Source organism: Heterodontus francisci, chromosome 22 (genome assembly GCF_036365525.1).
Source record: "Heterodontus francisci isolate sHetFra1 chromosome 22, sHetFra1.hap1, whole genome shotgun sequence".
NCBI classification, from domain to species: domain Eukaryota; kingdom Metazoa; phylum Chordata; class Chondrichthyes; order Heterodontiformes; family Heterodontidae; genus Heterodontus; species Heterodontus francisci.
Window position 1 is genome coordinate 50159392 of NC_090392.1, and position 144179 is coordinate 50303570.

Sequence of the window (144179 nt, forward strand, 5' to 3'; positions counted from 1 at the left end):
ACCGAAATGGATTGTTTGATGTTTGTCCATCATCTTTTGTAGATGGAAGGATGCCAACCAACCATTGGCGCATTGGGGTTACCAATGCAGGACATATTCCTAGAGGTTTTGACACGTGACCTCCCACCCCGTCAGTCAACAGGCTTTTCCCAATCTCTATTTTTTATAACTAACAAACAAAAGTGTTCAAAGAAAATGAAAAAAAAAAATTCAATTTAGTTTTAATGCCGGTTTGATTTTTCTCCAGGGTTGTTCACGTGGCCTTGCTACTATCCCCTTATTTCCCTTTTCTACTGCCTGCTTGGTATCTGCTCTTTCTACCACACTTTGACATGTCTCCCCTTGCATGAACAGAGATGTAGAAATGTTAAGTTGAGAATTCTGAGAGACAGGATTTATGAGTATTTGGAAAAGCATAGTTTGATGAGAGATAGTCAGCATGGCTTTGTGAGGGGCAGGTCATGCCTCACAAGCCTTATTGAATTCTTTGAGGATGTGACAAAACACATTGAAGAAGGAAGAACAGTGGATGTGGTGTATATGGATTTTCGCAAGGCGTTTGATAAGGTTCCCCATGGTAGGCTCATTCAGAAAGTAAGGAGGCATGGGATACAGGGAAATTTGGCTGGCTGGATACAGAATTGGCTGGCCCATAGAAGACAGAGGGTGGTAGTAGATGGAAATTATTCAGCCTGGAGCTCGGTGACCAGTGGTGTTCCGCAGGGATCTGTTCTGGGACCTCTGCTCTTTGTGATTTTTATAAATGACTTGGATGAGGAAGTGGAAGGCTGGGTTAGTAAGTTTGCTGATGACACAAAGGTTGCTGGAGTTGTGGATAGTGTGGAGGGCTGTTGTAGGTTGCAACGGGACATTGACAGGATGCAGAGCTGGGCTGAGAAGTGGCAGATGGAGTTCAACCTGGAAAAGTGTGAAGTGATTCATTTTGGAAGGTCAAATTTGAATGCAGAATACAGGCTTAAAGACAGGATTCTTGGCAGTGTGGAGGAACAGAGGGATCTTCAGGTCCACGTCCATAGATCCCTCAAAGTTGCCACCCAAGTTGATAGGGTTGTTAAGAAGGCGTATGGGGTGTTGGCTTTCATTAACAAGGGGATTGAGTTTAAGAGCCGCGAGGTTATGCTGCAGCTCTATAAAGCCCTGGTTAGACCACACTTGGAATATTGTGTTCAGTTCTGGTCGCCTCATTATAGGAAGGATGTGGAAGCCTTAGAGCGGGTGCAGAGGAGATTTACCAGGATGCTGCCTGGACTGGAGGGCATGTCTTATGAAGAAAGGTTGAGGGAGCTAGGGCTTTTCTCATTGGAGCGAAGAAGGATGAGAGGTAACTTGATAGAGGTGTACAAGATGATGAGAGGCATAGAGTGGATAGCCAGAGACTTTTTCCCATGGCGGAAAGGGCTATCACCAGGGGGCATAATTTTAAGGTGATTGGAGGAAGGTTTAGGGGAGATGTCAGAGGTAGGTTCTTTACACAGAGAATGGTGGGTGCGTGGAATGCACTGCCAGTGGTGGTATCTGCCAGAAGCAGATACATTAGGGACATTTAAGCGACTCTTGGATAGGTACATGGATGATAGTAGAATGAAGGGTATGTAGGTAGTTTGATCTTAGAGTAGGTTAAAGGGTCGGCACAACATTGTGGGCCGAAGGGCCTGTACTGTGCTGTACTGTTCTATGTTCTAATTGTAAGCTCTCTGATGCGGTGTACTTTTGCATTAAATTAAAGGTGTAAACCTTGTATAAAGAAATGAGGAGGGGCACAGAGAGGAACATAATCCACATCAAAACAAACATAATCCCTTTTTCACCACTCATCGTTGTTTTGCCCCAGTGGTTGCCCCCATGCATGTAGCAGCCAAGTTTCATCACAGGCAGATGGTAGAAAGTTAATTCCTCTAAATGGCAAGATAAATGCAGACCTTTTAACCTGAGGAACACTTCATTGAAGTGAAGACTCAACCATGTGTTGAATGGGCCAGGTATAGCCAAATTGGCTGTGGATTGAGAGGCTGCTTTGGACAGTTGCAAACTCTTAAGTTATGCTGTCCTAAGGTAAATATATCAGTAAACTAATCATTGACATAAGTTAATGTGCAACAAAAATTAAACTAATTGTTAATAAATGAGGGGAAGGTAGAAGGGCTGTCAATGCCTGAGATGGAAGGTACAGAGACGATCAAATACTTCATGAAGGACAATGGCCTCTGTGGGGTTAGGACTGTGGAAATGGGAGCTGAATGTCTGAATTGAGTCTGGTATCCTTATAGTTATTGGCTTTGATGTCCCCTCGGATACTGCATACTTGCTTGATAATTTGAGATTATTTTGTTTGTTCCATAAGACTTCAAAGAAACTGTGATTGAATTCACAAAACTTTGCAATAGGCAAGTCTGATATACATATAATCCTCTGCCATTTCCGCCACGTCCAGCGTGATGCCACTACCAAACGCATCTTCCCCTCCCCAGTCAGCATTCCGAAGGGATGGTTCCCTCCCTGACACCCTGGTCCACTCCTCCGTTACCCTCACCACCTTGTCCCCTTCCCACAATACCTTCCCCTGCAATCACAGGACGTGTAATACCTGCCCATTTATCTCCTCTCTCTTCACTATCCAAGGCCCCAAACACTCCTTTCAGGTGAAGCTGTGATTTACTTGTACTTCTTTCAATTAATATACTGTATTCGCTGTTCACAATGTGGTCTCCTCTACATTGGGGAGACCAAACACATATTAGGCGACCGCATTGCAGAACACCTCCACTCAGTCTGAAAGCATGATCCCGAGCTTCCGGTTGTTGGCCCTTTCAACGCCACTCCCCCCCCCCCCCCCACCCCCCACTGCTCATACTCACATCTCTGTCCTGGGATTGCTGCAGTGTTCCAGTGAACAACAACGCATGCTCGAGGAACAGCATCTCATTTACCGATTAGGCACGCTACAGCCTGCCGGATTGAACATTGAGTTCAATAATTTCAGAGCATGATGGGCCCCCCTTTTTCTTTTTAGTTATTTTTTCTTTTTTATTTGTTTATTTTATTTTAGTTTGTTTAGTTTATTTCTACTGTGCCTACCCACTGTTTTTTTCATATTTGTGCTAGTTCATTTTTCTGTCAATTAACACCCTCTCTGCACGAATGCTTTGTCTTTCACCACACCATAGACATGCTGTTTGCCTTTGCTCCATGACCTTCTGGTCAGTTATTCTCTGTGACCTTGTCCTATCAATACCTCTTTGATTATCTCTTGCCCACCCCCACTTTACTTGCTTTAAACTTATTACATTTCTAATATTTGCCAGTTCTGATGAAGGGTCACTGACCTGAAACATTAACTCTGCTTCTCTCTCCACAGATGCTGCCAGACCTGCTGGGTATTTCCAGCATTTCTTGTTTTTATTTCTGATGTACATATAAATTTATTAACAACTAATTTTCTATTACAAATTAGTCTTCAATGGACAATACATGTAATTAAAGTAGGTGTTGTTTCTTTATTGACATTTAAATAAAAAGATTGTTTATCAAGAATGTACCATTTTAGTCAAAAGGTTGACAAGGATCTCAACGTGCTTTCCAAAGTGATTTAAATCCAAATCACAGAATTGTTATAGCACAGAAGGAAGCCATTCAGCCCATCGTGTCTGCACCGGCTCTCCGAATGAGCAATTCACTTAGTGCCATTCGCCCCCCCCCCCCCCCCGTAACCCTGCACATTCTTCCTTTTCATATAACAGTCTAATTCCCCTTTTGAATGCTTCAATTGAACCTGCCTCCACCACACTCTCAGGCAGTGTATTCCAGACCTTAACCACTCGCTGCGTGAAAATGATTTTCATGTCACTTTTGCTTCTTTTACCAATTACTTTATTTTACCAATTTTAAATCTGTGATCTCTCATTCTCAATCCTTTCATGAGTTGGAACAGTTTCTCCCTATATACTCTGTCCAGACCCCATATGATTTTGAATACCTTTATCAAACCTCCTCTCAGCCATCTTTTCTCCAAGCAAAAGAGCCCTAACTTCTCCAATCTACCTTTATAATTGAAGTTCCTCATCCCTGGAACCATTCTCGTGAATCTGTTCTGCGCTCTCTCCAATGCCTTTGCATCTTTCCTAAAGTGCGGCCCCCAGAACTGACAAGCTATTACCCTCAGTCCCAGCTACAAATTCCAATCACTAACCAGCACCATCCTTCTTCCTGGGATGATGTCTGAATGGTTCGATCCATTCTGATTGATATGGACAACAGCCAGTCAAAGCAAGCTGCTCCCCTTCACATTTCATTTAAAAATTCAGTTAAAAAAAATTCTTCTCCGGAACCAATTTTGTAGTTAAAGAGAAATGTGCAAACAATGAACTTTGAGTAATTTATGGGGTCATTTTTTGTTTCTTCATGGAAATTTATATTTATGAAAGACTATGCTGGACATTGCACAAATTTTTTAAGGTAGATGGGAGAAGACTGATGATGGGGAAAGTGGTGGGAAGTGCCTGAGGATGCAATAGGGACTGTGTACAGGTTGGGGAGGTCAATAGTTGAAAACATGGATGGTGGGAGCAGTGCCATCTAACGATCTGAAAAGGGCCATGGTAATTCAAATTCCATTTTCCTGGGTTCTGACCCCCAGTACTTCCAGATTTTTTTTTGTTCGTTTCATGGGATGTGGATGCCACTGGCAGGCCAGCATTTATTTCCCACCCCTAATTGGCCTCGAGAAGGTGGTGGTGAGCTGCCATCTTGAACCCCTGTAGTCCATCTGGTGCCAGTATACCCACAGTGCTGTTAGGAAGGGAGTTCTAGGATTTTGATCCACTGACAGTGAAAGAATGGCAATATATTTCCAAGTCAGGATGATGTGTGGCTTGGAGCAGAACTTACAGAACTTGCATCTGCTGTCCTTGCCCTTCTAGGTGGTAGAGGCCACGGGTTGGAAGGTGCTATCGAAGGAGGCATGGTGAGTTGCTGCAGTGCATCTTGTATATGGTACACTTTGCTGCCACTGTGCACCAGTGGCGGAGGGAATGTTCAAGGTGGTGGATGGGGCCCCAGTCAAGTGGGCTGCTTTGTCCTGGATGGTGTCGAGCTTCTTGAGTGTTGTTGGAGCAGGCAAATGGAGAGTACTCCATCACACTCCTGACTTGTGCGTTGTAGATGGTAAAAAGGCTTTGGGGAGTCAGGAGGTGGGTTACTCACTGTAGACTTCCCAGCCTCTGACCTGTTCTTGTAGCCACCATATTTATGTGGCTGCTCCAGTTCAGTTTGTAGTCAATGGTAGCGACCCAAGAGATGGATTGTGGGGGATTCAGTGATGGTAATGCTGTTGAATGTCAAGGGGAGATGGTTAGATTCTCTGTTGTTGGAGATGGCCATTGCCTGGCACTTGTATGGCAGGGATGTTACTTGCCACTTATCAGCCCAAGCCTGAATGTTGTCCAGGTCTTGCTGCATAGAGACGCGGACTGCTTCAGTGTCTGAGGAGTTGCAAATGGTAATGAACTTTGTATACAGATCAGTGAACTTCCCCACTTCTGACCTTATGATGGAAGGAAGGTGATGATACAGCTGAAGATGGTTGGGTATAAGACACTACCCTGAGGAACTCCTGCCGCAATGTACCGGGACTGAACCGATTGGCCTGTAACAACTACAACCATCTTCCTTTGCATTAAATATGACTCCAACCACTGGAGAATTTCCCCCTGATTCTCATTGACTTCAATTTGGCTAGGGCTCCTTGATGCTCCACTCGATCGATCGAATGCTGCCAAAATATGCTTATGGATATGGTCTGCAATCACTCTCACCTCATCTCTTGAGTTCAGCTCTTTTGTCCATATTTGAACTAAGGGTGTAATGTGAGCAGGAACCAAGTGTCCCTGTTGGAACCTAAACTGACTATCAGTGAGCAGATTGTTGCTGTTTAAGTGGTGCTTGATAGCACTGTTATGACAACTTCCATCACTTTGCTGATGACCTAGAATAGGCTGATATTTCCCACATTGTCGGGTAGATGCTAGTGTTTAGTTTAGTTTAGAGATACAGCACTGAAACAGGCCCTTCGGCCCACCGAGTCTGTGCCGACCATCAACCACCCATTTATACTAATCCTACACTAATCCCATATTCCTATCACATCCCCACCTGTCCCTATATTTCCCTACCACCTACCTATACTAGGGACAATTTATAATGGCCAATTTACCTACCAACCTGCAAGTCTTTTGGCTTGTGGGAGGAAACCGGAGCACCCGGAGAAAACCCACGCAGACACAGGGAGAACTTGCAAACTCCACACAGGCAGTACCCAGAATTGAACCCGGGTCGCTGGAGCTGTGAGGCTGCAGTGCTAACCACTGCACCACCCTGTTGTAGCTGTACTGAACAGCTTGGCTAGGGCGCAGCTAGTTCTGCAGCACAAGCCTTCAGTACTACAGCCGGGATGTTGTCAGGACCCATAGCCTTTGCAGTATCTAATGCCTTCAGCAATGCTCCAAATCCAAAAACCAGTTGTGCCCCAGGCCTGATCTCTCCAATTCCATTTCTAGAACCTTACCATCCCTCTCCTAGTGCTCCCACACTCTAGGAGCCTGCCTCAAAGTACTAATAGTCCCCAAGACCTTACCTCAGTTCTGTCAGTCCCTGTTTCTCCCCACTTTTCCAGTGCTCTCAGGGATGCCCCAATAGTCAAGATTCTTGGTAGTAATACTTGACATAACTCCCTTATTAAACTGCTGGCTTATCATGAGCATTGCCATCACCTGCTATATTCTTGCATATATCACTCTTCATGCCATGTTTACTCCCTGAAACACTTATTGTGTCACTTTGTTGATAACACCCCTATTGCTTATAAGGCATTGCATCCTTTGACTCACCATGGCAGATCTGCTGATAGATATAAAACAACTGCTACTGCTGGAATTGTGCAATGAAAGACTGATCAGCAGTTGGGAGAGAAAAATTGGGTGAAGCTTTCTAATGGAATCCTAGAGTTTTGACAAAGGATCACTCCGGGACTATAATTGTGGGTGTTGATAGACCTGGGCAATTCCAGCATTTTTCAATTTTATGCCAACACATTAGAATGTTTTAAGGGCAGTGATTTCTAGTCAGTGGTTGTGGTTCAAAATTGTGTTACGGCCAAGTGAGGAGGGGGTCACAGTCGCCCCTCTTGCCCTTCCGTTTATTTGACTGCAACAGGGTTTATTCCTTTTAAACAATGGTTGTGCTTACCACCTCTGAGTGTTTTACCTTTACTGTGATCTTGAAAGAACCAATTGGACAGCTTTTCTTGAGTTTAAAGAAAAAAAGAGGTAAGTTTATTATACTTAACACTCTAACACCGATATAAAAATACTAAAAATACACTTACACATTCACACAACAATCACACACACACAGATAGATTACAGAGGAAAACTAGATTTGGTAGTTGGATTAAAGTCCAGAATAAATGGAACTTAAATACAGGTCTGTGAAGTGGATGATCCAGTAGTTCTCTGGCTGATGCTGTATTCTTGAAGACCTCGCTGGTCAAAGTGCACTTTGTGGTTGGCCTGCTTTGCTCATAGTTTTCTTGAAGGTAGAATTGTAGTTGGCTCTCTTTCCCGTTCGCTGGCTGTAGCAGTCTGTAGGCTTGGAGGGTCCACAGTCGGTCGGTTTTCAAACTTGATGTTTTTTGGGGAGAGAAAGGGAAGCCCACAGCTTTCTCTGCTCCTGCCGTCTCAGTTTCTGCTAGCTTCTTTGTCCAAAGGAAACAAAACCAGCTTCTCCCATGCTGGACAGATGGTCACATGGCTGCTTCAGGTTTTCTGGAACCTTCTAATGAAATTCAAGGTTAGGAATTGGCTGCATATGCCCCAGAATGTTAACTTACACTTGGAGGGTGTTTGCTGTTTCAAAGTCAAAAAGTTAGGATTGCCTTGACTACTGTGCTAATGAAGCCATTTTAGGTAATTCAATCACATACAGCAAGCCATTGTCCTGGGTCCAGGTGGATCTTTTGAATATGAAAAGGTGTATGGTTGCCAGTTTTTAAAAAAAAAAGTTAACTGCAAGATTTTTTCCATTAGAAGTAAGTTTCCAACCGATGAAATTCCTATTTCTCACCTGGCATATAGGGTTTTCTTGACAATTGTCTTAGAGATTGCCTTGGACCAAAGCAGTGTTATTTCTCACATTTCAATCAGGGATATTGGTGGGTCTGTGAAATTTTCATATATTCACCTGTGAAAAACAATCTGCAGTACAATGCAGAGTGTGACCTTCCAAAATTGGGCTGTTTGGAGACAGCGTTGTGTAACACTAGGGTGAAGTAACAGTTGCCATAAGTGTCACAGATAATGTGGATAATCTGAGGTGATGAGGGGAGTGCCTTGCACAAGAATTATTGGAATAAGCACAAATTTCCCTACCATGCTTGGCACCAGTTAATACTGAGTGTAGTGACAGTACGGCAATTTAGCTTCTGTATTGAGTTACACAAACCTTTTGATTTTTTTTTAGATTAGAGATACAGCACTGAAACAGGCCCTTCGGCCCACCGAGTCTGTGCCGAACATCAACCACCCATTTATACTAATCCTATATTCCTACCAAACATCCCCACCTATCCCTATATTTCCCTACCACCTACCTATACTAGTGACAATTTATAATGGCCAATTTACCTGTCAACCTGCAAGTCTTTTGGCTTGTGGGAGGAAACCGGAGCACCCGGAGAAAACCCACGCAGACACAGGGAGAACTTGCAAACTCCACACAGGCAGTACCTGGAATCGAACCCGGGTCCCTGGAGCTGTGAGGCTGCAGTGCTAACCACTGCGTCACTGTGCCGCCCTTCTTGCTGCTCAGTGCCTCATTCAGAAAGCGTCACTCCAACTTGTACATGTGCTTTTATTTTTACTTTTAGTGGTGTGTACACCGACAAATATCAAATACATTTCGAGCTCCATTTTTGCGTATTCCTCAGTCTATGATGGGGGCCGAGGACCAAGTCCTTGTTACAAAAGCATACAATGTGTCAAACACAACTTTTAAAATTACTTCGTACAAGTTCACAAAACATAGCACATTAAGTAAGACCTTGTTGTTTCTTAAAAAGTGAAAGTTGAACAGCTCAAGCTAGCTGTAGTTTGAAAACAACATGCTTTATATGAAATCTGAAAATGCACATTAAAATATAATCTAATATTGTCCTTCATATAAAGGAGTAAAAAGAAGCTTGATCAGAAACCTCAGGACACCGTCCTTTAGCACCCTCTCACTAGAAATAATATTTTACATCCCTTTTTTTGGTTTGTTGTAGGAAGTGTTGAACCGTTTAGATTATTTGGAGAAGAGGGAGGTCCCCTAGATAATCAGTGAGTTAATACTGCATGTGGTGCATCAGACTCAAATGACCAGGGGAGGTCCGAGGTCCCGGCGCCGTGTTGTGTTGAGTTAGCCGACCTTAGTCTGGGCAAAAGTTACACAATAGTTATTGTTCAGTGACCCCCTGCTGCATGTGATGAATGTGGGCATCAGGTTCTGAGGTGATACCCCCCACAATTGAACATCCTGTTGATATTCAGCATGTAAGCTCACGCTGAAGAGTGGCCACTTGGGGACTCTATTGTCTGACCTAACCTTCGAGGGTGGGGAGGACAAGGTAAAGAAATAAGCCTTTAGCTCTGTCCAACTCTCAGTAATTCAGTTGCTCTAAGATTTCACCATTCAGTGAGGCAACATTTTCAGTTATCAGACAGTTCCAATCTACCCTCATTACAGACCAGTATAAATATAATGGTGCATCACATAGCAGAGCACTCCAATGCTTGGGGGGGGCGATGGAGACGGTGTCTGCAAGGGGGTAAGAGAGCCTTGCCATCTAAACAGGGCATTGCACAGGGGTGCCTTGTGAACTGAATGTCACATTACATAGGGGAATGCTGGAAACCTAGTAGTTGCTATGCTAGAGTAAGATTCACAACCAGGAAACTGGAAACAAAATCCCAGATTTGACAAAATGAAATGACTAGTCAGTCTGGCACAGGTCAGAGAGAGCAAGTGGGGGAAACTGTTTGCCCCCTTCCTGCATCTCCTGGTGAATTGCCCAAAAAGCTGTATTGAACGTAGTCATGTCCTACAGGCTGCATTCTCCTAACCAAAAGGAATAAAGGTACTGGGTTCATAGTTGGGGGTAGCTTCATGAATTGAACCATGCATCACAGTGGGGAAGTTCCACGAATGAAAGGGTTAAAGCATACATTTTAAAAAGCAGAGAAAAGGGGCAGAGAGATATTAATAATCCATTGATTGCTGCAGCCTCACAGACACATTACTGTTAACAATTCACTTACACCACAATATTCAGAGACAGTTTCTCAAGTCCACGACATGTCACACAAGATATAATAGAAACAAGAGTACAAAGATGAGCTATGTGCAATTTACTATGTTAAGAACGGTTTGCGGTGAGGCAAACACAGCACAGCCGAGAACTAACTCAAAGTAAAAGAAACATTCACTATCAATGCTCTGTCTGTTCTTTATAGCACTGCAGCAACATAGACTACTGTTTGATATAAACGTGGCTCCTGTTGTGATCCCTGTACAGTATAACGAGGTGAATGCTGTTACGACTCCCACGGTATGAATTCTTTATAATAAAAGGTCATCCAGTGGGGGCAAATGTCTTCAACTGTGCGCACCCAGTGCAATATGGAGGTGTATGGGCCGGGAGGATCAGGACTGATGGCATTTAAGAGGTCTTCAGCCTGTAATCGGTTCAAACTTGTCAATTGCAGGAAAACTTGAACATTTTCAATCTCTTTTTTAAAATATGTTCCAGTGAGCCTTTTCTCTGTGGTCAGGTAATGAGATTGGAGATGGGAGTATCCCTGTGGAACACTGGTAAGTTTTTAAGTAACTGTGTGTGGTATTTAATGTCAGTGAACTATTTCACGGCATAAATAGGGCATCCATAGCTTCTTTTAAAATGAATTTTAGTGTTTAATTTAACCATTATCTACATTGGTTCTTCAGTGCTTCTATACTTATTTTTGAAAAAGGTAAAATCAGGTACAAAAAATATGAAGCATTATTTATCATACCATGGATTGGGCAGTTCCTGAATGAATGCTTCTCCTGCATTACTGCTGAGGTAAAATATATGTTTTAATTTTGGAATAAACACAAATTTAACACATTTAAAATATATATTAAACAGTCAGATATAGAACTGCACTGTCTACCTTTTCCCTTGATTTCTAGAAAGAAACCTCAAATTGTTCCATTTGGAGTTTTATTGGTTTAAATCCAAAGTTGGGGACCTTGCACACAAATTAGAGATAGTACAAAGTAATTTCCTACTGACTGGGCAGGATCCATACATTTGTTTTTTCAAACTTTTCTGCAAAAGTTGCTAAAACCTAGTTTAAAAACAGAACTCTGAAATCGCAGATTACACAGTAAGTTTAGTTTTAACAGGGTGGGTGTGTGTGATGTTTTGTCTGATACACAGACCAGGGAAGAGGAGGGCATCCCCAGTGTCAATCTCTGCTCAGTGTTGAATGATCGGGTGGCAACGGGAGTTCTACAATTGGCCTCAGAACAGGTTAGGAACGTTGGGAGGGATGGAGCAGAGGGCGAAGGGGGAAACCAGCAGGGGCTCTCAGTCCTGATTACTATCCAGTAATTCCTGCTCACAGCAGCATGCATGTGGGCGTCAGATTAACCGCTTCATCCTGGTAGTGCTCTGAGGAATTTTACAAGCGCTCTAACCAACATGCAAAAAACAGCATTGAGCTAAATTTTAACATCTAGGACTTAGTGTACTTGCTGTGCTAGGCGCAGTACCGGCTGCTCATGTTTTGCTATTTTCTCATCACATTGTTCCAGGTTTGATTTAAAAATATAATTTTCCTTCTGAATGGTTTATTCATTTAACTCGACACACTCCATTAGCAGTGAAGGTCTATCACTGACCGTTTAAATTGTATCACATCTGTGTTTATTTGACATTGACCCAGGCAAAAACTCCCATGTACCTACTTTGTTTATTGCTCCCTATTATAAATTAAAATATCTTAGTTGCATCTCATTCCTTAAATTATAGAACTTTTAAATGCAGACAAGAGGGGATACAGGCTAATTTAAGCCTGTACTATACTTTCCAAGGGTATTCTTGACTAAATACAGAACTTCTGGCAGCACCTCTCCAATTAGTGTGTCAATAACTTGAAGCAACCCATAATTTCATTGCTTGGTTGAATACAGATGCTCTCTGCCAATAAAGCTCAATGTACAATACAATACTGATCACACTTGTGAACCAAAACCAGTCTGTTGCCTGGGGAACAGCTCATAATCCAAGGTATACTAAACACAACAGGGCAGTCTTCTTTTGGATCAGTTCTCCTTTGTTAAATAAATTAAAATAGAATAATAATGGATATGTGAAAGTGAGTTACAGGCTAGAATCTAAGTGAGGAACTTGGATGGCTTACATATAGAATGATAAATCTCTGGGAGTGAATCATAGTGTGTAATCTAATGAAAGGGTCCACAGGGAAGTCCCATTCTGTTGGCTGATGAGAAAAAACATTCAACATGCCAAAATGACACACCAAGGAAACCAAGAGAGTGGGGTTAGTGAGAGAGAGAGAAAATGCCAATGAGAAACTGAACGTGAATGAGAAGGTTCTTTTTTTTTGCCTGACCTGGATGAAGTGTGGTCCTTTATTGCAGCCTGCATTTTCACATATCAATCCTACAGAAAGTACTTTTAAAGAGTTGATGGAATCCTTTTCTTAGACAAGATGCAAGCAATCCTAAAAAGGAAATGACAACTTCTGCAGAACATTATCAGTTCATTTCAACATTTCACAGGGTGCTGATTCTCAAATCAAAGAGTCATATGGATTCCGTAAAACACTCTTGGATATTGTACAAATTGGTAAAAGATGTTAGTTCCTGGATAGTCAGTATCATATTAGTAAGTGTATGGAATCTTCACTCCCTTTAGCAGAGGAGCTAGTTCTATACATTCAGGGTTAAGAAAGTTTGCCAAGATCCACCTTCAACGTTCACTAATCAGTTTGGTGCAACAATATGGCTCAATTCAGCACAGTGCAAAATAACCGTTAGTAAGTAATGCATGTCAGTGCACGTTATCCTAGTGCTGGCTACTCTGTTTTGTCTCTTCAATAAGTTTAGAGGTTTACTGTGTTTAAAAGCTTGCTTTACTGAAATAATTTCTTTTATGGACAAAGTTACAGACACATGTTGGTTCCATAGTGCCTTGAACTGTATATTAATTGAGAACAGGCTCCACCTGGTATCTCTGATGGACAAAATGACAAATCTCTCCCATAAAGTTATTGGTTTCCCCTTCTATGGTGCATGTACTATAGGCAGAATTGCTTGTGGTATTGGTAAATGCTAACTCAGGGCAGGGGGAAGTAACTCATCTCCTCATCATTCTCCACATCTGTTGGTCACAGGGAGGCACTGGCTAAAGGTTTGTACCGTAGGCTAGATCATAGGAGTTTGCTGAAACTATTCAATGGCATTGACTATGGTAAATAATAAAACCGGCTGTTTTGTTTCTTTAGAGATGCACAAATACTTGGTAAGTTTAAAAAGTTGAGTGCATTAAACACATTCCAAGATTGGAGAATTTAAAACACCTTTTATCAACAAGTTGAAGTTAGGTGATGCTCCCTCAGTACACCACCCATCATGAGTTGGCCGCCTCAGACAACTGTTTTGACTGGTCCTAGTCACCAAGAAACATGGCAAACAGTGCAGCTACGGAGACAGTTTAGAGAATAGCCGAGAGGACGGAATTAGGTGGAAAATGAAACTGGGAAAAATTTGGGCTTTTCAGCATGGTAAGATGACTTGACCAATGCTCTTATAATATACAAGATAGCACACAGGAAAGGAGAGAGATCAGCAACACAGTTTCAAACTAAAAACTGTGACAGTAGCACAAGGTGGCATATGTTCAAAAGCAAATTTAAGACATGAGTCGGGAATTTCTGCGTCACAAAGTGATGTCACAGAATGGATTTCTGGGTAGGACAATGAAGGTGAAAACCATGGAATGGTTTTATGATGTGACAGGCACCTGTAGGATATTTCTGGATGGGATGAATGGCCTTTGTAAATGTCTTTGATCGCGGTATCCAGGATGAGATGGGTGGGACTTGGGCGCTTCCTGTGAACCTGTACCTCAGCAAGGAGTCGTGGCTTCTTGGGAGATGAGGCGAAGGCAGAAAATTGATGAGAAAAGCAACAGAGCAAGTAATTGCATCAATTCAGAGGTGTTGCGCAATGGGGTGGGAGGGGGTGGCAGAAAGGAGGAACCATTTGTGCTCAGGACTTGGATCAAAGCTCCCTAAACTCAGTTCACAGTGGACTTTAAGCAGTTGTCCGCAGAATAGTGCAACCCCCCCCCTGTCCACTCTCCCACCCATACATATCCAAACTCAAATCCTAAAAGTGAAAGGAGAATAGTCTACTGTACATCATCCAGTCCCTATAAATTATAGTTTTCTAACTGTTCCTTAATAATGCCCAATATGACTGGCACTGACCCAGAAACTGCCAAGATTGAGCAGCATACTTTTACATGTCCTTTTTCTCACCATAGACATGCTTTCTGTTCTTCCTTCCATTTTTGGAGGCCATCTGCATCCCCCACTTCTCACTAATGAAGCAACAATCAATTCTCTCCCTTCACCCTCATAATCTCCACCTCTCCCAGTTGTACAGGGAACTCTACACGCAATTGTTGGAAACCAACACACACATTCAGTGGACTTGATAGCCACTCATTCTGTGTGGCTGTGTCTTTATTACAGTTGCAACTTGGACACGTATTGAAGAGTTTGATATAACTTGAGATCTGGCCAAAGAATTACCAACAATCAAATTAAGGTAAACTGAGAATACCTTGAAGAGGCTTGGCTAGGTCCAAGTATCCACAATTATTGGTTGATTGGGATGGAAGAGCAGAGGGCACTGAGCAGCAATGTATTCAGTAAATGACAGGAAATGTGAAAAGGTAAAGAACTGAAATAAAACCACAAGTTTATACAGCAACAAAGCATGATCTTACAAAATGGATGACAGGTCAGAAGATGAACAGACTCGACCTTACATCTTTCAGGCATCCAGCCCACCTACAATTCGCTGCAACAGTATTCACACCACTTAATGATGTTACTCCATTTACTTATGTTCAGCGAGTCAGCCAGTCTGAGATTTAGCCACATATTCAACCATCAGTGGTATGAACACTGTCAATCCAGCCTCAAAGTGGTTCCTAACTAAAAACCAGGTTGGGCTTGGGGGCAGTCTAAACAGAGCACGATTTTATATTGAGAATAGCTTCATCTATCAGTCCTTAAGGAACAGGAATGTGTAAACTCCATTGCAGTACTCCATCCCTCCTCTTCAAAAAGTATCACTGAATTTTCAAAAAAAAAAATCAGGCTTCTTCATTAACTTGATGGTATCACAAATACACTTATCATAATTATTACTGGTTTAATATTGAACCAGAACACAAGTTATTGTTTTCATTACGATATCCCTGATGGTGATCTGGACTGAGACTAATACTGACACAAGCACGGTTACATTTTAACCCCACACACCTTTCCTCTCACCCCAATCCCCCTTCAAAACAACAAAAAGAAACACACTGTATTCTGCAAGTCAATACTTGGCACAAATGTGTACAAAAAGTAACATTCAGGCACAAGTCAGCTAATGTTTGCTGCGAATTCTGTCTCACTCGCACATATTCTATAAAATGATTTATACATAAAAGTGTACCATTTTAAAATCGGATGGAAGTTCAAATCTTCTTCCCAGCTCTAAGAGGTGGGTGAATTCTACATAGATTCAGAGAGGAGGGTTGGACAGGTGGAAGGCAGGTCTGGAGTGAAAGGTACAATCCACATTCAGAGATGCAAGCAAATCGTAGCTACAACAAAGTCTCCAGTAGAACTGTCCTGCCTTCTTGGGAGATGAATCTTTGAATTTGCCTTGTGCAAAGGGAGGGGGCAGGAATTGTGCCCGCAACTGGAGTTTACTGCTGCGTTGTAGGTCTCTGTTTGGCAGGGGACGGATAAGGAGATGGCAGATGCTCAGATGATCCTGTTGTTGTCATGGCAGATTGGATATGAACCGTCTTGTGAAAGAGTTTATTGCTCAGCATGATCACAAAGGAGAAGAGGTGCAGCTGAAAATGACTGGCAGAGGAGGAGAAAGGAGAAAAATTACAGTCATATTTATTTGCAACTTGCTTAATTACAGTTCCCATTTTAACACAACCATTTCTTAAGTCCCATTCCCCTTGCCTTGAGACTTCCAATCGTGAAAAGTTTGTTTTATTGTTATTTTACTGATTGGAATTCCTGCTTATAAACAAGTGTGATATGCAGAAATCCCATTTAACAAGGTTTGCAAGTATTTTTCTTCCATTTTTAAGACGCATACAGTTTTCACATTTTAAGATGTTGTAATAATTCTTTGCTGTATTAAAAAAATTCAAGACATAAGCATTTTTATGTTTTAAGATGTTGCACAGTATTCACCCTTGTAAGATGTATGAAATTTAGGCAAATAAATGTGGTAGTGCAGCAGATGAACCTTGATTTTTGTTGCTACCCGCTTTGTAGAAATTCCCGTTTTATCACAATGTGTGAGGTTGTTCCGATTGGTTACAATTAAGAGGGACCACCTTAATCTTCAAATAGATTCTTAACTTCTCCATTTAAAAAATTTTATAATTGGTTTTCTTACCATTTCCTCCCTACCCCATTAGTCATTGCTTGCCCCTTGCTGGGATAGTTGGTCTAACTGGGAAATCTATAGGCATTGGCATGCTAGATGGAAGGGAAGTTTGCTGGGAGCTTTGATGTGCAGCTGACTGATGCTGGCCTGTGGCTGCAATTCTGAGCCATGCCAGTGGGGTGACACCAAGGGAGGCTTCAGCTATTCACAATGGAGGTGGGTGGGGAAAGAAAACAGAAATATGGAAAACAATTGTGTGGAGCCATCCTCTTTGGGACAGGATAATCAGGAGCATTGGCAGCGACCTGGGAACAAGTTGTCTATCCACCAACTCATATTCAGCGACAATAAGTGATTTTGAGCTGCGGGCTTTGGGTTGAGACTGTCTAAATGCAATTCAAGCAGGACCCTAACAATTGGCAAAGAGTGGAGACTTTCATCAGCTGGGGCTGGATTTGATACCATGCCCCAGAGTTGAAGTAACGATATTGAAGTTGCTGCACCACCAAGTCTCCTCACACCTTTATGCTTTTGTAGTTGGTGAAAGGCTTCAAACATTAATGCTGAAGGGTAATGTCACCAACCCTGGGAGATGTCATGCTTTCCTGCCACAATGCAGCTTCAACAACCTCAATCCTCCCTGCTGCAAAGTGCTATGTTGCCACACCTGTGAGCTGGCACCAACAAACTCTTACCCACCCTCCCCATTCTCTAAATGAGAGTCTTCACCACATTTGAGTTCTTTCTCTAGCAAGATGAGAGATAGGAATCGAAGTGTACTTACAATGATCTCATTGGGGTTTTTGCTTCATTTGCACTTATTATAAATAGAGGAAAGAGAATGGAGAACAAACAACCACTGCAAAATACAAAGAGAGACATTCTCTATTACAAAGTGATAGTATTATCATCCTGCCCTAGGCAGTACACTTATTCTATTGGAAGTACACCTGCAGCACATTTTATGCCAAGTTTGGGCCTCTGGACTCATTGATAAAACACAATGGATTTAACTTTTCTGACACTATTTTAATCCAAACGTCGTTGATTTTCTATGCCAGGAAATGTGTTTCACTCTTTTTGCAACTGTCTCTCTGCTCGCTTGTGAATCTTCACATTTTTATCTCCCTTACTCTTTTTCACTCTTTCTGTCCCCTCCCCACTCTGTCCAATTCTCTCACACTTTCTGTCTTTGTCACTTCTGTGATTTTTTCTTTCTTCCTTCATTCTTGGGCACATGAAGATGAAACTAAGCTTACTGGACCCTGTGAGCACTTCCTTCTGTCCCGAATTGTATTGGTGAACAGATAAGGTGAAAGTATTAATGATCATGAAGAGATTTAAACACAAGAATGAGAATTTTAAGTTTTTAGGAGCTAGGGAATGGGAGCTGATGTAAATCAATGAGGACAGGATGAATGGGTGAGCAGGAATTGGTCTGGGATAGGATATGGGTAGCAGAGCTATGGATGAGCTGAGGTTTACAGAGGCTGGAGAATAGGAAGATAGCCAGGAGACCAGTCATGTGTGGAGGTTATAAAGTCATGAGAATTTTTGCAGAAGATGGGCTGAGGTAGGGTTGGAAGTGTGCGATGTTATGAAGGTGGAAGTTGGAGGTCTTTTTGATGGAGAAGATTGCATAGATGCCATGATTCCATGGCTCATTCTAACACAATTGTCAGGGAAGGGATGGAAGCAGTGGCAAAGGTTTGGGATTTTTGGTGGGGAATTAAGAAAATGGCTTTGGTCTTACCTAGACTCAGCTGTAGAAAACTGCACCTAGCCAAGATTGGAATCTGAGAATATGGAGCCAGTGGAGGGGTAGAGCTGGGTGTTGTCAGCATGTACATAGAACCTGACCTACGTCTGTGGATGATGCTGCTGAAGGGTTGACTGTAGATGAGGAAGAGGAGGATGCTAAAGATGGGTCTTCAGGGATGCTGGAGGTTAACGGTGGGGGAATGGGAAGAGAAGCCATTACTGGAAATGCTCTCGCTACAATTAGGTAAGAGTGGAATAAATGAGGACAGTCTTACTGATTTTGACAATGTGTAGGAGTGATGTAGGATGAGGAAGTATAGTCAAAAGCTACATAAGTCAAGAAGGGATAATGCACTAAACACAGAAGAGGTCATTTGTAACTTTGGTTAGAGACCATTATGGTAGTCTGATTAAGTGTGGAAACCTGACTGAAAAGATTCAAACAGGGTGCTGGGCAAAGGAAACAAAGTTGGGAGGCAATGACATGTTCTCGGAATTCGGAAAAGAAAGGTAGGTTGAAGATGGTGCAGTAGTTTGCAAGGACAGAGGAGGAAAGGGTGTTTTTTTTGAAGTGTGGGCAATGACATAAGGAAGGGAATGGTACACTGTTACACCTACATAGAATTTTACAGCACAGAAGGAGGCCATTCTGTCAATCATGCCTGTGCCAGTTCTTTGAAGAAACTATCCAATTATTTCTGATCCCCTGCACTTTTCTGCAGATTTACAATTTTCTCCCTTTCAAGTATTTATCCAATTTGCTTGTAAAAGTTACTGAATCTGCTTCCACCACCCTTTCAGGCAGTGTGTTTCAGATCAGAATAATTCACTGTGTAAAAAATGTTCTCACCTCACCTCTGGATCTTTTGCCAATTACCGTAACCCTGGTTACCAACCCTCCTCCCAATGGAAACAGTTTCTCCTGATTTACTCTAAATCCTTCATAATTTTGAATACTTCTATTAAATCCCCCTTTAATCTTCTCTGCTCTAAGGAGAACAATCCTAGCTTCTCCAATCTGTCCACATAACCCATCCCTGATACCATTCAAGTAAATCTCCTCTGCATCCTCTCTAAAGCATTGACATCCTTCCTGAAGTGTGGTGCCCAGGATTGGAAACAATACTTCAACTGGCACCTAAGCAATGATTTATAAAGGTTCAGCCTAACTTCCTTGCCTTTATACTGTGTGCCTCTATTTCTAAAGCCAAGGATCCAGTATGTGATTTTAAACAGCCATTAAGTTGTGAGACTATTGTTGCAAAGCACATACCTGATCACATAGGATGACGGCAGAGCAGTAAGGATTGCCAAAGGCAACCCAAAACCGAAATAATAAGGCCAATTCCTTTCGATGTTGGACAAGCGCTGATGCATCTCCACCCCTACAGATAACACAAACAACATTAATAGTGTAAAATCTGGAGCAGCTTTCAGTCATCGGATGGACGCTAAACAACTCAAAAAGAGCATTCGTGACAAACCAATCTATTCACTGTTCCATGCTGTCTAAATTATTATGGATCCTCCATATCAGGTTATTATGGAGCCTCGTGGGCTTTCCTCCTTCAGCCCTGATAGGCATGCCTTACCAGAGGTGTACTGCACCTATGAGGTGTAAGTCGCCAAATGTCATTACCCTGGGTGACTACCTAGCACAGACACTTCCACTGGCTGGGCCTCGTGCTGGGTTTGTGAGGTGGAAATGGGAACAGAGCTTAGGCCTGCAGTAATGATCCTGACCACCTGGCATTGACATCTTCTAACTGCGGCTGAACAGCAAAAGATCCCAAAGTTCAAAGATCAACCTGGAACCTTCAAAGATTCTTACCTGCCTGCTTTAATCTTCAGTGTGCTCCTGGGACACTCGTAAACTCTCTAGTCTGCAGAGGATCCCAGCACAAGCCTCACCACTAGCTTCTTTTTGGCATGCCCCACTGTTTGGGAGCCCCAAAGATGTATACAGAGGAGAATTTTGTAGAAGTCAGAAGCTGTTTTTGAAATTGGGAGGAATGCTAGTGCAGTGTGATGGGGCAGCAATAAGCAGTGGGACAAGGATTCCCTGCTAAATGCTGAGCTGTTGATCTCCGGTTTCCCATCATAGAGCCCGTGATCAAAAGCAAACACTCCCTCACAAGAAGGGGGAGATTGGAGAAATAAAGGACAGCTGCTCACACATACCAAAGTTACCAATTTTAGAATGAAGCTGAAAGCCTGGGAGCAGGTCAACTGCCTATTTTCCCTAACGTGTGGAGGCCAGAAAAGGAAAAAGAAAACATCCAAACACCTTGAAATGAAAGTGTCTTATCTACACTTAAATGGCAGGAAAATACTTAATCATCCAGCAAATTCCACCATAAAAGGAAAACCAGCTCCCTCGATTGGCTGTTTGTAGACGCACCATAGTTTGGTACTCAGCTATAAAGACTAGCAGAGGTCATAGATTTGGTTCCCAGTCTACACTGACTAAGCTGATAGCTGGGGCAGCTGTAGAGGGGCCGATAACAGCCCAGAGGTAAATGAGAGGAGGGAAAGGTCCACCAGATTTCTTGCAACTGATCACAATTGAGAGACTTCTGCTCAAAGGAGGTGAAGTGTTGACTCCATACTTGGCCCTGGTTGCCTTCCCCCATTTCAGTGATGCCACCAGACTTCTGCCATGAAGCTGGATGCTGAATGCAGCCTGGCTGTTCATCTACAGGAGGCATTACAGCTGTGCACAACCTTGTCCTCACACGGTGTCTACACATGCCCACTAACAGCAGTGGTCACTGGACAATGAACAGAGGGAGCCAAAGCCTGATTTCCCCCCATTCCAGGGATGCTGAGGTCAAAGGTTATGCATCAATGGCCACTGAGATTAGCTACTGCAGCACAGACCTGGGATCAAGTCTGCTGCCTTTATATTCTACGTGAATCAGCCACTTTGACCAACCAATTTGGTGCTCACAGACTGTTTTTATTGTTTAACTTTCAATTGAGGCTGGAGAACTGGCCTCCCACTGATGTACTGACATTTAGATCTGAAGCACAGTACCTGGGTCCTGTGGTATGCATCTGACCCCCACTACACTCTCACTTTACATTATCACCCTTACAATGGGGATGAACTGTTTCTTGACTCAGCAACTCTCCAGTGGCTTGTGCTGGGATGAAGTTCTGTAGGTGGCTTTTCACCCCAATTGCCATTGTCCAGGAGCGAGCATGGACAGTCCAATTTAGCACTGAGCCACTGCAAGAAGATCCCTTTCTCCCAACCTCCTCTCATCCCACAATCATTTCACAATATGACATTGCAATAAAATGCTCCAATGTCCAGCAGTTAGTGTTGCCAGTCATGCTTCAAACTATCTTTCACTTTTCAGCCAGTGAACTGAGACCCCTTTCAAAATAGGGGTCTTGGGGAACAGGATCTGAGCAAAGTCCAAGGTGGATGAGTATACATTACATAAGAGCAGAGCTAGGTGAGATCTCAGGATCTATTGAACAAGTTGCCAGCTTCAGCAGTGAGTGTGGATTTACTGCAAGCATTCAAAAGGACAAGTTCCTAGTGTGGCAAAATAACTACATTTAGAAGGTAGGCGGGGTATTAGGGGAACGTGTCTCCAAGTCACCGTTGTCTCCTGGAACTTGTTTGATTGCTTTTACAGGTCGGAAAGGACTTTTCACCAAAATTATTTTCCTAAATTTACTAAAGTTTTTTCCTGCTGTATTTTCACTTCTCCCAGAAGATTGTGTGGTTGGTGGGTGTTGGGCGGGGACAGCGGGGTGGGAGGGAGGCGGATGGAGGTGAAAAGTGCAGAAGCTGCATCATGACAGTATGGGACAGGCTCGATGGAAAAACTAGCCTTTCCACGTCATTCATCTTCATATGCTTGTATGTGCATTTCCACCCATCTGACTCATTCAGCAGATGTCACAGACACAGACTTTACTCACCATTGTTGAACCATTTGTACTCGAAACAATAGAGGGAATACAGCATTGACATGTGGAACAGACTGCCCAGCTGTCCGATGATTTCAATGGGAAAGTGACTCACTATTAGCCCCTGGGGAAAAGAAATGAAGTGAACGAGACCAGTTTAATGATAAAAAATAGCACATCATAACTAAGCTCAAACCTATCCCTGCCAAATCTCCACATGTGCACTTTCCAGCAGAGAATATTGGATGGCAGTCAGCAGTAGGAATCCTGACTTAGTTCAGGACTTTTTTTGTGTTCGAGTTTTAAAATGTAACCCAACAAAGAATATGTGCTGTACAGGAAAATTCCTGTATAAATGCAGGTGAAGAAACAGAGACCTGCTGACAGAGGAAAAGAGAGAAACACTTAAACCCCCTAACAGTCTCATTGGCCAATCTGTGTTTCCTCACAATAACACACCAGCACATGGTTCAAGTAATTCAGATCAACGGAATTTTAGTCAGACACAAAAGTAATTCAACTCGAACTGCAGCCACTCTGCACCTTCATGGTCTTTATTCCCATTGTCTGGAGCCTGACCCATTTACCAGTCTTGTTTGGGTCATATAGCACTGTGCTTTTGCCCCATACATACCTGAATGAGGAACAAGGCCTGCAGAAGCAGGTTGAAGAGCATGTCTGCGATAATCTTACTGATACTGGGGAAGGGTTGGGCTTTCCTCCCGGACACTTTAAACGCTAGGTCTGCGATGTCCTGTAACAAGTAAAGTAATGTTTTAAAGAAATTGTCATGCTAGGCCCCCACCTGCCAAGAATGAGGCACATCAATTTTGTCATGAACATTGATTTTTAACTGCTGTTGGAGCGAGGAAATGACTTGTTAAACAGATCAGCCGTGGCTGGAAAAAACCTTTTTATACTAACAGACATCAAAGGTGAGGAAACGCATTCCAGGGCTTGCTAAGGAGGATACAATCCACAAGGGCCAGGACTGGTTAGACCAGCTGGTCACATGACTACCTGACTGTTCCAGGGTTTTTGTTTGAACTGGCCATAGAGAGTTTGAAGGCAGAGTGTCTGTTTGCTCCTGGACTGAGATCTCTCCTGTCTGCTCCCATCTTTTTCTCACAAGCCTCTGAATCCACTGAAGACACATGAACCCCAAGAGAGAAAAGTCTCCTACAGCGAACAAGGTTTAAGAAGAATACTGGGCCCCAATGAAAAGCAAGATCTACCTACAATAGAGGACTCTACAGTGAGCTCGAAGAACCGTAACAAAAACTCTTCAGATATTGCCTCAAACTTTTCCACTTTATTTTTCTTCTGCCTCTATTTGCATGCGTGTATTGTGTATGTATACTAGCGTTAGCACATCGTGTATCCGTAGGTGTTAACCGAATTAGAGCTTAAGTTTAATAAATTTTAACTTTTCTTCTTTAAACCTGAGAAAGCCTGTTTCTGCTGGTCTCTTTGCTTTTTAGTTAGAAAGTCACCAAGGGAGAGCTAAAAAAACAGTGTGTTTAAAATTAAACCCTGTTACAGTAAGGCCAGGTGAAGGCGGAAAGGGAACCCTATTCCTCTTTCTCACCTGGTCCTAACAAAATATTCATTGTATAATCTGCGTTAATGTTTGGGGTGGGGGGTGGTGAGGAAGAGGGATAACAGTAAGAATATATATCCCGTTCAACTCCTCCCCATAACAGTTATTTTCTCTTAAGCAACTTTGAGTAGATAAGTAACCTGCTCCCAGGCCTCTGACCAAGGATACACAACCTTGAAATCCCAGTCTGTCCTTTTTCTTTACAGATGCTGCCTGCCCATTGTGCATTTTAGCTCTTTCCCATTTTTGTTTCATATTTTCAGTTTATTTCTCTGCCAATGTCACTGTGACTTGGGGGCTAGGTGCACGAGTGCAGCGTCTCTCCTGTAGGAAATGTCTGCCTGCCCTGACCTGCACTCCGTCTCCACACTCCTCACCCCAGTCGGTAGTGAAACAGCTGATATTGGGAACTCAGTAAAATCACGGAATCTGTGGAGATCTCCACTGAAGGATTCAGCACTGTGACATAACTGCTGCAAACTTAACCACTGAAATCTTAAATTGATCAGCTGATTGATAATAGCAGTCTATTTGAAACAGAATCTCACCATCAGATACCTTTAAAAATAAAAGCCCTGGAATTCATTCCACATCCTTTTTTCCTACCTCTACTGAAGCTACGAGTACGAATTAAAGCCTGGCTTGGGTATAAAATTAAAACCCAACCTGGGACCGACCGACAACAGTCAACCCGAACCGGGCCCGAGTCCTTTAATTTTTTTAAATGCCGACCCGACCTGAACCCGACGCATGTCGGGGTTTGGTCGGGTAGCTGGACTTTACTGCAGAGTGTGGAGTCCGGACTGCACGTTTCCCGCCTTGACGTTCTGAATGTTAAGAAGATTACTTCCTGGAGCAAGGCAGCACCGTCCACGTCCAGCCCCACCCGACCCCGAATGCTGGACCCAGAAGAGAGACCCGACCCGAACCCGACATATGGTGTCGGGTCTGACCGGGTTCGGGTGGGGTAGCCACGCTTTAGTACGGATGATAGAGCAGTATCATCGGGCTACAGCATTGGAAAAAGACTTGAGAGGCAGTAGGAGGTAGCTGACATCAGCGCATGAGAGCAGAATCAAAATGCAAGCAAGCGAGTGCAAACACACACACGACACTGAAGCATCCTGGACTAATGCCCAAATTCCTATTGATTCAGCTGGTTCGTATTGACAAACTCAATAACTGTTCCATATGTAAAACACCAACTTATATTTATATAGTGCTTTTAATGTAATAAAGTTTTGCATGATCTCAAGATTATGGAGGGTAAAATGTGCTAGACCAGCCAGAAGTGTGTTGGATTAGTAAAGTCCAGAGGTAACAAAGACATGAATGAGCGATTCAGCAGCAGATAAGCTGTGACAGAGGTGAAGTCAGGCGACGTTATGGAGGTGGAAATAGGTGGTCGTAGTGATGGCCCAGAATTGTGTCGGAAGCTCTCCTCGGGCTCAAACATGACACCAATGTTACAAACAGACTGGTTTCACCTGACTGTTGCCAGGGAAAGGGATGGAGTCTGTAAAAAATGGATTGTAAAACCTTTCTTCCTCTCACTTAATCGCCAGAATATTACCCTTTAGATTGCCAATGGTTCAAGGAAACCTCCATCTCCCTGGCTGATCGTGTTTTAGATGTTCAAAAATATCTTACATTGAGATATAGACATCACAATTCTCCTCCCATTAGTTCCTCTCTATTAATTCTCTTTCCCTGTTATCAGTTTGTCCTCTACCATTCTAGTCCTTTCACTTACCTTTCTATTTCCTGCCTCTTTCTGACATTGTCCATTTGGTGAGCAAACCTTTTTGTTAATAAAGTGTCTTTATTGGCTGAAAGCCTGATTTAAATGGTGGTTATGCATCCAGTGGAAAATCTAAATTGTAATATTACCCTTCTTGGTAAGTCACAGAGTCACTGAGTCACAGACCTGCTTCAATAGCCATGGTCTAGTTGAGCTTCTGGTCAATGGTGCCACCTCTAAGAATGTTGATGATGGGGTTCTCTTTCCACTGCCTCCCCATCAGTCCCCACGAAGGCAAGGACAGCAGGCGCATGAGAACAAAATCACCTCCAAATTGCCCTCCATTCTGATCAATGTTCCATCTAATTTTTTTTTGTGGTGTGCAGCCTTTTGATTTAAATGCATGGTAGCTATAAATTTTTTTGCACAGTTGTATGTGCATGGTATCTTAAAGGGGACAACTTCTGCGCGACCAATGCAGTAGTTCCCGGGTTGCTGTGTGGCCGCACAGCACAGCTTAAAGGAAACATTAATCCTGCCAATGATCCGTCTAATTTTTTTTGTTTTGTATGCAGCCTATTTATTTAAGTGCGTGGGCCCTTTAAATCTGTTTGCTTGTCTGCATATGTGCAATAACTTAAAGGTGATAACTTGTGCTCGATCTGTGCGGGAACCTCTGGGCTGCTGCATGGCCTCACAGCTTAGAAGGAACACTGATCCTGACTTGGACATATATCACCATTCATTCAGCTAGACCTAATCTGAACTTGGGTCATTGGGATGTGTACCTGCAGGGAGAGTGTACATTCCACATTGGGCAAACAGAAGCTGGGCATAAATATCTTAGTAGCTTGGCTTGGTGACTCAAACGCAATGATGGCTTTCTGCACATATCAGACCCTCAACTGACTAAAATACATAGAGGCTCTTTGCAGCAAAGAGTAAATTAATTGGTGTTTCCTATACGCCGAAGAAGTAAGATTAAGAAACTTTGGAGAATTAAAGCTAATGACAGTTCTTTTTAACTGTTCAGTTAAGAAGTTGAGGGACTGAGATGGTGGGATTGTTTCTTTAAGTTTAGTACTGCTGTTGCCTCGAACACACTTTATTCCCGTCTGTTTTCATTTCTACCCATAACCTTTAAATCGCTTTCCCGCATGGGTTTATAAATACACTGCTCAATTTTTGCATGGGTTTTATTCAGTGCTAGCACCACCTTTGTGCTGGCATCTAGTGATTGCTATTGCATTCTATCACACTGATCTTTGCTGATTCCCTCCCTTCAAACCCATCTTTGAATAAGGTCACCCTGCCTGATTTCTCCAACTTTTTCCCCCAAGCCTCTGTGAAGCACCTGAGGTTACCTATTTTAAAGGCACGATATAAATAGTTGATATTGAAGGCTTGTTAATTACGTTGTCAAGATTATAATTAAACAATTTACAGTGACAATCTGCTCTATGGCTGAGCATTACTTACCTGAAACCAGATGGCATTCACTATTTTACTGAGGACAAAGAGAGGCAATATCCACAAAGCACTGAAAGTGGAGTTCAGGATAAATTCCAACCAGGACCAGACGTCTCCATGTAATGAGGGGTCACCTGCTCGGGCAAAAACAGTCATTCATAGCCAAAAATCAGCAATTTCTATGCAGCATAAAAGCAAAATTGTATCAAACCGCTACAGAAAAGTCAAAGACGAGCAAAACTGGACGGACCACCTCCCATCCACCTGGGCACCGGAAACGACAAAGGCACACTCTCCCCAGTCAACCCTGCAAAGTCCTCCTCACTAACGTCTGGGAACTTATACCAATATTGGGCGAGTTGTCCCACAGACTAGTCAAGCAACAACCTGACATAGACACACTCAAAAAATCATATTTTACAGCCAATGTCCCAGAATCATCTATCACCATCCCTGGGTATGTCCTGTCCAACCAGAAGGGCAGACCCACCAGAGGTGGCGGCACAGTAGTATACAGGAAGGAGGGAGTGGCCTTGGGAGTCCTCAACATCGACTCTGGACCCCATGAAGTCTCATGGCATCAAACACAGGCTAGAAAACCTTCTGCAGATTACCACCTACTGCCCTCCCTCAGTACTCCTCCATATTGAACACAAACTGGAAGAAGCCTTGAGGGTAGCAAGGGCACAGAATGTACTCTGGGTGGAGGAGTTCAATGTCCATCACCAAGAGTGGCTCAGTAGCACCACAATTTACAGAGCTGTCCGAGTCCTAAAGGACATATCTGCCAGACTGGACCTGCGGCAGGTGATAAGAGAACCAACGAGAGGGAAAAACCTGCTTGACCTAGTTGAAACAAATCTACCAGTCGCAGATGTCTCTGTCCATGACAGCTTTGGCAGAAGTGACCACCACACAGTCCTTGTGGAGACAAAGTCCCGACTGCACACTGAGGACAGCCTCCATCGTACTGGGTGGCACGACCACTGTGCTAAATGGGATTGACTCAGAACAGATCTAGCAGCTCAAAACATGGCATCCTTGAGGCACTGTGGGCTATCAGCAGTGGCAAAATTGTATTCAACTAGAATCTGTAATCTTATGGCCCAGCACATCCCTCACTCTACCACTACAATCAAGCAAGGAGACCAACCCTGTCTCAATGAGGACTGTAGGACAGCATGCCAGGAGCAGCACCAAGCACACCTAAAAATGAGCTGTCACCCTGGTGAAGCTACAATACAGGACTGCATGCATGTTAAACAGTGAAATCAGCATGCGATAGAGCTAAGCCATCTGACAACTAATGAATCAAATGAAGGTTCTGCAGTCCTGCCACATTCAGTCGTGAATGGTGGTGGACAACTAAACTAACCGGAGGAGGAGGCTCCAAAAACATCCCCATCCTCAATGATGGGGGAGCCCTGCACGTTCGTGCAAGAAACAAGGCTGAAACATTTGCAACCATCTTTAGCCAGAAGTGCCGAGTGGATGATCCATCTCGGCCTCCTCCTGAGGGCCCCACCATGCCAGTCTTCAATCAATTTGACACACTCCACATGATATCAAGAAATGACTGAAGGTACTCAATACAGCAAAGGCTATAGGCCATGACACCATCCTAGCTGTAGTACTGAGGACAGCCCTTAGCCAAGCTGTCCCAGTACAGCTACAACACAGGCACCTACCCAGAAAAGTGGGACATGCCCAGGTATGTCCTGTATACAAAAAGCAGGACAAAGCCAATCCGGCCAATTACGGCCTCAGTCTACTCTCGATCATCAGCAAAATTATGGAATGTTGTCGATAGTGCTATCAAGTGGCACTTACTCAGCATCAACCTGCTCAGCGATGTTCAGTTTGTGTTCCACCAGGGTCACTCAGCTGCTGACCTCATCACAGCCTTGGTCCAAACATGGACAAAAGAGCTGAACTCAAGAGGTGAGGTGAGAGTGATTGCCCTTGATATCAAGGCAGATTTTGACCACGTGTGGCATCAAGGAGCCCTATCCAAACTGAAGTCAATGCGAATTAGGGGAAAACTCTCTGCTGGTTGAGTCATTCATGGCACAGTGGCGCAGGGGTTAGCACCGCAGCCTCACAGCTCCAGCGACCCGGGTTCAATTCTGGGTACTGCCTGTGTGGAGTTTGCAAGTTCTCCCTGTGTCTGCGTGGGTTTTCTCCGGGTGCTCCGGTTTCCTCCCACAAGCCAAAAGACTTGCAGGTTGGTAGGTAAATTAGCCATTACAAATTGTCCCTAGTATAGGTAGGTGGTAGGGAAATATAGGGACAGGTGGGGATGTGGTAGGAATATGGGATTAGTGTAAGATTAGTATAAATGGGTGGTTGATGGTCGGCACAGACTCGGTGGGCTGAAGGACCTGTTTCAGTGCTGTACCTCTAAACTAAACTAAAGGAAGATGGTTGTGGTTGTTGGAGGTCAAATCAACTCAGCACCAGGAAATCGCTGCAGGAGTTCTTCAGGGTAGCATCATAGACCCAACCATCTTAAGCTACTTCATCAATGAACTTCCCTCCATCATGTGTTAAAAGTGGGGATATTTTCTGATTATTGCATACTGTTCAGTACCATTCACGACTCCTCAGATACTGAAGCAGTCTGTGCCCACGTACAGCAAGACCTGGAAAACATTCAGGCTTGGGCTGATACGAGGCAATTATCATTTATGCCACACAAATGCCAGGCAATGACGATCTCAAACAAGAGAGACATTCAATGGCATTACCATTGCTGAATCCCCCACCACTAATAGCCTGGGGGTTACCATTGACCAGAAACTTAACTGGAACAGCCAGATAAATACTGTCACTACAAGAGCAGGTCAGAGGCTGGGAATTCTGTGGTGAGTAACTCACCTCTTGACTCTCCAAAGCCTGTCCACCATCTACAAGGCACAAGTCAGCAGTGTGATGGAATACTCTCCATTTCCCTGAATGTGTGCAGTTCCAACAACACTCAAGAAGGTTGACACCATCCAGGTCAAAGCAGCTCACTTAATCGGCACCCCATCCACCATCTTATACCTTCAATCCTTCCACCACCTGTACACAGTGGCAGCAGTGTACACTGCCTACAAGATACACTGCAGCAACTTTGCCAAGGCTTCTTCGACAGCACCTTCCAAACCAGTGACCTCTATCACCTAGAAGGACAAGGGCAGCAGATGCATGGGCACATCACAACCTGCAAGTTCCCTTGCAAGTCACTCACCATCCTGATTTGGAAATATGTCACTGTTCCTTCATTGTCCCTGGATCAAAACTCTGGAATCCCTCCCTAACAGCCCTGTGGGTGTACCTACACAGCATGGACTGCAGCGGTTCAAGAAAACAGCTCAGCACCACCTTCTCGAGGGCAATTAGGGATGGGCAATAAATACTGGCCTTACCAGTGATGCTTAAATATCAAGAACAAATAGAAAAGAATAAATAAAAGAGATTTCTTACAAATAGCCAACTCTGCCTGATGGAATAGCTTTTAGTTTCTGGATGCTTGAATTGCACAAGGCGAGAAAGTAGTATAGTGCAAGTGAAGTGCAAGTACAGAAACAATGTGGAACAGAGAAATGAGTCAAACAGGAGAGTTTTCCCCAAATATACCTTACAAAATGAAAATGAGAAAGATAGAAACCACATAGCTCACAGGAAGAATCAAGGACATGGAGGCAAAAGACAAATGGAGTGGAGGTGAGCAGGAGAGAGGACCTGATAAACAAGCATATTTAAAAAATAATTTCCCCGACACACATGGAAACTATAATCAAGCTCAGATCCAAACCAGAATGAAATACTCTCCTCCCAGCCAGCGCCCCCTGCCCCCATTTTTTATAGGGACGCATCTCACTCACTTATGTCCACTTGGACACAGCAAAGGCTTGGAGACACTACACCCCAAACATTGTGTAGTAATTTAATGCATCTGACCAGAACCAGGAGAAATAAAACTTGGAATAAACCACAGTCCACTGGGTAAAATTGTCCAGTTAGGACCACCCTGTCAGCTAATTTGCAGGCATTATCACAAATGGTAGCCAAAGTGTGTATGTTTAACTTGTAATCCACCCCACCTGACCCTTTCTAAAAATGGCAAACTGACACCAGTACACTTCTTGTTCTCAGAGAGTGGGTTACTATGATGTGGAGAGTGGGGTTCAGGCTGCACTAAGCAGCTGTAGTTGTTGCAACAGTCGTGGGCATTGAAGAGTTAACTGGCAGAAAATTTTACCGGATATGTCATTCTGCCCAGAAACAAGTAATATGGTCCAGTCAAACAGATTGAACTGCTTTTTATCTATTAACGTGACAGTGCATTCTCTAACCTGGGAACTCTAATCAGGGTTTGAAATAAATAAGACAAAGCGTGTTTCAAGACTGCAATTACCTTGGTTCAGAATCAGGCTCAAAACATCACTCCTGACTTGCCAGAATTTTTATTTTTAACAACTTTTTTGTCCCCAGTTTTCTCCTCTGATAATGTTGAGTTGCCGAAGGCAATACATCCAAAAGGCCATTCTTCAGGTGTAGGCTTAGTTGAGTTCTGGCAGAGTTGTTTGACTGTGGAGCCCAGTACAATCCTGTCCTCACTTGACACCCAGGCACATGCACTTTCCAGCAGCAGTCACTGAGATATTGATTGGAGGAAGGAACCCAATTTATTTTTCACTCCCTAGTCAAGGGCCAATTATAGCCTCTTCATTACCTCTCTGACAGTTCAGAGAGGAACAGGAGTAGGCCTTTCAGTCCCTCAGGCCTGTCCCACTATGAAGTTAGATCATTGCTGATCTGTTCCTCAACTCCATTTACTTGTTTTTGACCCATATCTGTTGACATCCTTACCTAACAAAAATCTATTGCTCAGATAACTCAGCACAGCCCAGAGACTGAGCCTGGGACCTTCCTGGTCTAAAGTCAGTTTTACACTGGGCGGTGCATTTATTGAACAAGTAACCAGGGAACTTTGTTGGAAGTTTTGTTCCTCATGGCTGCTAAAAGATTCTGCTCCCAGATTTCACAAATATTTCCCCACTCTTCCTTTCTCTCTTGCAGTAATAGTGTTTCCTTACCGATAATGCGTGCAGTGATGGCTTGAAGCAGAGGGATAAAGACTCGGTAGAAGACCAAAATACTCAGCTGTGTGGAGAGACGGAGAAACAGGTGTTACTGGAAACAGTGCGATAGCATCACTTGCCAAATATTCTCTCAAATAAAATGCACACTACACTTGAGATTCTGCTGCCTATTTCCTCACTCTTGGTAAGGGACGAGTGCAGTGCGTACTTTTCCAAATTTAGCTCAGGTTTTTTTTAGTTCCAGCAATGATGACAGCCATCGAGGTACCTTGCGCAGTGGCCATTCTGCACGTGATCCTAAATAATAAGTGTTAGCAGGCTGTTTGTGGGGCGCATTATAGGCAACACCTACACCTGACCTGACCTGACCTAACGTTTAAACACATCCATCCCCGAACAGGAAGCATTGCCCAATTTACCCCCATCTAGCTGGTGGGTAATGAGGTCAGTTGCAATACCTCAATTTCCACCCTGGCTGAGATCAGCTAATTCCTATGACTCGTGGAGCCTGAAACGGTAGCGTTCTGTCCCATAAGACTCAGGATCACACCATGTGGTGCATTTACACAAGGAACAATCAGAAAAACTGAACTGAGAAAGACATAATGCACAAGGGATCGAAACCTACTGCTTGATACTCGTATTGAATCTCTTAATGTGTTTGTACAAAATTCTTATCTGCTGGTTTAACAATGGCTTTAATCTGTTTTAAACAATGGATGAAAGAATTCCATTTGAGCACATTAATGCTTTAACTGCTATAACTACATGAATCTTAATGGGAGGGAAATGGATAGGGAATTTCACTCCATGGAAACTAAACAATCCTTAATATGATTGCTATGACACTTTAATCTAATAAAGGCTGTGGTAGAATCATCCTGGGTCCTGTTCAGTAATACATTACCTCAAATGTATGTGAAGAGGGGCCTTTTGCTAGGCAAATAATAAATAATAGCTTTGCTACATTTGACAATGCGTTGTATTATATAATGTGCATTGCACTACATATTACTGCAGGATGTGAATTTGGTATTTTTCCAGATGGATTTAGTATGATTTCATGTTCGGCATAGGCTTTTACGACCTCAGGCCATCCCAAAACACTTTACGGCCAGTGAAGTGTAGTCACTGGTCTAAGGAAATGTGGCAGCCTATTTAATCCAGCAATCAGATACATTTCTTTGAGTGGCTTTGGTTGAGTGTTAAACATTCGCTTGGACACCGGGAGAATTCTCCTGCTCTTCTTCAACCCCCCACGGGGGTCTGCCGCAGGACATGGAACTCACCCCAGGGAAAGGCAGAAGAGGGTGGGATGATGTTGGGCCTGCCCGACGTCAATTTCCAGGACTTTCCCACACTGCTTGCACCGGAATCCGCCTGCATCTGGCTGGGGAAGTTCTGCCCTAAATGCCTGTTGAGGGATAGTGGTGATTCTTGTTGGACATACATTCCTTTACTGCTACCATGACAACTGAAATACCACAAGATTCGTGAAACTCAAATATTTAATTGCAATGTTTTGAAAGTGTCCATCTAACATTCAGATGGCAAAGTGTGAAAAGTACCAAGAAAAAAAAAGAAAAGGACTGCTGTCACTTCACATTGGTTAATTCTGCCCCAGAGCTAGGAACTGACAACCCCCATTCATTTGCAAATTGCCGGCAATTAACTTCCAACTGACCACAGCAAGTTGACAGCAATATGACCTTGTGGCTTTAAAAGGGGAAGGATCATCCTAACCACAGGATAATATATTATGGTGTGAGTCTCTCGTTGTTACAAAACAATACATTGATTCACTTACCAGGAGCAATGTGACCAGAGTTGCACAAGTATATTTTAAAATCAGTTCATTGTTACAGACTACACATTATTACAAGATGCTACATGTTCTGTAATCATAGCCTGTGATAGAGCAAGTTGTTATTACAGCTGGTGATAGAGCAAGCTGTACCTCTTATATAGCACATCTCTGCTCTTCAATTACAAGTCACCTGCTGGGGTAGTTACCAATTGAGCCATTTAAGGGACAACAGGAGACCCCTCCCTCTTTTATTATTGTGGATGCTGTCAACAATTGCAACACATAAGTGTCCACAATTTCTTACCATTTATAATAAAAAGAGGCTGCTCAGCCATGTTAAACTAAACTACCTGAAGTTTCTGGTGGTTAAATATAGGTCCTCGTTGCTCAAACTGCTGCAATTTTGGTAAAAAAGTTACCAAATAGTCAAGCTCACCACTTTCTGGAATCACCATCCTTTAAGGATGGCCCGACAGTAAGTAAAATACAGTGGCCTTACCCAGAATATTCCTCCGTTCCAGGCACAACACTGCACGATCCGGTGTGCTATTCGAGGCTCACTGAAAAACAGTAACAGGATGTCTTTCGTCAGATAGAATGAGCTCTAAACAAGGCGGGTCTTTACCCTGACAGACAGGTGCAGACACACCTATCACTCACATGTGCACACATCACATTGCAAATGTGTCACCCAGTGTGTATTATTCAGATCATAAAGATTTCAGTACAGGAGGCCATTCAGGCTCACATGTCTGCAGTAGTTCCCTGTATGGAACCGTCTCGTCTCTCTGCACTTATCTACTCATTCCTTGTTCCTTCAAATTTATCTAATACTACGATTGATTTGGTGGTAAAGCATTTTGAATCTTAACTCAGTGTGTAAAGATTTCATCTTACCTCTCCACTGATCCTTCTAGTACTAATCAGGTGTTTATACCTCATTGTTACCACCCTAGAGTTGCCAAGTGAATTCCCAATCCTGTCACACACACCCCTCTAGCATGGCTACTGTTCTATTCTGGAAAGCCAGTTGGTGAAGGATCATACAGGAGCTAATCTTTCCTCATTCTTACATTTATTTACAGACTGAAACATTACAAGTATTTTTTAAAGTTTTTTTTTTTGAGGACTCATTTAAATTGTGGAGATGGATTCATTGGAAGGCTGAAGATTTCATAGAAGCTGGACTTTGCTTAGCTGTTGACAGTTCATTGAAAGCACACTGAGATGTTGTTTAAAAACAACCTTGTTGGAAATCAGAAATAAAAACAAGAAATGCTGGAAATACTCAGCAGGTCTGGCAGCATCTGTGGAGAGAGAAGCAGAGTTAACGTTTCAGGTCAGTGACCCTTCTTCAGAACAGGCAAATATTAGAAATGTGAAAGGTTATAAGGAAGTAAAGAGGGGGTGGAGCAAGAGATAACAGAGGAGAAGGTGTAGATAGGACAAGGTCACAGAATAGTTGACCAGAAGGTCATGGAACAAAGGCAAACAATATGTTAAGGGTGTGTTGAAAGACAAAGCATTAGTACAGATAGGGTGTTAACGGACTGAAAATTGAACAGCCGCAAGTACAAACATGAAAAAAAGTGGGTAAGCAAACTGAACAAATTAAGATGAAATAAAATAAACAAACACAAAAATTGTGTTATATAATTAATATAATTAAACACAATTGTTATACAATTAATAGTTACCTCCTCATTCTGACCTAACCTTGAACCCTGAGAGCCCCCCACCCCGGGCAGGAGTGGAAAAAGTCATGTTATGGCCATTGCCACTCCAGATGGTGATGAGTATGGGAGAAAAAGAGATTACATACATGCAAAGCAACACAATCCTCCCTATCCAGTGTCTGCAGCTCTCACTTTATGGATTTATTTCATTCAAACTGAACTCCAATCAGGTGCTATTTTAATGCCGTCTTTCACCCATGTAAGGATCGCAGACAGGAATTTAGCACAAATGCATTAATTGACAGGCTAAAATTAGTGAATGGAGGAAATTAAGTCCCTCTGTATCGATATGTTTATAACAATAAGAGTGCTATAGAGTAGCCTCCCACTGTCAATTTCAGCTTCTCTCTTTCCTGCACTCCTGCTCTCTTTATTCCAGGTTTCTCTCATTTTGGGCTGCTTATTCTTTCAAATCTTCGTTTTTGCTATGCCACAATTTCAGAGGCCCATTGTTGTGTCCATGTAACCCACATTAGATAGTATCTGCTGAGTCATGACATTGCACTTTCTGTATAGCGTTCACACAAACAGGTTGGGGGAACGTACTCAATAGCTGGCCTCTGCACCCCTCAGCAATTGTTGGACAAAAGTTGAAGGCTTTTCACTGGGTGAACAGAACTGTGGGGATAGATGGAGATCCTGCTGTAGATCAACCCCTCTCCACACCTTAGTAGAACAAAGTAACAAATCTCTCACTATTATGGAGTGCATGTTCAAACTAACAGGCCTACATGGCAAACTGAAGGTTGCTGCACCCATTCCATGGCGCGGCTGAGTAAATGTCAGCGGCATTGTATCTGGGTGCAGTGTAGCCACTTAGGCATCAACTCTGCAGCCACTGTCCTACTCATGAAGATCAAGCACTTTGGGCTGCTCTCACTGTATCCATTTTCCAAATTACGAATCCCAGACTCACATTTTTATTTTCCTCTTCAATGCTGGGAAATGTGCAATTTTGCAGTTAACTGCAACAACAACACTGAACTTCAGGATGTTCTTGTCCAAACTGACTCCAAAGCAAAGCACAGAGAGACTCCCCTCCTGAGTTGACTTTATTCCAGTGTCAGGTTGGGCCTCAATTTTGGATTCAGGCTGTATATAAACTGCTACCGAGGAATTGGTTCAAAGCAACCTTGCTGTTTAACAGTTATAGTTCTTTGTTTCCAATTTATATTTGATCCTTTAGACTTTTCAATAATTACATGTTTTTACTCAGATAGTCAAATATTTGACCATTTCTATGGATTCCTTTGTACTGAGACTTATGATGGTTCTTCCATCTATACATGGACATGGTAACTATATTCTTTCTCATCATCTCTCTTCTGGTATGACTTCAGACAGTAAGTCACACCAGTGATAAATATCTTGTTTAAATAAATTTATACTTTTTTCTAATGATATATTTGAATAAAACTTAAAATATGGGGAAAAAATGACAAAACCAGTGAAAGAGACATAGTTACAACACAGCCTGTCAATAATTTTAGCAAAAAACATCAGTGCGAGTATAAAAATGGAATTTCATGTTTTTTTCCCCCTTGAATCAACAGGAAGAACGTCACCCAAGTGAACAAGGATTATATTCTCCTCTGCTTCCTATTCAGTGGATTTCTCTGCTTTATACTCATGCCAGATCTTTCACTAAACTAAGTGTGTCATGTAGAATTTCTCTCAATTTTCATCTGGACTTCTTTCATGAACTACTCATAAAACCCAGGCCCTAAAATTATGCTGTGGGATTCAAATGCATAGACTTAATGTGTTCCTCTCAAATCACTCTCATGTCTGTTTTAGTACAGATGTTTACCTGTTAAAAATATAAGTGCCTCTAGTAAAATAGCAGCCAGGAATTTCAGATAAATGCATTAAGTGTAATTTCAGGGTCCTTTAACAAATGCTAAACTCCAGTTTTCTGCTCTCATGCTTGTGACTAAACAGCACACGGTGGCACCCTGGCAAATATGACAATCCAAACCTGCTGGCTTCTTGCTCATTCTATATTTAATAGCCTTGCTATCAAGTGGACAGTATCTACTCACTTTTCATCTCTCTTGTCCTCAATCTGGGCCCTCCGGTGTGCCAGTACGCTGCGCTGCTCCTTCTTTCTCTTTTGCTCTTCTCGCTTCTGGTGAATCCGCTCATCGAGCTTGGAGATTGTTCGTATTCCAAAGACAGAATCCTTTATCCCCTGGAATAAAAGCAGGCAGGGTACATGAGCTCTGGAGCTTTTCTAACTTCTGTGACCCTCAATGAGGGAGCGCTTCAAACCAAAGATGTAATCAGTAGCTTGCTCCCCCCAACCTAAACATATCATGCGGTGTCACACTGCAACACTATGACACCCCAGGGTGAAATATGTTGAGCCGAAGAAGCCAACAAAAATGGCTCAATTTTACAAACTGACGAATCTGTGACTATTTGCTTGAAAACTGAGCAGGGATAAGTATCAAAAATCTAGGAAAATAAATATAAACTGAAATAACTTGTATACAACTATATAACTGTGAAACATGGAAGGCATTTTCAGTACAAAAGCAAGCCTGGTGTCTTTATGTGAGCCTTCAACCCCCTTCAAACATTTTGACTAACTTGAAAATCCTCATAATGGAATTCAAGTTAAAACTTCTCGGTTACATGGCTCTCGACAGGGAGTCACATGATATCCAGGAATTTCCTAGGTTTGATCCCTGCCTCAGCTGATCAAATGTGTGAACCAGGGTAATGGTGGTAAGGGAATTAAAACTGACATTTGTCCCTTACTGGATGAAGTCAGGGTCAAGGTCAATTGCGATGTCTCATAGTAGAAGAGCTCAAACTTTCACTGTTCAGGTCCATTACGTGCAGAATAGCTGCTTATCATCCCTGTGTTCGCAGGCTCTGGGATCAAACTCCACTCTGGAGCATGTAACCTAGGCCGATATTTCAGTGCAGTAATTAAGGAGTGCTGTTTCTCAGACAAAGTGTTAACTAAGACCCACCCTGTTTGCCTCTTCAGATGGATGTGAAAGATGCAATGGCACTACACAGAGTTGGGTCTTCTCTGGTGTCTTGCCCAATATTCTTCCCTCAAGCAACATAACCAAAAAAACAATTCACCTGGTTTCTTGTCTCAAAACTGTTTCTATATTGTTAGACTGCTTGTCTGACTTTAAACACTGGATGAACAGAAACCTCCTCCAATTAAATATTGAGAAGACCAAAGTCAGTGTCTTCGGTCCGTGCACAAACTCCATTCCCTAGCTACCTACTCCATCCCTCTCCTTGGCAACTGTCTGAGGCTAACCAGTCTCTGTTTGCAACGTTGGCATCATATTTGATCTCAAGATGAGCTCCTGACCACAAATCCACGCCATCACTATGACCACCTATTTCCAGCTCTGTAACATCGCCCGACTCCGCCCCTTCCTCAGCTCATCTACAGCTGAAACCCTCATCCATGCCTTTGTTTCCTCTAGGCTTGACTATTCCAACACACTCCTGACTGCCTCCCACATTTTACCCTCCATAAACTTGACAGCATCCAAAAGCTTTTGGTCAGCTGTATTAATATCTCTTCCTGTGGTTTGTTGTCAAATTCTGTTTTATAACTCTCCTGTGACGTGCCTTGGGATGTTTTATGACATTAAAGATGCAATATAAATACAAGTTCTTGTTGCTGTCTCATTTGTGTTTGTGGGTTGGCATTGTGCAAACTCTGGCTGCCAAGTATGCCCATGTAACAGTGACTATATTTCAAAGCAATAAATTGGTTGTGAAGCATTTTGCGTCACTAAAGAGGATGAGAAAGATGCTTTATAAATGCAAGCTCTTTCCTTATTTATGCAACAGGAGGTTTCAAACACACATCACGGTGAGATACCTCTTCGAGGACAGATGTTGTTGTAAATTTAACACATTGCTGACGTACACATCTAAATAGTGAGAAATGGAGAAAATATGTTTGATATGGAGCATTTGGTGAAATTGAAAACTTTCCACCTCTATGCAGAATCTACCAATTGAGGAATATAGAGTGAATAGAGGTAAATGGAGTTGAGAGGACAGGCTTGATGGGCTGAATGGCCTTTTCCTGTTCCTATGAATGGCACAGCCTGATGCCCAATTTCTATTCTATCTGGGTGAGGTACCAACAAGTTGACAATGCACGTTGAAACACAGCCCTGCAACTGTTAGCGCCTCCAGGAGAGATAGGAAGGAAACCTCTTGGGGCGGTGGGGTTGTGGAGAGTGCTGAATACAGGCTCACATTGCACAAGCCATGCATAAAAATGGGATTTGGAATTTCACTTTGCTGGATCTCTTAATAGAGTCAGATTTCATCTGCAATCTGCAGGTTTGACGATGTGAAGTCTTCCTCTGGACCTGGTGTCTCAACATTTGCTGGAAAATCAATTCAGCTATGGCGCAGCAAACTCAATGACAAATCAGGGATCTCGTTCAAGGCGCCGCCAATGGTTTACCCCACAGACGAACCACATGTTACCGACAGGAACTCTATGTGCCGAATGGCCTCCTTCTGTGCCATAAATAACTGTAACTAAATGAAGGACACTCACCTTAACTACATCCAGAAGGAACGTCCTAACGCTATCAGCCATGGCCAGACATCCATCAACTGAACACCAAAGCAACAGCAGCTTCACAGCAGTGTCTCATTCTGGGAGCTAGCATTCAGCTCAGACACCTGAGGAGAGGAGCAACATCACCAGGTCAGTCAAACTACCTGTATGGGATTGGTTTGGTTGGAGGGAAGATGGGAGAGGGGGACAGACACAAAAAACCAAACAAATTACTCAACGGACCTCTTGCTCCTGATGAGCAATTTTGAAACAAAACAGCACAGGCGCTAGGCAGGGGTGAAATAATTTAATGAATGGATTCTTTTCAATCATCTAAACATGAAGGTTAATTTCACATAAGATGCCTCCAGTACTTTGCTTAGTACCCTCTTGTTGATCAGCCTCAGATCACTCATATTTCACTTCTCAAGTCTCCAGAGCTTTTATGTATATGTTATTGTGCTGACATCACTATTTTTGCACATACATTGCAGGGACATAAAATAGGAATGGATAAAGAAAGAGAAAAGTGACACAAAGCCCAGAAACTGACAGGGTGAAACAAGGCAGAAGGAAAGCATCATAGATTTGCTCTTAAACAAGAACTCTACCTACAATTCTGGTGTGTGCTAAGCTGAGACACCGGCTAAAATCCCAGCATTTGCTGACATTCACATGCGACCTTTACTTGGAGACAAGTCTATTCCTGTGAATTCAAATGTTTATTTGTTTGAAAATAATCAAATTATCCAGTGGCATGATTTGAGCAATTTTAATAAAACACAGGAGGCTTTTTAAGCATGATTATAATTTGATTTAATATTCAAATTAAACATAGACTAAACTATATGGGGTCCTCCCCTGACTGCTCAAACATACTTTCTAGTTGGAAGGGCAATGACTGAGCACCACAGTGATTACATGCCTGGCAGTATAGCTGTGGGCCATCCACTTTACCCATTAATGATGCCACGTGATGCTGGTGGATGGGGGAGGGATGGATTTAGAAAAATAAATCTGTTCCAAGCAGGCCCTGGTAAGCATACAGGGCAGAAGCTAGGGCAGGGTGCAATAATTTAGATTGTTACGACCAGGTGAGCAATGTGTCTAGGGGTCTCTTGCTGTCTTCACCTGGCTTTCTTTGGTTTAAAGCAGAAAGATGAAATTTATTAAACCTTAAACTTAAAATCTAATACAGTTCACGCTGATGGAGTTATGACGCGCTCATGCTAGCATGCACACGTGATATAAACATGCAGATAGGAATAGAAAAGAGAAGAAAAGATAAGTAGAACAGTTTGAGGCAATATCTTGTTACTGTTTCTTCAGCTCACTGTAGTCCTTAATTGAAAATATAGTCTTGCGATTTGTTGGGGCCTAGTAATCTTCTTAAAACTTTGTTCACGTGGCAAACCCTTCTCTCTTTGAGTTTCACGTGTTTTCACAAGATTCAGTTCCGTGGGAAGAGATGAAGGCAGACAGGCAGGAAAGGAGGTGTTCTCACTACCAGAAGAAGGTATGAGCACATGGCTTTGTTTCCCTGGCAATTCCTTTGTTTGGGAATTCAAAAACTCTGCAACAGCCAGTCAGCCATGTGACCAAAACTGGTCTGACCACTTCTGTGTATCGGAGGAACAGGGATTGGCTCCCTTTGTTTCTACATTGTCTGGTACTATGCAAATGTTCATCCAGGCAGAGATTACAATTTTTAAAGTTTTAATGTTCATGTGGCGAAATAATGTGTGCCTCAGTCTTGGCAGGTGGGGTTTGCCTGACAAGATGAATAGCTTCCATTCATGTCATCACAACAAAATGGCCTTCATATAATATGTTCCAGTACTTTGCTTAGCAACTTCCTGTCCATCAGCCTCAGCTCACTCAGATTTCACTTCTCAAGCCTCCAACATTCATAAGTATATGTTACGGTTTCACAATCGTGGTATTACCCTTTGTGTACGCAGAAACATATCGAAGCACAACAACACTCCCTGTACAATGGCAATTCATTCACTGCCTTCTCTGTGCATTACATTAATTTCTCAGTGATAAGAGGTAGGCGGTAATTTGCAAGGACAGTATTCAGGGACAGCTTTGTAAAACAGGGGTTTTACAGCACTTTTGACAGCCATATAAACCAGGCAGGTTCAAGGTTCAACCCCAGCTCTGCACTGTCTCTGGTGATTGCTAGGCAGTGGCTTAGCTGGAAAGTGTGAGTGTAGGTGTTGGGGAGCAGGAGGAATTCTTCCCCACTGCCCCCCCACCCCTCCACCACAAACAAAGTCAAATGCACTGACAGCAATCATTGTCTGGAGTCACATATGAAGAAAAGTCACTTTTGCGAGTTAGGTACTAGTGACTTACTGGAACTGATGTATTCGGAGTTTGATTCTAAGTGCGTGAGTGCTCTCAGAAATTACAGGAGAAAATTGGAAGGGAAGTAATAAAATATCCTCTCTCTTCAAGTTCCCTGGAGTATTTAACAGCAGATTTAAGTAAGCAGTAAATACTCATGAATTCAACTTGCAATTAGTCAGAGTTCTATAACTGTACACAAGCTTGCAAGTCAGTGATTCATCAGAAAAGTGCTTTCAAAACAGCTGTATCCAAAAAAGATCCATGTAAAACACAACAACTTTGTAAAGAAATATCACCCATGTAAATTATTCTATTTGTGTTAATAAATACATTATGCAATGGCACTATTTACATTGCAGAACCATACATATTACTATACAGGTTCACAGCACTGAGACTTAATTCAGCCCAGTGTGCCATTGTAGCTCTTTGCTAGAGAAATAGAAACCATCACTGTGTTGCATCCAATTGCATCAAGACATGTAGTACCTTTGATCTTTTTCTCTCAACTGCAAAGCTAGAATGATTCTTCCCAATAAAAAGGCATTCATGGACATAAGCCTTGAACCTTGCTTACTTTTAAGCCCTGGTACTTCAATTCAGCTTCAGTACTCAAACTCACTTGATTAGTGGAGCTGCCCAGGTACACGGTTTCCTGGTGGTATGTGCATTGCTGCATCACAAAAATAACTGCACATACACTGTACAGTTGCCAGTGTTTTCACTGACAGATGCTGTTTTCTTGTAGGCAGAAAACAAATCTTTAAACTGGCATGTTATTGAGAATAAAGCCAGTGCTCAAGGGAGGAGTGGTGGACAAGAGGAGAAAGGAGTCTGCCAGTTAGGGAGATTTGATTCAGGATATGTTGGCGTATACCACCTATAACATCTGCATGTATCCAAACTGACACCAGTTCGAGATTTACCCTGTGGAGAACCAGCTTTATGCCAATACCGCTGCATAGTTCAGGCAGTTTGTGTCAAATGAAGTCTGCTTCAGGAGAAGTGCAACTTGCTGGCACAGCAGATTATTAGTTTCGATTCAGGTCAGTGACCCTTCATCAGAACTCGGTCACTGACCTGAATCGTTAACTCTGCTTCTCTCTCCATGGATGCTGCCTGACCTGCTGAGTATTTCCAGCATTTCTTGCTTGTATTTCAGATTTCCAGCATCTGCAGTATTTTGCTTTTATTATTAGTTTCAATACTGACTTTCCTGACTAAGAAATATGAGATTACACAATTTGAAGCTTGCATTAACTTGTACCAGTGTTAAATTTTCTTTATCTGCTGTGTATTAATGCAATATGGCAGAATATTAAGCCATCACAATTGATATAAAACCAATGATAACATTTCCAAATTTAATGGGATGTCACAACACCAAGGCTATGCCACGCTGGCTACCCTCTGACATGGTTCATACCAAAGGGTGACACATCATCACACCCTCAAAAACAGCACCGAATACCAGTGCCAACAAGGCACCTTAAAGGGGCACCATCATAATATTTTGGCAATAATTTTCCCCCATACTTCTTGTTGAAAAAATTCATTCCACTTTTTGCATGTAATGAAAAGGACGCATAACTCTCCCTCACAACCCAAAGAGGTTTGTCCAAATGTTTTATAATCCCCCCTCCCTCCTCATGGAGATAATGCCGTTTGACAAAACAGTGTCCCGACTCCCCTCCCCTTATTAAGCACTACTGCCTCTGGTTCACAGCTCTCTTCAGAAGGGACTCTGGCTCCACAGACCAGGGAAAAGATGCAGTTTGGCAATCCCTGAGATGATCAGGACAATGACCCAGGTTCTGCCGCTGCCTGAGATCCACCCAGACAACCCCTCCCGCAACACACAGGCAGACAGACAGGAATCTACCAACTCTTCAGTGCCATCACCCCAACCCCGACCGGGACACACTTATCCGGTCTCCAACACACCGATTAACACTCACCACTCTCAGGACGGACGCTCACCACCGGAGGCCTGGTCGTCGCCGACTGCCGCGCATGCGCCGCGAGTGGGTCGATGGGAAATGTAGTTTTGCTCGCCTGCGCGCGACGGCACCAGGTTCCGACAGGCCGCGCTCGGGAACTACAGATCCCAGAGTCCATTGCGCAGGTCAAAGGGCAAATTCGGAGGCCGGCTGGAGTGGCAGACAAGGCGGAGGTGATTTGTTAATGAGGTATCACTTTTCTACTCTTGTTATTGTGAATGATCACAGGTCAAGTAAATTAACACAGCATCTGCATTTGTTACTTTGCAATTAGTTGGGGACAATATATTCGCAACAATAGACAATTGAGTGATATTTCAAAACTTTGAAATTTTAATGAGTTAAATAAAATATAGAGATGGCAGGGCAGGTGATGTCTTGCAGCTGTACTATGTGGGAGCTGGTGGACACCAGTGTGATCTACAACAACCACATCTGTAGTGAGTGTCTGCAGCTCGAGGCACTTTGGCTCAGAGTTGATGAGCTGGTGTCTCAGCTTCGGACACTGCGATGCATCAGGGATGGAGAAAGTTACCTGGGTACTTTGTTGCAGATGGCGGTCACACCCACGAGGTTAAGTACATCAGATTTAGTCCGTGGTCATGGGCCTAAGGGTGCGAGGAAGGTATGGGGATCCTGAAGGCAGCATTGGAGGAGCCTCAGCCCTTGCATTTGTCCAAAAGGTTCGAGGTTCTTGCAGCCTGTGTGGGCGAGAGCAAGGACTAAAGGGCAGATGACCACAGCACCATGGTCGAGGAAGTTTAAAAAAGAAAAAAAACTTGCATTTATACAGTGCTTTTCATGACCAGTGGACATCTCGAAGCACTTTTGGATAAATGCAAGGACTGAGGCTCTTCCAATGCTGCCTTCAGAATCCCCACACCTTCCTCACATAGTCACACCCTTAGGCCCATGACCACAGACTAAATCTGATGATCTTAACTCTTGTCCTCCCCTCCCAAAGACCTGTGGCTCCAAGATTGGCCTGTGAGTCACCTGAGAACACACAAATCATGAAGTCTGGCAGACGTCATCCTCGTTTTGAGGGACTAACAACAACTTTTGAAGTCACTGTTGTAATGTAGGAAATGCGGCAGCATAATTGCGCATAGCGAACTCCCACAAACAGCAATGTGATAATGATCAGATAATCTGTTATTTCTGTGATGTTAATTGAGGAATAAATGCAAAAGATGGCAACTCTGACAGTGCATCACATTTCAGTACTGCACTGAAGTGTCAGCATAAAGTTTTTCTTCAAGTGCTTGAACCAGAACCTTGTGGTTCAGAGATGAGTGCTACCAACTGAGTCACGACTGTGAATGTAGTAGCAGGAGGTGACAGTATAGTTAGGGGAATAGATACTGTTCTCTGCAAGCGAGAGCGTGGGTCCCCAAGGCTGTGTTGCCTGCCCGGTGCCACGGTTCAGGACATCTCCTCGGTTATTAGAGGAACGGGAGGGGAAAGATCCAGTTGTCATGGATGATGTAGGTACCAACAACATAGGTAGGACTAAAAAAGAGGTCCTGCTGAGGGAGTATGAGCAGCTAAGGGCTAAAAAAGCAGAACCACAAAGGTAATAATCTCAGGATTACTAACTGACCACAAGTACATTGGGATAGGGTCAATAAGATCAGAGAGTGGAATGTGTGGCTTAAAGATTGGTGTGGGAGAAAGGAGTGTCAATTCATGGGGCACTGACACCAGTTCCATTGGTGTGGGCTTCACCTGAATTGTGCTGGGACGGTGTCGTGGCAAATCGAATAACTAGGACTGTAAAGAGGGCTTTAAATTAAATAGTTCGGGGCGTGGCTTCAAGTGAGGGGAAATTTAGAATGTCAAAGAGAAAGGACAAGGCAATAATGCAGGGTAGCAATATGGAAGAGGTAGAGCGTATAAACATAAGAGTGCACCAGCAAATAGGGTCAGAGTATGGAAAATGGCTAAAAGACAAAATTAAAGGCTCTTCATCTGAATTCACACATCATTCGTAACAAGATAGGTGAATTGACGCAGAAATAGAAATAAATGGGTATGATTTGATAGGCATTACAGACATGGTTGCAAGGTGACCAAGGTGGGAACTGAATAATCAGGAGTACTTGACATTATGAAAGGTTAGGCAGAAAGGAAAAGGAGGTGGGGTAGTTTTGTTAATAAAGGATGAGATCAGTACAATGTGAGAAATGATCATGGGCTGGAAGATCAAGATGAAGAATTCACCTGTTTGGGTGGAGATAAGAAATAGCAAGGGAAAGAAGTCACGGGTGGGAGTAGTCCGTCAGCCCACTAATGGTAGCTACACTGTTGGATAGAGTATAAATAAAGAAATAATGAGGGCTTGTAAGAAAGGTACAGCAATAATCATGGGCGATTTTAATCTTCATATAGATGGAACAATTCAAATTGGCAAAGGTAGCTTGAGGTTCATTGAGTGTATTCGGGACAATTTCTTAGAACAGTACATTGTGGAACAAACCAGGGAACAGACTATTTTAGATCTAGTAATGTTAATGAGACAGGATTAAAGGATCCTTTAGGGAAGAGTGATCATAACATGATGGAATTTCACATTCAGTTTGAGGGTGAGAAACTTGGGTCAGAAACCAGTGACTTACATTTAAATAAAGGTAGTTACAAAGATATGAAGTCAGAGTTGGCTAAAGTTGGTTGGGAACATGGATTAAAAGGTAAGACGGTTGTAAGGTCTCATATTGTCAATCTGCTATAGTAAATTGGGGAGAGATAGTAGCATAGTGGTATTGTCACTGGACTAGTAATCAGAGAACCAGGCTAATACTCGGGGCATGGGTTCAAATCCCACCATGTCAGCTGGTGGAATTTAAATTCAATTAATTAATAATAATCTGGAATTGAAAGCTAGTTTCAGTAATGGCGACCATGAAGCTACCATTGATTGTTTTAAAAACCCATCGCGGTCACTACTGTCCTATAGAGAAGGAAATCTGCTGTCCTTACCTGGACTGGCCTACATGTGACTCCACACCCACAAACAATGTGGTTGACTCTTAATTGCTCTCTGAAATGGCCTAGCAAGCCATTCAGTTGTACAAAACCACTACAGAAAATGTGAAAAGGAATAAAACTGGACAGAATGCCTGGCATCGACCTAGGCACCAGAAACAACAATGGCAAAACCAGCCCTGTTGACCCTGCAATGTCCTCCTTACTAATATTTGGGACCTTGGGCCAAAATTGAAAAGGTGTTTCAGATGAAAATTGCGGTGGCCATCTTGGCTGCCAGCATTTTAAAAAGTTAACTGCAGGAGTTGTCCCATTAAAAGTTTAATGTAAGTTTTCCACCGATGAATTAGAAATTCCTTATTTGGCATATTGTATTTTCTTGACAATTTACTGAGCTCATCACTGTTGAATGGGGGTTCTTGTCACTTCTCACCATTTGAGGGTCTCCAAACAAATTGAAAATTTGGTCAAGCTTTGGGGCCATTTCTTTCGCTGAGGTAGACGTAACTATTTCTACGACTGGGAATCTGCTGTAGTCGTCAATGACAACAAACAAATGCTCGTCAGCGGGCAAGGCTATGAAGTCTACGCTAACATCAGTCCACAGGCCTGCAGGTATCTCAGACATGCTGAGTGGCTCACGAAGATTTGACATTATGGTTGCTTGACATGGCAAACACTGATTGATTTTGTGCTTCACCATGCAGTCAATTCCCAGAAACTATTACCTTTTCCCAAAGAAGTTGTTTGGCTTTGACAATTCCCTGGTGACCCTCATGTGCTGAAACACACGGCACTACCTTCTGGATTGCTGCTGTAAACTGAACCTTTAGCGGCACACTGTGCATGCTACACCAAGTATGTGCAGTGGTCTCAAATGAACAATACACTACAATGGTAGATAAGCAGTGGCAGACATTTAAGGAGCTATTTCATGATTCTCAACAAAGATATATTCTATTAAGAAAGACTATAAAAAGGATGAACCATCTCTTGCTGACTAAGGAGGTTGAGGATGGTATCAAAGTGAAAGAAGAAAACCTACAATGCTGCGAAGATTAGTGGTACGCCAGAAGTTTGGGAAAATTTTACAAACAAATAAAGGATGACTTAAAGAAAAAGTAAAGAGGGGGAAAATAGATTGAGAGTAAATTAGCAAGAAATATAAAAACAGACAGTAACAACTTCTGCTGCTCCTACCAAGAGATCTGCTGCCATGGTTTCTCATGCTTGTCTATCTTGCGCCATCCTTACACATCTGCTGTAGCTTGTCTGCAACCGCTCTGTGACATCCATTGTCCAACTATCACTAGGTTGACCCCTCTTTCTGTTGCCATCTACTTTGCCCTCTAGAAGAGATCTCTGTAGCTTTTCAGCTCTGATCAAATGGCCGAAATACGGACATTTTCTTTTCTGGATGTCATTTTTTAGAGGTTTTTTTTGCTCTTGCCATTTCAATCACCTCTTCATTTGTCTTATGATCTGTATAAGGAATTTTAAGCATATGTCTTAGCATCCACATTTCAAAAGCCTCTATTTTCATCCACAGATTTTTACTTATTTTCTGAGGCATACAGGAAAGTAGATAGAATGTAGCCTCTTATGAGTTTTTTTCCTTGTTAAAAGCTTGAGTTTTCTTGTTAACACATCCTTCATTTTCACGAAATTACTTTTGGCTATCTCCATCCTTCTTCTGACTTCAGCATTGTATCTACCATCTTCTGTTTTCATTTGTCCTAAATAGACAAACCTAGCTACTTATTCCAGCGGAATAGCATCCAGTTCAATCTTCACTCTGGTTTCTTCTTATGTAGTCCTTCTAACTACCATTGTTTTTGTCTTTTTGGTGTTCATACTCAATCCATATTCTAAATTTCTAGACTTTACTTGATCTATGATATTTTGTAGGGCCTCTTCTGATTCTGCAAGTAGTGCTGTGTTGTCAGCATACTGCAAGTTTATGTTCTTACCTCCAAGTTTTACACCTGGAAGTACATCTAATTCTTTGAATATTTGTTCTGTGTACAGATTGAATAATTTTGGTGACAGTGCCACAGTCTTGTCTTACTCCTCTCTTAACTTGAAACATATCTGATTGCCATTCTTCTAGCCTGACGCTTGCTATTTGGTCCCAATATAGACTCTGGATAAATCTCACATCTTTACTGTCAATGTCACATTTCAGCAACAAGTCTATTAGCTTTTGGTGATAAACACGATTGAATGCTTTTTCATAATCTATAAAACATATATAAATGTTCTTGTTTACTTCTAGATATTTATCGAAGATTGTTCTTAGGTTAAATATTCCCTCTCTTGTTCCTACTCCAGACTGTGTTTCACCAATTTCTGCATCAAATGTGTTATTATTTCTTTGTGTTATGATTTTCAAGATCACTTTAATGAGATGACTCATTAAGCTTATAGTTCGAAACTGATGCACTCCATTGCTCTAGGTTTCTTGGGTAACTTAACGAATAACGAACGCCTCAAATCACTTGGAATGTATCCTTTGGTATACATTTGATTACAACTTTTTGTTATCACTTCTAATTTTGTTTCTCCGAGGGCTTTTAGATGTTTTGTTGTTCTGCCATCTATGCCTGGAATTTTTCCTGTACTCATCAATTTCAAAATATTCTTTACCTCTGGTATCATAATGTTTGGTCCTTCCTTTGCCTTTATATCTTGAGGACTCCCTCGATTTGGATCATCATACAATTCAGTTATAATCTTCTTTCCATCTTTTTGCTGCTGTATCCCTTTCAAACTATATTTTACCATCTCTGTGTTTTATGCACGCACTATCTGTTGTTATCCCTTTCTTTCTATCTGTCAAAGATTTCACCTTCTGGTGCGTAACTCTCATTTTGTGATATCTTTCCAGCTCCAATACTTCATTGCACATCTCATTATTCCATTTATCTTTAGTCTGCCTACATGCATTCTTTTTTTTTGCAATTTCATCATACTCACATGTGTTTCTCTTCTTTCCCCTTTCTATCATCATTGCTACAAACATATAAAAAGGATGAGAGTAGTTAAAGTAAATGTTGGTCCCTTAGAGGATGAGACTGGGGAATAAATAATAGAAAACAAGGAAATGGATTTTTGAACAAATATTTTGTATCTGTCTTCACAGTTAAAGACACTAAAAGCATCCCAATAATACTAGAAAATCAGGGGCAAAAGGGAGGAACTTAAAACAGTCATGATTACTAAATAAATAGTACTGGCCAAACAAATAGAACTTTAATGAAATGGCTGCAGAGATAGTGCTTGCATTGGTTGTAATCTTCTAAAATTCCCTAGATTATGGAAAGCTCACAGCAGATTGGAAAGCTGCAAATGTAATGCCCCTATTTGAGAAAGGAAGGAGACAGAAAGCAGAAAACTACATCTCAGAATGTAAATGGCCAAAATCTGGAATCCATCATTAAGGAAGTAGTAGCAGGACATTTAGAAAATCATAGTACAATCAAGCAGAGCCAACATGGTTTTATGGAAGGGAAATTGTGTTTGATGGGTGGATAAAGAGGAACCAGTAGATGTAGTGTATTTGTATTTCCAAAAGGCATTTGATAAGGTGTCACATAAAAGATTACTGTGCATGATGAGAGCTTATGGTATTGAGGGTATAATAATAAAATGGATAGATGATTGGCTAACTAACAGAAAAGAAAAAGTTGGGATAAATGGATTATTTTCAGGATGGCAAACTGTAACTAGTGGGGTGCCACAGGGATCATTGCTGGGACCTTAATTATATGTAATCTATATTAATGACTTGGATGAAGTGATTGAGTGTATTGTAGCCAGATTTGCTGATGATACAAAGATGGTGGGAAAACCAGTTGTGAGTAGGTCACAAAGAGCCTGCAAAGGAATATAGGTAGGTTAAGTGAGTCTGCAAAAATTTGGCAGGTGGAATATAATGTGAGAAAATGTGAGGTTATCTACCTTGTTAGGAAGAACAGAAAAAAATATATAATTTAAATGGAGAGAGACTACAGAATGCTGTGATACAGAGGGATCTGGGTGTTCTCGTACATGAAACACAAAAAGTTAGTATGCAGGTACAGCAAGTAATTAGGAAGGCAAGTGGAATGGTGGCCTTTATTGCAAGGGGAATAGAATATAAAAGTAAGGAAATTTTGCTACAATTGTATAGGGTGTTAGTGAGACCACACCTCATGGATTGTGTACAGTTTTTATTTCCTTATTTAAGGAGTTATATACTTGCATTGGAGGCAGTTCAAAGAAGTTTCACTAGGTTGATTCCTGGGATGAAGAGGTTGTCTTATGAGGAAAGGTTGAGCAGGTTGGGCCTATACTCATTGGTGTTTAGAAGAATGAAAGGTGATCTTTTTGAAACATACAAGATTCTCAGGGGGCTTGACAGGGTAGATGCTGAGAGGATGTTTCCCCTTGTGAGGGAATCTTGAACTGGGGGGACAGTTTCAGAATAAAGGGGCTCCCATTTAAGATGGAGATGAGGAAAAATTTCTTCTCTGAGGGTCATGAATCTTTGGAATTTTCTACCCCCGAGAGCTGTGGAAGTTGAGTCATTCAATATATTCAAGTTGAGATAGACAGGCTGTCGAATTATAGAGGAGTCAAGGGTTATGGGGAACAGGCAGGAAAGTGGAGTTGAGGCCCAGATCAGATCAGCCATGATCTTATTGAATGGTGGAACAGGCTCGAGGAGCCATGTGGCCTTCACCTCCTCATTTGTTTTTTCATGCATAGATGGAGGATTGGTTAACAGATAGGAAGCAGAGAGTAGGGAGAAAGGGGGCCTTTTCAAATTGGCAGGCTGTAACTAGTGGAGTACCACAAGAATCAGTGATGGGGCCTCAGCTATTTAGAATCTCTATTAATGATTTAGACGAAGAAACCGAGAGTAATGTATCCAGGTTTGCTGATGATACAAAGATAGGTGGGGATGTAGGCTGTGAGGAGCACACAAAGAGGCAGCAAAGAGATGTAGACAGGTTAAATGAGTGGACAATAAGGTGGAAGATAGAGTATAATGTGGGAAATGTGAGGTTATTAACTTTGGTAATAAGAATAAAAAAGCAGAATTTTTTTTAACGGGCTTGAAATTTAAATGTTGCTTCAGAGAGACTTGGGTGTACTCGTACAAGTAACACAGAAAGTTAGCATGCAGGTACAACAAACAATTAGGAAGGTACATGGCATGTTGGCCATTATTGCAAGAGGATTGGACTACAAGAATAAGGAGGTCTTGCTACAATTGTACAGGGCTCTGGTGGGATCACACCTGGAATACTATGTGCAGTTCTGGTATCCATATGTAAAGAATGATATACTTTCTTTGGAGACGGTATAGCGAAAGTTCACCTGATTAGTTCCCGGGATGAGAGGATTGTCCATGTTTGGACCAAGGCTGTAATAAGGTCTGAAGCTGTGTGGCTCTGGTGGAACTCAAACTGAACATTGGTGAGCAGGTTATTGGTCAGTGTTGCTTGCTAGCACTGTCAGCAACACCTTCCACACTTTGATGGTTGAAAGTAGACTGAAGGGGTGGTAATTGGTTGGATTGGATTTGTCTTGCGTTTTTTGGACAGGATTTACTTGGGCAATTTTCCATGTTGTCAGGTAGATGCCAGTGTTGTAGCTGAAATGGAACAGCTTGTTTGGGGGTGTGGCTAATTCTGGACCGCTTGTCTTCAGTACTACAGCCAGGGTGTTGTCAGGACCCATAACCTTGGAGGTGAGGAAAACCCCAGTGGTGGAGAGCTTTGGGAGCCCTAGGTACAAAGTCACCATGTTATAACTGGAACAGGGCGGGTAAGTGGAATTGATGTAGATGTTCCGTTATGGGCCAGAATTTAATGGTGAGGTGGTGACCCCTCCCACTGGCTGAAAAGTTGGGGGAGAGCTCACTTCTGTTGGGCCTGGAAGCCACGCAGTTATTTTGCATGGCCCAGGCCCTTAAATTGGCTTCAGTCGGGGCTTCCACCCCTCTGAGGTAGGATGTCCCACCTCCAAGAGTTGCCAGCCAATCAGAGAGACAGCAGCTCTTCAGTTTCAGATGCTAGACGCCGGCCTTCAAAAAAGGTGAGGGCTGGGCTTTACCGAAGGCAATTGGCTAGGCCCCAGCGAGGAGGGTGGACGTGTCAGAGTCGAGGGTGGGGTGACCCTTGCTGCTGGGGGGCCCTCTGTGGGGCACAGGGTGACCGATCAGGAGGGCTCCACCCCAGCCTGCAAGGATGCCACCAGATATTACTAGATGGCCTCCTCAGGTGCTGAAGTGCCCGTCTGCCGCTGGTAAAATATTACCAGCAGACCCTTAAGTGGCAATTAATTGGGGAGGGGGGGCGGGTTGGTAATAGGCACGACACCCCCCGCCTCCTACACGGTTTTAAAGACCCCCCCCGCCTCCTAGCCCACTCCTGGGAGCATTATATTCCAGCATACTGAATGGTGGAGCAGAGTCGATGGAATGACTCTTGTTCCCATTTCTTTTGCTGTTATGTAATGTAAGAAACACAGCATCCAATTTATATATAACAAACACCAATGAGATAAATAACCCCCGATAATCTGTTTTTGTGATATTGGTTGAGGGATGAATGTTGGCCAGGACACTGGCTAGAACTCACTTAATTGTTCCCTTTCAAAATAATGTCATAGTCATACAGCATAGCAACAGGCCCTTCGGTCCACCGCTTCCATGCCGACCGTAATGCCTATCTATACTAATCTCACCTGCCTACATTAATTCCATATCCCTTTATGTCTTGCTCATTCAAGTACCTGTCCAGATGCCTCTTAAATGTCGCTACTGTTCCTGCCTCCACCACCTCCTCAGGCAGCTCATTCCAGATACCCACTATTCTTTGTGTGAAATATTTACCCCTTTGATCCCCTTTAAACCTCCTCCCTCTCACCTTAAATCTATGCCCTCTAGTTTTAGTCACCCCTACAATGGGAAACAGACTCTGGCTATCTACCTTATCTATGCCTCTCATAATTTTAACGACCTCTATCATGTCCCCTCTCAGCCTCCTTCACTCCAGGGAAAACAGACCCAGCCTGTCCAATCTCTCTTTATAACTCAAGCCCTCCAAACCAGGGAACATCCTTGTGAATCTTTTCTGCACCCTCTGTAGCTTAATCACATCTTTCCTGTAGTGCGGCGACCAGAACTGCACACAGTACTCGAAGTGCGGATAACCAACGTTATGTACAATTGTAACATGATGTCCCAACTCTTGTACTCAGTGCCTCGGCCAATGAAGGCAAGCATGCCATATGCCTTCTTCACCACCCTGTCTACCTGTGTTGCCACTTTCAGGGAACTATGTACTTGCACCCCAAGGTCTCTCTGCTCAACAACACTCCCCAGGGCCCTACCATTCACTGTATATGTCCTGCCCTGGTTTAACTTCCCAAAATGCATCACTTCGCACTTGTCTGCATTAAATTCCATTTGCCAATCCCTTGCCCACTTTCCCAGTTGATCTATATCCTGTTGTAACCTTAGACAACCTTTTTCACTGTCCACTATACCACCAATTTTGGTATCATCTGCAAACTTACTAATCATGCCCCTTACATTCACATCCAAGTCATTAATATATATGACAAAAAACAGAGGGCCCAGCACCGATCCCTGCGGCACACCACTGGTCACCGGCCTCCAATCTGATAAACAACCCTCCACTACCACTCTCTGCCTCCTGTCACCAAGCCAATTTTGTATCCAATTTGCTAGCTCATCCTGGATCCCATGTGTTTGAACCTTCTGGACCAGCCGACCATGCTAAAGCCTTGCTAAAGTCCACGTAGACAACGTCCATCTCCCTGCCCTCATCAATCCTCTTGGTCACCTCTTCAAAAAACTCAATCAAATTCGTGAGACATAATTTCCCACGCACAAAGCCATGCTGACTATCCCTAATCAGACCTTGCCTTTCCAAATGCATATAAATCCTGTCTCTCAGAATCCCTTCCAATAACTTTCCCACCACTGATGTAAGGCTCACCGGCCTGTAGTTCCCTGGCTTATCCCTGCTGCTCTTCTGAAATAAAGGCACAACATTAGCTATCCTCCAGTCTTCCGTTACCTCACCCATGGCTAACGATGATACAAAAATCTCTGCCAGGGCCCCAGCAATCTCCTCCCTTGCTTCCCAGAGCATCCTAGGATACACCTGGTCAGGCCCTGGGGATTTATCCACCTTAATTCACTTCAAAACCTCCAACACCTCCTCCTTTGTAATGTTGATATGCTCCAGGATATCGCCGTTCCCTCCCTTGAACTCACTAGCTTCCATGACCTTCTCCACGGTAAATACAGACAAGAAGTATTCGTTTAAGACCTCACCCATTTCCTGTGGCTCCACACATAGATTACCACACTGATCCTTAAGGGGACCTACTCTTTCCCTAGCTACCCTTTTACTCTTAATATACTTATAGAATCTTTTAGGATTCTCCTTTATCTTATCTGCCAGGGAAATCTCATGGCCCCTTTTCGCCCTCCTAATTTCCTTCTTAAGTGTAGTCCTACATCCCCTGTACTCCTCGATGGACTCGCTTGATCCCAGCTGCCTTTACCTGACATATGCCTCCTTCTTTGTCCTGACCAGACCCTCAATATCCCTCGTCAACCAAGGTTCCCTAAACTTGCCAGCCTTGCCCTTCCATCTAACAGGAACATGCCTTCCCTGAACTCTTCCTATCTCACTTTTAAAAGCCAGACGTCCCTTTACCCTTAAACAGCCTCTCCCATTCAACTTTTGAGAGTTCCTGTCTGATGCCATCGAAATTAGCCTTCCCCAATTTAGGACTTCAACCGGAGGACCAGTCCTATCCTTTTCCATAACCATCTTGAAGATAATAGAGTTATGGTCACTGGTCCCAAAGTGCTCCCCCACTGACACATCAACCACCTGCCCAGCCTCATTTCCTAAGAGGAGGTCGAGTGTAGCCCCTTCTCTAGTAGGGCCATCCACATACTGCTTCAGAAAACTATCCTGGACACACTTAACAAATTCTTCCCCATCTGATCCCTGAGCACTAATGCAGTCCCAGTCAATATTAGGGAAGTTAAAATCACCTACTATTACAACCCTACAATTCCTACACCTATCTGTGATTTCCCTACATATATGCTCCTCCAATTCCCTCTGACTATTGGGGGGCCTGTAGTATAATCCCATCAAAGTGATCACCTCTTTCTTATTTTAAGTTCTACCCATATGGCCTTGCTGGATGTTCCCCCCGGGATATCCTCTCTAAGTACTGCCGTGATGTCCTCCCTAATCAATAGTGCAACTCCTTCTCCTCTCTTACCTCCACCTCTGTCACGCTGGAAGCATCGGTACCCCGGAACATTGAGCTGCCAGTCCTGCCCATCCCTTCACCACGTTTCCGTAATAGCTATAATATCACAATTGCATGTCCCGATTCATGCTCTGAGTTCATCTTCCTTACCTGTAAGGCTTCTTGCATTAAAGTAAATGCAGTTTAGCCTACCAGACCTTCCACGCTCCTTGTCCTGCCCCTGCCCGGCCTGCCTACTGGACTTGCTTGCTTTGACCTCTACATTTGCCTCAGCTATCTCACCGGTGAGACTACTACTTTGGGTCCCACCCCCCTGCAAGACTAGTTTAAACCCTCCCGAGTATTACTAGCAAACCTCCCTGCAAGGATATTGGTCCCCTTCCAGTTCAGATGCAACCCGTCCCTCTTGTACAGGTCACCTCTGCACCAGAAGAGATCCCAATGATCCAAGTAGCTGAAGCCCTCCCGCCGACACCAGGTCTTCAGCCTTATCCTCCTATTCCTACCCTCACTAGCACGTGGCACAGGGAGTAATCCTGAGAATACAACCCTAGAGGTCCTGCTTTTTAACCTTCTGCCTAACTCCCTATATTCACTTTGCAGGACCTCATCTCTCTTCCTGCCTATGTCGTTAGTACCAATATGGACCACGACCTCTGGCTGCTCACCCTCTCCTTTCAGAATGTCCTGCAGCTGCTCTGAGACATCCTTGACCCCAGCACCAGGGAGGCAACATACCATCCTGGAGTCTCGTTTGTGGCCACAGAAACGCCTATCTGCACCCCTTACGATAGAATCCCCTATCACTATAGCTCTTCCACCCCTTTTCCTCCCCTGCTGTGCAGCAGAGCCCTCCATGGTGCCACGGAACTGGCTGTTGCTGCTTTCCCCTGGGAGATCATCCCCCCCCAATAGTATTCAAAGCGGTATATCTGTTTGAGAGGGGGATGGCCACAGGGGACTCCTGCACTACCTGCCTGCGTCTACTGCTCCGTCTGGTGGTCACCCATCCCTTTTCTGCCTGTGCAGCCATTACCTGCGGTGTGACCACCTCACTAAACGTGCTATCCACGACGTCCTCAGCATCACGGATGCTCCACAGTGAATCCACCCTCAGCTCCAGCTCTGTAATGCGGTTGGCCAGTAGCTGCAAATGGATACACTTACTGCATACATGGTCGTCAGGGATACTGGAAGCGTCCCTGATTTCCCACATAGCGCAGGAGGAGCATATCACGGGGCTGAGCTCTCCTGCCATGACTTACCTTTAAATTAATTTAGTTACTCCCTTTAAAAAAATACTAATTACACTAGGGGTCCTGTTCTACTCCAAATACTACCCACTACAATCTAAAGTCCTTAATAAATTACTCTAATTTAAGTAGTACTACTCACCTTATCACTGGAGGGTTTTTTTAAAAAGAAACTTTCCCCTTTTTTAAGCAATTTAAATGCACTAACAGCTGTTACTTACCCAATCACCTTGCAGAATTCTCGTGATATCACTAAGTTTTTTCCCCTCTTTTTCGAGTCTCAGCGTGCGCTGAGAGACACAGAGAGACTGCCGCCACTCCGGATCAGGTTCCACGCAGGTCCGACAGCCGCCACTCCGATCTGCTCCCAGGTAAGTGTCATGGGATTTTTTTTACATTCACCTGATATTTAGCTTAACATTGTAAATTTAACCTAAAACCGAAAACTGTAAAGGAAACTGCCTGTCAGTGGCCAATTAACTGTCAGTCAGCTGTCAGTCATTGTTAGGACCTCAGTGAGACCATTAACGTTTCAATACGAGATATGAACCGCCCAGACCAATTTAAAGAATTACACAAGAAGATTTCACGTTTTAAGACTTTTATTATAACAACTGAAAAGAAATTCCCATTAACCACATAGTACTTTGTAAGTAGCTGAAACCCCAGATTACAAAGAAGGGTATTTTCTTCACTTATTGAAATACTTGAAAACCTCACTCCACACTTAAATGTTACACAGTCCTCTTTGATGGTGAAATCCTTTGCTGTTTGTCATGCACAGAAAGAGCTGTGATGAAATAAACAATGAAATGGAAAAATTACAAATTTAAAAAGTCAACTGCTAAACAAAATCACAAGAACATGGAAACTTATTCACAGCCAAAATGGAGTCGCGGCCATGTGGCCCCTTCTGTACTGGAAATCCACAAACTCATCTGCAAGCTTGTTAACCTCATCTGGGATAGCTCTCAGGAGAACCCCATTGAAATTGAAAGGAGCTATTGCCTATTAATAACTTTGATTGACATGAATAGATTGACAGCGATACTGGAGAGAGTCTGGCTCATAGCCAAACCAAGATGAGTAAGGTGTGAAGCAGCAACATCATAACAGATTGATTTCCAATCAAACATCCAGCGATGGCCACAGTTATCAAATCTTTGTCCATTGTGTGGTGACAATAAGGGAGAAGGCCATGTGTCACTTACCAGAAGTTAGTGAGAGAGATTTTTTAAAAAAGATAGCTCTCTGGGGAGAGAGAGAGAGACAAAGAGGAGAGATCAAGCCAACATCACAGAAAGACCGTGAGAAGGATCCGGTGGAAAGAGAAGAACCCTGCTGACTAAGAACAATTACCACCACAGACGTCACAAAATGACTTTGAGACTAACCATCTGTGAGATTAACATACTGCACACTGACAGCTTTAGGCTGTATAACAACAACTAGAGCTTTACAATACCTCTGCAAGTTCAGGACTGCGAATTATCAGGCCTACAACTTAAAAAAAAAAGACTTTTCCACCCGAGCAGATGCAATAATCATCTATAAACCACGAACACTTACCTCACTTGGAACGTTAAACTACCTCATCCTTTTCTCTCTATCTATCTATTGTGTGGGTGAATGGGTATGTCAGTGAGGTTGCGATCATTTTGAGATTTATTTTAAAAATAGTTTTTTTTTAACCCAGGAGAAAACCTGTCATTTGTCTTTATTTGAGCTTCAAGACACTCCGCTAAAGCATCATTTTAACAAAACACGATTGTGGTCAGATAGGAGGTGAACGGTGGGAACCACCCACACCCCTTACCACCTATCCGTAACATGTTAAGAGTCCCAAACTCCTCCCAGTAGCAATGGGTTGGATCTCCCAGACCGTTTCAAAAGTCAATCTCCTCTTTGCTCACTTCCCCGAGCACTTCCGACCTGGACATCTGTGAATGTGATTCCTCGTGATCCTGCTGGTTGCCTTCTTCGCAAGTTTCAACTTTCAAAATGAGTTCAAATCTTGGCAGCCTTTTGCTGTATCAGGCTTCCATGAGCAGGTATCTCCTTCTCCTCTCTCTCCCCCTCTCCTCTCTCTCCCCCTTTCAAGGCTGTAACCGCTGGGTTCCCTTCTTACAGCCTGCCTTGAGGTCACAACTGCTACTTTCCTCTCTTACAGCCTGTCTGCCTTCATAAAATCTGTTAAATTTATCTGGACTCAAAAGTCAATAGCTTATTGTCCTGTTCCAATATGCGAAGTCCCAAAGTCTGGTTTCACAGAGTAACCTGGGCCTTCCATTGTTCCCAGCTGCATAGTACATTTTCATCTTCAGAATCACTGACTCCTTGTTTATGACCCGTAGGTCTGGGAGGGTGAAACTCATTGTTCTTCAGGTGTTACCCCTGCAGTCTCTGTTTCTTCCCAAAAAAATCTTTAATCTGTGTTCTCTGTTGCCCTGGTAACCAAGATTTCTATCTTGCCCTTTAACAGAGCGAATGTGAGATACCTAACCTTCTGGATTCCATCTTAAAAACTTTTAAAAATCACTACTTTTAAAACATAATCATGTTACAAAGTCCAGTGTTCATAACCTATGTAACAGTGGTTATGCTGGGGGATTTTAACTTTTATGTTGATTGGATAAGCAGACTAGCATGTGTCAGGAAGGTAGTGGATTTTTTTCAGCATGTTCAGTTTTCTGCAACAATATGCCCTAGAATGAATAAGAGGGCAGGCCATGGCCATATTAGATTTAGTAATGAACCATATTTAGATAACAGTGCGTGAACATTTCTCTAATAGAGATCATAATATGATTGAGTTCAACATAGTGTTTGAAAGAGAGAAATGTGAAACAGCTACTAAGATTCTAGATTAAAGCGAAGTTTAGATTAGATTAGAGATACAGCACTGAAACAGGCCCTTCGGCCCACCGAGTCTGTGCCGACCATCAACCACCCATTTATACTAATCCTACACTAATCCCATATTCCTACCAAACATCCCCACCTGTCCCTATATTTCCCTACCACCTACCTATACTAGTGACAATTTATAATGGTCAATTTACCTACCAACCTGCAAGTCTTTTGGCTTGTGGGAGGAAACCGGAGCACCCGGAGAAAACCCACGCAGACACAGGGAGAACTTGCAAACTCCACACAGGCAGTACCCAGAATCGAACCCGGGTCCCTGGAGCTGTGAGGCTGCAGTGCTAACCACTGCGCCACTGTGCTTCAAAACAATGAGACAGAGACTGTCCACGGTAAACTGTCAAATCTGTTAATGGGTAAAAAGACAAGATTAGTGGGAGGAGTTCAAAAAATAATTTTACGTGATACAAAACCAGTTTATATTCCTCAGGGGAGAAAGCTCTACTTGCCAAAAACAAAGCCACGGGCAATGAAAGGTAAAACCAAAAGAAAAAGTGTGCACAATGCAAAAAATAGTGCGTATCCTGGCAAATGGGAGAGATACAAAGAACACTAAAGGATGTCAAAACACATAATAAGGACTACAAAAATGGAATATGAAAAGAAACTTTCAAGGGATATCAAAATTGGCACAAAATATCTTCACAAGTACATTAGGAAAAAGGTGTTCAGAAGCAATATGGACCCCTTGACAACTGATGATGGTGATATTGTCAATGAAAATATGGAAATGTCGGACATGCTAAATAATTACTTTGTTTTAGTATTTACAGTTGAGGAAGAGGTCGGCATGCTGGACATCCCAAGGAAACTAATATTGAATCAGGGACAGAGTTTCACCCAAATTAAGGTAAATAGTCGTTTAGTCGTACAGTACTTGAGTATTGCTGAAAATAGAGATGTGTTGTTGAAGCTTTTCGTCTTGCACTCATCAGGACAATCTGCAAGAATACCTAAGTAAGGGAAAACAACGACTTTATATGGAATGAGAGAGAGTACTGATTGGTTGGCAAGTAAACGCTGGTTGGTAGAGGCCTTACCATGGACAATGCACCAGTTTACGATGACTGACAATTAACTGCCAAGCTTTGTTTGAAATTTAAACCGGGCAGCTTGACTCTGATTGGTCAAGGCATTGCCCTGAGGAATGAACCAGCAGGCTGTCAATTATTTTGTTTAGCTGAAACAGGTGCAGTGTTCATACGTGTTCTTTCTGTCTGCAAAGAACAGGGTCATGTGTATTAATATATGTAGCTTCCAGTACGCGCAAATGCGCCACACTGCGAGCCCTACTGACAATCTTAAATTGGTTGTCAGTGTAGTTCTTAGTACACTGAGGATTATTTAGTAAATGTCCAATCGCGGAATCACATCTAATGTTGGACACTGTGTTTTGAGTTTTGCAAGCACAGGCTGGTTGGGTACGGCCTGTACCTTGCCAGTTGCGAACAGCGGAAGGGACATGTTGTTTGATACGATCCACCAGTCTTTGTGATGTACGGCCTATATACCTAGCATCACACTAGCATTGAAAGTCACATATCACAATTAGATGTGATTCCGCTACCTTTGCCCGTCTGATTTTTCCAGTCTATATCTAAATTAAAATCCTGCATGATCGTCACCGTACCTTTCTGACAAGCTCACATTATTTCTTCCTTTATACCCTGTCTTACCTTGTGGTTACTGTACACCACTCACACAAGTGACCTCTTGCCTTTATCATTTCCCATCTCTACCCTTCAACATCCTGGTTTCCTGAACTTAGGTCATCCCTCTCTATTGTGTTAATACTATTATTTAGTAGAGCCACACCTCCACTTTTTCCAAGTTTCCTGTCCTTCCTAAATATCATGTACCCTTCAGTATTCGGGTCCCAATCTATGTCATCCTTCAGCCATGTTTCTGTAATGGCAATCAGATCGTACTTATTTATTTCTATTTGCGCTATCAGTTCATCTGTTTTGTTTCGAATGCTACATGCATTCATATACAGAGCCTTTAGATTTGATCTTTTATTATTTTTGTAACCTCTAGCCTTGTCTGCTGATTTATTCTGTCAGGCTAGCCCCCCGCACCTGCCAAGAATGAGGAAAATTAATTTTGCCACATGAACATTGATTTTAAACTATTGTTGGTGAAAAAAGAACTTGCTTTAAAAAACAATTGGAGACTTTGGCTGGAGAGAGATATTAGCATATCAACAGACAGTACTTCAATGAACAAAGGGGCTAGTCCCTGCTCCAATTTGATCCGTAATGAACTTTTGATTACCAGACGTTGAAGCATTCCAGTTTAACTACAAAGATGGCTGAACACACAAACAGATGAGGTCAGACCAGTTTAGTCACATGACTGGCTGACTGTTAGAGTTGTTTGAATTTTGAACTTGCCACAGAGTGTTTGAAACTCAGAAGGCTGTTCGTTCCTTGACTGAAAAGACCTGTCTCCTGTCTGCTCTCATCCCGCTCTCAACAGCTTCGGAAACCATTGAAGACATATGAACCCCAAGAGAGAAAAGTCTCCTACAGTGAACAAGGTTTAAGAAGAATATTGGGCCCCACCGAAAAGCAAGACTGCCTACAATCCAGGATCCTACAGCGAGCTCGAAGCAGAGTAAAAAACCTCTCTTCAGAGATTGCCTCAAACCTCTCCATTTTATTTTCCTTCTCTTTTCTGTATTTGCATGTGCATATCGCATATCTTCTGCGTATCACCTTCTGCTTTCCACACCACCCTCCCTTCCTTCATCCCTACCCTCCTCTTATGCTTTTATGCTTTCTGATCACCAAGAAATACCAGCTGCTCAGCCCCTGGAGCCTCACTTTGAAGGAAGAGGGCTCAAAGGAAGACGTGCGATCACTCAAACCTCTCAGTCACCAGCTCAGGTACTGGCACTACGTGTACCTTAGAGACTAGTTTAGAGTCAGGATCTGCTCCCGGTGAGTCACCAGGCATGGGTGAGCTGCAGCCTGGTCAGGGAGGAAGGTCAGATTGTGTGTGAACTCCCTGAAGGGTGAGGTTACATACTGGTTCTGCTGCAGGGAACTCATGAGATCCTCGATGGGGTGGATTATAGGAAAACACTGATCAACATGCATACTGAGATGCTTGGTGCATTTACAGGCTGGCCAGAGAGTTTACAGTCATTAGCTAGGAGCATGGAGGAGTCTGGTGCAGTGTGGCATAGGGCATTGCGCAGAGCTTGGTGCCAATCCTTTCCACCATGGAAGTGGTGGGCACCTCCCTGGCAGTACTGCCAGATTGACCCATGATGTTTATCTAAACTTCCACTGCAGCTGCAAAGGCGGAGACCTCGCGAAATATCAGTGCTTCAGTGGAAGCTAGACATCATGAGTTCCCTGGCTTCTGGCATGGAGATTCAGACAGCTGCAATCTACGCAGAGGCAGCAGCCATTGTAGATGTGGATCTCAGTGCTCAAAGAGGCATACAGGCACTCACAGCAGTTCAACAGTCTGTGCTCCAGCAGATTATGAAGGTTGCTGAGGTGCTGCCCTGTGGGACTGGCAGTGGCACTGTGGAGCAAGAACCTGCTGTGCTGTCTCAGGATGACAGCATTCGTGCTCCCACCACTGCCATTTTCGCCAGTGCCCTTGCTGTTTTCTCCCATCCAGCCCAGATTGCTGCCACCCATGCCAAGGTGATGCAGTTTGAAGCCAGGACCTCAAAGCTCAGAGCTGCTCGAGGTGGTCCTGGAAGGCCAGCTGCAGTTTCCCACCAGCCATGCTGCAACTGCTGCATGGGAGCAACAGGCCAGGCACAGGCGCCAAGGGAATGCACAAGGCTGATCAGTTTTTTTTGTATTAATGTATTGCTGGATAAAGTTGTTTTGTGGGCTGTTTTGCTCAAATGGTTAGCAAATGGTGCTTCTAACCTCAACGTTGAAGAGTCAATTCCCACACTGACCGCAGCACCGTGGTACAGGAGGCCATTCAAGTGGGGGAGTGAAATGAATGTGGTAGTGTAGAAGACATGGGGCATAGATACCGTTCTCTGCAGCTGTGACCAGGAGTTCCGAAGGTTGTGTTACCTGCCCAGTGCCAGTGTTCAGGACATCTTGCAGTTGGAGAAGAACTTGGAGTAGGGGTGGGGAGGATCCAGTTGTGATGTTCCGCGTTGGGACCAATAGCATTGGGAAGTCTAGGCAAGTGGCCCTATTTGGAGAGTACCAGGAACTAGAAGTTTACACAAAGAACAAGACCTCATGGTTTATTATCCTCTGGATAATTACCCAAGCCAAGTGAAAATTGGTATAGGGATAAGCAGATTAGGGAGGTGAATATGTGGCTGAAGGCGTGGTGTGAGAAAGAGGGGTTCCATTTCATGGGACCCTAGCACCAGTACTGGGACAGGAATGAACTGTACCACTGGGATGGGCTCCAACTGAACCAGACTTGGACTGGGGACCTAGCGGATAGGATAAATAGGGTGGTCTGAGGGACTTTAAACTAGTAAGTGGGGTGGGGGTGAGAGCTCAGGTAAAAAGGGTAATATTGATAATAGTTTGAAAACAACCAAAAAGGAAGTGAGGAGAGTAATAGTGAGAAATTGTGATTTAGGCATCACAGGTAAAGGAAAACTAAAAGGTGTAAACAAATTAAAGCAGGAGAAATAAGGAATGTGAGTAAAATATTAGAGCAGAAGGACAGATTTGGGTATGTGACCCAAATGAGCATTCTTTATACAAAGATATGGAATATAAGGAACAAATTGAATGAATTGCAGGTGCAAATTCACATTGGAGGGTATGACATGGTAGCCATTACTGAGGCATGCTGCAAGACAGCAGGACCGGGAATTAAAGAATCCAGGTTATAAAATCTACAGGAAAGATAGGGAAAATAGTACAGGGGAGGAGCAGTCAAAGTGGTAAGAGAGAATATATGAGAGGTAAGCAGGCAGTGGAGACTTCATGGGTAGAATTAAGAAACAGAAAGGGATTTAAGACTCTAGTGAGAGTTGTGTATAGGCCCCCTCGAAGCAGCTGTGAAGTGGTAGATTGTATAAATGCAGAGAGCATGTAGCAAAGGCAGAGTGGTTTTAATGGGGAACTTTAATTTTCATATAAAATTGGGTCAAACAGACTAGTACACAACAGAAAAGTATTGAATAACTTGAGTGTGACTGGGATAGTTTTCTGCAGCAATATGTCCCAGAACCAGCAAGGGGGCATGCCATGTTATATTTAGTAACGAGCCAGATTCAGTTAACAGCCAAACAGTGTGTGAACATTTATCTAATAGCAAATGTAATATGATTGAGTTCAACATCGTGCTTAAAAGGGAGAAACGTGAAACAGTTATTAAAATTCCAGATTCAGGCATAGCTGTCTTCAACACAATGAGGCAGTGGACTGTCCACAGTAAACTGGGCAAATTTGTTAATGGGTAAAATGACAGAAGATTAGTGGGAGGAGTTCAAAGAATAACTTGATACAATGTCAGTTTATATCCCTCAGGGGCAAGAGCTCTACTTGCCAAAAAAGACAGCCATGGACAACTAAAGAAGTAAGCGATAGAATAAAACTAAAAGAAAACGTGTAAAAAAAAAAGAGAAAAATAATGCAGATGCTGGCAAATGGGAGAGGTTCAAAGGGTGGCAAAACAGAACTACAAAAAAGGAGTATAAAAAAGAATATCAAAATTGACACAAAATATATTTCTTATTAGGAAAAAGAGCATGTTCAGAAGCAATGTGGGCCCCTTGACAAATGATAATGATGATATTGCCATGAAAATAAGTAAATGACAGACATGGTAAATAATTACTTTGTTTCAGTATTTACAGTTGAGGAAGAGGTCAGTATGCTGGACATCCCAATGAAACTAATATTGAATCAGGGACAGAGACTCACCAAAATTAAGGTAAGCAAAATAACAGTAATGAAGAAAATAATGGCACTAAAGAGTGACAAATCCCCAGGACCAGATGGTCTCCATTCCATGGTTCTAAATGAAGTAGGTGAGAACATTTTTTAGATGCCCAAACTCTAATCTTTCAAAGTTCTCTTGGCTTGGAAACCATCCTTTAGATTGGAAAAGTGTGCATGTCACTCTGCTATTTAAGAAAGGTGACAGAGGGAAACCAGGGAGTTATAGACCAGTTAGCCTAACATCGATTGTTGGCTGAAGGGTCACTGACCCGAAATGTTAACTCTGTTTCTCTCTCCACAGATGCTGCCAGACCTGAGTATTTCCAGCATTTCTTGTTTTTATTATCTATTGTTGGGGAATTGCTGGAGTCTATAATTAAGGATAGCACGACTGAACACCTTAATTTTCAGCTTGTCAGAGCCAGCATGAATTTGTAAAGGGTAGGTCATGCCTGATGAACCTAATCAAATTTTTTGAAGAGGCGACCAAAATAGTGCACAGGAGAATGGATATTGATGTTATTTATATGGACTTCCAGAAGGCATTGATAAAGGCCGGAATTTTACGCCACCCCAGCAAGCCGGATGGTGGTGGGGGTGGGGGGTGGGGTTGGCATAAAATGGAGTGGGAAGCTCTGGGAGGCCATCCCGACCTGCTGCCGCCTCCGCCCCACTTTACGTAGGGCAGGGGAGGCGATAAATGGGCTGCTCGCCCAGGCCAATCAAGGCCCTTAAGTTGCCAATTAATGGCCACTTAAAGGCCTTCGCCCACCTCTACGGGGATTTAACCAGTGGCATGCGGGCGTCCTGGAGCCTAGAAAGACTGCCCGGTAAAAGTTGACGGCCTCTCAGTGCGCCAGGCGGGGAGCCCTGACAATCGGGCACATGGTACCCGATTGAGGCCTGCCCCGTTTCCCCAATCACCTCCAGGAACCAAGACGCCCCCCCCCTTCCCCCCAAACGACCAGCCTTGCCAGGGCCCGACTGATTACCCCCGACAAGGCAACCCAAACTTACCTGCACTCCTGGCTCCATGTCCTCGGCTGTGCTGCAGTCCCAGCAGTGGCCACCACTCCCGGTGGCGTGGCTGGGACGAAGTGCTGCCGGCCCGATGATTGGCCAGCAGCTCACTGAGGCGGGACTTCCTCCCTCAAGTGGCTGGAAGTCCCGCCTCGGAACAGTAAAAGCCCGGGGACCCATAAAATACGGGACGGATCCCCAGGCTAGGCGGAAGCGACTTCGCCACCGACGTTTACGTCGGTGGCCAGCTCCCGTCCGCTCAACATAAAATCCAACCCTAAGTCTCTCATAAGAGATTATTAGACAAATTTGAATCCCATGGAATTGAAGGCAAATTGTTGACCTGGTTAGGAAATTGGCTGAGTTGAGGGGAAAGAGAGAGTAGGGATAAGAAGGAGGTACTCTAATTGGCAGGATGTGACTAGTGGTTTCCTGCAAGGATCTGTCTTGGGCATTATACACTGTCTTTATTAAAGACTTAGATGATGGAATACAAAGCCACATATCCAAGTTTGCCAATGACACAAAGATAAATGACATTTTAAGTGGTGCAGAAGGAAGCAAAGTTACAAAGAGATATTGATAGATTAAGTGAATGGGCAAAACTGTGGCAAATGGATTTCTATGTATGCAAATGTGAGGTCATCCACGTTGTACCAATAAAATATAGACCAGGATACCTTCTAAATGGTGAAAAGTTAGAAACAGTGGAGAACCAAAGAGACTTGACAGATCATTAAAGTGTTGTTATGAACAGGTACAGAAAATAATCACAAAAGGCTAAGGAATGTTGGCCTTTATATTCAGAGGACAAGAAAACAAGGGGTAGCAGTTATGGAGTGGGTCTCAAACCGGAATCCACAGACTCCTTGGGGTCTGTACAGTATTTTCGGGACACCCACGAACTAAACTACGTCTGTCACAAGTTTCATAACCATATTGAAATAAAAAGGTCTCTAACTGGAGATTGCTTAAGTACTGATAAACTAAATATTATGAACATGAATAATAACCTTCCCCCTGCCCCCAAGTAACCTCGATAAGCACCGCCTCTCTGTGCACCGATTGGAGTGTCTCAACCAGACAGGAACAGAAACTCACCATTTATTGATTCTTTGATGAGTCATTCACAAACATAGAAACATAGAAAGTAGGAGCAGGAGTAGGCCATTCGACCCTTTGAGCCTGCTCCGTCATTCATTACGATCATGGTTGATCATCCAACTCAGTAACCTGTTCTCACTTTCCCCCCCATATCCTTTGATCCCTTTTGTCCCAAGAGCTATATCTAACTCCTTCTTGAAAACATACAATGTTTTGCAAGAAATGCTAACATCTGGTTAGTGGAGAGGAAAAGATGGAATAATACTTTAAAAAAATTAGGTTTTAACCAATGGAAACAATGCTGAAGTGCATCTAATTATAATGAATTGCCGATGACACAAAGATAGGTGGCATTGAAAGCAGTGTAGGTGGAAGCATAAAATTACAAGATGATATTGATAGACAAAGTGAAGTGGCAAAACTGTGGCAAATAGATTTCAATGTAGGCAAATGTGAGGTCATCCACTTTAGACCTATAAAGTATAGAAGAGGATACTTCCTAAATGGTGAGAAGCTATAAACAGTTGAGGTCCATTGAAACTTAGGGGTGTAGGTATATAGATCATTAAAATATCATGAATAGGCATAGAAAATAATCAACAAGCGTGGAAGAAGTTTGGAACTCTTTTCCACAAACTGCAATTGATGCTGGATCAATTGTAAATTTTAAAACTGAGATTGATAGATTTTTGTTATCCAAATGTGTTAGTGATATGATGCAAATATGGAGTTAGGTTGCAAATCAGCCATGATCACACTGAATGGGGGAACAGCCTCAAGATCCAAATGGTCTACTGTTCCTGTGTGAAGGTTTTTGCTGTTGGCCAAGGGGGCTTTGTGATGGGGAGTCTGAAATAGATGTACTTTCAGGGAATGGTGGGTCCATGTTGGAAATGGGGACATTCCTTTGAACCGAAGGGACTTGTGGTTTCTCTTGCTCCATCCAGTCATGCATGGTGCATGTGGTCTCCTCAATTTCTCCTCTCCCTCCTCCTCCGTAGATGGCCTTCAGATCCCAGGAGGTAGTGGCTGGGCTTTCGTTGTGAGATTGTGGAGGATGCACACCACCAGAAACATGGAGATCCCTGCAGTGCTCCCTCGAGTGATCTAAGCAGCTAAATCTCTGCTTCAGGACCCCGATGACTTGCTCCATGGCTTTCACTGAAGACCCTCCAGCCTCCCGTGGTGAGATGGTAGAAGAGGGTCATGAGCCATGTAGGGAGGAGGTATTCCTCGGTCCCGAGCAGGCGTTCTGTCACTTGTCTTTAAGGCCCGATGACAGTGGGAATCGCTAGGATAGCAGGTATTCACCAAGTTGAATTTCTTGGTGTGTTTGCACACCAAATGCACATTGACTAAGTGGTAGCCCTCGCAATTGGAGTATCATTCCCCTTTGACGGGGGGGGCCCACAGAGCCTCGTGTACACAGTCGATGGCGCCCTGCACCATCAGGAAGCCTGTTATCCTGGCAAACCCACGTGCCCTTCCATCCTGGTCTTCCCTTCTCAGGGAGATGAGGGTGCAGTTCCCTCTCCTCCTCTGTCACCAACTAGATACTCCTGTGGACGCCAAATTGCAACACTTTACTAGTGTCACAAGCTGCTGCCTGGAAGGAACTGGTTCTGAACAAGGAAAGAGCGATGGTGATCTTCACAGTAACTGGGAGGGCTGTCCTCGCCCTGCTTTGAGGCTCCAGGCCTTCATTAAGGTGGTGACACCATTCCGTAACTATATCCTTAGTGAAGCAAAGCCTCCTGAGACACTGCTCCTGGCTCATCCCTACACTGGGCTAGTGCTCCTGGAAAAATGTCTCTAGGTTGGCCTTATAAGAAGAGCCCTCCTCCTTCCAGCGGTTCCTCCTGCTCATGTTCAGAACAAGTGGCACTGTAATTACTGCCCTAAGCAAAGCAATCTTATTTTCTGCCTTTCTGTGGTCAGCAGAAATCTTCAAACTCCTCCTGTGGCTGAGCACAAATAAGTCAAAAGCACCTCAGCTGCAACATGTTGAGTGGCCCTTTAAAGAGCAGGCCCATCTTTCTTGCTTGTTTCAGGAGTGAATAGGAAGGCATTCCCTGCACATTTGTTGGCCGGTTAGCTCGGTCACATCATGCTCGTGTTCCTTCAACCTCTGCAGTGCATTCAGCGGGGCACACTGCGTGCACTATTCCAGTCACCCCACACCAGCAGTGCTTCAACTCTGCAGATAAGTAGAAGCGGTGCTACAGAAGTGAATTGGTGTGACAGTAAATTAGGAGCAAAAAAGCAGCAAAGTTTAATCCCTGCCTGATTTTGCTTTCTGTTGAAGTCATGGGGGTGGGGTGGTATAAAACAGGCAGCTAATCAGATTCCACCAGCTTTTTGATGGGTGGGTTATGTTAAAATTAGCTCCAGGCCAACATTTTGAATACCTCAATGTCCTTCCAAAGGTGAAGTATCTTGAGTAGGCTCAGATGGGCACGATCAGGCAGAAGGTCTGGGTCCAGCCAACGGATGGTGGGGTAGTTGTATGCTGTACCTATCAAACTGTTTGTGTCTTTGCTCCAAAGTTTTTAAGTAACAGACAAAAAATGTTTCGCATCCTGAATGATAAAAGACCAACTTCCCTCTAGGTTGGTTGAATCCACAAGTTGCAAGTGGATAGTTACCACTTCTCATCCTGGAACAAATAGCCCCATAGCTCAGCTGCAGATTACTTGGGATACTCAATGCTTTGAGCTGTACTGCATATTGAAGTCAATGATGCACGTCAGCATCGTGGTTATGTTATTGGACAAATCATCCATTGAATGAGAGTTCAAATTCCACCATGGCATTTTGAGAATTTGAATGGTGTTTAAACAAAACTGGTATAAAACCTCAACTGGTTCACTAATTGACCATTTAAGGAAGGAAACCTGTGGTCCTTACACCATTTGGCCTTTGATTCCAGTCCCACAGCAGTGTGATTGACTGTTAATTTCCCTCTGAAGTGGAGGAGCAAGCCACTTAGTTGTATCAAACTGTAATTAGTGGTTCAAGACAACAGCCCATCACCACCTTCTCAGGGCAACTAAATATTGACTGTACCAGGAACGTCAACACGTGGAGAATGAAAGAAAAATAAATGAGCTGAAATTTTAATCTCCCTCTTCTATACTTCAGACGGAGTTTGCTATCAAAGTACAGAAACCCCCACTTTACTTTCATTTTTAGTTATTTTTTCTTCCTTTTTTTTTGCATTCCTTTTTACATTTTTTACAATCTTTTTTTGCATTTATTTCATTTCATCTTAGTTTGTTCAGTTTGCTTACCCACTGTTTTTTTCAGGTTGTTTTTCTTCAGGTTTGCACTTGCTGATGTTCAATATTCAGTATATTCACACCTAATCTGTACTAATGCTTTGTCTTTCAACACACCATTAACATATTGTTTGCCTTTGCTCCGTGATCTTTTGGTCAGCTATGTGGCCTGGTCCAATCTGCACCTTCTCCTTTGTTATCTCTTGCCCAACCCCCACCTCACTTGTTTATAATCTGTGACTTTTCTAATATTTGTCAGTTCCGAAGAAGGGTCACTGACCCGAAACGTTAACTCTGCTTCTCTTTCCACAGATGCTGCCAGACCTGCTGAGTGAATCCAGCATTTCTTGTTTTTGTTACAGAAACATCTTATTGCTTTGAGTGATAGTTGTCTCTTCCTGAAAAATATAGGTCTAACATTGATTCAATTGCTGATATCATACCACGTAGTTTTTCAGAGCCATGTTGGACACTTAGTAGGGCACAGGAGATGTGGTGGACACTGGGACATGGGATGGTTGTGGGACACTGACTGGAAAGCAATGGTCAAAACAGGGATGCAGTTGCAATTCTACTATTCCAGTTAAAAAGGAGTCACATTACATAATCTCAACTGTATAAAATCAGAAGCTCTCTCCTCTGATTTTGGGATCCCTAAATTCTGGGGATTCACGAAGGTATCTCAGAGGTCATCGGAAGAGATGGAGAACGGAGGCTCTGTCTGCCCCTCTGGTGAATGTAAGAAAATCCCATGGCAATATTTGAAGAGGAGCAGGTTGCAAATTCAGCTGGGATGCAGGGTCTCTGTGGAAGACTTGAAGAAAATGGTTCTCAGTAGGGATAAATAATCATCTGCTATTAAAAACAGAAAAAATGTGGAGTTCAACAGATATAGATTTATTTAAGCCAGTAACTTCAGGTTAAACAAACAATCCAGAGTTTTCATAACAGTTCATTAAAGGCAACAGATTGAGGCATTTCAAAAGGCACTGAGTTATCAACAAGGTTAAAAGGACTGGAATCTGGCTCCCAAATGGCAAGATTGCAAGTGTGATCTTTTCAGAAATGCAACTATTTTTTTTTTAAAGGACAAAACTAATGTGGCTGGCCATCAAAATAATACGAGATAAAGAAAACCTAGAGTTATTTTGCACAACCTCCTTCCCTTGAAATCCCCACAACCCTTCAAAAGAATGCTGTCCGGCTGGGACTGTGAGTAGGATATTATGAATGCATGACAATGCATCTAACCAAATGTATACTGCCAAGTTGACAGTACACATTTTAAAAAATGGGCTTTTAAAGTAATTTGTTGAGTAATCCAGCATGTTAAATAGATGTACTATGGATGCATATTGTAAAGATATGTCTAACACTGCCAAGTAGTAAATTTATTTAAAAAGCTTTTCAAATTTGTAAATTGATATGCAGTTGTAAAAAGAATGGATGCCCTGTTTTCAGCCAGCTATAAATACTCCCTTGTTTTCTTCCAAAGCCAATTATTATTGCAATATATAGACAATCAGGCCATCAGTAAAAATAATTCTTTCTGTATTTTCATACAGCTGTCTCCAACCAGGAGGGAAGGGGCTTCCAATGTGCACATGCTGAGAGGTGTGATAACACAGCCAATGGATCATTGCTGTGGGCCCTGATGTGTTAAAGAATCTCATCCTCTGGTCTGTTTAGTGCTCACCATATCGACCCTTCACTATTACTTATATCTTAAAAATAATACATTATAAACATTGAAAATATTTCTTTATACACATAACAAATTAATTATCAATATAATTTCCCTGTGCTTGGTATTTATCACATGACCTCACCAGTACTTTTATAAAGTTCTGCTGCTGTTTGCTTATAGCCTGATATAAACTGAATATTTAAAGAACATAGGACATAGGAGCAGCCGCCCATTGAGCCGGCCCCACCATTCGATGCAATTATGGCCAATCATCCACTTCAATGCCTTTTCCGCACACTATCCCCATATCCCTTTGTGTCATTAATATTTAGAAATCTGTCAATCTCTACTTTAAACACACTCCGACAGCTTCTGCAGCCCTCTGGGGTAGAGAATTCCAAAGATTTACAACCCTCTCAGTAAATAAATTTCTAATCTCTGGGAGGGAAAGCAAATAAACCTCACGGGTGACGTCAGGGTTGGTTAACTCATTTGGGGTTTAGGAAGATGTAACATACAGGTTTAATCCTCACTAACTTTCCCCTCAGTGCCCTTTTATTCCTGTCCTCTGGCTTGTACTTTAGTCTGCTTACAACAATTCCACTTTGAATTTTGGTAGTGAAATCGAACGGTGAACAGTCCCAGCCTTTCACAAAAACATTTGTATGGTTTGAATTGTAACAGAACTTGGTGTTAGTGTGTCAGCACAGTTTGGAAAATGGATCTGAACATTACTCAAACCTGATGGAAGGAAATATTCCTCCTCCTCCTCTGATGCCACCATTTGGCTGTAAAAGGGTGACATTAAATAAATCTGAGGCTGTCTTAACTAATATTGTGTAGTTGTGTAGAGGAACAGGAAATTCTCTGTTCCCCAGGACTGAACTGTCAGTCAGTTCTGTGTAAAACAATTGTGGAATTTCCCTATTTGCTGGTGAGAACTGGTTACTGAATTATCTAAAATAGTCTCCTCAGACAGAGAAAATTGTAAAGGCATAAGGAGCCAAAATTCCTCCTCCTTTATAAAGGGGGGAAATGTTAAGTGCGTTACTTAGCTCTGCCCATTGTTTTATAACAGATTTTTCCTACCTGTATTTAAATATTTAAAAATAATTTATTTTTTATTTTATTTAGAGATACAGCACTGAAACAGGCCCTTCGGCCCACCGAGTCTGTGCCGACCAACAACCACCCATTTATACTAACCCTGCAGTAATTCCATATTCCCTATCACCTCCCTACACTAGGGGCAATTTACAACGGCTAATTTACCTATCACCTGCAAGTCTTTGGATGTGGGAGGAAACCGGAGCACCCGGCGAAAACCCACGCCGACACGGAGAACTTCTGGGTACTGCCTGTGTGGAATTTGCAAGTTCTCCCTGTGTCTGCGTGGGTTTCCTCCGGGTGCTCCGGTTTCTTCCCACATGCCAAAAGACCTGCAGGTTGATAGGTAAATTGGCCATTTAGCAATTGCCCCTAGTATAGGTAGGTAGTAGGGAAATATAGAGACAGGTGGGGATGTGGTAGGAATATGGAATTAGTGTAGGATTAGTATTAAATGGGTGGTTGATGGTCGGCACAGACTCGGTGGGCCGAAGGGCCTGTTTCAGTGCTGTATCTCTAAACTAAACTTGCAAACTCCACACAGGCAGTACCCAGAATCGAACCCGGGTCCCTGGAGCTGTGAGGCTGTGGTGCTAACCACTGCGCAACTGTGCCGCCCATAATGATCCTAGTTCCTCAACAATATAAAATGTATATCTATTAATTAGCTCCTACCTTATTAAGGAACATAGGAGATTGATATGGACTGCCTTTGCCTGGTTTTAACACCCTCAAAATGGAGCTGTCTGCATCATGTTAACGAAACAGTAAGGCTGACAGCTGCATTTTGTAAGCACGAAAATGCCCATTTCAGGTGATGGGCCACTTCGATTAAGTAAATAGGGGTCTCATAACATTGAGCAGTGCACACTCCAATTGGTTCCTCAGGTAATGGAACCGAAGAGGCCCACTAAAGGCAAATATCAAATTAATATTGTGGACCTCAGAGGAGCTGGGTTTGGAACCCTGAAGCTTACCTGCCAGATTTAACAGAGACAGGCCTCTTCACTGCCACAGTAGGTACTCCTCTGGTCAGCCCCCAAAAGTCAAAATAAACCCCTCTATACTCCCTCAGAGAGATTTTTATATCTAATAATTATTTTCTTTGAAAAAATATTAAAGCCTTGGATTTTCACCAACTTTAGAGCTTATACACACCCAAAGGAATACTGAGATAGCAAATTAAGCTTCACGTCAATGCTTTGTCACAATGCCTTGATGAATCGCTCATTTATCATACTTCACATATTCTTAGTATACAAGACAATGGTTTAATATACATTAACCATTTTATACACAATAATTAAATAAGCATATTTATTCTTCTCCGTTCTCCTGTGAGCAGTTTGTGTTTATGTATAGAGCTGGTTTTTCACTAAACTTGAGAAACTAGAAGATCCCCTCGTTCTTTTATTTCTTCCTTTTTTAACAGCATGTTCAAAGCTACTGATACATTAACTCCACAATTATCCATGCAAGTTATATATTATGTAATCTATTCAGGTATTCTTTTATCTGGTCTGCAATTTACAGGAAAAATTTGGTGCAAGCAAGGACGCAATTTTGCTGCTTCATACTTCCACTCACATCAGCGAAAGAAAAACCTTCTCAATGAAATGGGCCATCTCTAAAGTACTGGCGGAGACCAGTTTGCAGTGGTTGAGAATGGTGCATGCCTCACCCATGTGGTAATATCACTCAATTTTCCACTGTAGGTCAAGGTGTAGATTTGGATGGTTGCAGGAAACACACCAATGGTGGGACTGGAAAACTGCATGCAAGTGTTTTTGTTGAAGAAGAGGAGGGACAGGAATAATTAAAGGGGAGTGATTGATAGAATGAAACAAAAAATCTGAACCCCTTAAATTAGGATTTCAGTTGGCAAAAATAATTAAAGTTGGAATTTGAGTATTTATAACTTTCACACTGCATGCCCAACTCGAGTGTTGTCTGAGCTTAATTTGTTTTTTTAATGGCTTTAACTTACACTAAGTAGCCATTGAGATCCATGCCTCACATCAAATTTTTGTCTGGCTCCAAGACTCAGTGTCAAGGATTAAAAGTGTGGAGGACACCACATACACTGTCAGTGGACCACCACATAGTGGTGGATATTCCACTCAGTTGGACAGAGTCCAATATTTGGACTGCTCATTAAACCACTGGCCTTCTTGAAATTTGGCTGATGTTACAGTGGAGCTGTACCAGAATCTAGAATATCTAATGTAGAACGGAAGAACGTTGCCCCTTCCCGCAGTCCCCATTGGACTGGGTTTTTAAATTGGTTTTTGGCCTCTCCCAGGAGGCTACCTTGATTTCGAGTGGAGTGGGGGAGTGTCTATATTGTGACACACAAGGATTGCAGTTCTGTGGGACAGGCTAGATTGACAGTGGTCTTTTCCTATCTGTCATTGATCGTATGTAATAGAGAAAAGGACATTCAGCCCATGCCTGTCTACTCTTTGCTGAATATGGAGTCAATTTGCATTTTTTGAATGCTTTAATGGGGCCAAAACGCGCTGAACGTCAGACTGTCTTGCACACCAATGAACTTAAGTATGAAGAGGATAACCAGGGGATGCCCCTGGTCTTTATCTGGTTCTGCATTAAATGCATCTCCATGTTAATTGGCTACATTACCATCATTAGTTTAAAGCTTAAAGGGTAGATGATTAATTGTTTAGGTTCATTCAGGAACCAGCTTCACTCCCTCCATAATGCAGAATCACAGTACCTCAGGTGCCAACTCTCACTACGTGTAGAAATTCATCTGATTGACTCAGATGTTACACCATGTCTAATCACTTGTTCTGCTCACATTTTCCCTTAAATCTGTTTTCCCCAAAAGAGAATTACATTTTGTTTCCTCAGCCTATATAATCATCTCTGTTGTGTTCTATGAATTCTTACAATCACACTGAAAGCTGTATCTTAGGGAAAGAGCAGACTAAATTCCAACTAAAGTGAAAGATGTAGAATCACGAATGGTTACAGAACAGGAGGCCATTTGGCCCATCATGTCTGTGCCATCTCTCTGCAAGTGCAACTCAGCTGGTCTCACTCCCCTGCCTTTTCCCCATACCTCTAGATTTTTTCTCTTCTGATAATTATCTAGTTACCTTTTGAAAAACACAATTGAATCTGCCTCCATTACACTTAGGTGGTGTATTCCAGTTCCTAATCACTTGCTGCGTAAAAAAGCTTTTCCTCATGTCGCCTTTGGTTCTTTTGCCAGTCATCTTAAATTGGTCTCCTCTCGTTCTTGAGATTTCTGCCAGTGTGTATAGTTTCTCCCCATCTACTCTGTCCAGCCCCCTCATGATTTTGTATAACACTATCAAATATCCTCTCAACCTTCCCTTCAAGGGGAACAGCTCCAGCTTCTCTATTTTTTTCCCAGAACCTTTCTTGTAAATCTTTTCCACACCCTCTCTAATGCCTGCAAATCCTTCCTAAATTGTGGTGCCAAGAATTGGGCACAATACTCCAGTTGAGGCTGTCTCCCTTTTTGAATAAAGGAGTTACGTTGGTTATTTTCCAATCTAATGGAGCCTTCCCCGAATCTAGGGAATTTTGGAAAATGAAAACCAGCGCATCAACTATCTCACTAGCCACTTCTTTTAAAACCCTAGGATGAAGTCCATCAGGATCCGGGGCCGCAGCTCCAACAATTTTCTCGGTACCACCTCTTTGGTGATTGTAATTTGCTTGCGTTCCTCCCTCCCTTCCATTTCCTGATTTACAGCTATTTCTGGGATGTTACTTGTACCCTCTTTTCTTTTTTAAATATCTATAGAAACCGTTTTTGCGAGAGAAAGCTGGCAAGAAATATAATCTAATTTTTCCCTCCTTATTAATCTTTTAGTACTTTGCTGTTTTTTTATATTCTGTCCAATCTTCTGACCTGCCACCCACCTTTGCACAATTATATGCTTTTTCTTTAAGTTTGATACTATCTTTAACTTTTTCAGTTAATCACGGATGGTGGGTCCTCCCCTTGGATTTTTTTTTTCTCGCTCATAGGTATGTATCTATTCTGTGTATTATGAAATATCCCCTTAAGTGTCTTCCACTGCATCTCTCTTGACCTATTCCTTAACCTAATTTGGCACTTTGCATAATGTTCAGCACCATTCGTGACTCCTCAGATACTGAAGCAGTCCATGTAGAAATGCAGCAAGACCTGGACAATATCCAGGCTTGGGCTGATAAGTGGCAAGTAACATTTGCAACACAAGTGCCAGGCAATGACCATCTCCAACAAGAGAGAATCTAACCATCTCCCCTGGACATTCAATGGCATTACCATCGCTGAATCCCCCACTATCAACATCCTAGGGGCTACCATTGACCAGAAGCTGAACTGGACTAGCCATATAAATACTGTGGCTACAACAGCAGGTCAGAGGCTCGGAATCCTGAGGCGAGTAACTCACCTCCTGACTCCCCAAAGCCTGGCCACCATCTACAAGGCACAGGTCAGGAGTGTGATGGAATACTGTCCACTTGCCTGGATGGGTGCAGCTCCAACAACACTCAAGAAGCTCAACACCATCCAGGAAAGAGCAGCCCACTTGATTGGCACCCCATCTACAAACATTCACTCCCTCCACCACTGACACAGTGGCAGCAGTGTGTACCATTTACAAGATGCACTGCAGCAACGCACCAAGGCTTGTTAGACAGCATCTTCCAAACCCGCGACCTCTACCAACTAGAAGGACAAGGGCAGCAAATGCATGGGAACACCACCACCTACAAGTTCCCCTCCAAGTCACACACCATCCTGACTTGGAACTATATCACCATTCCTTCACTGTCGCTGGGTCAAAATCCTGGAACTCCCTTCCTAACAGCACTGTGGGTTACCTACCCCAAATGGACTGCAGCAGTTCAAGAAGGCAACTCACTACCACCTTCTCAAGGGCAATTAGGGATGGGTAATAAATGTTGGCCTGGCCAGCAATGCCCAAATCCCATGAACGAATAAAAAAAAGTTCACTTTTGCTAGCTCTGCTTTCATGCCTTCATAACTGCCCTTATTTAAGTTTAAAATACTACTCTTAAACCCACTCTTCTCTCCCTCAAACTGAATGTAAAATTCCATCATTATGATTGCTGCTGCCTAGGGATGCCTTCACTATGAGGTCATTAATTAATCCTATCTCATTGCACAATACCAGGTCTAGTATAGCCTGCTCTCTGGTTGGCTCCAGAACATCCTGTTCTAAGAAACTAGTCATAGAGTCAGAGAGATACAGCACTGAAACAGGCCCTTCGGCCCACCAAGTCTGTGCCGACCATCAACCACCCGTTTATATTAATCCTACATTAATCCCATATCCCCTACCACATCCCCACCTTCCCTCAATTCTCCTACCACCTACCTATACTAGGGGCAATTTACAATGGCCAATTTACCTATCAACCCGCAAGTCTTTGGCTGTGGGAGGAAACCCACACGGTCACAGGGAGAACTTGCAAACTCCGCACAGGCAGTACCCAGAACTGAACCCGGGTCGCTGGAGCTGTGAAGCTGCGGTGCTAACCACTGAGCCACTGTACCGCCCTATCTGAAAACATTGTATGATCCCCTCATCTAGGCTACCTTTGCCCATCTGGTTTTTCCAATCTATATGTAGATTAAAATCCTCCATGATAATTGTCATACCTTTCTGACAAGTACCCGTTATTTCTTCCTTTATACTCTGTCCTCTAATATGGTTACCGTTAGGGGGCCTGTACACCACTCCCACAAGTGACTTCTTACCTTCATCATTTCTCATTGACCCAAACTGCTTCTACATCCTGGTTTCTGAACTTGGGTCATTCCTCTCTAATGTGCTAATATCATTAATTAGCAGAGCCACCCCGCCACCTTTTCCTAGCTTCCTAAATGTCATGTATCCTTCATTATTCAGGTCCCAATCTATGCCATTCTGCAGCCATGTCTTTGTAATGGCTTTCAGATCATAATTATTTATTTCTATTTGCACATCTGTTCATCGGTTTTGTTTCAAATGCTACGTGCATTCAGATACAGAGCCTTTAGTTTTATCCTTTTACTATTTTTGTAACCTCTAGCCTTGTCTGCTGATTTACTTTTAGATTTTTAATCACTGTCCCTTCCTTGTTGTTTATCTTTTCCCAGATTAATACCCTTCTCTTGCCTTGTCTCTATCCCATATGCCTTATTAACCACTTTCTCAACCTGCCCTGCCACCTTCAAATGATTTAGGCACATATATACCCCCAGATCCCTCTGCTGACCTCGCCAGTCTCAGCTCATTTGCTGCTGAAACAGTCAGTCATTCATGTCTTCATTACCTCTAGACTTGAATATTTCAATTCACTTCTGGCTAGTCTCCCACATTCTACCCTTCATAAACTTGAGTTAATCCAAAACTCTTGCTGCCTGTGTCTTAACATATACCAAGTCCCATTCTCCTGCAGCAACTCACCAAGGCACCTTTGACAGCACCTTCCAAACCCATGACCCCTACCACCTAGAAGGACAAGGGCAGCAGATGCAGGGGAACACCACCACCTGCAAGTTCCCCTTCAAGCCACACACCATCCTGACTTAGAATATATCGCTGTTCCTTCACGGTCACTGGGTCAAAATCCTGGAACTCCCTTCCTAACAGTACTGTGGGTGTACCTACACCCCAAGAACTCCAGCGATTCAAAAAGACGGCTCACCACCACCTTCTCGAGGGAAATTAGGAATGGGCAATAAATGCTGGCCTAGCCAGCGACACGCATCCCATGAACGAAGAAATAAAAATTAAAAAAATCACCCCAGTGCTTGCTAATTTACATCGGCTCTCGGTCAAGCAACGTCTTCATTTTAAAGTTCTCATCCTCGTTTTCAACTCGATTCATGGCCTTGCCCTTCCCTATCTCTAATCTCCTCCAGCCCCACAATCCTCCAAGATATCTGCGCTCCTCTATCATTCTGGATTTTTACACATCCCTGATTTTAATCACTCCACCCCATTGGTGGCTCCATCTTCAGTCGCCAAGGCTCTAGGCTCTAGAATATTCTCCTCACACTTCTCCACCTCACTTTCCTCCTTTAAACTACTACTAAAAACCAATGGCTGGAATTTTACGGTGGATGGATGGGAGCCAGACTCAGACGTGACAGTCGGTGGCAAACCCGCTTCCGCCTAGCCTGGGGATCAGTCCCGTATTTTACAGATCCCCAGGCTTTATTGTCCCGAGGCAGGACTTCCACCCACTTGAAGGAGGTGGTCCCACCTCAGTGAGCTGCCGGCCAATCAGCGGGCCGGCAGCTTAGTCCCAGCAGCGCCACCGGGAACAGTGGCCACTGCTAGGACTACAGCCTAATCGATGCCATTTCCTGGTGAGGCTGGAGTGGTCCTTTGGGGGGAGGGGGTGTCTTGGGTCCCGGGGATGGGTTGGGAGGCTGGGGTGGCCTGCAATCAGGCACCCTGTGCTTGACTGCTATGGCCCCCCCCCCCCCCCAGGGCACAGAAAGTCCATCAGCTATCGCTGGGCAGCCTTTCACGTCCCCAGCACACCCGCTTGCCACAGGTAAAATACCCGTGGAGGCGGCCAAGGGCACTTAAGTGGTCACTTAAGGGTCTTGATTGGCCTCGGGCTGGCGGGCCGCTTTCGACCCACCCCCGCCTGACCACCGTAAACTTGTCTGGAGGCGGAATCAGGGCGGGTAGGCCTCCCGGAGCCTGCTGCTCAATTTTACGCCACCATCCGACCTGCTGGGGTGCATAAAATTCCAGCCAATCTCTGACCAAGCTTTTGGTCCTCTGATTACTGGCTGGAATTTATTTGTTAGGCAGGAGGCCCCATACGCTGGCCGAAAAGCCAGTGGTGAGCTCACCTCTGCTGAGCTCACCTCTGCTGAGCCTGGGGAGCCAGACTGGGATTTTTCACTCCCCAGGCCTTTAATTGGTCTTGGGCAGGACTTCCATCTCCTCGAGGCAGTAAGTCCTGCCTACTGGAGCTGCCGACTAATCAGCGGGCCAGAGCTCTTAGCGCGGGAGCGGTGGCCACCGCTGGGACTATACCCAGCCATTGGAAGATGATGAAGGACGGTAAGTTTTGTGGGCCTCCCCGGGACAATTGGCCGGGCCTCCGTGGGGCACAGATGCCCGATCAGGAAAGCCCCCTTACCAGGCCACAAGGAGGTCGCCTGGTTTTACCAGGCCAGCTTTTGAGGCCTCAACCACCTGCCAGCCAAGGGTCAAATACCTGTGGCAGCAGGCTTAAGTGCCAGGTAATTGGCCACTTAAGGGCCTTGATTGGCCTGTGGCAGGCAGGCTGTTTCTTGCTGCCGCTGTAAGTTTGCAACAGGGTGGGAGGGGGTCGAGAATGCCTCCCCTCCGCTTCCTACTGAAATTTACACCTCCTCCCACTCTCCCCCCACTAGCCCGCTCATTTGTGGGGTGTAAAATTCCAGCCTCTCCTTTTGTAGCTTGGCATCATATCTTGTTTTATAATGCTCCTCAGTACAATTTATTAGGTTAAAGGTGCTATATAATTAGAAATGGTGTTTGTTGAAGAGGGGAGTTATCCCTGGTGTCCTGTCCAATATTTATCTCTCAATCAACATCACAAAATAATGATTACCTGGTTATCACATTGCTGTTTGTGTGAGCTTACTGTGTGCAAATTGGCTGCCTTTTACCTACGTTACAAAAGTACTTCATTGGCTGTTGAGCACTTTCAGATGGTAGTTGTGCAAAGTCCTATATAAATGCAAATCTTCCTTTTTTCTTCCTTACTTTGTGTCTACCCAGCTATTAGATCTTGAACTTTTTCCCCGAGTCACTTTTTGTAGCAATAAAATCCTTATTCTGCAATCATATGTTATTTTTTAGTTCCCTACACACATGTAGACTTTTCAATATTAAATGCATCTGCCCTGATGTTAGCCTTGGTTCAGTGGTCAAACGCCTGTCTTGAGTCAGGAGATTGAGAGTTCAAGCTGCATTGTAGAGGCCTGAGCACATAATCTAGGCTGATACTTCAGTGCAGTATTGAGGGAGTGCTGCACTGTCAGGGGTGTCGTCTTTCAGATGAGACATTAAACCAAGATCCTAGCTGCCCTCTCATGTAGATGCTGAAGTTTCCACTATTTGGAGAAGAGCAGGGAAGGTCTATTGCTGTCCTGGCCAACATTTATCTGGTTATCCCAAGGAAATAAAGTGAGGTATTATTTAACATTGCCGTTTTATCCACGATACCTAGGTGGCAGGCCCCCTCCCAACTTTTGTGTCATATGTTAGGCACCAGCAGCATGAGCACACTTCCCAGCACATGTAAAATGATATCATGCCACAATTTGCCTGCACTTGCATTGGTTGTATTTGAGGCATGTTTAAAATTGCCCCTAGTATAGGTAGGTGGTAGGGGAATTGTGGGGATGTGGTAGGAATATGGGATTAATGTAGGATTAGTATAAATGGGTGATTGACGATCGGCACAGACTTGGTGGGCCGAAGGGCCTGTTTCAGTGCTGTGTCTCAAAAAAAAAAACCAGGCAGCTCCTATTTCTGCAGCGCAGTGGTAAAGGAGAAAGTAAAGTCAAAAGGAGCGCCGCAGCAAAAACTGTTTCCTGACTAATCTTTATATTGTAATGGTTGGGATTCTGCATTAACTCAACATTACTCATCAAAAGTAGAATACATAGTGTCATGAAAACATACTATGCTGAATGATGATTTTTAATTCATCAGTTAAAAACCCACATCAAACTTTTAAAAGGAAAGCTGAAATCCTACATTCAACTTTTAAAAGAGCATGCAGCTAAGATGGCCACTGCAGTTTGCATTGAGATACCTCATATTCCAAGGTGTCGGGGTGGAGATGCATGTCTCAATAGCCCTCATCGGACAAAGGCTTGAGCAGCTATATGAATTATCTGGTATCACCCTTGTTAGCAAGCCTTGAAAAATTAAACCAAGTAGAAATGAACCCAGGAGGTCATCATTGAAACAATGCCTGAGAGACATTGAAATTCTTAGACTTGGATCTCATTAAAGTGAAAAAGAGAATACACTGAGACAATTATGTCACAGTCTGTCCATCTCTGAAAATTTGGAGGAGTTTCTTTTGAGCACATCAGACAAGCTTTAGTGCTAATTAGTGCAGGACCCCAGTGGAGGTTGTCTCTTTCTCTCTCCAGGTAATACTTTAAGTTTCAAACTGTCCGTAGACTTCAAAACATCCATGCCTACTTTTGCTGCAGGCAGAGACTCCGGGGAGAAAGCCATCTACATCTCGGCCTCCAAGAAAACTCTAAACCAGGTGGCCACCTCTACCAACCAGAAACTTCAGGATCACGAATTCCACCAGAAGACAACTGAATTACCAAACTCCACAGACTATTATTTTTATTTGTTCTGGACTCTAATCCAACCAATCTATTCTTTATCACTCTAACTTATTTGTGTGTGTGTGCGTGAGAGAGAGAGAATGAGAGTGACAGAGAAAAAAAAGAGAAAAGTGCAGTGTAGTTTGTTATTTTTTTTTTTACATAGATTGGGTTTTGATTTTAAGTACACTAAACCAACCTCTTGCTTAAACTCAAGAAAACCTGTCCGATTGGTTCACTCACTGAATTGGTCCATTCACTGCTGTGGTCAAAGGAGAGGGACAAGAGGGGAGCCTTTAGACTCCTCCTCGTAACAATAGAAGTGACAACCAGCCAGTCTGAACCAGTGATTGAAATAGTCAGTGGGAGAAAAGATCATACAGTCCCTGACCAGAGTCTGATAATCAGCTTTTAAAATGCCTCAAAGATTTTAACAACTTGCTTTTATCACACAACAACTCGAGATGTTTCAAAGAATGCAATTGGACAAAACTTTACACAGACACATCAGGACCAATGTCCAAACACTTGGTAAGAGAGATTTCCTTTAAGGTGCTGCTTAAAATCAGAAAGAGCTTCAGAGGCAAAGAGATTTGGGGGAGGGAATCCTAGAGCTTTGGTCCCAGGCAGCTGAAGGCATGTCAATGATGGGCGAAGGAAGTGGATGATGCACGAGGCCAGGTATGAAGGAGCACAGTTCAGGGACAATTGCAGGGCCGGAGGAGTTTACAGGAGATAGGGACAAGGCCATTGAGGGATTGGAACATGAGAAGAAATTTAAAATTGAGGTGTTGCTGGACTGGGAGCCAATATAGGCCAACCAGCTGAGGGGTGATGGGTGAATGGAACTTGGTCCGAGTTAGGGTATGACTAGTAGAGTTTTGGGTGAGCTCAAGTTTACGTAAGGTTGAAAATAGGCAGCTGGCCAGGAGTGCACTGGAATATTCTGGAAGTGACACAAGCATTGATGAGGGCTTCAGTGGCAGATGGGCTGAGGCAGGGGCAGAGACAGGCAATATTACGGGGTGGAAGAAGGTGGTTGTTGTGATGGAGAGGATATGTGCTAGTAGCTCAGCTCCGAGCAATAGGACACAGGTTGTGAACAGAGTGATTCAACCCGAGACTGTAGCCAGAGAAGGGTCTGAATCTGAGGGGCATTGATAGGATAGAAAGAAACTTTTTCCCTTAGCGGAGGGGTCAATAACTAGGGGGCATAGATTTAAAGGCAAGGGGCAGGAGGTTTAGAGGGGATTTGAGGAAAAATGTTTTCACCTAGAGGGTGGTTGGAGTCTGGAACACACTACCTGAAGGGGTGGTAGAGGCAGGAACCCTCAACATTTAAGTATATTTAGATGAGCACTTGAAATGCCATAGCATACAAGGCTACCGGCCAAGTGCTGGAAAATGGGATTAGAATAGCTAGGTGCTTGATGGCCGGCAAAGACATGATGGGCCGAAGGGCCCGTTTCTGTGCTGTATAATTATGACTATGATGCAGAGACAAAGTAGAGCGTGGAAAAGGCTGGCTTATAACACATCTTTAAAAATTGAGGGAAGATAGTAATGAATAATACAGTAAAAGCGGATGTTACATTCTGAAGTGCTGTTAGTTTTACTGTACATCCATCGGCCTTTCTAATCTTCCGTCTTGTACTGCATTTCTTTCTCCACCCAATAGCGTGGCTCACACCTAGGAATACAGAATATAGACAGTGTTCAGCATCTAGAACAGTTCTTTTACTCTGAATATGTACCATGTTTCAAAAATGTGTACAGTGTATAATTATCAACGTACCAAACTCTTCGTCTGTGTTCTTCCGAACTGCTGAGAAACATATATATATAATAGTTTCAGACAAGTTGAATTTATCAAAACTAAGAACAGAATTTACTGGAAATACATAACTGGTGTTAATTGTATATTGTTTAATTGTATTCAGGTGGTGGGCATTCACTTGTGCTCCTCTATATAGGGGGAGTCTGACACTGTGTTGGTTGGGATTTGGAGATGCATGTTTGTAATGTTTAACTCTGTAAATAAGAGCATAAGTGTGCAATGATTAGGTTCCAGTTCTATCCTTGTCTGTCTAGCTATTAAGGTTATAACATGGTAGCAGAGAATGGTTGCCTAAAGATGAAGGTTGGAAACTACAAAAAAAAGTTCAGACATAAAACTAAAAATTCCTAGTGACCATTGCGGAAAATTGCAGAAAACACATTTAAAATGGTGATGTATGATTACCTCTGATGTTCTCAGAGTGTGAACCATATGAGCAGTGGAAGAATGAAGTGGATATGTGGAAACAAGCTATGTCCCTACCAAACAGCAAACAAGGTATGGCCTCGGTGTTGTCATTTCCTACTAGAAATAAAATTGGAAGTAAAGTATTTTGTGATCGGGATACCCGTCAGTTGGATAGTAATGAAGGTTCAACCTAAGAGTGTTCCTGGATGAAATCTGTAAGAAAGATGATCTGTTAAATGCCTATGAGGCATGGTCAGACTTCGATAGATTTTGGCAAACAGATGGTCATTCCATGGAAGAATATATCATGCACTTTAATGGATTATATAAAAGGTTGACAAAGTTCTATTTGGAGATCTCTGGATCGGTACTAATGTTTAAGTTACTGGATCGTGTCAAGATGTCTCATACAGACTGGCAACTGTTTTTAAACTGTTGAGTTCTTGGTGGAGGAGACTGTATTGGATCAGATGTCCGCTGCCTTAAAAATATTCCTAGGGAAAAAAGTCATTTCCATCAGCTTTCATGGAACAAACGAGACATTCCGCTATGATACAAAAAAAATAGAAGACTCCGTGATTACCAGATTTTGAAACAGTCCGGTTACTGGACACAGGCATCAATACAACAGAAGGATTAAAGATGTCAGAAATGAGGATGAAATCACCTTAGCAGAAGATCAAATTAGACAAAAATAACAGGAGACTGAATCCCAGGTGCCCAAGGAAGCATTAATAGGTGATTCAGGTGTGATTTGAAGTCTCATTCTGTGGTGAACTGCCCAAAACGAAGAGGAGGCAGGGTCCTCGAAATGTCAGAAAGAGAATTCTGAGGAAGATGATAAATCTGAACAAATTATACAGGTCACAAGGAGTTTTAGTCCTGTTAAGAATGTGTTACTTGTGGACTCCTTTAATTGCGGATAGTGCTTGTACTTCAACAGTATGTGGGATAGATTGGTTAAAATGTTATCTCGATTCACTTAGTAGTGAGGATCATCGCAAGTTAAGGAATATAAAAGTACTACTTACCTTGGGTTTGGCAACAACAACATCTTAGAGGTAACTAAAGCGTGTTGCAATTCCATGTTTCGAAGTACTGATGTAATAGACTTTGGGCAAATGAAAGGGGCGAGGGAGAACAACAACAACAAAAAGCGAAGGTGTGTGACAGGACCCTCCCTTTTGGTCTTCTCCCACCCCCCCCCCCCCCCCCCCCCCCCGGCCTTTAACTTGCTCAAAGCCTATGACATTTCTAACTTTTGCTAATTCTGATGAAAGGTCATAGAGCTGAAATGTTAACTCTGCTTCTCTCTCCACAGATGCTGCCCGACCTGCTGAGTATTTCTGGCACTTTCTCTTTTTATTTCAGATTACCAGCATGCAGAGTATTTTGCTTTCATTTAAGTACTGATGTAATCTCGAGTGTGGTGCCTCTGCTGTTGAATAAACCTTCTATGAAAAAGGCATAAAATGAAACTTGATATGGAGAATAAGGCAACTATTTTTGGAAAAATCAGCTGATCTGCAATTTACCTAGTCAGGACATTATTGTATACTTTTAACAAAATCTGATGCTTCTCAGAATGTTAGACAAGTATTAATGGCTTAAAATGATAAGGATCAGGGAGAAAAAAGGCAAATTGTCAAAGTTACACAGACAATTTGCTCATCTTTCTTACTGTTGGTTAAAAGTCCTGCTAAAAGATGCAAGTGTAGTTGAAGAGTATATGAAGCTAATGGAAAAGTTTAGTGAGTAGTGTGAAATCTATAAAAAGTATCGGAGGACGCCGCCACCTCCTGTTATAAGCCTTCCATTGGCACGTGACTTAAATGAGGCAGTTGCCATGGATCTAAAAGATGGGGACAAAGACAGAAATATTTTCATCCTTCAGTTTATTGATGTGGCAACCAGATTTAGGGCTGGTTTTTACCAAGCCCTTAATGTCGTGATCCGTGGCGGGGGGTGGAGCCTGAAGATGGCTCTGGATGAGGCCTGCAACAGACCTCAATGCCGACAGGGCTCGGTCCGATCCACCTGGTGGTGGCACCATTACTGACTGCCTCTCCCCACCACCATCACCCCCCCCCCCCCCCCACCACCCCACCGCTGGGTGTCGGGACCACAGTTTAAGTATGCAAGTCAATAGAATTAATACATTTGAATACATTTACCTGCAATCTTGAGGGACCACCACAATCTTTCGTGCGGCGGCTGGCACTCCTGCCCCTTCATATCCCCGTCCGGGGAAACGCAGTGCAACACTGGTGGGGAGGAGGTAGGAGGTAAGATTTTCATTATGGGAGGGGGTCAGGGGCGAAGGGAATGAGATCAAATACATGTATTGGTGTAGGCTATGGTGGGAAGGGTTGAACCTTAAACTTTGTGCAGTTTTTAGGGGGTGGGGAAGTTCAGATGTAAAAGGTAATTGTTTTGGGGAGGAAAGGGCAAATAATTATTGTAATTGTTATTTGGGAGTGCGGGGAGGGGGGGGGGGTGAGAAAAGGGTGTTAGAAATATATTTAATTTTGGGGGGATATTCCTTTAAAAATTTTAAATATGCCATTGCTAGGGACGGACAGCCCCTTCCACGTAATTGAGGGGGGGGGGGGGGGGGTGGAGGAGGGGGCAGGCCACCCTGGCTATTTAAATGAGCTGCCGCACCCTGAGATTGTGGTGGCTCTTTGGCGTGTGGCCCACGCAGGTGGGCCAACAGTTTTTGAGCTTGCAGCCAAGATCAGTGGCGGGCTCTTAAAATCTAGCCTTTGGTCTTTCTACATTAATATCTCGTGAGGGCAGGAGGGGTATAATAGAAAAAAATTATGGAGAAATGGATAGTGACTAGACTTGGTCAAAGTTTCTCACTGTTAATGGAGGTGATCATAAAATTTTAGCTGATCAACCAGACTGTAAACTGATAACCACCCTGTCATGGGCAGTTCATGCAATGAATTCATTCAGATGGTTGGAGGATATAATCCTTATCAATTAATCTATGGACGAAATCCCAAGTTGCCTTCTGTTCTTTGTGATTGTCCTCATGCTGTAAAGGTTATATTTGAATGCTTTGCAATGCAGGGAGATAGACTTTTATTAAGGCTGATATCTTGGAGAAAATTCAGAGAGCACTGAGACGTCATATAAGCCACCTGAGACAAAGTTCAATTCAGGAGATTTGGTAACTATAAGAGAGATGGTTCTCGAGATTGGAAAGGCCCTGGTAAGGTAACATGTCAGGATGGTAATACAGAACTCATCAAACATGGCAATCATACTGTTAAGGTTCATTCCTCACGATTAAAACAGAATTAATTACAAAATCTTGGACACTGAGCAGTTGATAGAAGTAAACAACGCATCCTGTACCTCAAATGATCATGTGCTTTGATGAGGATCCTGAGGAACAGAATGTGATAGATAAAAGGCTGGATAGTGGTCATGTGAGTAACCATGTAGATGATACTGTGCTATCACATTCACAGACCAAGTACCCAGAGTGGGTACTCGCGTGACATATATTCCAGAGATGTCTAATGAATTGAGGGATGCAACAATTGTGGGTCATGCGGAAAAAGCTACTAGCAAGTTGAAATATTGGTTAAATGTTCAAGATGATGGCCAAGCAATTAAGTCCATGGACTGGCAGAATGGGATGAAAGAGCAGAAAGAAAGTGCAGTGTAAGTAGTGTTAGCGAATCCAGAAGTGACTGTTGCATCAGAAAACATGAACTGGAGAAAGAACCTCTGATAATGCAAGGAGGCGGTCTTGTGGTAGTAATTCTGACAGACATAAAAATGGAAGTAGAGCCATAGCTTGAATAGATTAGACAAAGAAATAAAAGCCACTGCACAGTCCGATAACAGAACTGGAAACAGAAATCCTCATGATAGTGAAGTTTTGGTGGCTATCAATGAACTTTAGGATAAACTGAGAGGCAAAACAAAGGGAATTCGATAGTTGGAAAGAGTTCGGAATTTATTCTGGAGGTACCAATAAGGCACAACCAGCTTTGTCGCATTGGTGGATTTGTACTGAAAAAAGTCCTGGCAAATGGGACTTGAGGCTAAAGCAAGGTCAGTAGTTGAGGGTTTTGAAGAGCAACTGGGTGATACAGATGTTGGCGTGGACTCTCCCACAGCTGGAAAAGTAATCCTGAAAATCTTAGCAGCTCTTTTGGTCATATATTCACGAGAGTGTAGATCAATTGACATAAAAGCAGCACCTCTGCAGGGCCAAAAGAGGCAGCAGATGCAGAAGGAAAACTATGGAAACTAAAATGCATCTATGGCCTGAATGATGTTTCCAGGACATGGTATTTTTCAGTGAGATCTGTTTTGCTGAAATAGGTTGTGTTCAACTAAAAGCAGATCCAGTAATTTTTTACTGGTATCAATGGAAAACCTTTAGGCATCTTCATGCTGCATGTTCATGATTTCTTATGGAGTAGCACTGTGGAATTTGAGAAATATGTTATTAAGATTAGAGTAGAATTTAAAATTAGGAGTCAAGCTTGGGGATTTTAAATATATTGCTTTAGATATTAAGAAAAGTAGGTCTGGTAGAAGTTTAAGCCAACAAACTATTTAGAGAGACTGTTACTCTCATCCCGGTTAATTGTACCAGGCCATCACAGAAAGATGAGGTTACATCTAAAGAACAGAGAGAGCAATTGCAAAGCTTGGTTCGTCAGTTGAACTTACATTCAGTCTAGACCAGATGTTAGTTTTGATGTGTTGACGTTAAGTACTGTGATGAAACACCCCTAAAGTAGAGAATGTTTTAAGGGTAAATAAGACAAGAAATTTAAATTTAGATAAACGCGCACTTAAGTTCGCATCCGACAGTGACTCAAAGAACATGAAGGGAGTTATTTTTAGCGATGCTTCACATGCTAATATTCTTGATTTGTATTCTAGTGCAGTTGGTTTCATATTATTTTTGATGGGTGAGAATGCAAAAGGTTGTCCTTTAGCTTGGAAGATCAGAAAATAAAAAAGGTTGTAAAAAGTACTCTGGCTGCTGAAACACTAGTTCCTGTGGAGGCAGTGGATATGGGATTCTGTGTGTTCTAAATTTTAAGCGAGATGTTGTATAATTGGGGTACTGAAGGTAGTATAACCATTGATGGTTATGTAGATAATCTTTTATTGTGGGATAATGTACACTCCTATGAAATATGTGAGTGAGAGAAAAAGTTACAGATTGCCCTTGCTGGCTTGAAACAAATGCTGGAAAGGAAATCTCTAAAGTTAAGTGGTGGATTCAAGCCACCGACTGTCAGATTGTTTCACTAAATGAAAGACTTGTACAACGAAATTGTTAGGGGTCCTAGTGGAGGGGCATCTCAATGTAATGCTTTGTAAAGCACGTGGAAGTTTAGTGATTTAATTTTTTGGGGGGAAATTCTTGGTTGTACATTTAATTCTAATTTTTATTTAAAGAGAGAAGGGAATCTGTTAATTGTATATTAATTGAGTGTTTAATTGCATTCAGGTGGTGGGCATTAACTGGTAGATTCAGTTGTGCTCCTGTATATAGGGGTAGATAAACTGTGGAGGTTGGGTTTTGGAGGTGCATGTTTATAATGTTTAACTCTAAATAAAAGCTTATCAATGTGTAAAGATTTTGCTCTGGTTCTACCCTTCATTGCCTAACTATTAAGGTAATAACAATTGGTTGGTTAGTATCTGTGAAAACAAGTTAACTTATCTGATGTATAGACATCAGAGTGAGTTTTAAAGCCCCCAAAGCTTGCAAGAGGAAGTGTGAGGCATTGATTTGGACCTTCCTACGCTGAAGATCAAACCTCATTGCACTATCTCCCACTCTAAATCAGTCTATTCAAGCCACTTTCTCACACTTCCTCTTGCAAGCTTTAGGGTTTTAAAACTTCGAATATTATACATAGCAGAAGAGGCACAACTTCACCACCCGCACCCCCGTGAGTTAGATCCACATAAAATGACCTGTTCAGATCCCGATCTTCTGACTGAATAACTCCCGAAAAATAAAGTGTGATTCCTCGTCTCAAATGCTTCAAATTCAAAATATAAAAAGTGGTGGCCTTTGCTAATGAGCTGCTTGCATCAAACACGAAATTTAGGGTCTGAAGATCAAATTAAATAGAATGAATATTTTTTTTAAAATCAGGACCATGACGATGTGTTGGGTTGAAGAAAGGAGTTTCGCTCTCTGCAATTTTTTCTCCTGAAAAAAGTGGCAGCCTACCTGCATGCCTATGGGGCAGGTGCACTCAGAACTTACATTTCTAAATGCTGCTGCTCTGGAGATTTACCATTTTGCATCTCAAAGACAACTGGGGGTATTGAGAGGTTTCCTTTTAATATCTGTTCTTGCCCTGGCAAGGCGATATAGTGAGCTGCCTTAAGTTGTTTTGCAATGGAGGGGCTTGCCAGACCACTATAGAGGACAATAAAAGCCAATCATGGTGTGAACTGAAGTCACATGTAGGCCAGACCAGGTATAGATGGCAGCTTACCTTCCCTGAAAGGCATTAACAAAGCAATCTGGTTTCTATGGCAGCTTTATATCACTAGATTTCAAAAAAATAAAATAAAATCCTAGTAACTTACCAAGTGGAAATTGAATTTGTAACCTCTGGTGCACCACCCCAGTAAAGTTTCATACCTGCCCACTAAAGTACTGAAAGTGTTTTTGTACCTTAACTGCAGCTGATTAATCTGTGGAAGATGCTCCACTTCCTCACTACGAGGGACAATCCAGAGTGGGCTGCAAAGGATAAAAGCCACAATCTTGTCACCATGGTCAGAAGCTGCATCTTAACAATACAAGTACAGAATAAGAAAAGACCACTTGGACTCATCAAACCCATTTCTAAACCCAGTCCCAGGTACAACTTGCCTCATCAGGGATCCCGCTCAGTCTCCTGAGGGAGATTCCACCCAGCTCGGGTAATTTGGTTCAATGAAATTTCTCCAAGACTGCACCACCCCCAATTCTCCTCATAAGCTAATTGAACAGAACTCCAGGATATTAATCCAGTCTTGCAGCTCTGACCAGTTCATCAGAGTGTTAACAACACAGTCATGTTTCACAGAGCACATGAACATCTGGTGTTTGCTTTCATCTGCCTGCACTAACGGAAGCCTCTGTTTTCCCTACTGATTGTTGTCCATTGTTTGGTTTAGGTCCTTAACATGACTCATCCTTCTGCATACTTGGAGCATTACAGAAGTGCAAGTGGGCATTGTCTGTATTTACAATCTCCAAATCAGTTCTTAACCTGGTATTTATTCAAGAGGTGTTGAGTCCAGTGTAAGCTCCTTGTACTGAGAGTCTGTTCCACGTACCCATCATTTTTCAGTAGAAAACAAAATTTATCTGATCTTTTGCCTCACTTGGGTCTGCGTGTGTGCACGTGCTCATTAACACCTCAGTTATTCTGCAGTGCTGCTGCAGACTAGCCTGAAGTCAATACCAGAGTAGAAAAGGTACCATTAGTGCCAGAGATGGTACATATTGCCAGAAGAGGTGGTTTTGGCCCAAACGTTCAATGGCAATAGATCCAAATCAGCTCATCGCTAGTCATTTGAAATTTAAAGCTGAGATCAGTAGATTTTTGTTCAGTAAGGATCTCAAGGGAGCAAAGGCACGTAAATGGAGTTGAGGTAGCCATGATCTGATTGAATGGTGGAACGAGGCTCAAGGGGCTGAATGGCCTATTCCTGCTTATATGTTCCTTAAGTACTCGCATATATTTCTAGAGGCCAGCAATGTGGTTTTATCATCACTGTATGGAACTATCTCACCTTTGGAAATTGTAAACTGGAGCATGAATTGTGAGGCAAGCCACTTTTCCTCCACCAGCCACACTCCGCCCTCCCAACCCCATCACCCCTCTGGTTCTCGTATATTTTAGAAACTGGTCAACACTATAACCAGAAGCAGAAACACTTCACATAATTCAGAAAAATTACCTTATGTTTCTTACAGCAGAGTAGTCTCAGATTCAGCCTGTGCAATTGCTTAAGAATGCTCCACAGCAATTAATTGAACAAAGAAGCAGGCACTTCTAGAAACACAAACACAGTCGAGCACAGTTGGAGAACAGATACAGGCAGCAAGAGAAACAAGCAGAAATCATGCTTTCTGGAGAGGATGCAGGGGATTTCTAAAATAGAATTTACTAGAGACTTCAATTATGTGGGAAGACTAGAGAAGATGGGATTGATTTCCTTAGAGCAAAGAAGTTTAAAGGGAGGTGCCCAAAATTATGAGGGGCTTTAAAAGAGTAAATAAGGATAAACTGTTGTTTCGACTGGCAGGAGAGTCAGTAACCAGATAATTGGAAGGAATAAGGGAGAAGATGCGATTTTTAAAAAATTTTACACAGTGAGTTGTCATCATTTGCACTGCCTGAATGGATTGTGGAAGCAGATGAATAAAAAAAATTTCAAAAGGGTATTTATATATACACCTGAAAAAGGATACTATTGCAAAGTTATGGGGAAGAGCTGGGGAATGCGACTAATTGATAACGGCTTCAAAGATCCAGCACAGGCATGATGGGCCGAATGGCCTACTTCTGTGCCGTATTATTCCATGATTCAACAAAAAGACCAACGTGTACACAGCCAAGCACAGTTAGGAGCAGAAGGCAAGATAGTTGAGAAAGGCAGATCCTTATCTGGTAACGGAAAAAAAAAAATCACCTACCACTGGGAGTGCTCGGAATCTTGGCCGCCATCTTGGTCGGGTTGCAACTCTGCGTCAGTTTGGTAGCAAAGACTGCCAAAAGATCCAGCCAACACTCATTACACAGCCAAGTGAGGTTTATAACCTCAACAATGCTTAAAATCAAAGTGATTTTTGTAAATAATTACAAAAGGAAAATATAGTAGGCACTATTTGTGTAGTCTGGATTATAAGTATAAATGCAGGAGCAGACTGCCTATATTTATGTTCTGGTATCAAATAAGTTTTTTTCCACTGGTTCTTCACAGTCGTTTAAAGAACGAACTTGCATTTATACGATGCCTTTCACAATCTCAGGATGTCCCAAAGAGGATCACAACCAATAAAAGGACTGTTGTAATGCATGAAATGTGTCAAAATTAAGCACAGCAAGATCCCACAAAAACAATGAGACAATGGTCAGAGTCTGTTTTAGTGATGTTGGTTAATATTGCTAAATAGTGACCAGGAAACTGGTAGAATTCTCCTGTTTTTCTATGACTAGTGCCAAGGGGTCTTTTGCCTCCAGAGAAGACAAATGGGACTTTGGTTTAACATCTCATCCAAAAGATAGCACCTCCAGCAGAGGAACACTCCATCTGGTGTCAGCTGGATTATGTACCCAAATCTCTGGAGTAGGACTTGAAACCAGGACCTGCTGCCTGAAGAGGCATGACTTGTACCACAACGCACTTTGTGATGTCCTGAGGTTGTGAAAGGCAGTACGTAAATGCAAGGTTGCGTTTCCTTTATTATGTTAATGCACTAATTTCCATTTTCCACAACATTTATCCTGCGGTGAGTGAGATTGCTAATTTAATTACGGGAGCTTTTGTACTTGGGCTGAAATGTGGACTACCCAATTCAAATTTCCCTGACAGCCAGCGAAGAGAGGAGACTTTCAACTTATCAGATTGGGTTGGATTTGAACTCTAGTCTCAAAGGTGTCCAACCCACTACTCCACATGTGGGTGCGCAAACCGGTCAAGTCTAACTTCATGTAGATCAGTATATGTTCCTACACTCCAGAGGTAATCAGTATTTTCAATATAGCATGATATTGTTGCAGAATTTTGTAGCATAATTTTCTGCAAGTAACTGCCCATGTTCACTTTCTGACCATATTGCATATTTGTAAGTGCCTTAGTCCAGTGGAGTTGGATATTTCCCACTGTGTGTATTGTTTATCAGTCTCTACATGTGTAGTATATTTGTTGATATATTTTTTGTACTCACCGAAGGCTGTGCTTCAGCATCATAGCGAATGCTTTCAGCTTGCTACTGTAATTATTAGAGTGAACAGGACATTAAACAGCATGAACATTAAAAATTGTCTTAAATTGCTTTTGTTTGTTAATATTAAACATGCGAGTAGGAAACACACAGCAGACTGATCTGGATTCTTTACCACCTGGGAATTCTGACCCTGTAACTGCTATGAGGCTAATCACGAGTGCTGGATTTATGAGGAAAGGCTGAAGAAACTTGATCTTTTCAGCTTTGAAAGGAGGCGACAGAAGAAACCTTGTACAGGTACATAACGGAATACAAGAACTAAACTGTAATGCTGCTTTGTAAACAGTCCCCGCATTTCACTGAATCACTATATGAAGCACATGGAGATATTGCTGAGACACTGGATGAGGTTCTACATAAACATTAAAAGGAAAAGGGGGTACAATTTAAGACTGCAGAAGGAAATTTAGGAAACTTTTCTTCACTTGAAGTATGTGGAATGGACTTATGAATAGGGTAGTGCAGGCAAAATGCCTGACATATTTTCAGTATTTGTCAGATACTATGGTGGAAGTACTGGGAGAAAATGCTGGCTTTGAACTTTAGACCTTAAATGTAAAAAAGATAAATCTGAGTATTTCCTACATGGCGAGAAGCTAGAAACTGTTGAGATTTAAGGGTCCAAATACAGAAATCACCAAAAGCTAGTGGACAGGTACATAAAAACGCTCAGGATACTGTCCTAGGCCCAACCATCTTCAGCTGCTTCAGCAATGACCTTCCCTCCATCATAAGGTCAGAAGTGGGGATGTTCACTGATGATTGCCCAATGTTCAACACCATTTGCGACTCCTCAGATAATGAAGCAGCCCGTGTCCAGATGCAGCAAGATCTGGACAACATCCAGGCTCAGGCTGATAATTGTCAAGTAACATTCGCGCCACCCAAGTGGCAGGCAATGGCCATCTCAAACAAGAGAGAATCCAACCAACTCCCCTTGATGTTCAATGGCATTACCATCGCTGAATCCCTCCAGGACTAAGCAGCCAACTTGACTGGCATCACATCCACCACCTTCAACATTCACTCCCTTCACCACCGATACACAGTGGCAACAGTGTGCACCATCTACAAGATGCACTGCAGCAACTCACCAAGGCTCCTCCAACAGCACCTTCCAAACCTGTGACCTCTACCACCTAGAAGGACAAGACCTAGGACAAGGGCAGCAAATGCAAATTAGCCCCTCCAAGCCACACACCATCCTGAAATAGAATTATATCGCCGTTCCTTCACTGTCACTGGGTCAAAATCCTGGATCTCCCTTCCTAACAGCACTGTGGGTGTACCTACACCCCAAGGACTGCAGCAGTTCAAGAAGGCAGCTCACCACGACCTTCTCAAGGGTAATTAGGGATGGGCAATAAATTCTGGCCTAGCCAGCGACGCCCACATCCCATGAATGAATTCAAAAAATGTTAGTCTTAATCTCACGGTTGAGCAGGGTGCTGGAATACAAAGGGGTGGAAGCTATGCTATAGTTGTATTATAAAGATGTGGTTAGACTGCATCTGGAGTACTGCATTCAGTCTTGATATTGCAACCTCAGAAGGATATAATGGCCTTGGAGAAGTGCAGTGTGGATTCACCAGAATGATACCAGGGCTAAAAGGGTTAAATTCTGAGAACAAGTTGCACAGACCAGGCTTGTGTTCTCTCTAGTATAGAAGATTAAGGGGTGATCTAATTGAGGTATTTTAAGATGAATAAAGGATTTGCGAGGGTAGATAGAGAGAAATCTTTTCCTTGGATGGTGGTGGGGGGAGTGGAGGGAAGCAGTGAAGGCACCATAACCTTAAAATTACAGCTAGACCATTCAGGGGTGATATCAGAAAGTGCTGTTTCACAAGGGATAGTGGAAATCTGAAAAATTCCACCCCTCCTTCCCGACAACGAAAAGCTGTCGAGGAGAGGCCAATTGAAAATTTTAAAACCTGAACCAATTTTTGGAGTATGGAGCAATGGTAGGTAAATAAAGGTAAGAAACAAAAGAATGCTAAAGGTACTGTATCACCCAATTAGCTTTGTAACTCAACTTTATTCAAGCTACATTTGTTAATGACTCACGGCATGTAAATTGTTTAATGGTAGTTACATTATGAATGCCAGCCAGACAAGTTTTTTCTATTCCACTCTTAATGGCGTATTCACAGTACCACTATTGGCAAGGCCATTCCACACATGGGTTAGGCCAGAACTAAAGCGACGCGGGTTTGAATATTTGGCCCTGCAATCCTTTAAACAGGCAAAATATTGCATTAGTTGTGCAGAAAGAAATGCCATTTAACTTGGTCAGTCCTAGCAGTCTGAATAGTGAAGATCATCTCACTCCCAAGAGGGACTGAATTTTCCAGCTGGTTAGTGATGAGGCCCACCAAACATGTGTTGAAGGAGGAGACAAGTGACACTACTAGTCCAATACTTACTCAGTAGTCATTGGCGGGTTATAATAGACAGTTTCCTGTTCAACATAATTCCTGAAAAATAATGAAACAGCCTTTTATTTAAAAAGGGATGGGTGTCACAATATATAGACCAAAGAACTGTGATACAGTCATAGAGATAACTTGGTTATGCCTAGGGATATGCCTATATCAGTGTTGAGCTATGCCTTAGAATCATGAGTTGACTTGCCTTCCAATTATCCTTGCTGTCCTTTGCATCCTGAAACCATTTGATTCCTCTCATCACTTGAGCATCTTTACCAAAATTAATGAAAATCAGAGAGCCTGCATCAAACCCACTCTGATAGTTCTCTATACTTGTGCTGGGGGAAATGCTGGCTTTGGACTTTAGCATTTCCTTCAACCAGTCCCAACTTGTACACAAGAGTGGTAAAGGAGTTCAGTGGCTCCTGTCTTCACATATTAGCACTCAGTATGTGAAAAGCCTGTGCTGCTGTTTGAAAGCTGTCACAAATGTCTCTGCACAGCATAACCTGGAAGATCATATAGGATTCGGGTGTGATCAGTCAGTCACCATAACCAGGCTGGTCACAGACACTATTAGACTTTGATCTCTAGACTTGACTATTCCAACCCACTCCTGTTTGGTCTCCCACATTCCACTCAAACTTGAGGCCATCTAAAATTCTGCTCTCTCAGCCAGTGCTGTTCACCTATCATCCCTGTGCTTGCTGACCTACATTGCCTCCCAACCAAACAATATCTTGATTTAAAAATTCTCATCCTGGTTTTCAAATCCCCCCATGATCGTGCCCGTCCCGATCTCTGTAATCTCCTCCAGCCCCACAACCCTCCGAGATATCTGCACTCCACTAATTCTGGCCACATCTACAGTTGCGTAGGCCCCAAGTTCTGGAATACCCGCCCCCCCCCCCCTTTGCTTTGCTCCTTTAAGACACTCCTTATAACCTACCTCTTTTACCAAGCTTTTAGTCACCTGATCTCATGTGGCTCGGGGTCATTTTTTTGTTGTTGTTTGGCATTGCACTCTCCTCTGCTAGTACCTGTAGCCATTTGTCCAAGGTCATTCCTCCATTCTGCCTTCCTGTGTAAAAAACCTCATCAGGTCTCATTCATTATCTCGTCTGATCTCAAATGGAACTCATATCTCCATGCTTGATTTTCTTCTTTATGCCATAATTTTTCTCAACAGCTGTGAGCTCTTTATAACTCAAGTCTATCCAAGATTTGAATGCTGCTCCCATTTTGTGAAAGGCCTTTCTACTATCTCCAACTTGCTCCTGGGCAGGATTCAAGAACAAGCTGTTTGACTTCTTTCAGCCTCAATCATCTATCAAAAATCTCCCTCTCTCCCTCCATGTGAACGCAGATGTAACACTTTAAAAAAAAAAGATGCATCAAGGAAATTCCGGGTATTTCTTCAACATTGTTTTGCAGACAGGTATCATAGTGGCAGAATATACTGATCCTCCAGCACTCTTAGGCATGCAGTGGGGGCATGTGAAATCAAACATCTACATGTTCCTGCAAGAGTTTTTAAAAAGTAACCTTTCCAAGTAAGCACCAAATGGAGGCAGGCCACATATGGATCCAGGAGAGTGAGAGAAAAAAAGAGAGAGAAAATTCCAAATCACTTATGGTTTCTCTTATCCATTCTGCTGGTGATCCAATCCAGTGGTATATTGCATCAGCCTGGGAGCAGAAAAAGGCAGCATCCCAGAGGTAAAACAGAGAGAAATTAATATACAACTCTGAGTAAGATATTGCCATAAAAATGCTGCCAATTATTACCATTATGATGTTGCTAACACCAGTATTAAGCCGGACTCCTGATCTTCTGTCCTCCAGGACACTAATGTGTTGTTGATGGGCAGGCTTTCCTGGCCCCCAGCAACAGTCTGACCAAATAGCACGGCAGAGGTCAGCAATGGCCAGCCTCAGAGACAGACTGTGTTGTCGAGCACAACCACAGTGCAAATGAAGGGAAATAAGTCAGAGGATGTAGTTCTCATTTGCGTTTACTTACAATACACCTGCTCGTACATGGGTGGGCATAGGATATTTCAGTCTGGCATTGCCTTTGGTAAAGGGGGGGGGGGAAATATAAATATGGGACATGGCAAAGCACATTGCCACGCCAATTTCCATCCTGTCCAACGCAGCTCTACTAGAAAAAAAAAACAAGGGTGGGAAATTTTGTTAATTATATTCAATATCCAACTGTTATACCTTGACTGAGTCTCCTCCTCTTCATCGGAGGAACTTTCCTGTGGAATAAAATAAAAATATGAATTTGCAAGCCAGAAATTCCTGACACAAATCAACATAGCAACAGAATTAAGCCTTCTGTCATCTGCTCAGTGTACTTAACCCTCCATCCTAGAGGATGCTCCACAGCTTAAAAGCAGTCCTGAATTGTGAGAATGTTGCTAGGCTATTGGACTTGGAACCATCTCAGATGAGTTCAACCCACTGTTCAGACACACAGGGTGCCAGTATATGGACAACACTTAAGATGACAACCCCACTGAGAAACCCAGCAAAAGGCCACTGCACTGGGCAAGGTTAAAGATTGGGAGGGAGGACACAATGAAGTAAATCTTGTGCGATTATATTAAAAGTGTGATTAGCACATTTGCAGCACATTTTACATCTCTCCTGATTTGTATTGTCAGTCAAGAATGAGTCAAGAGTTAGGGTGAGGTGATCCCCACAGCGTAGGTTTAAAGGTCTGTAAAGCTTCAGGAGGAAGGAGTTAGAGTAGGAAACAATGCAATGAGTCACAATTTTACTCCAGCAGGGAGCATGGAGTATGTAGCAGTGTTAATTGTGTGTCATTGGTTTGATTATATGCAGGTGAAGGGTGTTAATTGGGGTTTTAGTTAAGCACTTATAAGCAGACACTCACTGGGAGTGGTGGAGGGTTTGAGTGAGGAGCTGCATGTTTGTAATCCTTTTACTCTGCACAATAAATGTAAAACTGAGTAAATACAAGCTCCAGCATTATCCTTCCATAACAAGCTTTCTGGAATTTAACAGCAGGAAGTATTTGTAGCTTGGATGAAGCAGAAGAAACTTTTCTAAATTTTAAGAAAAAAAAATTAAAAACTTACTGAATTCGTCACCTGAAGGTTATTTTCGTCTTCCATCATACAGCCCTGCTTTATATAAAAACAGGACCAGTAAAATAGGATCATTTATGCCAAACATTTATCCTAACTATCCACCATAAACGTTAAGGTAACAGCTAAAGACCCAAATGTGCTTAAGCTGGCTTGAGTTTTGAGAGATGAAAGGTGACCATGCTACAAAGTGCACATGCAAGCTTCCAAACTGAAGGGCTTGAAAATCCATTCATAACCATCTACATTCGAGGAGATAGTTTGATGCTGCTCAGTAATTGTGTAAGCCAGACCATTACTTGAAGTCCCAATTTGTTAACAATTTCCCTTTAATTTAAGAAGTCCATAACTTGCTGTATCCATTGTGTCACACAGGAAAAGTTTTAAGCAGTCAATTAATCAGTTGACAGACACAGAATCATGAGAAATTGATTCTGGTTTTAACAGAACACACAACAGACCAAGCACAATGTACCAGAACTGGTTACTTGACACTTAGACACTGATCGAAATATTGCATGCCTCACCTGTCAAAATTCCACTGTGGAGAAAAAATAAACACCAAGAAAGAAGTAAATTGAGAAATTGCAACTTCAACATTTACATTTGAAAAAACCTAGGAAAGCTAGAAATGAAAAAAAAAAGGGACAGTCATCTTAACTGAACAATGCGGCTGCTATGCGTATATAAATGAGATCAATTATTCAGATAATTACATTTTGAGCCCCTCAAAAAGAGTTGAGAGAAAAATAGCTTTCATCTGGTGGGGGAGTGCAGAGCAAGCGGCCGTGGCTTTAAAATTAGACTGGGTGTTCAGGGGTGAAGTCAGGAAGCACTGCTTCACAAAGGAGTAGAAATCTGGAACTCTGTCCCTAAAAAGCTGTTGAAGCTGGACAGGCTTGAGGGGGAGGGGCAGTCAGTTGAAAATTTCAAAACTGAGATTTATTGATTTTTGTTTAGGCAAGGGTATTAAGGGTTGCGAACCAAGTCAAGTAGTTGGAGTTTAGATACAGATCAGCCATGATCTAACTGAATGGCAGAACAGGCTTGAGGGGCTGAATGGCATACTTCTGTTCCTATGTTCCTTACAGATTGGGTAATATTGCCAACTGGAGGAACACGCATGAACAGCTTAACATGTCAAAACTGCTAAAAAAAAAAAGGATACTCTAAGATTTGGGCAGAGGACGGGCTCTTTGATATCCTGTAAGGAAGCATACAAGTGTGGGCTGTCTCCTCCCTGTGGCAGAGATTGAGAACTCGGTGGTGGAGCCTGGGTCCCAAGCCTATATGGCAGTGCACTGAAGCTGTAACACTGCTGTGATGCCCATCTCTGAACATGTTTAAATACACAGGCATCTTGAAAGCATGTTTTAAATTGCTCCCCCTCTCCAGTTTAGGAAAGTTGGCCAGTTTAACTGTTTGGTCACATGCTTGGCCCCAGTCCTACGAGATTGGCCAATTAAAGTATGGAAAACAACTTACATTTATATAGCACATTTAATGCAATAAAAACATCCCAAAGCACTTAATGTTTTGATGCAGCTCTTGAGATATTTTCCTGATACTGAATAAACTGCAGTGAAATTGTCCGTACAATGCTTAATGCCTGGAGAAATATTGTAGTTTCCAAATCTTTTTTTCATGAAAAACTAGGTGACCATCATGTGGAAAATTGAATTGTCCCGTTTCACCTGCTCCTCCAGTTTCTAGCTTATGGACTTGTAATGAGAATCTTATGTTGTCTGATGCAACATAAATGAGATGTGTGTAGTCCAGTTAGTTGAAGATCTCAAACAGGTTTATGAAACAGCTACCTATTATATATAGTGCTACAAAGGTTTTTTTTTGTCCTCAAAACTTAGAATTCTGTGTGTTTAAAAAAACAGAGAAAAAGATTTTTCTGTTCAGTGGACAATAGTTGGAATTACTGCAATGTTTTGAAAGGAAGGGTGGCAAGGATAATCCAGGAAATTATAGGCCGGTGAGCCTTACGTTAGTGGTAGGGAAACTATTAGACAGGATTTACTCCCATTTGGAAACAAACGAACTTATTAGCGAGAGACAGCATGGTTTTGTGAAGGGGAGGTCGTGTCTCACTAATTTGATTGAGTTTTTTGAGGAAGTGACGAAGATGATTGATGCAGGAAGGGCAGTGGATGTTATCTATATGGCCTTTAGTAAAGCCTTTGACAAGGTCCCGCATGGCAGACTGGTACAAAAGGTGAAGTCACATGGGATCAGAGGTGAGCTGGCAAGATGGATACAGAACTGGCTCGGTCATAGAAGACAGAGGGTATCAGTGGATGGGTGCTTTTCTGAATGGAGGGATGTGACTAGTGGTGTTCCGCAGGGATCAGTGCTGGGACCTTTGCTGTTTGGAGTATATATAAATGATTTGGAGGAAAATGTAGCTGGTCTGATTAGTAAGTTTGCGGACGACACAAAGGTTGGTGGAGTTGCGGATAATGATGAGGATTGTCAGAGGATACTGGCAGGATCCCCAAAGACACATTGTACAGCGAGCTCGCCACTGGTATCAGACCCACCGGCCGTCCATGTCTCCGTTATAAAGACGTCTGCAAACGCGACATGAAATCGTGTGACATTGATCACAAGTCGTGGGAGTCAGTTGCCAGCATTCGCCAGAGCTGGCGGGCAGCCATAAAGACAGGGCTAAATTGTGGCGAGTCGAAGAGACTTAGTAGTTGGCAGGAAAAAAGACAGAGGCGCAAGGGGAGAGCCAACTGTGCAACAGCCCCAACAAACAAATTTCTCTGCAGCACCTGTGGAAGAGCCTGTCACTCCAGAATTGGCCTTTATAGCCACTCCAGGCGCTGCTTCACAAACCACTGACCACCTCCAGGCGCGTATCCATTGTCTCTCGAGATAAGGAGGCCCAAAAGAAAGAAAGAAAGAAGAACAGCAGGATATAGATCGGTTGGAGACTTGGGCGGAGAAATGGCAGATGGAGTTTAATCCGGACAAATGTGAGGTAATGCATTTTGGAAGTTCTAATGCAGGTGGGAGGTATACAGTAAATGGCAGAACCCTTTGGAGTATTGACAGGCAGAGAGATCTGGGCGTACAGGTCCACAGGTCACTGAAAGTGGCAACGCTGGTGGATAAGGTAGTCAAGAAGGCATACGGCATGCTTGCCTTCATCGGTCAGGGCACAGAGTATAAAAATTGGCAAGTCATGTTGCAGCTGTACAGAACCTTAGTTAGGCCACACTTAGAATATTGCGTGCAATTCTGGTCGCCACACTACCAGAAGGACGTGGAGGCTTTGGAGAGGGTACCGAGGAGGTTTACCAGGATGTTGCCTGGTCTGGAGGGCATTAGCTATGAGGAGAGGTTGGAAAAACTCGGATTGTTTTCACTGGAACGACGGAGGTGGAGGGGCGACATGATAGAGGTTTACAAAGTTATGAGCGGCATGGACACAGAGTGGATAGTCAGAAGCTTTTTCCCAGGGTGGAAGAGTCAGTTACTAGGGAACATAGGTTTAAGGTGCAAGGGGCAAAGTTTAGAGGGGATGTGCGAGGCAAATTTTTTTTACACAGAGGGTGGTGAGTGCCTGGAACCTGCTGCCAGGGGAGGTGGTGGAAGCAGATACGATAGCGACGTTTAAGAGACATCTTGACAAATACATGAATAGGAAGGGAATAGAGGGATATGGGCCCCGGAAGTGCAGAAGGTGTTAGTTTAGGCAGGCATCAAGATCGGCGCAGGCTTGGAGGGCTGAATGGCCTGTTCCTGTGCTGTACTGTTCTTTGGAAGTTCATAACAACAGTTATGGGTGCTTTAAAAGGAAGTTGAACTTGTATAAAAGGAAAGGAAAGCCAACAATTGCAAGGGAACCACAGAGGTTTGACCTTTCTTCAAAGCAGCTTTTGAGTGACAAGGGGTGACACTGTCTGCACATGTGACCATGTTCAGAAAAGTTCTTTCTTCACCTTGGACCCTTTTAAAAAGCCTGTGAATTGGACAAAGGGCAGGCATTTGAGATCTATGCTTTGACCTGCCTGGAGCAAGAGAGAAAAGACCCAGAAAAAAAGTGTTACCTCTCTCTGTAAAGGAGACTCGCACCTCTTGAAAAGGAATCCTGCATTTGAAAGGTGACAGATTCCTGTTGCCTCCCGTCTTTGAAGGATTCCTGCATCCAGTGAGATTCCTGCTGCCTCCTATGTCCTAAGAAATCCTGAAATCTGAAGAATTCTTCTATTGCTGGACTGCTGCTTCAAAACCCAAGCAGGCTGTTGCTACACCCCTGATGGAGGACCTATGTGATGTCAGCTGCAGTTAAATTGCCATGAATGCCTACCCATCACAAACTGTTCCTCAACCTCGCCTGGAGAAACTTTGAGCGGCAGTCAACTATTCAACTCTGGGATACCTCACCATACCAAAAACATCCTACCAGAACGTGATAAAAATAATTGAGTTTATTATTCCTTCTATTCTTAAGAAACAGCTGTAAACCAAAAATCCTTTTCCCTAGTTTACCGTTTTCTTTTTTTGAATATATGTGTATGCGTATGAAGATTAAGGAATTAGAGTTTTTCATATATATTTCATTAGTAGTTATTTCTTTTCTAATATAGTTAATGTTGTTGTTGTTTAAAGAAACCGGCTTTGGTGTGCTTTATTCTTGTTGTTGGAGGCAGTACAGAGAAGATTTACTAGACTAATACCCGGAATGGGTGGGTTGTCTTATGAGGAAAGATTGGACAGGCGAGGCTTGTATCCGCTGTAATTTAGAACAGTAAGAGGCGACTTAATTGAAACATACAAGATCCTGAGGGGTCATTACAGGGTGGATGTGAAAAGGATGTTTCCCCTTGGAGAATCTGATACTAGGGGTCACTGTTTGAAAATAAGGGGTCGTCCATTTAAGGCAGAGATGAGGAGAAATTTTTTTCCTCAGAGGGTCATGAGTCTTTGGAATTCTCTTCCTCAAAAGGCGGTGGAAGAAGAGTCTTTGAATATTTTTAAGGCAGAGGTAGATAGATTCTTGATAAGCAAGGGGGTGAAAGGTTATCTGTGATAGGTGGAAATGCGGAGTAATTGGTTCAGCCATGAACTTATTGATTGGTGGAGCAGGCTCGAAGGGCTGAGTGGCCTACTCCTACTTTGTATGTTCGTATGTATGTTCTAGTTGATATTGAGCCACAGGAGATATCAGGAGAGATGACCAAAAGATTGATCAAAGAGGTAGGTTTTAAGGAGCATATTTAAAACAGAGAGAGAAGTAGAGAAGTTTATGGAGGGAATTCCAGAGTTTAGGGCCCAGGTAGCTGAAAGCAGGGCCACCACTGGTAGAGTGATTAAAATCAGGGATGTGTAAGAGGCCAGACTTGGAAGAGTGCAGTGATGTGGAAGGCTTGTACTGTTGTAGGAGACTAGAGAGATAAGGAGGGACAAGGCAGTGTAGGAATTTGAAAACAAGGATTAGGATTTTAAAATTGAGGCATTGTCAGACTGGGAGTCAGTGAAAGTCAGCAAGCATGGGGTGATGGATGATTTGAGATTTGGACTGAGTCAAGATATGGGCAGCAGAGTTTTGGATGTGCACAAGTTTATGTAGAGTGGAAAATGGGCAGCTAGCCAGGAGAACATTGGAATAGTTAATTCTAGGAGGTAGGATGGGCACGGTTGAGGGTTTCAGCAGCAGATGAAATGAGGCAGGCCAGGAACCAAGTAATGTTACGGAGGTGGAAGTAGGCAACCTTGATGATGGTGTGGCTATGTGATCAGAAGCTCAGCTCAGGGTCAAACATAACACCAAGGTTGTTAACAGTTTTGCTCAGCTTAAGATAGTTGCCAGGGAGTTTGTGGGGATCAGAGACAATGGCTTCAGTCTTCCCAATATTAAGTTGGAGGAAATTTCTGCTCATCCAATATTAGATGTCAGACAAGTGGTAATTTAAAAAGATTCTTTTGATACACTAATATTTAACTCCACTGACAAGTGAATAAAATGTACATGTTTGTAATCAGACTGATGCGTTCAAGGAAGTTCTCATTTTTACCCTTTCCCAATTTCAGCCATATTCTGATATTAGCACATCCAAAAATTCCAGTAAAATATCCATTTGAGCTCTCAAGCATTGGAAATCTGCCTCCACTTAAGAACTGCAGAGCATCATTCACTGGACCAATCATTTCCCCTTCTCTATCCTCATAACGAACCTGACTATTTGCCCTCGAGTTTCTTTCAATTAACTGCAGACCCCCAATACATGTTATAATAAAAGCAAAATATTGCAGATGCTGGAAATCTGAAGTAAAAACAGAAAGTGCTGGAAACACTCAGCAGGTCAGGCAGCAACAGTTGAGAGAGAAGCAGGGTTAACGTTTCAGGTCCGTGACCTTTCATCAGAACTGCCAAAGTTTAGAAAAGAATTAGGTTTTAAGCAAGTTCAGAAGGGGGTGGGTGTTTTGGTGGGGAAGAGAACAAAAGGGAAGGTGTGTGATAGGGCAGAGGGCAGGAGAGATTAAATAACAAAGCTCTCATGGGACAAAGGCAAAAGCGCGCGTTAATGCTTGTGGGGAAAGACAAAGCATCAGTACAGAGAAAGTGTTAATGGCAGAATAATGAGCAGCTCTGTCCACATAAAAATACAGGTACATGGTTAAAAAAATAAAATAGAATTATAAAAGAGGCCAGTTATGCTCTGAAATTGCTGAACTCAAGATAGAGTGCTTAATCGAAAGATCAGGTGCTGCTCCTCGAGCTTGCGTGATGTTCGCTGGAAAACTGCAGCAATCCCAGGACAGAAATGTGGGCATGAGAGCAGTGGAGGGGGGGGGGGTGTTGAAATGGCAAGCAACCAGAAGCTCGGGGTCATGCTTTCGGACTCAGCAGAGGTATGCTGCAAAGTGGTCACCCAATCTGCGTTTGGTCTCCCCAATGAAGAGGCGACTACATTTTGAGCAGCGAATACAGTATACTAAATTGAAGGAAGTAGAAGTAAATTGCTGGTTCATCCTGGAGGAGTATTTGGGGCTTTGGATGGTGAGGTGAGAGGTGGTAAAAGGGCAAGTATTGCACCTCCTGTGATTGCATGGAAAGGTAATGTGGGAAGGAGATGAGGTGTTAGGAGGATGGAGGGGTGGACCAGGGTGTTGCAGAGGGAATGATCTCTTCGGAATGCTGACAGGGGAGGGGAAGGGTGGTGGTGGTGGCATCACGCTGGAGGTGGCGAAGGATGATCCTTTGGATGTGGAGGCTGATGGGGTGGAAAGTGAGGACAAGGGGAACCTTGTCGGTTCTGGGAGGGAGGGGAAAGGGTTGAGGGCAGAAGTGCGGGAAATAGGTTGGACACGGTAGAGGGCCCTGTCAACCACAGTAAGTGTTCGACTTATCCTACAAAAAGACAGGCATAACTAGCACCCATGCAGGTAACCATAGCAAGGCCTTTTATTTGAAGGAAGTGAGTGGAGTTGAAGGAGAAGTTGTTCAATGTAAGAATAAGTTCAGCTAGGCGGAGGATGGTGGTGGTAGATGGGGACTGGTTGGGCCTCTGTTCAAGGACGTAGCTACAGCGCTCCTGGTGGGGGATGGAGGTGTAAAGCGATTGGACATCCATAGTGAAGAGAAGACAGCTAGGGCCAGGAAACTGGAGATTGACGAAATGACATAGGGCGTCAGAAGAGTCACAGATGTAGTTGGGAAGAGACTGGACCAAGAGAGAAAAGACAGAGTCAAGACAGGAAGAAATAATTTCAGTGGGGCAGCAGCAGGCTGAAACGATGGGTCTCCCAGGGCAGTCCCGTTGGTGGATTTTGCGAAGGAGGTAGAAGCGGGCTGTCCAGGGTTGTGAGACTATGAGGTTGGAAGCTGTAGAGGGAAGATCTCCGAAGGAGGTGAGGTCAGTGACAGTCCTGGAGGCAGTGGCTTCATGTTTGGTGGTGGGGGTCATGATCTAGGGGGAGGTGGGAAGAAGTGTCTAAGAGGTGGTGCTCAGACTCTACAAGGTAGAGGTCAGTACGCCAGACAACAACTGCACCAGCCTAGTCAGCAGGTTTGATCACAATGTCAGGGTTAGACCTGAGAAAACAGAGTGCAGCAAATACGGAGGGAGACAGGTTGAAATGAGTGAGGGGAGCAGAGAAATTGAGACAGCCGATGTCACAACGACAGTGCTCACTGAAAAGATCAAGAGTGGTGAATAGGGCAGACAGGGGTCCAGGTGGAGGGGGAATACTGGAGGCGGGTTAAAGGATCCGCTGGTCGGGGGGAGGACCATGGCCCCACCACTGAATATCAAGTCACTGACCTCATCTCTCCTGCCCTCTGCCCTATCACACACCTCCCCTTTTGTTCTCTTCCCCACCAAACTACTCACACCTTTCTTAACTTACTTAAAACCTAATTCTTTTCTAACCAATTCTGATGAAAGGTCACAGACCTGAAATGTTAACTCTGCTTCTCTCTCTACAGATGCTGCCTGACCTGCTGAGTAATTCCAGCACTTTCTGTTTTCATCCCATTCCTTATTTTCCTCTTCCAAAATATATCACCTTACGCTTATCCACCTATCTCCCATTCCAATAGCCCATCTTCCTGAAATCTTTTACAGTCCTCTACGCTGTTTGCTAACCTCCTCCCTATTTTGGTTATTAGTAAATTGAGACTAGTTGCTTAAATGCAAGTCTGACTCATCTGTATATAAAATCGAAAACACAAAAGTAGACCCAGGCTACACTACTTTCCAACTCATTTCCAAACCAAGCAACACCCATTTACCCCAACTCAGTTTCCTGTCTGCAATCAGTGTTCTATATACATTGCTATGACTCCTCTTATACCATATGCCTTAACTTTACTCTACCAAGTTTCATAACACCTTATTGAATGTCTTCTCTAAAGCAGAGTACACTACTTCTACTGCATTCCCTTTATCTAGCAAATTGATCTCTTCAAAAAAAAAGCTGTTACTAAATTTTCTTTAACAAATCAGTGCCAACTCCACCCAATATATTCTTCAGGTTTTATAGGATGATCCAAAATATTTGCAGGCCTGATGTGATTGGCCTAAAAAGGCACAGTAGGCTTAATCAGGCCTGCCATTGTTACCTCAGCTGTTGGATGCCTGGTCTCCTGCCAGTCCACATTTTGATCCATTGATAAAGTGTTCTCCGTGGCTTCTTCCCTGTGAACAATATATATGTATAAATCAGAAACGGAGAGGGATCTTCAAATAATGCTGGTCAAAATCTTGACAAGAGAAACTGCAAGTCTGACAGCATGGAGATGGATTGCAGAAACAAATGCACAATAACATTTTGGAGGCAATTCTAAACAACAGGATAATTGAGTCATTCATGGATGCAATGGTAGGTGATGGGTTGGACTGGTAGTAAGAAAGGCCAAGCATGGTCTTGAATTACTGCTGTGATTTCACTGGAAGTTCCTGTAGCGACAAAAATGCAAGTGAAGCCAGAAATTTAAGAATCTGTTAAGAAACCCATCAGGAAATGATGTCATGGAGATAAATACTCAGAGGAACATAACTTTCTTGCAACCTCTGGTTACAAATGGAACATTACTGTAATGGTGTTCAACCCTTTTGGATCAATTTAAAATATGTAAAGAAGGGTTCTTCACCTGTTTCAGGACCCTCTAAAAGGTGCATGGAAAACCTAGCTGCAGCATGTGCTGTGCAAGCTCCGACTAGCACATTCAGTCCTACTGTGGCCCTAAAAAGGGACCAAATGGAGGCTGTTGAAAGAATGATAGAGGAGAAGGTGCATCTCACAGTTCCACAGCATGATTGTGGGCTGCTGTTGGCCTGCGCTCACCACCCCTTCCTGAGTCCCAATCTCCCCAACCTATATTTATTATTAAGAGCCAATGTTAGGACATGGAAAGTGGTTATAAATGGGTGGAAAGGGTGAGCTCACCTCTTCAAATTCAATTTTTTCCACTCTTCCATTGCATTTTTTTTTTACTATAATCAATGTCCTGCTAGCTGACCACTCCATGGAACAAGAGAGTCTATGCAAACCAGATCAAATACTAAATCGGACCCGTTTCATTCGCCTTGGACGCTACCTCCTGTTCAAATCCTACTATTTATTCAAATTTATTTTTTTTATAATAAGCAGCATTCAAATGCATTTTTTTTCTAAAAGTACCAGTGTTCCGCCCCAAGGGTTAGGGTCAGACTCCTTTACTGCACTGGTATTTGTAAGGAGGTACCTGACAAAAGTAGAGTTTTCTTCCCAGCGGTACTCTACATGCAGCCTAAGTATTGCAAACTGTCACCAGGTGGCAGTCTAACTTCCTTCTCACTCTGTTGAAATTCAGCCCCCCCCCCGTTGAACAGTCTTGTACTCTAGCTCATTCTTTCCCAGGGCCTTTAAAATTGTGGAACCCCTTACCTGCCTCCCTCTCACCTTTCATCTACAATCCTCGGGCTTAAAAACTCAAACATGACATCTTCCAACGACTACCTTCTGATTACTGACTGCCTGGGCCTAAATTTCCATACAGTCACTGAAATATTCAGTTAGAACCATCCTTGTGCATTGCAAATTTCCCTCAGACTTTAGAACTTGATGACTGTAGCCCAGTAGTGCACGACAGAGCTCCACAGCAGTCATAACGAGAAAGCAACAGATAATTAGAGGAACATGAAACCATACCTACCGCCAGACCAGAGCAGCTCAACCTCAGTTGGATTGTACCCCACCCAGTCCATTTCCTGCAGCCTAATGATTACCTTTCACAGTTTGCCTCCTGAGCTAATTTTACCAATAATGACCTTAGCACTTAACTGATCAAACATTAAGAAAATTACCAGTAAATATTAGAATACCCAACTAACTACATTTTATTGTATGTTACTCGTGCAAGTGACACAATCTATTGACTACATATACAGAATTCTCATTGGTTTCAAATGTCCCTGCCGAGCTAGTTCTCTATCCCACACATGTAACAAAATCAGAGGAAACCCAAGGCCTGAAGAGTGGACTTATTGCCCGGAGGGCTGGAATTTGGGGTAGATCCCAGTTCCTCATGGATTCTGCCCAGTTTGACTTATTCCCTGAATTCAGGCTGGGTCAGATGAGGTTGGGGGGTGGGGGCAATGGTTTTCAGAGGTGAAGAGGTATCTCTGGGGCAGTTCCTGGGCTAGCTCAGGAATATTGCTCATTGCAACCGTGCATGGCCTTACTTAAATTCTTTGAGTTAGTTCTGTAGAGGCTCTGGGATAGGCCCAAACGATTGAAATAATTGATTCCCTCAACCATTATTTTATCAGTCTAGCCCTGAGCTTCCTTAGAGGCTGGAGAATGCTGGGCATTTAATTTGGAGTCCAGGGTCTCTGGTTCTCTGTAGGAGTCTTAATAGGCATACATCCCTCCTGAATATTGGGGATGGGGCCTGCATCTTTTCCTGTAGGCAAACAGAAATTCCTCTGCAATACACTAGCACTGGAAGAGCAGGCTTGGGACCTAGGGGCTCCTAAAATTTTGTATCAGCTTGGCTTGGTTGGTAGCACTCTTGTCTCAGTCAATAGGCTGTGGATTCTAGACCCACTGCACATAAGAACCTCATCTGCCCTGACAAGCCAATGCAATACTGTTGGAGTGCTGTATTGTGTGGGGTGCTTTTTTTTTTTGGAAGAGGCATTAAATTAGGTAATAGACAGAGCTAAGTGATCCCACAACCAATGGATCATATCAAAGCTCTGCAATCCTGCCATATACAGATGTGAATGGTGGTGGACAATTTAAAAAAACTAACTGGAGGAGGAGGCACCACAAACATCCCCAACGTCAATGATGGGAGAGCCCAGCATGTCAGTGCAAAAGACAAGGCTAAAGCATTTGCAATCATTTTCATCCAGAAGTGCTGAGTGGATGATCCATCTCAACCTCCTCCCAAGGTCTCCAGAATCATTCTTTTGGGCCTCCTTATCTCGAGAGACAATGGATACGCGCCTGGAGGTGGTCAGTGGTTTGTGAAGCAGCGCCTGGAGTGGCTATAAAGGCCAATTCTGGAGTGACAGGCTCTTCCACAGGTGCTGCAGAGAAATTTGTTTGTTGGGGCTGTTGCACAGTTGGCTCTCCCCTTGCGCCTCTGTCTTTTTTCCTGCCAACTACTAAGTCTCTTCGACTCGCCACAATTTAGCCCTGTCTTTATGGCTGCCCGCCAGCTCTGGCGAATGCTGGCAACTGACTCCCACGACTTGTGATCAATGTCACACGATTTCATGTCGCGTTTGCAGACGTCTTTATAACGGAGACATGGACGGCCGGTGGGTCTGATACCAGTGGCGAGCTCGCTGTACAATGTGTCTTTGGGGATCCTGCCATCTTCCATGCGGCTCACATGGCCAAGCCATCTCAAGCGCCGCTGACTCAGTAGTGTGTATAAGCTGGGGATGTTGGCCGCTTCAAGGACTTCTGTGTTGGAGATATAGTCCTGCCACCTGATGCCAAGTATTCTCCGAAGGCAGCGAAGATGGAATGAATTGAGACGTCGCTCTTGGCTGGCATACGTTGTCCAGGCCTCGCTGCCGTAGAGCAAGGTACTGAGGACACAGGCCTGATACACTCGGACTTTTGTGTTCCGTGTCAGTGCGCCATTTTCCCACACTCTCTTGGCCAGTCTGAACATAGCAGTGGAAGCCTTACCCATGCGCTTGTTGATTTCTGCATCTAGAGACAGGTTACTGGTGATAGTTGAGCCTAGGTAGGTGAACTCTTGAACCACTTCCAGAGCGTGGTCGCCAATATTGATGGATGGAGCATTTCTGACATCCTGCCCCATGATGTTCGTTTTCTTGAGGCTGATGGTTAGGCCAAATTCATTGCAGGCAGACGCAAACCTGTCGATGAGACTCTGCAGGCATTCTTCAGTGTGAGATGTTAAAGCAGCATCGTCAGCAAAGAGGAGTTCTCTGATGAGGACTTTCCGTACTTTGGACTTCGCTCTTAGACGGGCAAGGTTGAACAACCTGCCCCCTGATCTTGTGTGGAGGAAAATTCCTTCTTCAGAGGATTTGAACGCATGTGAAAGCAGCAGGGAGAAGAAAATCCCAAAAAGTGTGGGTGCGAGAACACAGCCCTGTTTCACACCACTCAGGATAGGAAAGGGCTCTGATGAGGAGCCACCATGTTGAATTGTGCCTTTCATATTGTCATGGAATGAGGTGATGATACTTAGTAGCTTTGGTGGACATCCGATCTTTTCTAGTAGTCTGAAGAGACCACGTCTGCTGACGAGGTCAAAGGCTTTGGTGAGATCAATGAAAGCAATGTAGAGGGGCATCTGTTGTTCACGGCATTTCTCCTGTATCTGACGAAGGGAGAATCATAGATGCCAGTATTCAGCCAATTCAATACATTCCATGCGATATCAAGAAACAGATGACGGCACTGAAAACAGCAAAGACTACGGGCCCTGACAACATCCCAGTTGTAGTACTGAAGATGTGTTCTCCAGAATTAGCTGCAGCCGTAGCCAAGCAATTCCAGAACACTGGCATCTTCTCCATACGCCAGCTACGAGAACATAGAAAATAGGAGCAAGAGTAGGCCATTCAGCCCATTCAAAAAAGAGCACGGCTGATCGTCTAATTCAGTACCCTGTTCCCGCTTTCTCCCCATATCCCTTGATCATTAAGAAATATATCTATCTCCTTCTTGAATATATTTAATGACTTGGCCTCCACTGCCTTCTGCAGTAGAGAATTCCACAGGTTCACCACCCTCCAAGTAAAGAAATTTCTCCTCATTTCGGTTCTAAATGGCATACCCCGTATCCTGAGACTGTGTCCCTTGGTTCTGGACTCCCCAGCCATTGGGAACATCCTCCCTGCATCTAGCCTGTATGGTCCTGTTGAAATTTTAGGAGGTTTCTGAGATCACCTCTCATTCTTCTAAACTCTAGTGAATATAGGCCTAGTCGCCCCAATCACTCCTCATACGTCAATCCTGCCATCCCAGGAATCAGCCTAGCAAATCTTCTTTGCACTCCCTCCATGGCAAGAACATCCTTTCTCAGATAAGGAGATCAAAACTGCACACAATACTTCAGATGTGGTCTCACTAAGGCCCTGTATAACTACAGTAAGATATCCTTGCTCCTGTACTCAAATCCTCTTGCAATGAAGGCCAACATACCATTCGCCTTCCTAACTGCTTGCTGCACCTGAATGTTTGCTTTCAGCGACTGGTGTACAAGGCCACCCAGGTCTCGTTGCACCTCCCCCTTTCCCAATCTATCATCATTCAGATAATAATCTGCCTTTCTGTTTTTACAACCAAAGCGGTTAACCTTACATTTATCCACATTATACTGCATCTGCCATGCATTTGCCCACTCACCCAACTTGTCCAAATCACATTGGAGTCTGTTTGCGTCCTCCTCACAGCTCACAGACCCCCCCCACCCCCAGCTTTGTGTCGTCTGCAAACTTGGAAATGTTACATTTAGTTCCCTCACCCAAGTCATTAATATATATCGTGAATAGCTGGGGCCCAAGCACAAATCCGTGCGGTACCCCACTAGTCACTGCCTGCCACCCGGAAAAAGACCCATTTATTCCTACTCTCGGTTTCCTATCTATCAACCAATTCTCAACCCATGCCAGTATATTACCCCCAATCCCATGTGCTTTAATTTTGCACACTAACCTCTAATGTGGAACCTTATCAAAAGCCTTCTGAAAATCCAAATACACCACATCTACTGGTTCTCCCTTATCTATTCTACTAGTTACATCCTCAAAAAACTCCAGTAGATTTGTTAAGCATGATTTCCCTTTCGCAAACCCATGCTGACTTTGCCCAATCCCATTTATGCTTTCTCGATGTTCTGCTACCACATCCTTTATAATAGACTCTAGCAATTTCCCCACTACCGATGCAAGGCTTAACAGGTCTGTAATTCCCTGTTTTCTCTCCCTCCTTTTTGAAATAGTGGGGTTACATTTGCCACCCTCCAATCTGTAGGAACTGCTCCAGAGTCTATAGAATTTTGGAAGATGACCAATGCATCCACTATTTCCAGGGCCACTTCCTTCAGTACACTGGGATGTAGATTATCAGGCCCCGGGGATTTGTCAGCCTTTAACTCAATTAATTTCCCTAGCATTTTTTTTTAAACTAATACGGATTTCCTTCAGTTCCTCCCCCTCATTAGACCCTTGGTTCCCTAACATTTCTGGGAGGTTATTTGTGTCCTCCTTTGTGAAGACAGAACCAAAGTATGTGTTTAATTGTTCTGCCATTTATTTGTTCCCCATTATAATTTCCCCTGTTTCAGACTGTAAGGGACCTACAATTGTCTTCACTAATCTTTTTCTCTTCACATATTTATAAAAACTTTTACAGTTAGTTTTTATGTTCCCTGCAAGTTTACTCTCATACTCTATTTTCCCCTTCTTAAATCAACCTCTTTGTCCTCCTTTGCTGATTTCTAAACTGCTCCCAATCCTCAGACTTGCTACTTTTTCTGGTAATTTTATATGCCTCCTCTTTGTATCAAATACAATCCCTAATTTCTTTTGTAAGCCATGGTTGAGCTACTTCTCTGGTTTTATTTTTGCGGCAGACAGGAATGAATAATTATTGTAATTCGGGCACATGTTCTTCAAATATATCCATTGCCTATCCACAGTCAACCCTTTTAGTAAAGTTCCCCAATCTACCATAGCCAACACACACCTCATACCTTCGTAGTTTCCTTTATTTAGATTCAGGACCCTAGTTTTGGATTCAGCTACTTCACTCTCCATCTTAATGAAGAATTTGATCATGTTATTGTAGCTCCTCCCCAAGGGACCCCGCACAAGATTGTTAATTAATCCTCTCATTGCCCAATACCCAGTCTAGGTTAGCCTATTCTTTAGTTGGTTCCTCAACGTATTGGTCCAAAAAACCATCATGCACACACTCCAGGAACTCCTCCTCCACAGTAATATTGCTAATTTGGTTTGACCAACCTATATGTAGATTATAGTCACCCATGATTACAGTTGTACCCTTATTGCATGCGTCTCTAATTTCCTGTTCAATGCCATCCCTTACACCTCCACTACTTTTTGGAGGCCCAGACAATCCCCAATGTTTCTTAGCTGCACCCATACAGATTCCACACCATGATTTTCCGGGCCAATATCCTTCCTCACTATTGCATTTATTTCCTCCTTTACTAACAACACCACCCCACCTCCTTTCCCTTTTTGTCTGTTCTTCCTAAATATTGAATACCCCTGGATGTTCAGTTCCTATCCTTGGTCACTGTGCAACCATGTCTCCATAATTGCCACTATATCATAACCGTTTATATCTATTTGCGCTGTTAATTCATCTACCTTATTGTGAATGCTCCGCGCATTAAGACACAATGCCTTTAGACTTGTCTTTTTAACATTGTTAGTCATCTTGCACTACAGCCCCATTTGTTTCTCTCCCTTGTTTTCTCTGCCTTCCACTTTTGCTTCTTACCTTTCTGTCTTTCATTTCCCTCTCCTCTGTCGCCCTGCTCAGATTCCAACCCCTGCCATTGTAGTTTAAACCCTCCCCAACAGCACTAGCAAACACCGCAACTCCACCCCACCCCCCCCTCCCACCCAAAGGAAATTGGTCCTGGTCCTGCCCAGATGCAACCCGTCCAGCTTGTACTGGTCCCACCTTCATTTTAATGTAACGTAAAGATGGAGTCTGCGTGGGTTTCCTCTGGGTGCTCCGGTTTCCTCCCACATGCCAAAGACTTGCAGGTTGATAGGTAAATTGGCCGTTATAAATTGCCCCTTGTGTAGGTAGGTGGTAGGGAAATATAGGGACAGGTGGGGATGCGGTAGGAATATGGAATTAGTGTAGGATTAGTATAAATGGGTGGTTGATGGTCGGCACAGACTCGGTGGGCTGAAGGGCCTGTTTCAGTGCTGTATCTCTAAATCTAAATCAAAATCAGGACATGTAACTTCACATCAACTCTGCTTAAGGACAAGACAGGGATCTTGGTTACCAGGACAACAGGGAACCCAGATCAAAGACCCTTCTGAAAAGCAGACAATGCAAGGTTATAATACCTGATGGGCAATGGGTTACACTTTCCTAGACACTCAGATCGTAAACAAGGAGCCAGTGGCTCTGAAAATGCAAGTGCGAATTGCAATTGCTAACACCCAGAAACAAAGGGAGGTCCGGGCTGTTCTGTAGCCAGATTTGTGGGGTTTGCATATTGAAAAAGGCAAATGGTTATTAACCTTCTGATTTTGGATGACTTGGTCGAACAGGAGAGCACACAACAATTTGGTAATATTAAATGGTTCAGCCATGACTCACTGAGTCAGAAAGTTGTGGGTTCAAGTCCCACTTCAGGATCAGAGAACAAAAATCTAGGCTGACACTCCAGTACATTACTGAGGGTAACTGCGTTGTTGGAGTTACAGTCTTTCAGATAAGCCATTAAACTGAGGCCCCGTCTGTCCTCTCAGGTGGGTGCAAAATTATCCCATGACACTATTTTGAAGAACAGGGGAGTTATTCCTAGTGTCCAGGCCAATATTGAATCCTCAAATCAACATCATAAAAACAGATTATGACATTAACACATGGTTGTTCTTGGGAGCTTGCTGGGCACAAATTGTGACTTCCATGCTTCCTATATTACTGCAGTGATTACACTTCAAAAGCACTTCATTGGCTGTGAAGCACATTGGGATCTTCTGGGGTTGTGAAAATTGCTATATAAATGCAAGTCTTATTTCTAAAATAAAATTGGTAGAGCTCAAAAGTGGAGAAGGCACCAGGGCCTGATGGGCACCACCCTAAAATGCAGAGTTAAGTCATGGATGAAAGAGCAGAGACTCTGGCTGCAATCTTCCATCTATCCTCATTGTGTCAGAGGTCTGGAGGGTTGCCAATGTAAAGACCTCTAAGCGTCTAGAGGCCATACAATGAATAGTCACTTAGTAAGATAAGAGTTCATTAAAGCTAGTTTGTATAAAGCAAGTTGTGTCTAATGGAATATAATTCTACTCATCAGATTACTGATGCACATCAGCTTAATCCAAGTGTTAAACAATGTAGAACAGCATAAATGGAAACCCCTTTCCATTCACATATCTGCAATAATCAGATGCAGAGCCTTCATTAAACAGACAAAGGGGCATATTTTGCTAAGAAATGTTAGTGCTCATTTTTGTACTGTCCGTATCAAGTGACCCCTCCCTAAAGTTAAATATAGCATGTTAGATATGGAGTAAAGCTACCTCTTATCTGAGCCACGAAGCACTCTCTTTGTTCTCCTCATTTTGCCTGTGCTATTGATGTGCTTTATCCATTGATCTAAAGCAGTGCACAGAGAAATTTAGCTCAAATAAACTAACCCTAAAAAAGGGTGAATTTTACACTGATATGTCTTAACCCCAATTTCAAAAGTGAACTCTGCTCTACCAAGGAATCTTAAACATGTTCACTACTCTAATCTCAAGCTTTGCTTGCAAATTAATTTTTTTCTTCTGTCCTTTAGACTAAAGTATAAGTTAAGTTCGTCAGGAACTTCTGATCTCAGTGCCAAACAGATCCCCATTGTGCTGACACCAGCTGATTTTAACTTCAGTTGTAAGCTACAGCAAATAACGTTAAAGCTTGTCTAATCACAACCATTGGAATTAGACTGCGTCCTAAATCTAACCTCTCCCCATTTTACTTTTCTTTTGAGATATTGAACTTTTTTTTTAAAGTCAACTTCCCTGGGCTCACAATTGGTACTTCAAAGTGGAAAGCATGATAGTAGAGGGAGCTTTACTCTACATCTAACCAGTGCTTTACTTGCCTTGGGAGTGCTTGATGGGACAATATAGAGAAGCGCTTTACTCTATCTAACCCATGCCGTCTCTGCTCTCAGTGTTTGATGCCAATGTGAGCCATTCAAGATACAAAAGCATTCTACTCATCAATAAAACAAACTCCTTTATAATCTATAATTTACACTGAAGGGAAATATTTAATAATATGGCTTTAACTTGCACTAAATCAAATAATTGGTTAAAATTTAAAAAGCTAAGTTGATTAAATACATAAACTTACAATTAATTAAATAAAACAATGTTATTTAGAAATAGCAGTGGAGGCAGTGTGCTGCAATTGCAGCATGAGGGAGTTTGCAGACAGCATTGCAATCCCAGACAGGCACATCTGCAGCATGTATCTACATCTTAGCTTAGAGTTATTGAACTCAAGTCCAAGGTGCAGATATTGCTGTGAATCAGAGAAGGGGGGGGGGTGGAGAAAAGAAAGAGTTACCTGGATATTTTGATCCAGCAGGCAGTCACACCTCATAGGTTGGGTGGTACAGGTCTGATTAGTGGTCAGGACAGGCAGCTGTGACTGAGACAGGTAGATAGGGCAATCCAGGGTGCAGTGCTGGAGGAGCCTCAGCCTTTTCCTTTATCCAATGGGTACGAGATTCTTGCTGCCTGTGTGCGTGAAGGCAAAGTCTGCAGGGTGGATGGGCAAACTGATCATAACACCATGGTAGAGGAGGCCATTCAAGTTGGGGAGTAAAAAAGGAATGTGGTAGTGATAAGGGACTGTATAGGCAGGGGGATAGGTACTGGTCACTGCTGCAGAGAACACGAGTGCCAAAGGTTGTGTTGCCTGCCCAGTCAAAGAAGGATATCTCCTTGCGACTGAAAACTAACTTGGAGTGGGAGGGGGAAAATTCAGTTACCATGGTCCATGTAGGAACCAATGACATAGATAGAACTAGAAATGAGGCTCGACTGAGAGCTTAAAAAAGGAGCTTGGGTCCAAATTAAAAACACAAAAACTCACATGTACTAATCACTGGATTGTTACCTGAGCCAAAGGCACATTGACATAGGGACAAAACAGATAAGGTTAAATCTGTATGGGAGACAAGGGTTTCGATTCATGGGGCAGTGGCACCAGTAATGGGGAAAGAGGAAGCTATTTAGCTGAGACTAACTCCAGTTAAACTTGGCAGGAAGCAGTGTCCTGACAAGTGAAGTTAAAGATCGTATTAGATTAAAGGAAGAGGCTTATAATGTTTCCATTAAAAAAAAGTAGTAAGCCCGAGGACTGGAAGGACTTTAGAATTCAAAGTATAACCTAGAAATTGATGGACAGAAAATAGAAAGAGACTAAAAAAAGATTGTAAAAGCTTCTATCGGTATGTGACAGGGAAGAGAGTATTGAAAGTACATGTGGGTCCCTTATAGGTGGAGGCAGGAGAAATTATAACGGGGATAAGGAAATGGCACAAACAATAAACTAATACTTTGTATCTGTCTTCAGGTAAAAGACAAAAGAAATCCAGATATAGAGGGGAACCAAGGATCTAATGAGAATGAGGAACTTAAAAGAAATTACTATTGGTAAAGAAATAGTGTTGGAAAAAATTAATGGGACTCAAAGCTAACAAATTCCCTGGACCGGATGCCTACATCCTAGGGTTTTAAAAAGAAACAGTAAGAGATAGTGCATGCATTGGTTTTGATCTTCCAGAATTCTCTAGATTTTAGAATGGTCTCCATAGATTGGAAGGTAGCAAATGTAGCCCCATTATTCAAGAAAGGAGGGGGAGAAAACGATTTCACTGACTGGTGGAAGAAGGTGCTCTTGGTTTCTTTCTTTTCCGTCTTTTCAGCACGGTAGAGGGGAAGAAGCGGATTGGCAAGTAACTGGTAAGTTATTCCACTTATTATATTAGCAATAGCTAGTTTGTAAAGCTAAGTAATGGCAGAGCAGCTCGGCCAAACGGAATGTGCCTCCTGTGGTACAGGCCTGCTACCCGACCCGAACCAGACGACATGTATCGGGTTCGGGTCGGGCCGGCCCGAGTCCAGATCAAGTCGGGCCAGTCACACACGGTTAGTGCTCTGCTGGTACGTATTAAATTTAAAAAAAAAATTAACTGAGCTGGGAGTCCAGGACGAAACTGAATCTGTGCAGTGAGTGAGTGATGTCACAATGACGTCTCGCGCACGCGCTGCAGCGTCTTGCAGTTTCGATGCCCGGAAGGTAAATAAACGGATGGTCGAGTTGGGCTCGGGTCAAATAGAAGGGACTCTGGCCCGCTGTGGTTCGGTCGGGTACTTTTTCCTGACCTAAAGTAGGCTGCTATCCTGCGGTATGTGGGAAGTCGTGGATGCACCATGCATCCTTGACAAACACATCTGCAGCAAGTGTCACCGGCTGCAGGAGCTTGAGCTCTGAACTCGAGCGGCATCTGGAGTCACTGTGACACATCCGTGAGGCAGAGAACTAAGGGAATAGCACGTTTCAGGAGGTAGTCACCCCGGACCTTAAGCAAACACAGGCAGAGGGGGATTGGGTGGCTGCCGGACAGACAAGAAAGTCAAGGCAGGTTGTGCAGGAGTCCTGAGAGAGCATCCCACTTTCTAACCAGTATTCAGTTCTGAGTACTGATGGGAGAGAGGGTTCCTCTGGAGAGTGCAGCGAGAGTCATGACCAGAGCACCATGGGTGGCTCAGCTGTGCAGGGAGGGAGGAGAAAAGACAAGACAGCAATAGTGATAGGGGATTCTATAGTTAGGGGAACAGATAAGTGTTTCTGTGGTCGCAGACGTGATTCCAAGGTGATATGTTGCTTCACTGGTGCAAGGGTCATGGATATCACCGAGCGGCTACAGAGCATTCTGGAGGGGGAGGGTGCACATTGGTACTGACGATATAGGAAGAAAGAGGAATGAGGTCCTGCAGGCGGAGTTTAGGGAGTTAGGAACGAGATTAGCAAGCAGGACCTCAAAAGGTAGTAATCTCCGGATTACTCTCAAGGCCACGTGCTAGTGAGTATAGGAATAGGAAAATACACCAGATGAATGCATGGCTGGAGAGATGGTGCAGGAGGGAGGGCTTCAGAATTCTGGGGCATTGGGACTGGTTCTGGGGAAGGTGGGACCTGTACAAGCCAGACGGTCTGCATCTGAACAGGACTGGGACACATATCCTTGCAGGAAGGATTGCTAGTGCTGTTGGGGATGCTTTAAACTAGCTTGGCAGGGGGATGGGAATCTGAGGGCAGTTTCAGACAGGACAATTTCAGGGCAGGGAACAGGAGGCAAAAAATTAGCGAGTGAATCTGAAGAAGCAGCAAAAGGTTGAAAACAGGAATGTGGCAGTGTTAAAGGATATTTATTTAAATGCAAGGAGTATAGCAAATAAAGCCGATGAGCTGAGGGCACAGAGAGACACATGGCAACACGATACCGTTGCTTTAACGGAAACTTGGCTCAGAAAAGAGCAAGAATGGCAGCTCAACATCCCTGGATAGATCGAGTTTTCAGGTGTGATAGAGAGGGAGATAAAAAAAAGAGGGGGTGTGGCATTAGTTAAGGAATCAATAACAACTTTGAAGAGGAATGATATGCTAAAGGACTCATCAAATGAGGCCATATGGGTGGAACTCAAATAAAAAAGGAGCAGCCACACTACTAGGAGTGTACTCTAGACCCCCAAATACTGAGAGGAAGGTAGAAGAATATGTAGGCAAATTTCTGAGTGCAAAAATTATAGGGCGGTAATAGTTGGGGATTTCAACTACCCTAATATCAACTGGGATGCAAACAGTGTGAAGGGCACAGAGGGCACAAAATTCTTGAATTGCATTCAAGAGAACTTTTTTTAGCCAGCATGTAACAAGCCCAACAAGAGGGGACGCGATTCTAGATTTAGTCTTCGGTAATGAAACTGGGCAAGTGGATGACGTAACAATAGGTGACCATTTGGGAGATAGTGACCACAATACAGTAAGTTTTAGCATAATCATGGAAAAGGACAAAGATAAAACAGGAGTAATAGTTCTAAATTGGGGGAAGGCAAATTTTAAGAAACTGAGAGGTGACCTGACGAAAGTGGACTGGATACAGCTACTTGAGGGAAAAATCAGTGGCAAACCAGTGGGAGGCATTCAAAAGTGAGATGCTGCGGGCACAGTGTAGGTATATCCCCACAAAGATAAAGGGTGGTACGACCAAATCTAGAGCCCCCTGGTTATCTAGAAGCTTACAGGGTAAGTTAAAGCAGAAAAAGTGTATGACGATGACAAAAATCTTAATACTTTAGAAAGCCTAGGAGTATAGAAAGTGCAGGGGTGAAGTTAAAAAATGAAATTAGAAAAGCAAAGAGAGGACATGAAAAATTATTGGCAAGTAAAAATCAAGGAAAACCCTAAGATGTTTTATCAGTACATTAAGAGCAAGAGAATAACTAAGGAAAGAGTAGGGCCAGAGATGTACAGGGGAATTTATGTGTGGATGCAGAAGATGTGGGCAGGGTTCTTAATGAGCTTTTTGTTTTTTTACAAAGAGGAGAGTTGATGTAGACATTGTAGTTAAAGAGGAAGAGTGAAATATTAGACAAGATAAGCATAATGAGAGCGGAAGTATGAGAGGGTCTGACATCCTTGAAAGTGGATTAATCGCCAGGGCTGGATGGATTGGATCCCAGATTGTTAAAAGGAAGCCAGGGAGAAAATAATGGATGCGCCGAGGATCATCTTCAAATCCTCACTAAATACAGGAGAGGTAGAGGTCTGCTTTAGGTCGGGAAAAAGAACCCGACCCGAACCACAGCAGGCCCGAGCCCGGCCTGGCCCATTGTGACGTCACTCGCTCACTGCGCAGGCTCAGTTTCGTCCCTGACTCCCAGGTCAGGGAAGTTTTTTTTTTTTAATTTTCAATACTTACCAGCAGAGCACTTACCATGTGTGTCCGACCCGACTTGACTCAATCTGGACTCGGCCCGACCCAACCCAAGCCCAAAAGCCAGCCCCAGCCCAACGCGTCGTCTGGTTTGGGTTGGGTAGCAGGCCTCTTAGGAGAGGTACCAGATGATTGGAGGTCTGCGAATATTGTACCATTGTTTAATAAGCATGTGAGGGACAGGCCAAATAATTATAGGCCAATCAGTCTGACCTCGGTGGTAGGTAAATTGTTAGAATCTATTGAGGGACAGGATAAACTGCTACTTAAAAAGGCACGGATTAATCAGGGATAGTCAGCATGGATTTGTTTAGGGAAGGTCATGTTTTACTAATTTAATTGAGTTTTTTGAGGAATTAACAAGGATTGATGAGGGTAGTGCAGTGGATGTGGTCTACACTACATGGACTTTATTAAGGCATTTGACAAGGTCCCACATGGCAAACTGGTCAGTAAAATGAAAGCCCATGGGATACAGGGCAATGTGGCACGCTGGATCCAGAATTGGCTCAGTGACAGGAAACAAAGGCTAGTAGTCGAAGGATGTTTTTGTGAACGGAAAGCTGTTTCCAGTGGCATTTCACAGAGCTCAGTGCTGGGTCCCTTGCTATTTGTGATACATATTAATGATTTGGACTTAAATGTGGGTGGCATGATTTGGAAATTTGATGACACAAAAATTGGTCGTGTAGTTGATTGTGAAGAGGATTACTGTAGACTCCAGAATGATATCAATGGTTTGATTGAGTGAGCAGAAAAATGGCAAATGGAATTCAATCCGAAGAAGTGTGAGGTAATGCATTTGGGGAGGGCAAATAAAGTGTGGGAATACACAATAAACGGGAGGATATTGAGAGGGGTAGAAGAAATGAGACCTTGGAGTGCATGTCCACAGGTCCCTGAAGGTGGCAGGACAGGTTGATAGAGTGGCGAAGGCAGCATATGGAATGCTTTCCTTTATTGGCCGAGGTATAGAATTCATAGAGTCAGAGTTTTACAGCACAGAAACAGGCCCTTTGGCTCAATGCGCCTGCGCCGACCATCAAGCACCCATCCAAAACTAATCCCACTTCCCCGCACCTGGCCCATAGTATGTTATGGCGTTTCAAGTGCTCATCTAAATACTTATTAAATGTCGTGAGTGTTCTTGCCTCTACCACCCCTTCAGGCAGTGAAAAAATTTTCCTCAACTCGCTTCTAAACATCTTGCCCCTTACCTGAAATCTATGCCCCCTAGTTATTGACCTCTCCGCTAAGGGAAAAATGTTTCTTCCCATCTATCCTATCAATGCCCTTCATAATTTTGTATACCTCAATCATGTCCCCCCTCAGCCTTCTCCGCTCCAAGGAGAACAACCCCAGCCTATCCAGTCTGTCTTCATAACTGAAATGCTCCAGTCCAGGCAACATCCTGGTGAATCTCCTCTGCACCCTCTCCATTGCAGTCACATCCTTCCTATAGTATGGTGACCAGAACTGTACACAGTACTCCAGCTGCAGCCTAACCAGCATTTTATACAGCTCCATCATAACCTCCCTGCTCTTAAATTCTATGCCTCGGCTAATAAAGGCAAGTATCCCGTATACCTTCCTAACCACCTTATCTACCTCTGACCCTCTACCTCCTAGGGTCCTACCATCCATTGTATATTATCTTGCCTTTTTAGTCCTCCCAAAGTGCATCACCTCATACTTCTCAGGATTAAACTCCATTTGCCACTGCTCCGCCCATCTCACCAGCCCATCCTATATTGTCCTGTAACCTAAGGCCTTCCTCCTCACTATTTACGACACCACTAAGTTTCGTGTCGTCTGCAAACTTACTGATCATATCTCCTATATTCACGTCTAAATTATTAATGTACACTACAAACAGTAAGGGACCCAGCACCTATCCCTGTGAACCACTAGTCGCAGGCTTCCAATCGCAAAAACAACCCTCTACCATCACCCTGTGCCTCCTTCCACTAAGCCAATTTTGAATCCAATTTGCCAAATTACCCTGGATCCTATGGGCTCTTACTTTCTTAAGCAATCTCCCGTGTGGATTCCATTCAAAAGCAGGGATGTAATGTTGGAACTGTATAAAATGCTGGTTAGGCCACAGTTGGAGTATTGCATACAGTTCTGGTTGACCACATTACAGAAAGGACATAATTGCTCTGGAGAGAGTACAGAGGAGATTTACAAAAATGTTGCCAGGGCTGGAAAGTTGCAGCTATGAATAAAGATTGGATAGGCTAGAGTTGTTTTCCTTAGAACAGAGGAGGCTGAGGGGCGACTTAATTGAGGTGTACAAAATTATGAGGGGCCTAGATAGAGCAGACAGGAAGTACCTGTTTCCCCTAACAGAGAGGTCAATTACCATGGGGCACAGATTTAAGGTGATTGGTAGAAGGATTAGAGGGGACATGAGGAAAAAACCTTTTTCACCCAGAGGGTGCTTGTGTCTAGAATTCACTACCAGGAACGGTGGTGAAGGCAGAAACCCTCAATTCTTGTAAAAGGTACCCGGACGTGCACCTGAAGTGCTGCAAGCTGCAAGGCTGTGGACCAGGTGCTGGAAGGTGGGATTAGATTCGGCAGCTAGTTTCTATTTTTTTCCCTTCTCGGCCAGCACTGACACGATGGGCAGAATGGCCTCCTTCTGTGCCGTAATTTTTCTATGGTTCTATTACTAGGGACATGGTAACAGGGCACTGAGAAAAATCATATGATTAGGCAGTCAACATGGATTCATGATAGGGAAATCATATTTGACAAATCTTAGTTTTGAGTTTGTAACTAGCAGGGTAGAAAATGGGGGAACCAATGGATGTAGCTTATTTGGATTTTCAAAAAGCATTTGATTAGATCCCACACAAGAGGTTATTACATAAAATTAGGATCATATATTAGCATGGAATGAGGATTGGTTAATGACAGAAATTGAGAGTAGGAACATTTTCACATTGGCAGGCTGTAACTGGGTACCGCAAATATTAGTGCTCAGCTGTAACTCTTTACAATCTATATTAATGATTTAGATACAATACACTTGGTCCCTTCTTATAAGTTTGTTGATAATAGAAAGCTAGGTTGAAAAGTAAACAGTCAGGAAGATATAAAGCGGCTGCAAAGGGAGATGGACAGGTTAAGTGGGTGGGCACAACTTGGCAGATGGGAGTATAATGTGGAGAAATGTGAAGTTATTCACTTTGGTAAGAACATTAAAAAAAAAATTCTGCTTTTCTAAACAAAAGGGTGAGCGACTAGGAAATGTTGGTATTCAGAGGAGCCTGGGTGTCCTTGTACATGAATCAAATTTAACATGTAGGTAGAGCAAGTAAGTGGGAATGCAAATGACGTGTTATACTCCAATCCCTTTGTATTAAAGGCTAAGAGTAAATAAGCCTTATTGCAATTATATAGGACCTTGATGAGACCACACCTGGGGTACTGTGTACAGTTTTGGTCTCTACCCGAGGAAGGATATATTTGCCTTAGAGGTTCATTGGACTGATTTCCGAGATGAGGAGATTATCCTATGAGGACAGATTGATTAGACTGGCCTTTATTCCTTACAGTTTACAGGAATAAGAGGGCTTAGGGCAATGTTCTCCCTGGCTGGGGAGTCTAGAGTTAGGGTCCATAATCTAATAAGGCATTAGCAATTTAGGACTGGGAGGAGGAGAAATTTCTTCACTCAGTTATGAATCTTTGCAATTTTCTGAAGTTGAGGTAGATGATCAGCCATTATCTTATTGAATGGCAAAGCAAGCTCAAAGGACCAAATGGCCTACTCTTGATCCTAATTCTTACATTCTTATATTCAAATCAATCATAATTGAAGGGTAATCAACTCCAACTGAGACTCATTGCCACATGAACTTCCATTTCTATATCACAAAGCTCTTCGAGATGTCTTCCTTTTGATATTAAATAGATGTAATTCCTGCCTACTTCTAACCTCCTCCAGCCCTACCACCTCTGGGATATATGCACTCTTCCAATTCTGGCCTTTTGTGCATCCCCAATTTTTATTGCTCCACCATTGGTGGCTGTGCCTTCAGCTGCCTAGACCCTAAGCTCTGGAATTCCTTCACTGAATGTCTCTGCCTGTCTACCCCTCTCCTCTCCTTCAAGACGCTCCTTTGACCAATCTTTTGGTTACCTGTCCAAATATCTCCATGTGGCTCAGTGTCAAGTTTTGTTTGATAAAGCTCGTAGGGACATTTTACTATGTTAAAGGGGCTATATAAATGTAAGATTTTTGTTGTTGAAAGAAAGACCTGAATGGAAAACTGGGGTGTCAGGATGCAGGAAGGACACTAAAAGCCCAATTTAAGAAAAGAGTTTGGAAAACTGGGAGGTCATAAGGCAAAAGGAACTAGGTAGTGACTTCCAGAATAGGGTGGTTGAACAAGCAGCCACCAAGTGATGGAATGGGGATGAGCCAGATGACTTAAGGCTGGAGGATCTCCCTTGTGTAGGTGGGGAGATGCCATGGAGGGATTTGATAGGGAGGAAAAGGACTTTGAGATGGGGAAGCCGCCGCCAGTGGAGCTTGTAGAGGACAGGAGTGGCGGGAGTATGGGACTCAGGGTGGAAGGGAACAGAGCTGTGGCATTCTGAAAGAACTTACTTTGCAGAATTAAGACAGGAAGGTTGACCGAGAGTATTAGAGAAGTGGAGCCTTGATGTGATAAAGCATGGAGATTAGGACTTTGGCAGTGATAGGGAAAGCAGATAATATGGTTCAGATGTGGAATCAAACATCCATGGTTCACTGAAGGATAGCACCTCCTTTAAAGGCACAGCACTTTTCCTAGAATGTCTGTGCATGAACACAAACTCAATTCATTTTAAAACTACTAGGTTTAGAACATTCAGATGTGTATTGCATTGTAAATAGTCAGATTACTTTATAGCTTAAACAATGAGAAAGAGACTTGATGGAAATTTCAAAATGATGTAGAATCAAGTATTTTACACAAACCTGGGCATTAGCCTATTTCTTTGATGCAAATAGTTAACATTAAAAATTCCAAAAATCTCAATTAGAGAAGGAGGAGAGGTGAGGGAATCAACAGGGGCTCCCACTCCTGATTGCCATTCAGTAACCCTTACTAGAAAGTACATCATATCAGGATAGACTCAGCACCAGCTGTAATGTCTGCTCCATAGTTGCATGGTCTGCTGACATTTGCTGATAGGAGAACAGGAAGTGCCAGAAATATTCAGCAGGTCTGGCAGCATCTGTGGAGAGAAACAGTTAATGTTTCAGAACCTGTTCTAATGTAAGGTCACAGACTTGAAACGTTAACTCTGTTTCTGTCCATACAGATGCTGCCAGACCTGCTGAGTATCTCCGGTACTTTCTGTTCTCATTTCAGAGGTCCAGCATCTGCAGTATGTGATGATGATACTGGCTGTCCAGGCTCATCATGAATGAGCACTCAAATGAGGTACTTGGATCAAGAGGCTGACAGAGGCTACAGAACTGGACCCCTGCCTTCAGGGGAGGTGAGAAAATCAAAACCAAAAGAAAATGAAATTGAAGAGAACAAATCAAGGAGATTGGAAAATCAGTTTCCATACCTGTCTGTACTGTACAGATGTCAAAAACCTTCAAAATAATCAATTTATGCCTCCACACCCACCCTATGGTACAGTCTGTGGTTAGAAGTTTAATTCTTTTGTGGAATTAGATGGGTCACTGAGGTTACCTGAGCTCACATGAATAGAAGAAAAGTATCAAATATCCTGTTTGACATCACAAGCTTGTGATTAATTTCTCAAAAACCAAGAGACATTTGGTAATTCTTAGTTGCAGAAATAAGGTGATTTTAAAATGCTCTTTATAAAATTAGGTCACGTCCTCAAATTAAAACTTGCCTGCCCACTTCCTGAATGAATGAATGATGAGTTTATTTATTGAACCAATGTGGCACTGAGCCACACAGACAAGGACTGTCACACACTCAATTCCCAGTCTATTTGGCCAGTGCTATTAATTTCAATACCTCTGAGCTTGAGGAAAAAGTATCAAGGCAGTTTCTCCTGATTCCTGTGAACTGCTTCAGAGTTCAACGTGTGGCCAGGGGCCCTCCAGAACTAAAAGCAAGTAAGTGACTTTAACAGCCCCATGAAAATATAGCTGTTTAAATTATAAATTGTACTGTATCTTTTCATTTCAAACAATCTATTAGCTATGGTAAGCCTGGGCATATTTTAACTGCCAATAATTATATAGTCATTTTTAAAACTATTTGGCAGGAAACAATTTTCACAGCTGTTGGGCTATTTAAAAAAATGCAAAGTTGTGGTGATCAGGCATCGCAACATTATATACTGCAAGCATATCTTGATGTGGTGTCAGGCTGCACCAAGTCACTTTTGCTACCTCTAGCTTAAAACTTAAACTATTTAGCTCCAGAGTCTTTTTTAAAAATTCATTCATGGGATGTGGGTGTTGCTGGCTAGGCCAGCATTTATTACCCATCCCTACTTGCCCTCGAGAAGGTGGTGGTGAGCTGCCTTCTTGAACCGCTGCAGCCCATGTGAGGTAAGTACACCCCACAGTGCTGTTAGGAAGGGAGTCCCAGGATTTTGAGCCACCGACAGTGAAGGAACAGCGATATAGTTCCAAGTCAGAATGGTGTGTAACTTGGAGGGGAACTTGCAGGTGGTCTATCTACTAACTACCTACTACCCAGAAATTTGAGATACTTCAGTCAGGAAGACGGACGCAGAAATATTAACTTAACTCACCAAACAGGAAACCCATGGGATCGGGTGGAACACTTGTTTTGCACTCCGCCCAATATTACTCTCCACTAAATTCAACTGAGAGTAAGTCAGGCGGCATGTAAAACCTGTGTTACACCTGATCCTGTGGGTTTCCTGCCTGGACGGTTAAATTGAAAGTCCTTGGGTGACTGATCCTCCTGGCTATGGAAATAGTTTCTCCTAATTTCTCAAAAACTTTTATAATTTTGAACACTTCAATTAATTTTCCTTTTAACCTTCTCTGCTCGAAAGGAGAACATTCCCAGCTTCTGTTGTCTCTCCACATAACTGATGCATGGCTCCATTCTAGTAAATTTTTACACCAGGGTTGTCAAACCTTTTCGCATGGAGGGCCACATTACAACTTTTGTCTTACATGGGGGGCCGGTGAAACAATTTCAGAAGATAAAGGCATTAAAATTTATCTTACTACGAATCAAAACAGCAACAAATGTACATTTTTGTGAAGAAGCTTTAAATGAGAAGACTAATTTATTGATTTACTTTCTCTTCACTATGTTAGACACTGATTTAGTGAAATTCCTAGCATTTTTTTTGCTTGCACACATAGTCAATGTTTGCCCGCACATTTGTAGCAATGCCGAGTATTCCAGATAGATGTCATTCTGTCAGGGGTGATCGCTCTCTCTCACTCTCTGTTGCAGTGAGTGGGAATGCTCAGCAGATAAATGGTCAGTTTTCTTTTACAACAGAAGTCAGAGTGGGTACAGTGGTTTCTGAACTTCAGACAGAATTGGGGTTTTGTGGCGAGCTTTTAAAAAAAAAACCCGAATCTGTCCGAAGTTGGGAATCGGCTGTTCCCGCTGTCAGCTGTGAAAAGGACTTCCAGTTTTTTTTTTAAAAAACTGACCAACTATCTGGCAGAAGTCAAGTCAATGGGAAATTTCTCATCTCCAGTCACAGTGTTCTCCGAGGTTGTGGAACGGTCTGGGTACAGTTTACATCCAGGGGCCAGGTGGAAACCTTTGGCAGGCCTGAGCTGGCCGGTGAGCCATTTGTTGGACAACACTGCTTTGCACCCTTCTCAAAGGCCTTGACATCCATACAAATGTGTGATGTAGGTGCCCAGAATTGGACACAACACTGCAGCTGAGACCTAACCAGTAATTTGTAAAGGTTTAACAGAACTTTAAAAAAAAAAATTCTTTCATCGGATGTCAGCATCACTCATTTCCTATTCCTAATTGTCCTCGAGAAGGTGGTGAGCTGCCTTCTTAAACTGCTGCAGTCATTGTAGCGAAGGTACACCCAGTGCTGTTCGGGAGAGTGTTCCAGGATTTTGACCCAGTGACAGTGAAGGAAAGGCAATATATTTCAAAGTCAATACGGTGGAGGGGAACTTGCAGATGGTATTGTTCCCATGCATCTGCTGCCCGTATTCTTTTAGGTGGTAGAGGTTACAGGTTTGGAAGGTGTTGCCAAAGAAGCCTTGGCAAGTTGCAGCAGTGCATCTTGTGGACGGTACACACTGCTGCCACTGTGCGTCGGTGGTGGAGGGAGTGAATAGTGAAGGTGGTGGATGGGGTGCTAATCAAGTGGGCTGCTTTGTCCTGCGTGGTGTTGAGTTTCTTGAGTGTTGTTGGAGCTGCACTTATCCAGGCAAGTGGAGTGTTCTATCACACTCCTGACTTGTGCCTTGTAGATTGCAAACAAGCTTTGGAGAGTCAAGAGATCAGTTACACGCTGCAGAATTCCCAGCCTCTGACTTGTACTCACAATATTTATATGGCTGATCAATGGTAACCCCCTGGGTATTGATACTGGGGGATTCAGGGATGGTAATGTCATTGAACATCAAGGGGAGATTGTTAGATTCTCTCTTGTTGGAAATGGTCATTGCCTGGCACTTATATGGCATATTACTTGCCACGACTGAATGTTGTCCAGGTCTCACTGCATGCAGGCACAGTCTGCTTCATCATCTGAGCAGCTGCAAATGGTACTGAACACTGAAATCATCACCAAACATCCTCACTTCTAACCTTATGATGGAGGGAAGGTCACTGATGAAGCAGTTGGGCCTAGGACACGACCCTGAGGATTCCTGCAGTGATGTCCTGGGGCTGTGATGATTGACCTCCAACAACCACAACCATCTTACTTTGTGCTAGGCTAAACTCCAACCAGTGGAGAGTCTCCTTCCCCACCCACCACACCGCCCCCCAAACCAACCTCAATTCTCATTGATTTCAAATTTCACTAGGGCTCCTTAATGCCACACTTGGTCAAATGCTGCCTTGATGTCAAGGGCAGTCACTCTCGCCTCACTTCTAGAATTCCGCTCTTTTGACCATTTTTGGATCAAGGCTGTAATGAGGTCCGAGTCCAGTGGCCCTCGCAGAATTCAAACTGAGCTTCGGTGATCAGGTTACATAAATAGGGAGGGGAGGGATCATGGAGGTATTTAAACACAAGGATAAGAATCATAAAATCGAAGCCCTGCCAGACTGGGAGTCAATGTTGGTCTGCGAGCACAGAAGTGATGAGTGAACAGGACTCTGGTGTGAGTTAGGATACGGATGGCAGACTTTCAGATGAGCACAAGTTTATGGAAGGTAGAGGGTCAGTCAGGATTGCATTGGAATAGTTGTGTCTGGAGCGAACAGCATGGACAAGGGTTTCAACAGCAGATTATTTACATCAGGGGTGGAAGACAGACAAAAGGGGGAAGGTGGTGGTTTGGTGATGGAGAGGATATGGGGTTGGAAGCTTATCACAGGATCAAATGGGATGCCAATGTAGCCAACAGCCCAGTTCAGCCTCCAAATAGTGGCCAGGGAGGGGGATGGAGTTTGATGCGGGGATGGCAGACAGGGCTTTTGTCTTCTCAATATTGAATTGGTGGAGATTGCTATTCACGCAATACTGGATGTCGGACAAGCAGCATAACGCATCAAAGGCAGCGGAGGGATTGAGAGTGGGGGCGTTGACGTACAGCCGAGGAGCCAGAATAGAGTCGAGTTCTGTACACGATATCAGCTACGAGGCAAAGGTCAGCCAGCCTGGGGTTTCTACACGACCAGCGAGTGTAAAACAAACACAATATACTCACTGAAAAAGAGTACGTTACAATTCAGGTTTACAACTGCAGTTTCTGAAAACCCAGGGTCCCCAAGACGGAATCCAGGTGATCATTGGAATTCTGCCCATTTGCCATCAGATATTTGTATTTTGACCTATGGGCACATTATTTTTGTTGCTGTATTAATAGATTTTTTTTGTGATGATCCTGCAGTTTTCCTTTGCCTGGTGGATATAGTCTTTCAGAAGTTAGGCAAGGGATTCCCCAGAATTGTGCAAATATTTACAGTCCTTGGACGTGTGCCAGTAGCAGCAGGGATATCCCAACACATAAACTTGAAACTACTATCCAAGTGGAAAGCGAAGGAAGTAACATTCTAAAATAATCTAAAGGAGCAAGTTTTAAATACCTGTGTTTACTATTTTCCTCCACTTTAATGTTTCTAAACTTATAGCCACAATTATTTTCTTTTTAAAAAAGTTTTAAGCAGCAGGATTCTTAGAATCATAATATACAAAAGCAAAATTACTGTAGATGTTAGAAATCTGAAATAACAGAAAAATGCTGCAAACACTCGGGTCATGCAGCATCTGGGGAGAGGGGAACGGAGTTAACGAGCTGGATTTTTACCGAGCACCCAACATCAGGCTCTGTGGCAGCAGGAACAGAAGACTGTCCTGGCAGAAACCCGCCACGGAGACTGATGTCGGGAGGCTGGGCCCGATCTTTCCAGCGGCAGGGAGGCTCCGTGGCAAACCCCCACCGCTGGTCAACGGGACTTGGCTTTGTATATTGAAATGAGCACCATGAATAAATTTAAATAAATTTACCTCCCATCTTAAGGGCCCCACCGCGATCTTCAGTGTGGCAGCCAGCACTCCCACGCCTTCAGTTCCCCATCTGGGGAAAGCCGGCGTGACACTGGTGGGGAGGGTGTGGAGTTAAGATTTTGAGTGCGGGGGGACGGAGTCAAATAATTGTCATGAGTGTAAGGGATGGTGGGAAGGGGTGAACTGTGAACTTTGCCCCCAAACTGTACAAAGGTCATATTTGTAAGGTAAGTCTTTTGGGGGGAGAAGGGCATGAACTTAACTTTATTGTTATGGTGGGGGGGGGGGGGGGGGCAGTGGGAAAGGGGCATTGGAATCTTGTTTGCAACAGCGGGGGGGGGGGGGGTGTCTCTTTAAAAATTTACATCTACCCTTTAAAAATGGTGCCAGTGCCTGCGCACAGGCAGCTGACGCCATTGTCGGCTTTGGATAGCCCATCCCCTCCACATGATTTTGGGGGGGTGGGGGGGGGCGGACAGACTGACCTGGTATTTAAATGAACTGCCGTGCAGTAGATTGCAGCAACTCGACCCACAATACGGACCGCCATTTTTCTTGCCCGCCACCAAGAGTGGCAGCCAGCTCTTAAAATCCAGCCCAACGTTTTAGGTCTGTGACCTTTCAACTTAACTAAGAAAAGTTAGAAATGTAATAGGTTTTGAGCAAGTGAAAAAGGGTAGAAAGAACAACCAAAAGGGAGGGTCTGTGACAGAGTGGAGGGCAGGAGAGATTAAATGACAAAAAGGTTTCATAGTGCAAGGCCAAAGGAAGAAGTAATGGGACAAGGTGAAGAAACAAACTGTGTCTAGAGGAGGTGTGAATGGCAGGATCCTGAATAGCTGCTGTCCAAATGCAAAGCAGAGGAAATATGAGAAACGAGAGGAAAGAAAAACCAAACCAAAGAAACACAAAACAAAATAGGAGCACGGGTTATGATTTAAAATTGTTGAACTCATTGTTGAGACCGGAAGGTTGTAAACGTGTCCAGTTGAAAGGCGGGGTGCTGTTCCTCAAACTTGCATTGAGCTTCACTGTAGCAGGCCAAGGGCAGAAAGGTCAGAATGGGAGCATGGTGGAGAAATAAAATGACAGGTGACTGGAAGCTCAGGGTCATGCTTGCGCACTGAATGAGGTGTTCAACAAAGTAATCAGCCAGTTTGTGTTCGGTCTCCCTAATGCAGAGGACAGCACATTGTGAGCAGCGAATACTGTATACTAAATTGAGAAGTACAAGTAAATCGCTGTTTCAGCTGGAGGGAGTGTTTGGGGTCTTGGACGGTGAGAAGGGAGGAGGTAAAAAGGAAGATAGATGTTGCATCTCCTGTGCTTGCATAGAAAGATACCGTAGGAAGGGGAAGAAGATTTGAGGGTAACTGTGGAGTGGACCAAATTATTGCAGAGGGAACAGTCGCTTTGGAATGCTGAAAGGGGAGGTGTTTGGTGGTGTTCGAAAATGATGGTGAATGTTCCATTGAATACAGAGGTTGAGGGGATGAAAAATGAAGACAAGGTGAACCTTATAGTTCAGCGAGGGAGGGGAAGGGGTGAGAGAGTGTAAATGTGTGAAACAAAACGGAAACGGTCACGGGCCCCGTCAATCATAGTGGGAATTCTTGGTTGAAGAAAAAAAAACACAATATCAGAAGCGCTGGTATGGAAAGTTGCATTATCTGAACAGATGCGATGGAGATGGAGAAACGGGGAGAATGGAAGAGAGTTCTTACAGGAAATGGGGTGCAAGTAAGTGTAGTTAAGGTAGCTGTGGGAGTCAATGAGCTCAGGGAATATTGGTTGATTGTCTTATCCGTCTCAATTTCTGGGGATAGGCTAAGAAGATAAGGGAAGAGTTGGAGCTGGACCATGTGAAGGAGAGAGAAGGATGGAAATTGGAGACAAAGTTGATGAAATTTTCCAGTTCAGGGCAAGAGCAGGAAATGGCACTGAGAGCCATCAATGTACTGGACAAAAAATAAAAGAGGTGAGGGAGTGGGCTGCAACAAAGAATGTTTTACAAATCCAACAGAAAGTCAGACACAGCTAGGACCCATGCGGGTAGCCATATCAACACCATACAAACATAGAATGGTTATAACACAGAAGGAGGCAATTCGGCCCGTCATGTCCATGCTGGCTCTCTGCCAGAGCAACTCAGCTTGTCGCACTCCCTTGCCTTGTAGTCCTGCAAATCTTCTCTTCAGGTGCTTTTCCAATTCCTTTTAGAAAACCAAGATTGAAAATGTCTCCACCACACTCAGGCAGTGCATTCCAGATCCTAACCAATCGCTGTGTAAAAATGTTCTTCCTCATGTCACCATTGCTTCTTTTGCCAATCACCTTAAATCAGTGTCCTCTGTTTCTCGACCCTTCAACCAAAAGCAACAGTATCTCTGCTATCTACTCTGTTTAGACCCCTCATGATTTCTCTATCAAATCTCTCCTCAAAAGGAGAGCAACCCTAGCTTCTCCAATCTATCCATGTCACTGAAGTCCCTCATCCCTGGAACCAAACAAATCTTTTCTGCACCCCTTCTAAAAACTTCATATCCTTCCTAACGTGCAGTGCCCAGAATTAGCCCCAATATTCCATTTCAGGCCAATCCAGTGGTTTATAAAGGTTCATTATAACTTCCTTGCTTTTGTACCCCACGCCTCTTTAGAAAGCCCAAGATCCCATATGTCTTTTTAACCACTTTCTCATCATGCTCTGCCACCTTCACCGATTTGTACACATATACCCCAGATGTGTCTGTTCCTACACCCCTCTTTAGAATTGTACACTTTAGTTGCCTTTGTTCTTCCTCCAAAAATGAATCATGTACACCTCTCTGCATTAAAGGTTGCTCTGCCACTTGTCTGCCCATTCCACCAGCCTGTCCATGTCCTTTTGAAGTCTATCACTATCCCCCTCACAGTTCACAATACTTCAAAGTTTTGTGTCACCTGAAAATTTTGAAATTGTGTCCTGTACACACAAGTCTAGGTCATTAATATATCACGAAAATCAGAGGGCCTAGAACTCCTAGGGAATCCCACTGTATACCTTCCTCCAGTTTGAAAAACAACCAATCACTACTCTCTGCTTCCTGTCACTCAGCCAATTTCATGTCTGTGCTACCACTGTCCCTTTTATTCCATGGGTTTCAATTTTGCTGGCAAGCATATCGTATTGCACTTTATCAAACTCCTCTTGGAAATTCATGTACACATGAACCGCATTAACCTCATTAACCCGCTTGTTACCTCATCAAAAAACTCAAATCAAATTAGTCAACACTATTTGCCCTTAAACAAATCAATGCTGGCTTTCCTTAATTAATCCACATTTGTCCAAGTGACTTAATTTTGTCACGAAATATTGTTTCTAAAAGCTTTTCCACCACCAAGATTAAACTGACTGGCCTGTAGTTGCTGGGCTTATTCTTGCACCCTTTTGTTTTGAACTAGGATATAACATTTGCAATTCTTCAGTTTTCTGGCACCACCCCCATATCTATAGGTGGATTGGAAGATTATGGCCAGTACCACCTCAATTTCCACCCTTACTTCCCTCACCATCTTCGATGCATCCCATCTGACCCTGGTGACTTAAAGTTAAGTACAACCAATCTTTCCAATACCTCAGATACTAAAGCAGCCCATTTCCAAATTCAGCAAGACCTGGGCAACATCCAAGCTTGTGCTGATAAGTGGCAAGTAACATTCGCACCACACAAGTGCCAGGCAATGACCATCTCAAACGAGAGAATCTAACCATCTCCCCTTGATGATCAATGGCATTACCATCACTAAATCCCCCACTATCAACATCCTGGGGAGTCACCGTGGACCTGAAACTGAACTGGAGCAGCCACAAAAATGATCTGGCTACAACAGCAGTTCAGAGGCTGGGAATTCTGTGGTGAATAACTCACTTTGGGTCTCTCCAATGCCTTTCCACCATCTACAAGGCACGAGTCAGGAGTATGATGGAATACTCTCCACTTGCCTAGATGGGTGCAGCTCCAACAATCAAGAAGCTCGACACCATCCAGGACAAAGCAGGCCGCTTGACTGGCACCCCATCCACTACCTTAAACATTCACTTGTTCTCCCACTGATGCACAGTGGCAGCAGTGTGTACCATATACAAGACACACTGTAGCAACTCACCAAGTCTCCTTCGACAGCACCTTCCAAATACGCAATCTCTACCATCTAAAAGGACAAGGGCAGCAGATGCATGGGAACACCATCACCTGCAAGCTCCCTTCCAAGCCACACACCATCCTGACTTGGAACTATATTGCTGTTCCTTCACTGTCATGGTGTCAAAATCCTGGAACACTCTCCTTTTGTAATAGCACTGAGGATGTACCTATACCACAAGGACTGCAGCGATTCAAGAAAGCAGCTCGCCACCACCTTCTCAAGGGCAATTAGGGATGGGCAATAAGTGCTGGCCTAGCCAGCTACGCCCACATCCCTTGAATGAATAAAATAAAAACCTCCTCTTTATCTTTTGTTAGCCCATTCAGTATCTCAACTACCCTCTCTCTCACCATGACCTCAGCAGCATCTTCTTCCTTGGTAAAGACAGATGCAAATTACTCATTTAGTACCTCAGCCATGCCCACTGCTTCAATGCAAAGATCCCCTCTTTGGTCCCTAATCAGCACCGCCCCCCCCCCCCCCCCCACTATATTTATACACCTATAGAAATCTTTTGCATTACCCTTTATGTTAGCTGACAGTCTCTTCAGATTCTCTCTTTGCCTCTTATTTCCTTTCTCACTTCCCCTCTGAAGTCTCTATTTTCAGCCTGGTTCTCACTTGTATCATCAACCTGGCATCTATTATACACCCCTTTTTGCTTCATCTTACTCTCTACCATCCAGGAGGTTCTGGCTTTGACTGCCCTACAATTCCCCCTCATGGAAATGCGCCTCTCCTCTTTAAAGGCAGCCCATTGTTCCACTATGGTTTTGTCTGCCAATCTTTGAGTCCAATTTACCTGGGACAGATCCGTTCTCATCCCGCTAAAATTGGCCCTCCTTCAATTAAGTATTTTTACTTCACATTGCTCCTCGTCTTTTCCTATAGCCAACGTAACCCTTATGATACTACAATAACTGTTGCCTAAATGTTTCCTACTGACACTTGATCCACTTATCCCACCTCATTCCCCAGAACCAGAAATAACTCCTTCCTCATTGGGCCACAAATACTCTGATCAAGAAACTTTTTAACACAAACTTTTCCCTGTCTGTCCTTTACACTGTTACTATCCTGGTCTATACTAGGATAATTAAAGTTCCCCCATTAACAGTATAGTATAGACCTCTCTAATTTCCTTGCAAATTTTCTCCTCTGTATCTTTCCCACCAGTTGGTAGCCCATAGAATATATCCAGTAGTGGAACGGCACCACTATTGTTTAACTCTAACCAAATCTATTCTGTCCTTGACTCTTTCAGAACATCCTTTCTCTCCAGCACTGTAATAGTCACCTTAATACTACAACACCTCCTTTCTTTCCTTCCCCATCTTTCCTGAACATCTTGTATCCACGAATATTTTGTACCCAGACCTGCCGCTTTTTTAAGCCAAACCTCTTATTGCCACATCATATTTCCATGTAGCTATCTCCGCCTGCAGTTCACCAACCTTATGTATGTAAACAAAGTGTGGTAAATATGCTGTAAACCTAATTTAGACTTTATTGCATTCCCTCTCACCCCACCTAATACCTTACTATCTCTTACTCTAGTGCTGTCTGTCTCTCCCTTGTTTCTCCCATGCTCATCTGCTGCCAAATTAGTTTAAACACTCCCCAACAGCACTAGCAAACTGCCCCGCAAGGACCTTGGGCTCTGTTCTGTTTAGGTGCAACCCGTTTGGCTTGTACAGGTCACACCTCCCCCAGAACCAGTCCCAATGTCCCAGCAATCTAAAGCCCTCCCTCCTGCACCATCTCTCCAGCACACATTCATCTGCTCCATCCTCCTATTTCTATACTCACTAGCATATGACTCTTAAATCTATGAAGAAACTTGTGTGTTTAAGTTCCTATTGGCTAATCTGACAAGCTTGCCTGCCATTTTAACAGACAAAGTCATTGGATTTCTAATAAGTGTTTGTTTCACATGGCTGTTAGAACTTGCTCTAATCTTGGTGCTGAGATACTTGTTAACATGTCGCTGCTTTTCTGTATATAAACTATTGTTGGGATC

General features: G+C 43.2%; 1 protein-coding gene and 2 long non-coding RNA genes across 6 annotated transcripts in view; 2 read left to right on the forward strand and 1 right to left on the reverse strand.

Annotated features, from left to right (window-relative positions):
* Positions 1–8902: 8902 nt before the first annotated feature.
* Positions 8903–44880, reverse strand: ei24 (EI24 autophagy associated transmembrane protein). Of its 3 annotated transcripts, none has more exons than XM_068053823.1 (11): positions 44825–44880; positions 40509–40675; positions 37993–38141; positions 34714–34774; positions 32402–32468; positions 27327–27451; positions 23141–23260; positions 22519–22630; positions 19853–19964; positions 17603–17677; positions 8903–16274 (listed from the first exon to the last, which is right to left on the reverse strand). In XM_068053823.1, exons 2-11 carry the CDS (start codon positions 40548–40550, stop codon positions 16112–16114), a joined length of 1026 nt encoding a protein of 341 aa, XP_067909924.1. In that variant the 5' UTR covers positions 40551–40675; positions 44825–44880; the 3' UTR covers positions 8903–16111. The 3 variants fall into 3 exon arrangements, with proteins under 3 accessions (XP_067909924.1, XP_067909925.1, XP_067909926.1); XM_068053824.1 differs by having other exon boundaries at positions 40509–40636; positions 44825–44879; XM_068053825.1 differs by having other exon boundaries at positions 40509–40671; positions 44825–44846.
* A 107-nt stretch (positions 44881–44987) lies between these two features.
* Positions 44988–75528, forward strand: LOC137381360 (uncharacterized). 2 transcript variants are annotated; one of them, XR_010977151.1, is made up of 5 exons: positions 44988–45055; positions 58707–58793; positions 62112–62197; positions 67148–67233; positions 74209–75528. It is a non-coding gene; the product is annotated as an uncharacterized lncRNA (long non-coding RNA). The 2 variants fall into 2 exon arrangements; XR_010977152.1 differs by lacking the exon at positions 62112–62197.
* Positions 75529–133286: 57758 nt separating this feature from the next.
* Positions 133287–144179, forward strand: part of LOC137381612 (uncharacterized) — a 24712-nt gene continuing 13819 nt past the window's right edge. The window contains exon 1 of the long non-coding RNA XR_010977193.1: positions 133287–133433. This is a non-coding gene — a long non-coding RNA (uncharacterized lncRNA). The remainder of the gene's footprint in view (positions 133434–144179) is intronic.

Coding starts and splice junctions, on each gene's coding strand:
- ei24 (XM_068053823.1), bottom strand. CDS start 40,550: ATGGCTGATAGCGTTAGGACGTTCCTTCTGGATGTAGTTAAG. Junction 27,452..32,401: donor CATCACTGCACGCATTATCG/GTAAGGAAACAC, acceptor TTGCCCGAGCAG/GTGACCCCTCATTACATGGA. Junction 19,965..22,518: donor GTACAAATGGTTCAACAATG/GTGAGTAAAGTC, acceptor TGTTATCTGTAG/GGGTGGAGATGCATCAGCGC.